This window comes from Adiantum capillus-veneris, chromosome 17, assembly GCF_014529385.1.
Source record: "Adiantum capillus-veneris isolate H3 chromosome 17, ASM1452938v2, whole genome shotgun sequence".
In the NCBI taxonomy this organism is placed as follows: domain Eukaryota; kingdom Viridiplantae; phylum Streptophyta; class Polypodiopsida; order Polypodiales; family Pteridaceae; genus Adiantum; species Adiantum capillus-veneris.
In genome coordinates this window covers 142,864,906-143,009,084 of record NC_140947.1, presented here as the reverse complement: position 1 = coordinate 143,009,084, position 144,179 = coordinate 142,864,906, and positions in this window count along the sequence as shown.

The window sequence follows — 144,179 nt, the reverse complement described above, 5'->3', positions numbered from 1 at the left end:
TGGAAACTTCCAACAACCATATGATCTTCCAATGGTTTTTGCTTTGAAGGGGTCTGCTGGCTAGAATTTCTTGGGCCTCTAACTGGTGTAGCATTTTCTTGTACTATAGTTGAGCTTGATAAAGTTGCAACTCCCCCTTCCTAGGGTGATCACTATAGCCTGCTTCATTGTGAGAGCTCAAAACTGTTTGGCTCTGGTTGAGTCTCACCTTTTGGGATTGTGAAGGTACAATTTGTGTAGCACTGTTGATGTTTGGCATCTATAAACCATTTGCATAGTTTTCTTGAAACATGACAAATTATTCCCCAAGTTAAGCTGTAGATAGCATTATCTTTGTCGTGATATTGTCTATCCCATGGGTCTCCTATGATATGAGCTTTTGTGGTTTCAGGACCCAATCCATCATAGATGCTAGACTCCCATCTATATCTACGACTATTTTGGTCAAAGTATATGCTCTTTTGGTCACAACATCGAAGCTTGATTTTTGATGGAGGAGAGTTTGACTCTAAACAAATTTCTAAGTTCACTCGGGTAATATCCTTCATCTCTAGAGAGGATGGGCTATAATAGATTCTTTCCTATGAAATGAACCATCCTTTCTGATCTATCACTGGACGCACTTCTATGAGCTGGTATGTGGGACGTTCAAACACTGGTGATCCTTTTTGTACTGCTATCCTTTTTGGTCCACATAGCGTGCATGTGAATTATGCGTACCATACAAAGCTAATCTCACCATCCTATCTTACTGCAGTATTAGCGAGAACCACGATTAATTTGTAAAACTATGGGACGAAGCTGACTCGACTAGTGCATAGAGGCTACAAGAGGTTGTCAATCTCTCGGAAAACAACTAACAACTTGCATCTAGCTCAAGCTACACTCAAGTGACTGAAATCACCAAAAGCCAATCGCTCATCGACAAGCAAATCACATCCGTTACAGCATCAAATGACATCCAAACGTAACGAAACTTCTAGGACAAGTTTACAAGACCTAAGCACACATGCCTATGGCCTCAAACCCCACTTTAGCTCAAGTTCCAAAATCGCGATTATTAACAGCGGTGGATTTTTGACCTAGTCGTTTTCGACCTAGAATGCATCTAAATGCTTAGCAATGATGCCCCAATACCCCGCTTATGCTTAGTTTTTTATTTGAACATGTAAATTCCTAGTTATGATGAAATTAGGCCGCGGGTCGGTGACGCCAAAAGCTACAAAATATTGTGAATGGCTTACGTCAATGCGTAGAGCTCTTACCTGCGGTTGCAATGCAACAAACACATTCACAATGTGACAACCGGAGAGGGAGTAGGAAGCGTGAGAAGGAGAGAAGTGAGCGCCGTTAGCTCACGCTGTGTATTTCTTTTCAAAAAACTTAATAAAATATTTACAAAGTTGGTTTTTATACCTACGCCAAGGTCTAAAATGTGTAATGTTCGGCGCCCAAGACCTTTGAGACTCCACACTTATTGTATCTGCAACCTAGGTACAGTCTTACCTGTTCTTTACAACTTGGAACTCCCATTGAGCCCGTAACACATTAAAATATTACAATGGCTTGAAATAAATCAGGAGTTTACAATACGTGACCAATTTGGGAAAATGTGAAAAATGTGTCACTCCAATCTTTATTGCTTCTTCACTTTGATCTTCGATGTGCATTCGTACGTCTTCAGTCTTTAGCAGCTTCTGTTAACTGATGTTGACTCAGTTAACAAAGAGGGGGGCCATACCAGATTTCGACTCCTTCGACGGTGTAGACTTCAACACTAGAGAGAGAGAGAGAGAGAGAGAGAGAGAGAGAGAGAGAGAGAGAGAGAGAGAGAGAGAGAGAGAGAGAGAGAGAGAGTAATTTGCTTCATCTGTTTTTATGTAATTTACCAAGAGCAAAGAGCTTGAGGGTAATAGAGGCCATGCCGCCGCCAAAGGCGTAGCCAGTTTACTAGTTCTTAAGGTTCTTGAAATGAAGGAGAAAGTGACACATGGATGCCCTCTCCTTCCTTGAAAATTTTAAGTTCAATTATATATACTATAGAAGGGAACTCCCGATAAGTGATCAAGAGAGGCAAATACTAATTTTATAAGTTTTCATGTGACATCAAAAACTTTTGCTTTTTTTGAGGTAAAGAAAGGTGTTGCGGGGTATCCTTACACAACCACACATCCACCTTAGCCTCTAGGTTAAAATCCCCTTGGCAAGGTTGTCCCTTGTTGAGCGGTGATGGTGTAGTGCCAATCGGGTGAGCATAGGTGGCTGAGGTTGTCTGGGCTATGTTGATTGAGGAGCGCTTGAGCTTAGTTGGCTGGCATGGGCCTAGTGGTGGAGAGGAAAGTTATAAGGTCTTCATAATTTCACAGCCCTTAGCCTACGTTTGAGAGTCATCGCTTTCAGTGTTGGAGCTAGGGGACGATCCGATGAGGGTAATGTGCTGCCCACAAGCCAGTGCTAGCACGATTCTCTTCTTCAACATTCAACATGCTTGTCTTTAGCACGTTTAACTTGGGCTTCATTCAGTGTGATTCCAAGCTTGACCTTTTAAGAGCCGAGTCCCCTACACCACTAAAGAAGTAATGGTTTGAGAAAGTAAAATATTTATTATTGTGATCACACACCAAAAGAGAATGTTACTATTTTTACAAAAGGTGACCCTGCAGGTGGAAATATGGAGAGAGGACACCTTTCATATCCCTAGAGTTATGTAAACGTAGAACGTGATGCTAGAAACTAGGAAAAGGGTATTTTCAGCTTGAATTTTGATTGGTTGCTCACCAAGGGTACCTCATAATCTTGAGAAAATGGGAATATTATGGGTACTAGTAAAACGGCATCCCTTTTACCCTCAAACCCCTTGCTCTTGACAAATTTCATAAAAGCAGATCAAGAAAAATTCTCTCTCTCTCTCTCTCTCTCTCTCTCTCTCTCTCTCCCCCCCCCCCTGCTCTTGCCATAGGTTTAGTGTAATCCCACCGCGATAACTTTAAATCCACCTTTCTTATAAATTTGAAGGTGAAAAAGCTGAGAAAAATTTTCAAGACGACACACGTGTGAGATCAATATAATATCGAGTACAAATGATCACTGTTACCATGAAATATATGGTATTTATAAGGTGATATTTGGGTTTAGAGCTGCTAAACCCATAGCTCATTGGTGTACAACTTAAGCTTTGGGGAGAGAGAGAGAGAGAGAGAGAGAGAGAGAGAGAGAGAGAGAGAGAGAGAGAGAGAGAGAGAGGAATGGGAACATGCAAGGGCAGAGGCCCTCCCAATTGGCCATTATCTGCTACATACATAGTGTTCCAAAATGGCCTACAATCAGTTTTCCCCACTTCACCTTCAATCCAAGATAGAGACATAGAGAGTGAGTAGTAGGAGATAGAGAGAGAGTACAAATGAGCACATCATTAAGGCTCATGAGCACTCTAGTAGGATCTTGACACTTGAGCCTCATGACCCATAGATTCAAGCCTCATGAGAACTCTGGTAGCAATCTTTCTAGCTTCAAATCATACGCAAAAGTCTATTATATTTCATTGAGGATTGAACATAAGTTCAAGACTCATGAGTTAGAGACTCTAGCAAAACTCTTTCTAATTGATAGCAATCTTCATAAGTCTCTAGCTCATTAGTTTGGGCCTCATGAATTGGAGACTCAATTTCAATCCTCATGAGTGCTCTAGCAAGACTCTTTCTAGATAGGAACCATTATCAAAAGCTCTACCTCACCATTCTAATATTTAAGTGATCATTCTTACCTAGAGACTCCTGAATCTAGCTCCAAATTACTTGGTAATTTTTGCTTCATCTTGGTCTGTGGGTTGACAACTTTGGTATATGACGATATGGTGAAGTTAAAAAATGTTTTCTATGTGTTGAAAAGTTTGATATTTGATACTATTTGAAGTTACATTTTTCATGTCTCCTCCAAATTTTTGATACCTCTCTTTGAAGGGATTCAATTTATGTTTTGAGGAGCACTAAACACTAGCATTTGGAGGAGACTTTTTGGAATCACAATATGTGAAACATGCTAGAATCAAGTTTTTGTCTAGGAAATCAAGGTGATGTTAGAATACGAAACACATTATTTGAAATTGACAATTCAAGAAAGCCAAAAAATAGAAATAATTTCACACTAGGGCTACATATGTATTGGGTTAGCCCCTTGATTATGAGTTGCCTACATAACTAAGGCTACTTGTTAATATCTTTTTGTTCATTTGTTATCTTGGTGTTTCTAAATACCATTCTCATTTGAGATCCCCTTAACTGGCTTGTAAACAAGTCCGGTTGTGTTTCTCATTTGTTATTGGAGTTTCTTAATATTGTAGTCTTTGATGGTTATTTCGATTAAAATGTCTTGAATTTGCAAACAATATATTGTTTTGAGTGGTGCAATTTTTTATGGAAGTGTTGTTCCTTAAAGCATCGCTCTTCCATATCAACAATGTTAAAGTCATATTTTCAATTTTATCATTGAATATACACAAAGCAATCTAGATATGTATTGAGGCTATGAAAATATGTTAACTAGAAACCAACCTCTAGTCACATATAATAGCTTTGAGCTATGTTTGAGCCTCATGCGCACATGATAGTTTAGGTGAGGCATGTGAAGATTGCACTTAAGTTCAATCCTCATCTTAGTATCCTCCAATGCAACAAGAAGTGAGGCTTGAACTTATGTTTGAGCCTCACATCCTTGTGCTAGTGCTTTGAACTACGTTTGAGTATATCCACTTGTTAGTTTAGGCAAGGCATGTGAGGCGCAAACTTAACTTCAATTCTATTATTAATATCCCACACAACCAAAACAAGTAAAGCTTGAACTTAATTTTGAGTCCCATTTTTATGTGCTAGTGCCTCATTTTCATATGACAAAAAGGGTCCCCACAAATAACCAAGAGGTCAAATATAACAAAAAATAATTGAGTTTTAAGTCTCATTTAAAAAATGGGACTTGAATAATTCCCAAAATTCTTAAATATGTGTTCACTGCTACTGCCTCCATTTGAGTAGCATCGAGAAGGAGGGTGTCCCTTTTTACCGGAATTGTTGCAAGGTTTGTTTGTGTAACAATCTTTCACTACGTGTCCCATTCTTCCACATTCATAATACTTTCTTCCAGTTGATGATGTCAATAGTGAATATCTTCCCCTTGAGGATGTCGTGACAAAAGCCCCTCTTGATGATGTTAATGAATCTTTTTGCTTTCTTTCTACTGCTTGGATTGAGTTGATGATATCTTGGAAAGGTAGAGCCGGTTTTTTTTCTTGAAGAATTGTGACTAAGTGGTCATAAGAAGGTGTAAGTGCACTTAATAGTACGACCACTTTGTCATCTTTTGGTACTTTGCACTGGATGTAAGTGAGCTGCGTGATAATGCTCTTAAGCCTGTTTACTAGGCTATCAATGTCCTCCCCTTCATTCATATTGACATTCTAAAGTTTTCTTTTGAGACTAACTTTACTTCTTTTGGCTCTAGCTCCAAAATTTATCTCTAGAACATGTCAAGCTTCATGTGAATGCTTGCATTCGTCTATGAAATGCTCGTCTATGAAATGCACATAGTTTGCATGCAAGGAAGTCATGAAAATTCCTAATGCTTGTTCGTCTTTGGACAAATTTTGTGCACTTGCTATGAGTTTATATTCCCTAGTGCGCACTCCATCGGGTTAGGCTTGTTGCTCTAAGGAAGTGATGATGACAGACCTTAAACATATTTTCACTAGGTAAACCCTTAACTTTGTTTGCTAGGTGTGAAATTCCTTCCCTTTGTACTTTTCTATTCCCTTTTCCCCCATTGTGCTAATAGAGGGGTCTTAGCTTAGGAGACTCTCCCAGCCAATGTCTACCTCTTTACACAAGCATGATTAAAAGATCATCTGACTACAGAAGTTATTGTGCTTGGGTTGCATTAAAAAAATTTAATTGCGAGAGAGAGAGAGAGAGAGAGAGAGAGAGAGAGAGAGAGAGAGAGAGAGAGAGAGAGAGAGAGAGAGAGAGAGAATGAGAGAGTAAGAAAATTCTTTTGAACGTTGTGAAGCTCCTCTTCACTGGGGTGAATCCCCTCTTCACAATATTCTTTGAGTTTTTTTTGTTTTGAAATTTGTGCTTGGAGAAGCTCTATTGAAGCTCGATGAAATTTTGTGGAAGGCTTGAATATTGCTTTGTTTTTTAGGGCTCAATGATTTGCCTTTGAGTGGACTTGAAAAAACCTGGCTTTGCTAAGACTCGGTGGGAGTAGAAGGGTTCAATGCTTGCTCTCCTTGCAGGTATGATAGGCCATCGATAAGCCGGTTCGGGGTGCCTTCTATGGAGCTAATACCTTGTGGTGGGAGCACTCTTTTGTGTGGATCTTGGCTTCTTGGGGTGCTTGGGGTCTCAAATTGGCAGGGTGCGGGAAGGGGGTCTTTTGTGGGCCAGCGAGCACCTTGAGTAGGTGGGGGCAGGCACGAGCAGGCAAGCACGTCCGTTGGGTAGGTTTCACTCACGCAGGCGGTCGATCGATGGTTGTAGTTCATTCACGGACACGATGGCATTAGGAAGAGAATGAGGTCTAGGAGGGCCTCTTTATTTGGCAGTTTAAGAGAGTCAAACCTCTAGTATTAAGAAAGCAATCAAGGACAACTTTTGAATTCAAATAGGCAAAACGGCTAGTTTATTTGGATTCAAATTTCCCCCCAAAATGAATTTTAAAATCTAGCCGGTAAAACCATATCATGTAACATATCCATGGAAAGAGCTCCATGTGTAGATTATAGATCTATAATCTCCACTCAAATCGGAGATCATATGTAGGAGTTATGGAAGGCAAAAAACCATAAAGTTGTCCAGCCCCCTTTTTGGGGGGAAAAGTGCATCTTTTGACCACTCTTACACCTCTCTCTCACACCCACCATTCTTGCACACATGGCATGCATCTATTTGTCAAAATGTTAATCACCTCCATAATCTCATGGAAAATAAGGAGGCCCTCCTAGACCCCATTCTCTTCCTAATGGGGGACTTTAAACTGCTTGAGCGCCTATTTTGAGCTTCGGATAGCACCACCCACCGTCCCACACCTTGCAAAGTCAATATTTTTTCCTTGTTTAGGCAATGGTCCCACTGACCCCACCTCTGAAAAACTAAAAAAGGAGTTGCCACCCCACAAAGGGTATTTTCATTGAATGCTCCCTCCCCCCCCCTCCCCCCCCACCACCCCCCCAACACACACACACACACACACACACACACACACACACACACACACACACACACACACACACACACACACACACACACAAAGTGCCTTTGAGGCGCTGTTCTGCAGAAATTCCAGAGAATGAGAGTGAAAAAACTAAGCTTGGATCATGACATAGAACAATCAGAATGCAACAATCTTGGGCTCAATGGAAGGTTATCAACTAGTCCTTTCTCCACACATAACTAATTGCAGAGATCTGGGCAAGGAGAATCAAAATTATTGTTGATACAAAAAGATGAAAGCTAAAAAAACATGATCCAAAATTGTACTAAATGCAATGCAATAAGAACCTAATGACAATCACTATTGAAGTATCAATCCCTCTACTAGCCAAGAGAGTAGTGGCTCAATGGGAAGAACCCAAGAACATGCTCACATTAACTAGAGAAGCACTAATCTTTATTAGGCATTCTAAACAAAGGATTTAGTGAGATTGAGAGATACTAATCAAACTAATACAAATGCATAGCAATGATCCTAGCTAACACACCATAGCTCTAATACCACTTGATAGGAATGTGATTGTGCTAGCTAGGGTGCATGAAAGAGAAACATAGTACAAGTGTGTGAGTGTGTGTAAGCAAGATTATCACTCAAGTGAATTAGGTTCCAATATAGATTATCTTGGACTCATTAACACAATCTTGAGTATTGACTTAGCTTAGCACAGGCTCACCATAGACAAGCACCCAATGCAAACTTGAACTGTGTTGTTTATTCATGAAAGTGAGCTTTAAGTAGCTCTACAGCTTGACTCAATTACATGTGGGATAATTGACCCTCTTCCCTCCTTCACTCAAAATTTAAGACAAAACCCACACGTTATAGCTGGGCTACTGAAAGTGGCCCCGTCAAACCCTCTTAAAACCCCCATCCTCTATGACAACTTGTTCAAGTTGTTGTAGGATGCCAGCCCTGAGAATCTCATGACAACTAAACTATCAAGCTCACATACAAGAATGTACAAATGGAGGAGGGTGTCTAGAAAGAGAACACTAAGGAATAATTCCTAGAGGTGGAGCAATATGTACCCCTATACCAATGATGGAAGACAATTCTATTCAATCTTGGAACGTGGAAGGTCTAAAAACCTAGAAAAAGTGTACCCTCTTTTGGGAGGAATTTAGGAGAGTTAAGGAAGTTAACTATTGGGAAATCCAAGAACATCACATAAATGTTTGTAACAAAAGAAATCAAGCTCTGGGAAAGAAGTTGGTGTTCTACAAAGAGGGAGTGGACGGGTATAGTTGCATCCTCTTTCTTGTGGATAGGGACCTAGAGCTAGAAGTGATCATGAATCATCCCACTAGGAAAGTCCTAGGAGTGAGAGTCAAATGAGCGGATTAGTCACTCACCATATTTAACATATATAACACGTGTAATGCTAAGGATAGAGCCAGGTTGTGAATGCACCTCAAAGATACCCAGATTGAAGGGGAGTGGCTCTTGCATGGGGACTTCAATATAATGGAGAAGATGAAGGACAAAACATGCTGGTTGGATTAAAAAAAATTAAATGGCTAATCCTTTGCGAGAAATCGGCTCTGAAGGAATTGTGGGAGGTTGGACCATGGAATAGCATGGCGGGCTTCATATACACAGAGTTGCTGGTTAGATCGGAAAAAAATAAATGGCTGAGCCTTTGTGAGAAATGGGCTCCGATGGACTTGTGGGAGGTTGGATCATCAAATAGCATATCGAGCTTCACGTACACCATCCTGTAATATGTCCACATGGTCTCCCGGCTTGGTAGATGCTTATGTTCCCACAATGCCAATTGGATTCCATCGCTCATCAAAATAAAGGTGGTGACTACAGAAAGCCTGTAAGATCACCTGCCTTTGTTCATTAAATTTAGCAGCCAAAGGGGAGATACATTTTCCCAAAGGGACTAAGAAGCTATTAATCACAAGGGAACACTTGTTCAAAGACCCATTGTTCCAAAGCCTAACCAAAAATAAAGATGTTGGTCTTGCAAACCCTAACACTTTGGATATCTTTACCAAGAGTATTCAAAATGCAGTCAAAAGCATGGTCCCTAGAATGAAAAAGTCCATGTTGTAATTAGGGTTGTAGGAAAAGACACACAGCTGGGAGAAGACGAAGGAAGCTCAAGGTACACAACAAAGAGTATATTTACTTAGTGTACAATGGAAAGATAGATAACCCTAGAATGATGGGCGTATATACAATGCACGAGGAAAAAAACCTCCTAGTGAGGGCAAAAATGCCTCGAAGGTCCTAAATGTGTTCACACACATCACTACCACATGTATATGGTAACAAATCCCCCCATGGAGTGATGCAGTAATGAGAGCTGGCACATAGAGTATATTGAAGTGCCATGCTCTAAGGACATGATCAGTTCACACAAAGGGGAGTAAGCCCAAAGCCTTGCGGAAAGATTCAAACTTCTGATGAGACAATGCCTTCGTGAAAAGATTTGCAAAGTTCTCCTGTGTTGGCACATAAGTCTTTCTCTCCTGCCCAGAGCCTCTCTTTGATATAGTGGTAATGCACTTCAATGTGCTTTGTGCAAGAATGAAAAACTAGGTTCCTTGCAACGGCCAATGCGCTCTGACTATTAGTGAAGATAGTGTTGGCATTGTACTATCCACCACCCAAATCATCCATAAGGTGTCTAATCTAGACACACTCAACCGTAGATGTGAAGACTTCCCTATACTCAATGACACAACTAGAAGTGGCCATAGTAGGTTGCTTCTTGCTCAACCATGATATACATGAATTGACAAGCATGAAACAAAAACCACTTGTGGACACTCACGAGTCAAAACAACCAGCCCAATTTGAGTCCGAAAAAGCATGTAAGTCTGGCGGAAATGACCCCCCTTGGGATAAAACAAGCCAAGATGTAAAGTGCCACTCAAGTAGCAAAAAGTCCTCTTGACAAAATGCTTAGACCCTCGGTTATGCATAAATTTGTTGACCTGTGAGACTGCAAACTGAATATCCAGCGTCATGTTGCATACATAAATGAGGCAGTCAACATCAGTTTGGTAAAGAGTGACATCGGCAAGATCCTCAAGTCCTCAAGCCAACATCAGTTTGGTAAAGAGTGACATCGGCAAACCTGTTTCCATGGGAGTGGCAATAGATTTCCAATCCTCAAGTCCAATCTTACATAGCAATGTCTCTATGTAACTTTTGATCTGACATAAGGCAATACCACCATCACACTACTTAAACTATATACCCAAGTAATGATGCAATAGCCCCAAATCTTTTATCTTGAAAGTAACATTCAAATCAGCCTGAAATTCAACAATATGTCTCTCATTTGGTCTAGTGATCAGTAAATCATCCACGTAAAGAACCACAATGAGAAGTACATCACCCTCACGCTTTACATGCAATGTGCTTTTTGTTGGACTGTTACGAAAGCCTCGTTTGACCAAATGAGTGTAAACTTTCTCATACCAAGCACGAGGAGATTGCTTCAACCCATACAAAGCCCTCTTACATCTACACACTTTATCCTCTTGTCCTTTCTTGACAAAACCGGGAGGCTATGTTACATAAACTTCCTCAAATTTGTCATCATTCAAGAAAGCAGTAACAATGTATGATTGACGTACATCCCAACCAAAATGAGCTACCTATGCACATAGAAAATGCACAATAGTCATACGACAAGTGGGAGAAAAAGTCTCTTCATTATCTATGCCTTTTTGTTGTGCATAACCCTTTGCAACAAGTTGAGCCTTATAGCGATCAATCTCATCATCCGGCTTGCGTTTCAAATTGTAAACCCACTTTGTACCAATGACCTTTTTTCTAGAAGACAAATCACATAAAGTCCATTTGTCATTTTCTATATCATATTTTGATTGCATGGCAACTATCCAATTTTTTGAATTTTGTGCTTCATCAAAAGATAGAGGTTCCTCAACAACATGTAATGTCATAAATGTCCTATGAGCTTACATTACTCTCTCTAATACATGACAACAAGGGCTGAATAGAATCTTCCACAAAGAGAACATCCCGTGAAACTAGAATACGCTTTGTTTGAAGATGATACAACCCGTAACCTTTTCTTTTAGCACTATAACCACCAAAAATACATTTGACAGCCTTATCATCCAATTTTCTGTGTTGTGTTTTCGGCACCAAAGCATATACCAAACAACCAAAAACACGCATGTGCTCAATCAAAGGCTTTCTATCAAACCATGCTTCATGAAAAGTATTAGACTGCAAAGCTGTTGTAGCACACCTGTTTAGTACATAAGTGGCACATATCATGGCCTCGAGCCAAAACAAATGCAACAAAGCTTGACTTTTGACCATACAGCGTGCCATTTTTGTAATTGACCTTTTTTCCTCTCGGTAACACCATTTTGTTGAGGTGTATAAGGCATTGTACATTGATGTTTTATCCCACGACTAGTGCATTAAATTCATGAGACATGTACTCCCCCTCTTTGATTGGAATGGAGGGTGTCCATAGTACATTTCAAGACATTTTCAGTCATAGCCAAAAATTGTTTTAAGCACATAAACTTTGGACTTAGCTTTAAGAGGAAATACCCATGCATGCTGGGGTAATCATCAATGAAAGTCACAAAGTACAGGTAATTGCCCAAGGACGGAGTTTGCATGGGCCCACAAACATCACTATGCACAAGTTGCAACCTGCATGTGGTGAGAGTGAAGCAAGGTGGGAGCTCTATTAAGGGTATAATCCCTTTGTAAACTACTTCTTGTTCTCAAGTACTAAAGCCATTGAGTGGCTGCTTTCCCGTGGACGTAGCCCACATTCGGTGAACCACATATATCGTGTGTACTCTCTCTCTCTCTCTCTCTCTCTCTCTCTCTCTCTCTCTCTCTAATCTATAATCTCTTGTGTGTGAAATCTATCTCTCTCCATTAAGTAATCTACTCACAAATCTATTTAGCTACGTCTTACTTCCTAACAACTGGTATCAGAGCAAGGTTTGCTCGTAGCTAAATTATCTCAAGGAAAGGATTCCTTGAATTGAGTGGGAGTTATGGCGGAGGAAGGGAAGCTCAAGATTGAGAAGTTCAATGGCAAAAACTACCAACATTGGAAGATGCAAATTGAAGACTACCAACATTAGAAGATGCCACTAGGCGGTCTTGTGAAGAAACCCGCAGCAATGGCAGATGAAGCATGGATGTCCTTGATCGAAAGGCGCTGGGAACAATCCGGTTAATTTTGGTTTCAACGGTGGCCTTCAATGTTTCAGAGATGAAGATCACGGAGGACTTGATGAAGTCACTTGACGACTTCTACGAGAAACCGTCGGCATCCAATAAGGTATTTCTTATGAAGCACTTGTTCAATCTAAAGATGGCAGAGAATGGTTCAGTTGCAAAACACAAAATTTTGCAAATACAGTTGTGGATTTCAAGGTTGTTTTGAATGCAAATCTTTGGCATGCACGTTTTGGGCATCTAAATTTTACCAGTTTGCTACGTTTGCAAAAATTTGATATGGTTTCTTCTTTGTTGCCTCTTGAAGAATCTATGAAGCATGTTTTTGAAGGCTCTATTTTGGGTAAAATGAAACATTTGAAGGTTTCAAAAGATGGTTCAGTAAGGGCTTCATGTAGATTGCAACTTGTGCAGAGTGATGTTTGTGGGCCTATGCAAACTCCATCCTTAGGCAATTATCTCTACTTCGTGACTTTCATTAATAATTACTCCAAGTATGCATGGGTGTATCCACTTAAAGCTAAGTCTAAAGTGTTTATGTGCTTCAAGAAATTTCTAGCTATGGCTAAAAATGTCTTTAAATGTACCATGGGCACCCTCCGTCTTATGAGCTTAATGCATTTTTGGCTAGTCGTGGGATAAAACACCAATGTATAGTGCCGTATACACCTCAGCATAATGGTGTTACTGAAAGGAAAAATAGGTTTCTTATGAAAATGGCATGATGTATGGTCAAGAGTAAAGATTTGCCACACTTGTTTTGGCTTGAGGCTATCATGTGTCCTCCAAAAGCTTTGTAATATATGACTCCTCATAAAGCATGGCATGATAAGAAGCCATCTATTGATCACATATGAATTTTTAATTGTTTAGCTTATTCTTTGGAGTTACAAACATAGTGTAAAAAATTGGATGATAAGGATGTTAAATGCATTTTTGTTGGTAACAGTACTAAAAGCAAAGAATACAAGTTATACCATCCAAAAAAAAAAATCTTGGTCTCACAAGATATTGTGTTTGTGGAAGATTCTGTTTACCCTTCGTTGTCATGTACTAGAGACAATAATGTAAGCTCATAGGAAATTTATGACAATATTTTTAATGGTGCAAACCTAGATGTAATTTCAATGAGGTAAATGTATAGCCTATGGGGATTTCTACAAATAATATTGATCAGCCTATCACTGATGTAGATGGACTTGATGTGGAAAGGGCTGAGAATGAGGAGGCTAGAGGTATGCCAAAATGGCTGGTGCATACATTGCATGGCAATAAATTAGATGCACCCTTGTCAATTCATATTCGTTCAGATTATTTCCATGCATCTTATGCATCAAATTGTTATGCTTTGGCTATTTCTACTTTATGTGATGTGGAGGAATCTCTATCTTTTAATGAAGCAAAAAATTGGATGGTTACCATGCAATCAGAATATGATGCACTTATAGAAAATGACACATGGAATTTATGTGATTTTCATCCTAGGAAAAAGGCCATTGGTACAAAGTGAGTTTACAAGTTGAAACATAAGAGGGATGGTGAGATTGATCGCTATAAGGCTTGACTTGTTGCAAAAAGCTATGCATAGAAGAAAGACATATATTATGAAGAGAATTTTTCTCCCAGTTGCTGTATGACTACTATTTGTTTTCTATGTAAATTGGCATCTCATTTTGGATGGGATGTACATCAATCAGACATTGTTAGTGCTTTCTTGGATGGTGATGTATTTGAGGAAATTTATGTAATGCATCCTCATCGTTTTATCAAGAAATGACAAGAAGATAAAGTGTGTAAATCTAAGCAAGCTTTGTATGGGTTAAGCAATCTCCTCGTGCTTGGTATAAGAAAGCTGACACTCATTTGGTAAAACAAGGATTTTGTAACAGTCCAATAGAAGTTATTTTGTATGTGAAACATGAGGGTGATGTATTCATATGTTGATGATTTACTGATTACTAGCTCAAATGAGACACATATTACTAAATTTAAGGCTGATTTGAATGCTACTTTCAAGATGAAAGACTTGGGATTGTTCCATCATTAGTTCGACATACAATTGAAGCAGTGTGATGGTGGTATTGACATGTGTCAAACCTCAGGGTTCCACCTCAAAATACGTAAGTAAGCACGTGAGTTCACTCGGAGAGGTATTTAATATACTAAAGAGTTTCAAAACTACATGTTCAAGAGGAGTTTCAAAATAAAAATAAAAAATTTTATAGGTTTATGAAGGAAGATCAGTGGTCTTTTAATTCATAATGAAGTGTGTGTAGAGAGGTTTTAAAAATATCTCTTGAATACACGTGCTAGGTATTTTTGGAAAGTGGTGTTGGGATGCGAAGTTTTGTTGCATCTCTTGTGTGAACAACCCCTTCTACCTCATGTGTCAATCCATGTGAAGAACCTCTTACAACCTTTGTATAAAGAATAACCACTTGTATTTGTGCATAGCAGCCACATCTTGTGCTCATGTGTCAAAAGGTTGTCTATTTGTATAAGCCTACATAGAGGCACATTCTGTTGAATAATATCAAGTCTGTCATTTTGCAACTATACCCTATTGTATTGTGCAATAGTCTCTCTCCAAAGCTCTACACTAACCTCTCCAAGACATGCCATTAGCATGAATGGAACACTAATCCACCCCACCTTAAGCTTGAGGGCTCAAAATTATGCACTATGAGCATGCCCACTTGAGAAACCAAAGAAAGCTCTCAAATTGAATTTCCATGTGTGTGTATGTGTGTATTTGTGTGGCCTAAAAGCCAAAACAAGTACACTTTATAAAAATAAATCAAACAAGCTTGTGGTGGGAGCCATCTCCTTCACATACCTTTTTTTAAAATTAAGTCAGTGTCTCTTTTTTGGAGGTATTTCATCAATGAGCTAGCTTGAAGTTGAGCCTACACTACTACACCATTGCAACACATGCGCAAACGACAGTGCAGATGTGTATACCCACACACGCTCCCTAAACTTGGCCCCACCAAAGCATCCATTTTCCTGACCCTGCAAACCCTTGTTCCGAGTACAAAGTGGCAGGACTATCCTTAGCTAGATTTGACTCCTACTCAGCCATCAAAGCAAGCTCAGGCCTCGCATCTCCCAAGCCATTGAATCTGCTTGCTTCAGGCCCACAACCTATCATCCCTACCCATTGTAGCCACAACTTGCCAAACTTCGCAGCCTGCAATCCAGTCACCTTGCCCGCATGTTTCCTTGTCCTCGTCTCTCTCAACCTGCAAATTTGGCTACCCACTATGAAACTATACCCATTGTCCTACTCTTGCCCTCATTGTACACACCAACCTGCCCTCTGGCTACTAGCTATGTGCCTATTTGCCTCAAGATAGTGGGCCTTCCCACAGATGCTATTGCTCGTCACCACATACTCAACTCAATGCTGCCCACCATTCGTTGTAGTGCCTCCGGGAGTCTCCACCTTATGAGAATCTAATCAATCTCATCTTGTTTCCATCCCTATTCGTAGCTTGACATCAAAATTCAACGTATATATTATTTTGCTTAAATACACACACACACACACACACACACACATATGTATATAATAAAAATAAGAAGTTGTTCCCATAGCAAGGAGCTCTCAAAACTCGGCTACATGCGAAAAACCTCCAACTCCATCTCAGCCTTTTCCCAGGAGCTTCATGCTCCTCCAAAGCTACAAGCCAATAAGCACACTATATGAACTACACGCTATGTATGAAATATTTTTATACACAACCACCAAGCAGACGGGTTCTAGACACTACCTATACATCATGTATATGGTAAGACCACCAGTCACCCGCACACGCACAAGCATCACACAAATGATGAGCACCACTATTGCAATGTATGTGTATTTTACTCCATTCACCACGAAGATTGCATCTTTGTCAGAACAGACCAACAACAAGAATGAAGAAAATCAACATCAACATGCAAATGATGAAGAAAGAACGACCCACACGAAGCTCGATAGATGAAGGGACATATATTGGGGGACATTCTCCAACATATTCCAAATAGTTTAGAATCCATGTGCATAGCATAAATAATTCGAGGGATTTCTCCCATGTGGTTTTCCCTCCACTATACATATATGTGCATTGTGTCTTCCTTTGCATTCTACATTGGAGCAAAACATCCATAACAACAACAACAACATCAAAATGTGAGCATTCTCTCAATTGTACCTTACCCTCTATTTTTACCAGGGGAAGCTTGTGTGTGCCTACACCTTGATGTTTTGTATGCCTACACCCTTTGTGTCTAGGGGAGACAACTTTGTGTTCAAGGGGAGGCTTGTGAATTGTGTGCCTCACCGTAGTGTGTTTTGAGGGGAGATTGTGTGAGTGATATGCAACCAAAACCCACATAGGGGAGGATTGTTGGGATGTGAGGTTTTGTTGTATCTGTTGTGTGAAAAACCCCTTCCACCTCATGTGTCAAGCCATGTGAAGAACCTCTCCCAACCTTTGTGTAAAGAACAACCACTTATATTTGTGCATAGGCAACCACATCTTGTGCTCGTGTGTCAAAAGGTTTTCTATTTGTATAAGCCTATATAGAGGCACATTCTGCTGAACAATATCAAGTCTATCATTTTGGAATCATACCCTATCGTATTGTGCAATAGTCTCTCTGTAAATCTCTAAACTAACCTCTCCAAAGCATGCCATTAGCATGAATGGAACACTAATCCACCCTCCTTAACCCTACAAGTGGACCCACTGAGAGTCAAATAATCTACATAGAGACATTATTATGTAAGTTTGGACTTGAGGACCACAAACCTATTACTACTCCCATGGAAATAGATTTGAAATTGAGTCTTCATGATGATGCTCTTGCCAACGTCACTCTTTATCAGACTGTTGTTGGATGCTTTATTTATGTATGCAATATGAGGCCTGATATTTAGTTTGCAGTCTCATAGGTCAGTAGATTTATGCATAGCCCAAGGTCTAAGCATTGGCAAGATGTGAAGAGGATTTTTTGTACTTAAGTGCCACTTTACATCTTGGCTTGATTTTTCCAAAGGGGGGATAATTGCTGCTAGATTTACATGATTTTTTGGACTCAGATTGGGTTGGTTGTTATGACACATGAGTGTCCATAAATGGTTTTTGTTTCATGCTCAATTGTTCATGCTTGTCATGGTCAAGGAAGAAGAACCCTACTGCGGCCACTTCTAGTTGTGAGACAAGGCACAAGGTAGTCTTCACACAACTACAATTGAGTGTGTATGGCTCATATGCCTTATGGATGATTTGCAATGTTGGACATGATATTACCATCATCATCTACACTGACGGTCAGAGGGAATTGGCAGTTGTGATAAACCAATTTTTTCATGCTCACACAAAGCACATTGAGGCGCATTATCACTATGCTTGGGAGATACTCTCCATAGGAGAGATCATCTTGGCATATGTGACAACATTCAACAACCTTGCATCTTTGTTCACAAAGGCATTGCCTTGTGATAAGCTCAAAGCTTTTTGCAAAGCCTTGGCCTTGCTTCCATTTTTGGATTGATCATGGCATGGCACTTTCCTATAGTAGCTGCCATCTCTTGTTCATCACATCACTCCCAGGGGGGATGTGTTACCATACATATGCCGTAGTGATGTATGTGAACACATTTAAGACCTTCATGGAATTTTCTCCCTCATTAGGAGATTTTTCCCTTCGTGCCTTATATGCCCATCATTCTAGGGCTAACTTATCTTTCCATTGTGCACTAAGCAATACATAATCTCTATTGTGTTCCTTGAGCTTCTTCATCTTCTCCAAGTTGTATGTGTTTCCCTACAACTCCATTTCCAACAATGATAGTCTATTTATTCCAAATTTTGTTACACAAGACATGTTCATAGTTCACATCATCATGTAACTAGAGTCTTTGTATACCACACTTTGCATGGATTCCCACCAAAAAAAGTTCCAAATAGAACATTACTTTTTAAAGAGTTCCCCACAAATACTCTCCTCAAGATGTGGTTTAATCATGTACACTTTTTTGGAAGATACTAGAGTCTAAATGAGGTAAGCACAGCAACTACGAGACCACTGTCTCTCAAAAGTCATCACTGTAGACTTTGAGCCGTCACATTTTTACTGCTATAAATGAATGTCAAAGTGGGAAATTAATTGACCACTACACAATCATCAAAATCATGATCAATCACATCAAAATAGATGCTTGCATATACATAAAACAACTCCTCAATCTAAAATCTAATGGTATGTAATATGGGTCAAACAACTCAACCAAGCATAAAGCACATAACCATATACCCAAGCAATGAGAAAACATGCTAAAAATGCATCCCACAAGAAAACCGCCTGCAAAGATCTCCAAAAAACTATGAAGCCTCTGAATCCGTGTAATCTATATCCACACAAGCATATGCAGTTGACAAAACCTATAAAAGTGAGAGTCTAAACTCAATCACTAAACCACTAGAGAGTAAACTATAGATACACATAAAACATGGTGAGAATCTAAGAAAAACTCAAAAATCTCACCAGAATTGCATAAAGAATAAATAGACACTCAGTGTATTAGTATCAAAACACACATGTGGTGTACATCAATTTCCAAAAGCATGGCAAAACAACTTACTCCTGAACAAGCGGCTCTATGGACCTATACGTACCCAAAAACACCTACAAACCTCTAAATTTTCTATCAAAATGATCTATACCTAGCTCAAGCTGTATCTGCATATGCATACATTGCATGAAACTGTACAAAAGTGTGCTAAAAGACTCTCTAGATTGACCCACAGAGTCATACATGAGTGTATCCATTATTAGTCATTGCACTCCAAGGGAAAGCATTCTAAACATGAAACTTGTCAAGAAATTTCGGTTTTTTACAAAAAGATCCTAAGTTGGAAATAATGTAGGCCAAAATCTCAAGCATGTTATTTTTCAAGAGCACTTATCAATCAATCTCTTGAGGGGTACATGCTATAATCATATAGGGGGCCCAACCTAGACATGTATGTGACTTGATAGTTAGGAATTCCTTTTTCCTTAGATTCCATTGACTACACCTTACTCCAATCTAAAGAAACAAGGATACTGGAAATAGAAGTGAGGGAGGACTCTATCATTTACAATCATGGATGTAAGATTCCTACACCACAAGACAGGTCAATGACCCAAAGGTTTTGATGGGAGAAAATTTGGAAAAAACATAGATATATGATTCTATATAGCTACGAGCACATCCTAGCGTATACACAACCAAAAGTGGAAAGAACCCATGCTTCAGATACCACTTTCAATGGTAAAGAAAGGGAAAATTTGTAAAAACATGGAGGGTGATTATTGTAAATAAAATCAAGGAAAAAAGGGATTCTATTATTTAATTACTAGTGCACGTGTTTGTAATATGTAACTAATTCTAGATTTTCCTTCATATACTTATTCTACACATGGCTTAATTTTGGTAAATAAAAATTCAACTTTAACCGCACATTATTTTGAGGATATAGATAATAATAAGGTTTAAGTCATTAGTTAGCTACTTTGTGGTTAACCATAAGCTTTGTTGTAGAGTTCTCTCTCTCTCTCTCTCTCTCGTGTTTCCATTTGTCCCTTTGTATAGGCTTCCACGATGCATTACTATTGGCACATGTTTTTTGTCTCCCTACCTTGCACATTGCTAATTTTGGCTACATGTTGCGCACATCTTTGGCTTTCATGTAGTCAACTTTACTTGTCCTCTAGTTTATCTACAAGCTTGTATTGAACTCTCTTTTTATAGTCCTTTTCTCTTGGTTCTTGAAGGGCAACATAATTGATACCCACTTTTCTAAAAGTAGGGGCTTCTAGACGTTCACTTTTTCCCTAAGATCTACATAATAAAATAAAAATAACTCCACATACAATGTTTTTTGAATTAAGAATCAATTATCTTAGACAAAGCCCCAATTATTAGTAGGATCTATAATTCCCTAAACTCTTTAAAAAAAACTCTTGAGTAGACACAAATTTAATGAAAATAAATTACTGAGGTACATTACAAATCATGTTGAATAACTACAATGACGGGTTCTTTTATTTCAAAGGTTTAGGTATGACAAAACCATTAATAGGAGAGAGCTTTTAAATCCAGTATGGAGAATAACCAATTTATTTTAATAAAATAGGCTTGATTTTATTCATGACACATGTTAACAAAGATATTTTTAAAATACTCCTTAAATGCATGTTATATAGAGGGGTTTTGGAGCCCCCAAGAACAATCCCTCCATTAACTTATTTGCCCATTTTTTTTCTTTAATAGATCCACATGCCTTTGAAATGTAAGAACACCAATTTTTTGAGGATTCCTTAAGATATAATTTTCTATCATGGTAACCACATTTTTATGATGGGCTGGGAGGAGCTTCTCTACAATTCCCCTATAGCCTGCACAAGGAATGCATGCAGTGACCATTGGCCGGGTGGGAAGGATGGTTGTGTTGTTAGATTTGCAAATGGTGTGGGTAAAGTGCATGGGCCAAATCTTGGAGAGGGAGGCCCGGTAGCCCCTCCCCTAGTAGGCTGGCAGATTATCCACCCCCCCCCCCCCCCCCCATTTGTGGCCTCCCAAGAATTGTTCGCCCTCTTGCCTCTCCTTTGGGGGAAATCTAAGGAAATCTGGGTTTCTACACTCAGTCGAATGAGGGTTTTTTAGGCGCGACATGTCTGGATCTCTTTGTGGAATCATCAGAGCACTCTTTTGAAGGTACAAGGCTCTCCCTAAAAGCTTGGCCCATGAGTCCTACGGGTTTATGATTGGCTCAACTTGGTTTGTGAAGGTACCTTTCTCATTTGGTTCATTTTTTATTTCTTAGTGAAGGTACCTTTCTCATTTGGTTCATTTGGTTTGTGAAGGTACCTTTCTCATTTGGTTCATTTTTTATTTCTTAGTAATATTTTTCTTGTTGGTGCCATGGCACTTCAAGGTGGTTTGGTAGACCACAAAGACTGGTGGCCCTCATGACACTATGCTTGGTTGTTGGTTGTACTTCTCGGTTTACACTATGGTACCAGTTCTCTGTTGTTGTTACCCTATGCATAGGTTTTGAGCTTCCTTATTGTAAGAATCTTGCTCTTATGGACTAAGGTAAGTGTCGTTAAGTGTCTTGGGTTGGTGGTTCTCCTCCATGGCTTAGTGTGAGGATGGAGACGTAGCAATACTTTTTGGTTTGTTTTAATACAATCTCCTCTCACTCCTATTGGTGGGACTTCTATTTGAAAAATAAAATAAAATGTAAGCACACCATGATTTGCAAGAGCCCTTGATTAAGAATTTCATAATGAACTTGTTTTTTTGTCACATTTTCACTGGTAATTCCTTTATACAAGATGCAAGCACAACATGATTCTCTTGAAGACCTTAATTAGTAATCTCATAATAATGAATTTGTTTGGCCATGCCATCTTTTACTTAATTCTACATTGCTTCATAAAGGTGCACAAGAAAACCCATATTTTGTCTTTGTTGAAAGAAGCATAGTGCTTCCTGGACAGGCTACCAATGCACTCTGAAAACGAGATCCTAGGCATACAACTCCTCAAGAACCAATGCACTCCCAAAACAAGATCCTAGGCATACAACTCCTCGAGAACTTACAACCAATGCACTCTCAAAACAAGATCCTAGGCATACAGCTCCTCAAGGACTTTTTGTCATGAATAGGCCACACATCATCCAATGCAATTCAAAACACATTTATTTGCTTGTTTGAATTTTTGCATATAGAGACATTGCAGGACCAAAAATAGAGACGTATATAGTGACGTCGCGCTCGATAATAAATTTTTTCGGTAGCAGGGCATTCATTGCCGTGCCACCCCATCAACCATATTGAACATAAAGTTTCCAAAATAAAGATACAAAATTGACAATAGTATATCGGTTGAAAGTGAATTGACAAAAGTAATACACTGACAAAAATATACACATCATAGGCAAAAATCACTTGATTGTTAAGCTTTGACCAAAATGTACTAGTTTACAACACAATTGTCATTATCGAAAAAATACATCATTGACAATAGGTACAAAATTGACATACACACGTCATCTCCTTATACATGCTATGAGAAAAGAAAACGAGTGCTATCTGGCTATGGCTAGATTAATCTGACGTCTCATCGCATCTTGCAAAAAAAAAAAACACAATAAGACTTTCTGTAAGTATAAACATATAATTACAGAACAATCTAATTTTTAGCTTATTATTAAAATACAACAAATGTAAGAGAGTGACGTTAAATACTAACCAAGCCTAAGCAAGAACTCAGAATGTATATAAAGGCGTTTAAGCCCTTTCTGTCCACATACTTGCGCTCGTACAGTGTGGGGTCACGTCCCGTCATTGACCACTATTCAAACATACAAAGAATATATTATGTTAGAATTTAAAAGTACAAATACCCATAACTACCAAACCTAAATGGCAATGCAAAAACAGGCTTACAAAGTTGGTCTCAAATGACGCCCATCCGCGGCTCCCCAAGTGCTGCGAGCTTCCTACCTCTACTCGTGCTCTGCTTGCCTCCTTTTCTTGCTTCCACTTGTCAGGATTCTCGCGTGCTGCTCGCTTTGCATTCTTCCAATCTTCTTTGGCCAACCAATTTGACATGTTTCACACATGCTTTATTTCTTTTTGCACTTCAGAGCACTTGTGCTTGCAATACTCGCGCATCCGCACCTTCATCAGGTCTTCATTGAAGTGCTCATTCCGATTTGACACAGGAAACTCGTCATGCAGCATGTTGATGACTTTGTCTTTTAATTTATTTGGCACTTCACTCTAGGTGTTTAGTATGTAGTGTCAAAACACCTGAGAGAAAAGGCTGTGCATGTGCAAGGTCACCTTCTTGCCGTTGTCATCCACGATGATGATGTCACTGACATCGATCGAGTACGGCAAGCTCTCTCACCTGTGATGCGTGAACCTGGGTGTCACTGCAGGTGTCTCAACAGGGGTCTCAAGTGGCATCTGGATGGGGGTACGAATGACAGGTGTCTCCACTGGAGTCTGGGCCCCGAAGTGAGGAGTGCCGAGTGGGTTGAGTCCCGGAGGAGTAGCGAGTTGTGTGTAGCCAGGAACAATTGATAGCCATGCAAAACCTGGAGTAGAGGGAGACGTAGTGGCTGGTGTGGGGTAGGCAAACAAGAGGAAGGTAAGGAGCCTCGACAATTACAAGGCAATGTGGAAGCATCAGCAGCGGGCTCCTCCACAACAATCGTCGCCACCACTAGAGCGTCTGTGCTAAGAGGAGAGTGTAGATTGCCTAGTCGACATCGAGCCCTTGGAGCCCATTGATCTCTCTAAAGCAAAGGGAGACTTTGAAGGAGTGGAACGATTGGACTATGTACTGAAGCGATGGCGGTCCTTGTACCACCTCCTCTGCTCGGGGTCCAAGGAAGCAAAAAACTGATCATCATCCATGCCTGCATTAAATACACAAACATTAAATCTTAATGATAAATGGAGAAGAAAATCTGAATAAGTTGTAATTTGATTCACAATTTAAATTTCACAACTTTAGCATAGAGATAAGAATGGAAAAAACTCCACGTGAATACAATATATATGATAAAAAGGAGAAAACTTGCTCAGATATAATGTCTATGGCTTTAAGAGGTCTCTCTCTCATCCTCGCATAACTCAGCATAAATCCCTATGTCTTTGTAGAGCTCTTCATTTAGGAAAATGTCCCTTGTTTCATTTTGTAGGTCCTCCGTATGCATCCCATAGATAGTAGCAGTGCTAGGCTCCTTCTGGCACCACCTCAGCAGCTTTCAAATCAGCATCCTCTTTGATCTCCTCCATAGATGCCAAGGTGATTAGAAAATTGTAGCCCTCATACATCCGTGCACTATGAGGGGATACCTCTATGACATACCACCAGTTTGATGTAGACCTTGTAGGATGGAATACAACCTGCAAGAGCACAAAACTTACATGAGTGCTTCCAAACCACCAGTTCTCTAAAGTTGGATGTTAAATATTTACAGACTTGTTCACAATGCTCAGGTAGTACGAAAGTGTCTCAAAGTTTGGTCCACTTTTTAGTTGAATCCACCTCAAGGAAACCTTACTCTCCTTTGCGCACACTAGCGTTGCAACCCTCCATGTTTATCTTGAACCATTGCATGTCGAACAAATCCTCTATAGTCTATCCTCAAAATTTCTTGTAGCATGCCGAAGTAAGTGAGTTTCGCCACCACAGGATCTGCATCAAAGGATCGTCATTGACTAGATTATTCAAATTTTGCCATGATTCCACAATCTTGTGTAAAACACTTTTTGTCGATCCGTTCCACCCTAAAATATCAACCTTTACACCATGCTGCCATGTATGACTTATACTACAACCAACAACAATAATGAGTGTCCGTCCAAACATCTAGAAAGCCATGAGTTGTACATTGCAAACATACCTTGGGACTACAACCCTGCAAATACTTCCACTCCTCCTCAATCACCTATTTTTTGTTGTGTGCTACTCAATTGGTTGTGCAACCGTCTTAAGCTCATGAATGTTGGTGGGCTCTCAAGACCCACCAGATAATGCACCGGTGGTCGTCTTTCCCATCTCCATCGATTCCTGACTTTGTCGCTCTTGCTTTGCATCCTCATACTTTAAAATCCACTTTTACATCATTGGATTGTGAAGCATGTAAAATCGATTGATTTTAGCCTCTTCTTCAGTTATCTTCTTTTCAATACCAAGATTGCACATCACAATCCTAGATATGTGATCATCATCTATGGTGCACCAAAGCATATATTGAGCACGATCAAATCCGTCCAGCCACTCTCTAATGTAAACTAGGGACTCTAATACCAGCCAACCCTCTGTCATGCTATCCTTCGGATGTGCCTTCTGGTGCACATATTCCTTGAGCGTTTTCATAAAAAGAACACCATCTGGAATGCATTGTGCCTGCTATTTCCACTTTATCAACTACATGAACAAGAAGATGCACTTGAATGGTTAGCATGGTAGTAGGAAAGTGTTTCTTAAACATGCAAACAACCTCCGCAACGTTTAGCTTAACGGATGGTATGGAACCTACATGGATCTCCTTTTGGGAGATCCATTGCACCAACTTCGTGAGTTTGTAGATTGTGGTACAAATGTTAGGGGACAAACAACCTTCAATGGCCACCGGTAAAATAAACTACAAAACAAGTCTAGCAATGGTATTAAAGTCCACACACAGATATGCTATGCAATTTCCACTATGATCTATTTCACTTCAAACATACTGACACATTCATTCCTAACCTCTTGTCAAAATCCATGGTGCTTTAGGGAGTTTTATCAATCGATCACTGTTGTCTGTGGCGAGTGTTCTCCAGACGATCCACATTTCTAAGGTCAATTATAGCTCCCAAAGTATTTTCCTTGCCAATGAGATGGTCCCACAATAGATTACCCATATTCTTTAATATGTGCATTGGATTGAATAAGTGATTGATCATGAGTCTGGGCCAATATGGCAACTCATACCATAGAGAGAATCTCTTCATCCCTGGGGGCAAACTGTCATCACACATCTCCTTCTACTCTTACCATGTTTGTGAAGACATCCTTGGCGGTTCTCTTTCCAAAAGACCATCGCGTAACTCGTGATCCTCTAGAAGATGCATTTGATGACCTTTGTAGATTTGCGTCTTGAGTGAGGGCGTCCAACGTGCATTAAGCCTAGGGCCACATGTGATGCATGCTCTGTATTCGCTTGTCTAGAGACCTGCATGTATACACATGACAATAAGTCCACATGGAAAAAACAAAGGCCACTGTTTTGTGGTGTGTGTAGTGCGAGAGTGCTCTCGCTTCTTTGGAGTGCTTTGAAGGATATCTTCTTTATATGCTTCTTGCTCTTCATCTATTCACCTTTGCTCCTTGTTCAAGGGATTACTGTGCACATTGCATGTCTGACTCCATTCTGCAGTATTGTGTTGTTGAAAGCTTTCCAACCTAATTCCGCATTCGTGGGGAGAAAGAGAGGGAGAAAGAGAGAGAAAGATAGAGAAGGTAGAGAGAAGAGAGTAGAAAGTCATTTCTGAACTCCATCTTCGAGACGTAAAAAATATCTTGCATACAACTACATACCTAAGCTCTTTACTTGCTTGTAAGCTCACATGCACAAACGCCTTGTCGATGAGTCGTTTGCACATGTGAGCTTGCAAACAACTACATACCTAAGCTCATGTGAGCTACATACAAACTACTACAAACATAACCATAAACCTAACTCTAAATTTAAACCATGATATATCTTGAAGCTAAACTTAAACATAAAAGCTAAATTCACAATCCTATTCTAAATCTAAACCTAAGCTCTCATCACCAACTATTATTAAATATCCCTAACTATGCTCTAAACCTTAAATATCCCTAGCTATGCTCTAAACCTTAAATATAGAGGTAAATCGTAAACCTAAACCCAAGGCTCTAACATTAGATCTAAATTTAAACTCTAACTTAAATATAAGAACTAAATCTTAAACCTATGACTCTCTCTCTATCTCTCTTTTTATCTATATATGTCATAGTACGTCTATTTACAAAGACGGACATTGAAGAAGCTCTTCACTGATCGATGCACTACTTTCTCGGACAACACAAACATTTGATTAGATCAAGAATGAGTTTATTGGACTGGTCTCATAAATCATTTTGACATTTTGGAGACATTTAATATACCATTTCATTTCTCTCTCTCTCTCTCTCTCTCTCTCATACACAATGTGTGTGTGTGTGTGTGTGTGTGTGTGTGGGTGGAAGAGAGAAAGAAAGAGGAAAAGGGAACATGAGAGAGAGGAGAGATAAGGAACATACCTTGGCTCTCCCTCCTCCGACCTCATGTGTGTATGTGTGAGGGAGAGAGAGAGAGAGAGGGACGCGGCCCGTATACCTATTCCGCAAGAGCGGCGAAACTCAAATCTATAGATCTGAGTTTTTGGCACTCGCGGACTATTTTTTTACAGGGTCGGCGTTGCTATAGCCATCACTATAGGCATCCCTATGAGCGTCATTATGCAACAAATACTATAGAGACGCCTATAGCGATGCCGTGAATTTTTCACATTTGAGTGTCTCACTACTATCGTCGCTACTATGCAGAACCTCTTGTAGTGTCAAGCACTTTTTTCGCTTTCATGAAGAGATCAAAATTTTTCAAAAACATTGTGAAAAGAAGAAAAGAACCCTCATGCACCTAAAGACATTCCCTTGTGTTGAGTGGCAGAAGTAAACCAACCCATGTAAAAGTCCTCTTAAGCCCCAAAGTAGTGATACTTGGTCGGCTAGGATAATATATGTAGATAAGCAGCAAATCAAGGATTTAAGAAATTAGAAAATGCTTCATAACAAAATGTTTTCACGGATTTTTAAATCAAAAAGCCCAAAATTTGCTCTTAAGCACCATAAAATATACACAAGTAACAACACAAGAAGTTGAAGAGAACCCTCTTGTAAAGACCCATGTGTACTCACATGATCATCTCTACCTAGACACTCTCCATAAATACTTTTTCCATAAAGAGCCTTAAATTTCATGCCTAACATGTGGCAAGGCCCATAGCCCTAGCTATGATGCTAGTTCAACCTTTTGCAGAATGTTAGATCCTTGAAAATAAGATTAGAAAAAAATCATTATTAATGATGAAAACTTGAAGTGAAGATGGATGTGCACTAGGGCATGCCAATACCCAACTAAACATATTTTAGAAAGAATTCTTGAAATGATTTCCAGTAGAAAACCATGTGATATAGAACCTGAGAACTTTCTTCATGGGTGTGCTCATAGTAGTACAATAAGGTTTTAGCATAATCTTGATCGTGCAGAGAGTTTGTTATAAATGCTAATGTGCATAGCATAGCATGTTACCATGCTAATAAGCAGATATTCTAATCAAGAAAACACAATGACCTACAAAAAATGTAGCATGCAAGAAATCTCTTGAACCATGCTCACTACTTTCTATGAGACATACCACACTGTGGTTTACACATGTACCACATATAGCTTTAGTAGAGTACTCCGTTAAGTACCAACCATGTGTCATTACACGGGGATACATAAATTATCCATGTGCAAAAGTAGTAGATCTTGTTGTGAAACAAGCACATCCTTGTGTATGTTGTGTATGCCACACTCTTGTGCTTTGTGGAAGCTAAAATGGATCCACCTTGTGCATAGCCATGAAAGTTAGTAGTCAATCAAGAGCTCCTTTCTTGATTGACTTTCTTGTTTTTCCTTCTTCTCATAGATGAAACTAAATCATTATAAATGTCATAAATTGTGGGCATGCCATCCATGTAGCATAGAGTAGAGCATAAAAATTGTTGGCTAAAAAATGAGAAAAATATTGACTCCATCTATAAGTAATCCACTTCAGAGAAACCATATTGAATTTATTCATACCAAAATTGGCCCCTTGTACATGTGGGTGGGTGATGGTTCATAACCATCTAGACATTATCTATTGCATGCATTTAGAATGAGAAAACTCAATCATAAATGAGTCCTTTTTTAAAAAAAAATCTATAGACAAAAGCTAATTGCCTAGAAGAAAACACGTCCAAAACATCAAAAGAATGTGTATAGGGAAAGATAAATGCTAATTAGAAATTAGGCTTGGAAAAGGGTATTGAAGATCATTCCACGCATGTAACATATGTGCACCTTTGTGTATAAATATATTAAGCACCCTCGTGCAAAAAGTCGTATTTAAAAACGTGTACTTATTCACCCTAGTGCATGCCTTGCAAGTTGTAATAAGATACTTATATTGTGAATAGAAAAGCTTGTACCAAATATCTAAATGAAAACCTTGAACCTATCCAATGTACTCATTGATTGAAATTTAAAGAAATACTTTGACACATGTACAAGTTTTCCTCTCTTTACCTCATAGCTCTCTCTTACCTTATTAATCTTGCATAATGCTACTATGTATTTAGAGAAATTTACCATGTATTAATCTTCCATAATGTTATCGTTGATTAGAATTTACAGAAATAATTTGATGCATACCTCTCTTTAGCTCATAGCTCTCTCTTGCCTTATCAATCTTGCATAACGTTATCATATATTTGGTAGTGATGTGTGTGAACAGACTTAGGATCGTAGGGGCTCTTTTTCCTTTACTAGAAGGTGTTTTATCTTGTGCTTTGTATACATACCCATTACTATAGGGCTATTTTATCTTGTATTTTCATGCTAAGCAGTACATTTTTTTTTGTGTGCTTTGTTCTTCTTCTTCATCGCCAAGCTCTGTGTGCATTCGTGTAGCCCGAACTCCAAGAATTGCTATCAGAGTAGGTTGTATCCTACTAGGCATAGTTTCCAATGTGGTTAATGATCACTAACGTACACCAAAATTGTAGAAAATGAACAAGCAGGCATTTATCGGCAGACCCACGGCATCCACTTGTCAGTTTTTCTTGCGGCATCAATTTTCGACATTGATTTGATAGTTCGGCTTTGGCCTCGACCACATGTGGCTACAGCATCGGCGCGTTCGTCTTGCGGCGCAGCAGAAGACGACATCGAGCGTTTTCCTTGGCTTTGACATAATGAGAGCGACTCGGCTCTCCTCCAACATAGCTTCGCCATCGACTTCCCTCCCACGCTCATTCCGAGGTGGATTTGGCTCCGACGCAAGTAAAAACAAAAAAATAAAGTGTACATATGTAATAAAACATTGTGTGGTATAAAGCAATCTTTTCATGCTTGGTATGACAATGCAAAATTGTTTGATTGCACGTGCCTTTTAAAATATTCAAGCTAAGAGAACTTTGTATATAAAATGTGCCGATTTCTTATATCATATGATTGTTGTGTATGTGGACGATTCACTTATCACTAGTACAAATGATACATATATTGTTGAATTTAAGGCTAATTTGAATGCCACAATTGAAACATAAGATTTGGAGCTTTTACATCATTGATTGAGCATTCATTTTAAGCAATGTAATGAAGGTATTTCATTATGTTAGAGAAATTATGTGAAAAATTTGTTACGTGCATTTGGACTTAATGATTTCAAGCCAATTGCCACTCTTGTGGAAATAGGTTTAAAGTTGATGTTGCAGATTCTATAGATGTTATTCTCTACTAGACAATTATTGCTTACCTCATTTATGTATGCATTGCAAGGCCATATATTCAACTTGCAATCTCACAATTCATTGGTAGGAGCTTTGAAGGATCTTTTGCTACCTGAGTGGCACCCTTTATATCTTGGGTTATTTTATCTCAAGGAGGGATCATTGCCGCAAGATTTACATGCTTTTTTTAACTATGATTGGACTGGTTTCTATTTCACACGAGCGTCTATGAGTGATTTTTGTTTCATGCTCAACAATTCATGCAAATCTTGTTTGGGCAAGAAACAAGCTGTTGTGGACATTTCTAGTTGTGAGGTGGAGTACAAGGCAATTTTTGTAGCTATGATTGAGTGTGTGGAGCCATTGTAGATGTCTTATGGATGATTTTGGAGTTGGGACAAAAGTGTGCTCACCCTATCATCTATTTTGACTATCAGAGCGCATTGACAGTTGCAAGAAACCTAATCTTTCATGATGTCACAAAGCGTATTGAGGTGCATTATTACTATGTCAGAGAGATATTCTTAGCTAAAGAGATTAGTTTGGTTTGTGTGACAGCAGAATAGAACCTTACAAATCTATTCACAAAGGTATTGCCTCCTAAGAAATTTGAAGCTTTTTGCAAAGCTTTGGACTTGCTTCCCATAATGGAAGGATAATGTCCATAGGGCCCTATATTCTAGATGTGCCAACTCTCTTCCACTGCATCACTCCCACTAGCGATTTGTTACGATGTATATGGTAGTGATGTGTCTAAAAGCACTTAGGACGGTCACGTTACTTTTTCCCTCGATAGGAGGTTTTTCCTTCGTTAGCATAACATTTGCATTCAAAAATTTGGACCCTCCTTGATCCATGTGGCCCTGTTTTTTAGCACCTTCATACGGTCCTCTTTGTTTTTAGACTCTTCACTATTTTGTCATCGCATCTGTAGGAGAGATTATTTTTGTCATCACATCAGTAGCTCACCACTCTCACATAGAGGTTAACACCTTAGGGTTAAGAATGTCCTCAATTGGAACGTGTTGATTGCAAAAAATGCCCAACATGGCAACGACATGAAAGTTGTGAGTTGTTTTTAGTCTATGCAAAGGGAAGGTCTCTCCCCACATGAAATCACTTATGCTTACACCTTAGGGTCATGAATGGCATCACTTCAAATGTGTTGATTGCAGGATATTCCCAGCATGGCAATGGCATGGAAGTTGTGGGCTGTTTTTTGTCGATGTAAAGGGAGTTGTTTTCTGTCGATGCAAAGGGAAGGCTACTCTCCACATGCAGTAGCCTCCTCTTGCATCTTCACATGACTTAGAGATTTCATGAGGATTTTGCAAGTCGCGGACTGTTGGAAAAACATGCTTACACAAGGGAAAGCCTCTTGCATCAACAACATTCGCCACTCTCATGTAGCGGTTACCACCTTAGGGTTAGGAATCTCATCACTTGTAATGTGTTGATTGGAAGATATGCCCAACATGGCAACGACATTGAAGTTGTGGGTTGTTTTAGCTTCCTATCTAGATTGTGGACTCTTGAAATGCTTGATTGCAAGATTTGCCCCATAGAAGAAAGCACTAGTTTGATTTCAGAAGATGTTCTCACCTACGCATGCTGCTTGAAGGAATGTGGTGCAAGATGTTGATATGGGCACAAAAATTCACAGCTATATTGTTTGTCAAAGTTTGTTGAAAATAGATTTCATGCTTGGCACGGTCTTGGTCAATATGTATGCCGTATTTGGTGCACTTGAGAAAGCATAAAAATGCTTGAGGAGCTTCGCATTTGGAATGTTGCCTCGTGGAATGCACTGATTGTAGCAACACAAGAGTCCAGAGTATGGACTCTTGGGATGCATTAGTTGTAGTATTTGCCACATGAGAAATCTCTAGTTTGTTTTCAGTAGACGCAATCACCTACGCATGCATCTTGAATGCATGTGGATCTACACACAACAAGAGTAGGGCTAGAAAGATGTCGTTCTTGGCATTGCCACGATCACATCAGAGCTTATTTTTTTCATCACATTTTTGTCATCACATCAATAGCATTCACCGCTCTCACGCAAAGGTTAACACCTTTGTTCGGGAATGTCATCACTTCGAGCATGTTGATTGCAGGATATGCCCAACATGGCAGTGGCATCGAAGTTGTGGGATTTTTTCAATCGATGCCAAGGGAAGGTCTCTCTCACATGCAATCACCTATACTTGCACCTTGGGGTCATGAAATGTCATAACTTGGAACATGTTGATTGTAGGATATGCCCAACATGGTAGTGGCATGGAAGTTGTGGGCTGTTTTTAGTCGATGCAAAGGGAAGGTCTCTCTTTCCATGTGCAATAGCCTACACTTGCACCTTCACATGATTGAGAGACTTCAAGAGGATCTTGCTAATCGCATTTGCAGCAGAGCTTACTTTTTTCATCAGATCATCATCGTTCATTTGTCTCATGTAGAGGTTAAGTCCTTTGGGTTAGGAATGTCATCACTTAAAATGTGTTGATTGCAGAATATTCCAACATGATAGCAGGAAGTTGTGGGCTATTTTCAACTTCCTATCTGGGTTGTGGACTCTTGGAATGCATTGATTGCAAGATTTTCCCCATAGGAGAAACGTCTAGTCTATTTTCAGGGGATGCAATCACCTACGCATGCATCTTGAAGGCATGTCGTGCAAGATACTCTATATGGGCACAAAAACTCACAATCATATATTTTTAAGAGTCCGTTGAAAAACGAGGTCATGCTTGGCACTATCTTGGTCAATATGTTGCCATATGTGGTGTGCTTGAGAAAGCATAAAAAGTGCTTGAGGAACTTTTTGTCCGAAATGTTGCCTCTTGGAATGCACCGATTGAGGGCTAGAAAGATCTAGGCTGTTTTCAATGGATGCATCTCTCTAAATTCAATTTGAATGCATATGCTTATGCATTGAAGCTCAATGGCCTTATACAAGAGCAGCGCCAGAAGCTGTTGAAAAAAGATGTCATGCTTGGCATTGTCTTAATCGATATGTATGCTAAATGTGGTGCGCTTGAGAAAGCACAAAAAGTGATTGAAGAGCTTCTTGTTGCCCCTTGGAATGCATTGATTGGGATGTGTGCAACAAGATCAGGACTAGAAAGCTTTAAGTTGTTTTCAATGGATACAAAGCATTGGAATGCACTCAGTGCAAGATATATACAATAGGAGTAGGGAAAATTATAGGATGTTCCAGCAAGAGCAGCATCATAGGGTGTTGAAAAAATATTCCATGCTTGGCACTATCTTGGTCAACATGTATCCCAATTGTGGTGTGCTTCAGAAAACACAAAAAGTACATGAGGAACTTCTTGTTTGGAATTTCACCTCTTGGAATGCACTGATTGCGGGATGTGCACAACAAGAGCAGGTCCAAAGTTGGGAGTGTAGCTCTTGAAACGCATTGATTCAAGATTTATCACACAAGAAATCTCTAGTGTGTTTTCAGTAGATTCAATCACCTATGCATGCATGTTGACAGCATGTGGCTCTATGCACAATATGAGTAGGGCCAACAATTTAGGCCAATATTGTTAATCAAGGGCTATCGATGCAAAAAGATGTCATGCTTGGCACTGCCTTGGTTGATATGTATGCCGAATGTGGTGCACTTGACAAAGCACAAAAAGCACTTGAGGATCTCCATGTCTACAATGTCATCTCTTGGAATGCATTGATTGTGGGATGTGCACATCAAGTGTTGTTTTCAACTTCCTATCTGCACTATGGAATCTTGGAATGCAATGAGTCTAGGATTCACCCAATAGTAGAAAGATCTAGTTTGTTTTCAACAGATGCAATCACCTACCATGCATCTTGAAGGCATGTGGTGCAAGATGCTAATATGGGCACAACTATATTGTTTGTGACCACAATTGTTGAAAAAAGATGTCGTGCTTGGAATTGTCTTGTTCGATATGTATGCCATGTGTAGTGCACTTGAGAAAGCAGAGAAAGTGCTTGAGGAGCTTCTTGTCCAGAATGCCGTCTCTTGGAATGCACTGATTGCAGGATGTGCGTAACAAGAGCAGGGCCAAAAAACTCTAGGCTGTTTGCAGTGGATGCAAAGCGAGTGTATCTCTCCAAATTTAGCCAGCTATACTTTTGTCTTGAAGGCTATGATTACATATTGAAGGCTTGTGGCTCTATGCAAGTTCACGAGGAGCTTCTTGTCAGAAGTGTGAACTCTTGGAATGCACTGGTCATGGGATATGCACAAAGGGAGCAGGGACAAAAGATCTAGGTTGTTTTCAGCTACCTATCCAAAGTGTGGAGTCTTGGAATGCACTAATTCTAGGATTTTCCACAAGGAAGCTCTAGTCTATTTTTAGCATATGCAATCACCTACACATGCATCTTAAAGGCATGTGGCTCTATGCAAGATATTGATATGGGCACAAAAATTCACAATTATATTGATAGATAGAGGGTATCGAAAAAAGATGTCGTGCTTGGCATTTTCTTGGTCGATATGTGTATGCCAAATGTGGTGCACTTAAGAAAGCACAAAAAGTACTTGAGGAGCTTCCTGTTGCAATTTTACCTCCTAGAATGCACTGAGTGTAGGATACGCATGACAAGAGCACAGCCAGAAAGATCTAGGTTGTTTTCAGTGCATGCATCTCTCCAAATTAGCATAAATGCATATGCTTGCACCTTGAAGCACATTGGCCTTATGCAAGCTGTTGGCATGGGTGATGTAATTAATGAGAAGATACATGTTTCAATGCTCTTGGTGTAATGCTTGGTAGTTCTTGGTTGATATGTATACGAAATGTGGTACTCGCACCATGAAAGCATAAAAAAGTTACTGATGGGCATTCTCTTTGGAATGTCTTCACCTACAACATGTTGGTTGCAATATATGCACAATATGCCAGTCACAAGAAAGCTCTTAACTATTTTAAGTGAGCCTCTTTCTCCAAATGCATTTATCTATGCTTTGGCCTTATGGAATACTTTCACAATCGTCGATGCCGTCTCTTATAGCGGGGTAAGTGCAAGAGATGCCCAACATCATTGATGCAAGGAAGCCCTAGGCTGTTTTAATTGGATGCAAAATGAGTTATGTCGCTAAACAAAGTCTCTTGGAGTGCTCTTATAAGAGGATATGCTAGCAAGGGTGGGTGAGGAAGCTTTGAACTGTTTTTTTTTGGGATAATAACAAGGGAAACTCCCCTACTGCAATATTCTTTCTTAGTGTGCTCATTTCATGGATTGCTGCTCAAAGGCTCTTGGAAACATATTGTGCTTGCTGATTCTTTGCCTCATATGTATGCCAAATGTGGTGCTCTTTTATGAAAGCACAAAAAGCTGTTGCAACATGTGTTATTGAGTGACTCTTATGCAGCTGCTGGCATGTCAAAAATGACTCTAAAATTTGAATGCATGAGGATTGAGAATGGTGCTCAAAAGCATCATTGTTGTTGATCTGATGCAAGTGGAAGGGCTCAATGATTTGTTAGTGAAGCTATCAAGTATCTCTAAGGCAAACATATCTAGTTGCAGGATATCATATGCACCTAGTGTGCTCATATTTGTCCCCTACCATTGCAAAAGAGCCTCTTGCCTTTTTCGTACCAAATTTTTGGCGATGTAAGTTCAACCTTTTCCTTGGCCACTTCGCCTCCTATATGCACCTACCACACTCAAAATGGTCCTCTACCACTGTAAAAAGACCTCTCGGCTCATCCATACCAAATCTTGGTAATGTAGCTTTAGCATTTGCAATGTCCACTCCGTCTCCACTATCATGTTTGTTTCAAGCAGTGCGGCTATACGAAAGGTTAAATGCAACTTGCATACATCGGCAATAGACATTCAATCGCACGGTGAGTAAGCATTACCAAATTTTTTTATTTTTGACACTGAGAACGCAGTTAAGAACACGTTGAAAATTGCACGTTGCTATGGGAATGGCATGTTCCCTCGTATTAAAAAATTTGGGGAGGACTGTGCAAACTCCCCCATGCAAGCAGACGTGCATGTTTTCTTTTTTTTGAAGCATAAAAATGGAACAACAAACAATTAACAACATTGACTTCTTGTATGATCACGAGCATTGAGCTTGACAAAACTCGAATCCTCCTTGTGGTTTTTGCGAGGTACACTTATGAAACACTATAATCGGTATCCCAAACACACTCTCAGGTAATAAAATCTAACATGCTTTGATGCGAAACTCTCTCTCTCTCTCTCTCTGCCTCTCTGCTTCATTTTAATGTCTCTCCTCCCATTTAATAAATATCAATAATTAATGGCATCAAATAATGGAACTTGTCAGCTTCTTTTTATTTGAGAAGTGTTGAAATGGAATATATAGTTTTTCAACATTTTGATTGATCTCAATTCGATGTGAATGCAACTAACAAAGCACTCTAGTTTCCCCTTGCTATGTATATATGGCCATATTTTAGGGCTATCTTATTTTGTACTCCCATACTTAGCAATACATTCTATGTTGTGTGCCTTGAGCTTCTTCTTCATTTTCAAGCTGTGTGTGCATTCTTGCAACCCTAACTCCAACACATAATACTCTATCATCCCACTCTCTCTCTTTCACATCCAACTCACACCAATGCTCACTCAATGGCTCCAAGCATCCAATACCTTTAGGAATCTCTCAAAAACTTATCAAACTCATTCTTTCTCTTTCCCTCTCCTCTTCTACCCCAATTTTAGACAAGATTAGAATGCTTTATATACACCTCAAATGAGTAGTACTTAATGCAAAACCTAATGGAAACTTTTGGAGAATTATAGAAATAGCGCACCTACTATACCCTCTTAATAGCTCAAGTGGATTGTTGCCTGCATCAACTCACACATAGAGCTTTTCAATGACCCTCTCTCTCTCTCTCTCTCACACACACACACACACACAATGAGCCTAAAAGAAAAATATAAAGAGAAGAACGTTTAGCTTTAGTCTCAAATGGATTCACACATCATATAAGACTAATATTTGATTCAAAGGGATTCAAGAGAACTACTGGCTCCTATCTTATTGTATTCAATGCATTCTTGAGATTCCCATTGTTGCCTCTCAAGAATTTCTTCCCGTTATATAAGGGAGCACCACTCGAACATTGACCCTTTCACTACAAGAGGTTGTGTGCTCTTGTGACGCTGTTAGCGACGAAAATACACTGGGTTTTTATAACCCTCGACGTCGCTAAAACCGTCGCTAACAGCGTCGCTACGAGAGCGTCGCTATAGACGTCGCTATAGGCGTCGCTATATAACGACGCTCATAGCGACGCCTATAGCGACGCTCTCACAGAAGAGTATAGCGACGCATATAGCGACGCTACAGAGTCATAAATAGCGACGCTTATAGCGACGCTTATAGCGACGCCTGAGAGAATATTTTTTTGGTGGTAGGGCATTGAATGCCCTGCCACCCATCAACCATATTGTACTTGATTCACTTTTTAAAAAAAGTGCAAAGGTAGATAATAGACCCAAAATAGTCACCCACAAGACGCATTATTTGCAAAATTGACAATTGTACACATCATAGGCAAACTGAATTGATTGGCAAATGTAATAATGACAATTGTACAACATCATACGCATAAAGAATTGATTGGCAAAAGGAATTGCGGTGACAAATGTAATAATATACATGGTTCAAAAAGACGTATAAAATCCGTCTCATGATACATAAGCTATGAGAAACCCTAAACTAATGCTATCTAGCTACGGCTAAACTGACGTCGTCTAATCAGACGTCTCATCGCGTCCAAGCGGCGTATCTGTCGGATTCTGCAAAAAAAGACAATAAGACAGTTTTCAGTAAATATAAACATATAACGACATTTATAAAACAATACAAAAAATAAAAAAGAGTAAACCCTAATACTAACCATGCCGCCGCGAGAACTGAGAATGTCCATCAGGGCGTTTAAGCCCTTCCTGCCTGCGTACTCGCGCTCGTACGGTGTGGGATCACGTCCTGTCATCGACCACTGTCAAAACATACAAAGATTTCATTATGTTAGAACTAAAAAACTCATAAACCCTAAACTATCGAACATGCATAAAGAGCAATGTGAAAAGACTTACAAAATCGGCCTCAAATGATGCCCATCCACCGCTCCCCAAGTGGTGCGAGCTCCCTGCCTCTACTCGCGCTCTGGCTGCATCCTTTTGTTGCTTCCAATTGTCGGGATTTTCGCGCGCTGCTTTCTTCGCATTCTTCCAATCTTCTTTGGCCAGCCAATCTGGCCTATTCCACCCATTCTTGATTGCTTTTTGCACTTCGGAACGCTTGTGTTTGCAGTATTCGCGCATTCGAATCTTCATCAGGTCTTCATTGAAGCGCTGATCCCGTGTTGGAACGGGAAACTCATCATGAAGTATACTGATGACTCTGTTTTTTAAATCACTTGGTACTTCACTCCATTTGTTTAGTATATAGTGTCTAAACAGCTGAGAGCAAAGACCACGCATGCGCGAGATCACCTTCTTGCCGTCATCATCCATGATGATGCCGCCGCTGATATCGACGGAGTAAGGCAAGCCCTCTGGCCGGTGACGCGTGAACCTGGGTGTCCCGGCAGGGGTCTCTAGCGGCGTGTCGATGGGGGTACGGACGTCAGGTGTCTCCACCGGCGTCTGGGCGCCGAAGCGAGGAGTGTCGAGTGGGGTGGCTCCTGGCGGAGTAGGTAGAGGTGTGTAGCTTCTAGGAACAGTCAGCCGTGCAAAACCTGGCGTAGATGGCGATGCTGTGGCTGGTGTGGGGGCGGGCAAAGAAGGGGAGGGTAAAGAGCCTCGTCGAACACGAGGCGGTGTGGAGGCATCGGTGGCGGAATCCCCACAACAACCGCCACCGCTACCACTAGAGCGCCGGTGTCTAGACGAGTGTGACGCTCGTCTCGTCGACGCCGAAGCTTCAGAGCGCGCCGAATGCTCCGAAAGAGAGGGAGATGCGGATGGTGTAGGAACGCGCGATGATGCGCCAGAGCGATGACGCTCCACGTACCACTGTCTCTACTGCGGTGACAAAGAAGAAAGAAACTCCTCATCATCCATACCTGCATTAAACACACGAATATTTAAACTTAATATTGAATGAATAGAGTAGACAATGACGCAAAGACCATTAAATACAATGACGTAATGACGCATATAAATACAATGACGCAATGAATCGAGTGATAGAAGAGGCAAGTCGAAAACTCAGAATTTTCAATCAAAAGATGTGAGCACGAGTAGAAAAGAGCGTTACACACCATGGAAGCTACTTAGAGAGCCAGAGCTTTTACAGCACGGAGCAAAATTGTTCAAATACAATATTTGTGGCTTTAAGAGATCTCTCTCTCATCCTCGCATAACTCAGCATAACTTCCTATATCTATATAGAGCTCTCCGTTTAAACACATATCCTCTGTTTCATTTTGTAGCTCCTCTGCATGCACCCCATATAGAGTAGTAGCATCTTGATGCTCGTCTAGCACCACCGCAGCGGCTTCTGATTGAGCATCTTCTCTGATCTCCTCCATTGATGTCGTTGTGATTGGCACATGGTAGCCTTCATACGTCCTTGCACTACGAGGGGCTACCTCTATGACGTACCACCAGTTTGATGTAGACTTTGTAGGATGAAATACTACCTGCCAGAGCCACATAACTTACATGAGAGCTTTCAAGCACATAACTTGTAAAAGGGGGATGTTAACTATTTATATACTTACTTGTTCACAATGCTCGGGTAGTACGAAAGTGTCTCTTAGGTCAGTCCATTTCTTAGTAGAATCCACCTCAAGAAAACCAGACTCTCCTCTACGCACAGTAGCGTTTCGACCCTCCATGATTATCTTGAACCATTGCACGTCGAACAAGTCGACAAAAAATCCTCTGTAATCGATCCTCAAAATCTCTTGCAGCGTGCCGAAGTAGATTACCCACATTCTTGAATATGTGCATTGGATCGAGCAAGTGATTGATCACGAGTCGGGGCCAGTATGGTAACTCGTACCATAGAGATAGTCTCTTCATCCCTGGAGGCAATCCGTCATCGCACATCTCCTTCTACTCTAACCATGCTTGTGCAGACATCCTTGGTGGCTCTCTTCCCAAAAAGCCGTCGCGTAACACATGATTCTCCGAAAGATACGCTTGATGACCTTCGTAGATTTGCTTCTTCAGTGAGGGTGCCCTACGTGCATTCAGTCTAGGTCCACATGTGACACATGCTCTGTATCCGCTTGTTTGAAGCCCTGCATGTATACACATGATAATAGATCAACTATGGGAAAAAACAAGATTTACAGTGTTTGAGTGAGGAGTGTCAATAGATCACCTGAGCATTCTGTTAGCCCGGGATAGTCATGCATGGTCCACATTAGAATGCCTCTGATCAAAGCATTCCGTCGTCTTGTGTGTCGGCTCATATCCACCACCTCTATGCCAATCCACAATTGTTGTAGCTCTTCCAATAGTGGACGAAGATACACATCCATATTCTCCACTTTATATCGCCCTGGCACAATCAAGCTTAGCCATAGGTGCCCCTTCTTCGTAGTCAACCACGGGGGAATGTTGTAGTTGACGATGACAACGGGCCATACACTGTAAGATGTTGATCTTTGACCAAATGGATTTACGCCATCCATAGCCAAGCCTAAGCGCAAGTTTCGAGCTTCCCTGGCAAAATCCGACCATGTTCCATCTATATGTTTCCAGGCTGCGCAATCTGCAGGAATTCGTAGCACACCATCCGAAGATTTATTCTCCTCATGCCATGATGCTAGGGCGGCCATGGACTTACATTCGAAGAAATGCTTGATGCGAGGAAGCAAAGAAAAATGTCGCAAAACCTTTTGTGGAATTTTTGTCCCATGGAGATCTACTCGATATCTTTCGGAATCACATTTCGGACACTTCTCCATGTCTATGTATTCCCCTCTGAAAAGAATGCAGTCATTAGGACAAGCGTGGATAGAATTGTAATCCATCCCCAAGTTTTGCAAAATCTTTCTTGCTTCATCTCGGGAATCTGGCATCACATTGTCAGCTGGTAGTATGTGCTCTTTAAGCAATCTACACAACATAAAAATACAATACAGTCGTGTAAAAATCTATCAGATCATTATACATTTAGAGTTTTATTAAAGTAAACTAATTGTAATAGATCACCTGAAAAGCGCTGTGACGCTAGTGTCACTCCATCCAAACTTTGCCTGCATGTTGAGAAGAACCAGGAGTGCTTTCAATCTAGACATACGTGCTCCATTATACAATGGCGTATCGGCTTCACTTTTCATATCATCATAGATAAGCCTTTCTGAATCCATGATCGTCTCGATCATTTCATCAATCTCGGGCTCAAACATTGCCTCGTTGGGAATGTGCTCTGCATGATCATCCCCCGAGCTGTCAGAGGCTACATCTTGTGGCCTCACATATGCTGCTTGACCAAAGCGCCTGCGAATACGTCTATTGGGTTGCAAGATTGCTGCTTGTTGGCCAGCGTTAGAGTCCGACGAGTTATAATTGGCAACAACTCGATCTATAATAGATGGATCGAACTCGCCAAATTCACGAACGTGCTGCAAAGAAACACGTCTTGTCCGTCGCACAGCATGCTTGCATTGATTACAAGGACATAAGACCCTCATTGAGAGATAGGTGTTTCGGTTGGACGGTCCCACATCCTCGTCGCTACTCATAATGAGGATAAAAAACTTATAACCTGGACAACAAATTTAATATTCTATTGGCATTCTTTGTCTTATCTCTCTCTCTCTCTCTCTCTCACTCTTTACCTCACATTCTCTAGTCATGTCCAATCCCCGCACACCTCGGTCTAGAGGTGCACGGAGATCAGAACCACCGGGTTATAATCTCGTCTTTATTGGTCAATACCTATATTTGTGGGTACAAGAAATCTACACACCCACGTCTACATGATACTGCATGTAGTGGACAAAATCCCTTTGCCTCTTCTCTAGCTGTAGCACTTCACTTCATCTTAACATCTTTTCACAGTAGATCTTTTCACTGTTCGTCTAACTCTAAACCCTAAACCGTAAGTAATTCTTGCGTGGACTCGATCTAACGTAAATAAGCGTAAATCTAACTAAAAATAAAGCTAAATCTAATTTAACGTAAGTCTAATGACTAGAGGTTGTCTAGATGGTCATTGTGTCGGGGATGTAGTGACTCTTGCCGCCCTGAAGATCCACCTTCTTCCCTATCTTCTGAAGACATTTCACCAGTACTTTTGGATCGACGGAGCCCACCATGAGTGAAGGCAGCAATACCCTATATTCCATTGAGGGCTTTCTTCACCCGCTTCATGCAGGCATCGCAGTCTATGGAGACGCGCATCTAATCTAATATAACGTAAATCTAAATCTAGCTTAAATAAACGTAAATCTAGTTAAAAATAAACCTAAATCTAATTTAATGTAAGTCTACATATAACCTAATCTTTAACGTCTTTTAAGATAGTTTCCTACGACGTTATAACTCTCTTCTTCCTGTGTGTGTGCGCGTGTGTGGATGTGTGTGCCAATAAAAAGAGATAAATGGTATAACCTTTCTATCACCCATGCCAAGTATGATAGATTGATTATGCCATTTCCCTCTTGAATAATAGGTCTTCAGTTCAACTCCTCGTTGGCTAGATCTTTAGGTCTTTTAATTTTAATTAGTTTCCTACGACGCTCCCTTAGTTTCTCTTTCTTTCTCTCTCAATGTGTGTGCGTTTTTTTGGATCGTATGCATGTTTTCTTTCTCTTTTCCTCTCTCAATGTGTGCGTTTTTTGTTTATGCATGTTCTCTCTCTCTTTTCCTCTCTCAATGCGTGCGTTTTTTGTTTATGCATGCTCTCTCTCTCTTTTTCTCTCTCAATGTGTGTGTGCATTCTTTGTTTATGTATGTGTGTGCGTTTTTGTTTTTGTTTGTACTCTCTCTCTCTCTCTCTCTCTCTCTCTCTCTCTCTCTCTCAAAAACACTATGTGTGTGTGTGTATGTGTGTGTGTGAGAGAGAGAGAGAGGGAGAGAGAAAGAGGGGAAGGGAACATGAGAATGAGGAGAGGGAAGGAGCATACCTGGCTCTCCTTCCTCTCCTCGTGTGTGTGTGTGTGTGTGTGTGTGTGTGTGTGTGTGTGTAGAAGAAAAAGAGAGAGAGAGAGAGAGAGAGAGTGAGGGAGAGCGTTACCTGCTCTTTGCTTGAGGGCGCCGAAAAACTCAGATCTGAGATCTGAGTTTTTGGACGCGCTCGGTTATTTTTTTTACCCCAGCTGGCGTCGCTATAAGCGTCGCTATGAGCGTCGCAAATTTACAAAAACATTTGCGACGCTCATAGCGACGCTTATAGCGACGCTCATAGCGACTCCGGGAAATTTTTTTTTGAGCGTCGCTGTGTGAGCGTCGCTAATATGAAGAGCCTCTTGTAGTGTTTGAGCATACACGTTGAGCTTCTCTCAGTTCCAAGCCATAAGTGTCAGCCCATCTATGTCTATATTATTTATTAAAAAAAACAAGAGTTCCACCCACGTGGCTGCAAATACTTGCAGCCACAATGGATGGCCCTGCTCTTCCAGCGACCAAAGCCACCCTCAAGCCTTCAAGCCTTGCGAGCTCCTCACTAGCATGATGCAACTTGCAACAATATGTCTTCCACGACAAGAATCCGCAACCCATCAGCTTGTGCCTGCAAAGGCGAGACGACTCTGCCCGCAATCTAGAGGAGGAGTACCCTATCTCTTCCACACAGGCTCTACGGTGGCCTTGGGCAGCCGCTTGAGTTGCAGGACCGCTCAACCTTTTTTTCAGCGCACTCATCATGAAATGGTGCGCCTCATGGATTGACTTGAGATATGGGAGCCTATCCTCCACCTTGCTAAATATAGACAACCTCATCCACCGGCCTACTCGTGCAGCTTCTCTTGAGACACAAGGTGCTTGCTATGTCGTGCATGGCTACGCTCTTCTTGCGGTAAAAAGTGCCTCCGTCAACTCTTCACCCTCCACCTTCCTCTGTCTGAAACCACTAGCACGCTCCGTGGACTCTCCACATTTTTACAAAAGCTTTTGCAATGGCAACAGCCGTCCTCGAACCTGCACCATTCAAAAAGATCCTCAGTTAGTACACAGGAGTTAGAAACAAAAGCGTGCAGATGCAGTCATTTTCCAAACGCACACCATTATAAACAGGCATGTGGCCGGCTATTTTCTCTCCCTCGAGTTCTTCTCTCAAGCTGCATTTGCACACTACTTGGTAAATGCTTTCAGACTTCTAAAAGCATGGAACTCAAAATTTCCAGTGCCTTGCACTATCCATCCGCAATGTACTCTCTCTCTCTCTCTCTCTCTCTCTCTCACACACACACACACACACACACACACTCACACACACTAGAGGGCTATACATGTTTCATTAACTGAGAAGAAAACCATGGTGGCCCATTCCTCCTCCATCGTTATTCTTGTGTACTTGATGAGTTGCGCATCTTGGCAATCCAAGATATGTCACCGTGCATGGTTTCTTTATTTATTGTTGTAATCCAGTTTTAGCCTCGGCAGTCTAATCAGGCCTAAGTAACACACACAAATTTAATGAGAAGTGGTGAGGGGATCCATGGTTCACAAGTCCAGACACGATTATCTGTGCAATCGCAGCCACAACCGTCACATTAAAACTAAAGCGGGCCACAAATTGAACCTCCTAGATGCGAGGAATGCATGTTGGTCTAGAATAAAAAATTGTATGAACGAGTACGGTATCAACATGCGTGTGTGAGTGAATTGGTTAGCTTGTGAGACCATAACTTAAGTTATGTGGTAATTGTTTCGAAACCGATTGAATAAATCCAATCTTTTATGCTGCTTGGATTCCCTTTTGCCTCGATTTTTGTGTTGCCTAGGTTTAGCCGGGCCCACCTTAACATCCCACCTCCGACATTTGAACCATCGATCCCCTCAAACCCCCACCCCCCCCCCCCCCCCCCCCCCCCCCCCCCCCCCCCCCCAAACAAAATAAAATGGATTCCCTTTTGCCTCGATTTTTGTGCTACCTAGGTTTAGCCGGGCCCACCTTAAGATCCCACCTCCGACATTTGAGCCATCGATCCCTCAAACACCCCCCCCCCCCCTCCACCCACAAAATAAAATGTTGTGCTACTTAGACCAATGGGTAGACTCTCCATCTCTCTCTATTACCAAAACTACAAATATGTTACCCTTATACAAAATGTGAAGAAATGTTGCATGTCCTTCAAATTTATTTAGAAAGAAAAAGGGCTTCCTTCTAACACCTTCAAATGAAAAGTAGAGTCACCCTCCAAATTACAGGTTGCCACAAGTGGTACTTTGGGAGTTGGGTGGGTGAGAGAGAGAGAGAGAGAGAGAGATAGAGAGAGAGTATTCTTCCACTACTCATAAAGAAGTATGTAGGCCGCATCTTCAAGAAATAGAGCAAGATCGGTGGTAGGGGCACATGCTACATGCATATTGGCCAAACTTGAGTTTGGTCGCAAGCAGATGATTGAATACACAACTGCAAGCAATGTTTGGTGATCAAATAACTGCAATGGCTATAGGGCCCTTATGGAATATGGCTACGTGCATACAGGTGTGTTTCTCAAGATTTTCCCTAGCTATCTGTGAGTGGCTTCATGTGATGTAATACATGTGGAGTAGAAAAGCTTGGTGACAATACAGCCTTTGTCGCTTTGAGTCAACATGCCTAATATTTTCTTTTTCTATGCTACATGCCGCTACTTTCGTGAGATAGAAAAGTGGCTTGCCATGCCAATAGTCATTTCATAGTTTATCGATTTGTGTCTTGTGTTTGACATGTAACAAAGTTTTCAAGGCCACAAGCCCCTTAGAGAGGATACCATTAGAAAGAGGATGGGGTCTAAGAGGACCTCTTTATTTGCCATGAGCTTATGGAGGTGATTAACATTTTGACCAATAGGTATATTCCATGTGTGCAAGAATGGTGGGTGTGTAAGAGATGTGTAAGAGTGGTCAAAGGATGCACTTTTCCCCCCAAGACAATTTTATGATTTTCAAACTTCCATAACTCCCATATATGATCTCCGATTTGAGCGGAGATTATAGATTTACAATCTACGCCTCGAGCTCTCTCCATAGATATGCTATATGGTATGGTTTTACCCGCTAGATTTTGAATTTCATTTTGGAAAAAAAATTTGAATTCAAATAAACTAACCGTTTTGCTTGTTGAATTCAAAAGATGTCCTTTAATTACTTTCTTAATACTAAAGGTTTGACTTCCTTAAACTGCCAAATAAAGAGGCCCTCATAGACCCCATTGTCTTCCAAATGAAAGGCTATATATGCTATGATAAAAGCTATTGACATTCAAGAAGTACAACTACTTTTTGATGAGCTTACTCTTTGCGGGGATGATGTTCCTTCAATTGCATCAATTAAGATATGTGCAACAAGGGAAGAGGGCAGGAAGCACTTGGTTGTTGTAAGAAATGATTTTGACACAATTCCAAGCCTTTTTGTAGCTATCGGGTAGGTAGCATAGTGGAGCAAGTTTGGCATTATTCAATTATGAAGTAGAAAACAATCTCAACTCCAAACCCTCTATGCTTTTGTAGCACGTGATCATTGAAAATCTAAGTTGTTACTCCTTTGGAGGCACTCGCGCACACTTGCCAAAAGCAGCACTTATTTCATGGTATGTCCACCATGGTAGGGGTAGGATTGGGCTCTTTTTGTAATATTTCTACAAGGACAAATAAATGATGATAAGATTAGTAGGTGCTTGGGGAAGCTAGCGTCTCATTGAAAAGTGTGCGACAACTTAACCAATGTCCAAGTGTTTTGGCAGCTACATGGTAGGTAGAACGACACGTTTGGGTTTATTTCATTGCGAAGAAGAAGGCAATTTCAACTCCAAACTCTCTACATTTTTCAACAACATTTTAGTAATGAAGATCATAGTTTCCAGCCCTCTAAGAAATACTCAAGTATTCAACTTGATCAATTGGTCATCCACCAATTGATCATCACCACTCCTTGCTCACTCCCAAGAAACCTATCTTTTGATGCACTTTGTATTAGTTTGTGTGTCACTACAAAAGGTTGTGTGCTCTTGTGACGCTGTTAGCGACAGAAATACACTGGGTTTTTATAACTCCCGACGTCGCAAAACCGTCGCTAATAGCATCGCTATATGCGTCGCTATATGCGTCGCTATATAGAGACGGTCATAGCAACGATTATAGCGACGTTTACACAGAAGTCTATAGCGGCGCTCATAGCGACGCTACAGAGCCATAAATAGCGACGGTTATAGCGACGCCCGAGAGAAATTTTTTTGGTGACAGGACATTGAATGCCCTGCCACCCATCAAGCATATTGTACTTGATTCACTTTTTAAAAAAAGTGCAAGGGTAGATAATAGACCCAAAATAGTCACCCACAAGACGCATTGTTTGCAAAATTGACAAGCGTAAAATTGACAATTGTACACATCATAGGCAAAATGAATTGATTGGCAAATGTAATAATGACAATTGTACAACATCATAGGCATAAAGAATTGATTGGCAAAATGAACTGCGGTGACAAATGTAATAATATACATGGTTCAAAAAGACGTATAAAATCCGTCTCATGATACATAAGCTATGAGAAACCCTAAACTAATGCTATCTAGCTACGGCTAAACTGACGTCGTCTAGTCAGACGTCTCATCGCGTCCAAGCGCGTATCTGTCGGATTCTTCAAAAAAAGACAATAAGACAGCTTTCAGTAAGTATAAACATATAACGACATTTATAAAACAATACAAAAAATAGAAAAGAGTAAACCCTAATACTAACCATGCCGCCGCGAGAACTGAGAATGTCCATCAGGGCGTTTAAGCCCTTCCTGCCTGCATACTCGCGCTCGTACGGTGTGGGATCACGTCCTGTCATCGACCACTGTCAAAACATACAAAGATTTCATTATGTTAGAATTAAAAAACTCATAAACCCTAAACTATCGAACATAAAGAGCAATGCGAAAACACTTACAAAATCGGCCTCAAATGATGCCCATCCATCGCTCCCCAAGTGGTGCGAGCTCCCTGCCTCTACTCGCGCTCTGGTTGCATCCTTTTGTTGCTTCCACTTGTCGGGATTCTCGCGCGCTGCTTTCTTCGCATTCTTCCAATCTTCTTTGGCCAGCCAATCTGGCCTGTTCCACCCATGCTTGATTGCTTTTTGCACTTCGGAACGCTTGTGTTTGCAGTATTCGTGCATTCGAATCTTCATCAGGTCTTCATTGAAGCGCTGATCCCGTGTTGGAACGGGAAACTCATCATGAAGTATGCTGATGACTCTGTTTTTTAAATCACTTGGTACTTCACTCCATTTGTTTAGTATGTAGTGTCTAAACAGTTGAGAGCAAAGACCACGCATGTGCGAGATCACCTTCTTGCCGTCATCATCCATGATGATGCCGCCGCTGAAGTCGACGGAGTAAGGCAAGCCCTCTGGCCGGTGACGCGTGAACCTAGGTGTCCCGGCAGGGGTCTCTAGCGGCGTGTCGATGGGGGTACGGGCGTCAGGTGTCTCCACCGGCGTCTGGGCCCCGAAGGGAGGAGTGTCGAGTGGGGTGGCTCCTGGCGGAGTAGGTAGAGGTGTGTAGCTGCTAGGAACAGTCAGCTGCGCAAAACCTGGCGTAGATGGAGATGTTGTGGCTGGTGTGGGGGCGGGCAAAGAAGGGGAGGGTAAAGAGCCTCGTCGAACACGAGGCGGTGTGGAGGCATCGGCGGCGGAATCCCCACAACAACCGCCACCGCCACCACTAGAGCGCCGGTGTCTAGACGAGTGTGAAGATCGTCTCGTCGACGCCGAAGCTTCCGAGCGCGCCGAATGCTCCAAAAGAGAGGGAGATGCGGATGGAGTAGGAACGCGCGATGATGCGCCAGAGCGATGACGCTCCACGTACCACTGTCTCTGCTGTGGTGACAAAGAAGAAAGAAACTCCTCATCATCCATACCTGCATTAAACACACGAATATTTAAACTTAATATTGAATGAATAGAGTAGACAATGACGCAAAGACCATTAAATACAATGACGTAATGACGCATATAAATACAATGACGCAATGAATTGAGTAATAGAAGAGGCAAGTCGAAAACTCAGAATTTTCAATCAAAAGATGTGAGCGCGAGTAGAAAAGAGCGTTATACACCATGGAAGGTACTTAGAGAGCCAGAGCTTTTACAGCACGGAGCAAAATTGTTCAAATACAATATTTGTGGCTTTAAGAGATCTCTCTCTCATCCTCGCATAACTCAGCATAACTTCCTATATCTATATAGAGCTCTCCGTTTAAACACATATCCTCTGTTTCATTTTGTAGCTCCTCTGCATGCACCCCATATAGAGTAGTAGCATCTTGAAGCTCGTCTGGCACCACCGCAGCGGCTTCTGATTGAGCATCTTCTCTGATCTCCTCCATTGATGCCGTTGTGATTGGCACATGGTAGCCTTCATATGTCCTTACACTACGAGGGGCTACCTCTATGACGTACCGCCAGAGCCACATAACTTACATGAGAGCTTTCAAGCACATAACTTGTAAAAGGGGGATGTTAACTATTTACATACTTACTTGTTCACAATGCTCGGGTAGTACGAAAGTGTCTCTTAGGTCAATCCATTTCTTAGTAGAATCCAGCTCAAGAAAACCAGAATCTCCTCTACGCACAGTAGCGTTGTGACCCTCCATGATTATCTTGAACCATTGCACGTCAAACAAGTCGACAAAAAATCCTTTGTAATCGATCCTCAAAATCTCTTGTAGCGTGCCGAAGTAAGTGAGTTCCGCCACCACAGGATCTGCATCAGAGGAACGTCGTCGACTAGACTGTTCAAATTTTGCCATGATTCCACAATCTTGAGTAAAACGCGTTTTGTCGATCCGTTCCACCCTAAAATGTCGACCTTTACACCATGCTGCTGTGTATGATTTATACTACAACGAACAAAGATTATGAGTGGCCGTTCAAACGTTTAGAAATAAAGTCACTAGCTAGTCGTACATTGCAAACTTACCTTGGTCGCGCAACCCCGAGAGTACTCCCACTCTTCCTCAGTCACTTCGTCACCGCATTGTTGTGAGCTTTTCAATTGGTTGTGCAACCATCTTAAGCTCATGAATGTTGGTAGGCTCTCCAGAACCGTCGGATAGTGCATCGGTGGTCGTCTTCCCCGTCTCCACTCGATTCGTGCCCTTTGTCGCTCTTGCTTTGCATTCTCATATTGTGAAATCCACTTTTGCATCACTGGATTGTGAAGCATGCAAAATCGGTTGATTTTAGCCTCTAGATCTTCCGTCATCTTCTTCTCAACACCGAGATTGCACATGACAATCCCAGATATGCGCTCATCATCTATGGTTCGCCATAGCGTGTCCCGGGCTTTATCAAATCCGTTTAGCCACTCTCCAATGTACACTAGGGACTCTGATACCAACCAACCTTCTGCCATGCTACTCTCCAGACGTGCCTTTTGACGCACATATCCCTTAAGCGTTTTCATGAAACGTTCTAAGAAGAACATCCATCTGGAATGAGATGTGCCAGCTATTTCCACCTCATCAACTATGTGAACAAGAAGATGCACCTGAATGGTTAGCATGGTAGTAGGAAAATGTTTCTCAAACATGCACACAAGCTCCGCAGCATTTAGTTTGGCGAATGGTATGGAGTCTACGTTGATCTCCTTTTGTGAGATCCATTGCACCAGCTTTGCAAGTTTGTAGATTGTGCTACGGATGTCGAGAGACAAACATCCCTCAATGGCAACCGGTAAAATAAAGTGTAAAGTATGTGCAGCAATGATATTAAAGTCCACATTTTATGCAATGATATTAAAGTCCACTATGAACGTACCTGACACATTTTATGCCAATCGTGTGACTTCAAACCGTTAAGCTTTCCTTCTTTAGTAAAACACGTTCGGAGCGAGTGCATTACGCCAGTGGGGGTCCGCAAAGATTGAATGGTCTCTTTTACTTTGCGTTCTTGGGCTCCTGTGAAAATCCATGGTGCTTTAGGGAGTTTTATCGATCCATCAGACGCTGTTTGCGGCCAATATTGCTCCATACGATCCACATTCAGTCTAGGTCCACATGTGACACATGCTCTGTATCCGCTTGTTTGAAGCCCTGCATGTATACACATGATAATAGATCAACTATGGGAAAAAACAAGATTTACAGTGTTTGAGTGAGGAGTGTCAATAGATCACCTGAGCATTCTGTTAGCCCGGGATAGTCATGCATGGTCCACATTAGAATGCCTCTGATCAAAGCATTCCGTCGTCTTGTGTGTCGGCTCATATCCACCACCTCTATGCCAATCCACAATTGTTGTAGCTCTTCCAATAGTGGACGAAGATACACATCCATATTCTCCACTTTATATCGCCCTGGCACAATCAAGCTTAGCCATAGGTGCCCCTTCTTCGTAGTCAACCACGGGGGAATGTTGTAGTTGACGATGACAACGGGCCATACACTGTAAGATGTTGATCTTTGACCAAATGGATTTACGCCATCCATAGCCAAGCCTAAGCGCAAGTTTCGAGCTTCCCTGGCAAAATCCGACCATGTTCCATCTATATGTTTCCAGGCTGCGCAATCTGCAGGAATTCGTAGCACACCATCCGAAGATTTATTCTCCTCATGCCATGATGCTAGGGCGGCCATGGACTTACATTCGAAGAAATGCTTGATGCGAGGAAGCAGAGAAAAATGTCGCAAAACCTTTTGTGGAATTTTTGTCCCATGGAGATCTACTCGATATCTTTCGGAATCACATTTCGGACACTTCTCCATGTCTATGTATTCCCCTCTGAAAAGAATGCAGTCATTAGGACAAGAGTGGATAGAATTGTAATCCATCCCCAAGTTTTGCAAAATCTTTCTTGCTTCATCTCGGGAATCTGGCATCACATTGTCAGCTGGTAGTATGTGCTCTTTAAGCAATCTACACAACATAAAAATACAATACAGTCGTGTAAAAATCTATCAGATCATTATACATTTAGAGTTTTATTAAAGTAAACTAATTGTAATAGATCACCTGAAAAGCGCTGTGACGCTAGTGTCACTCCATCCAAACTTTGCCTGCATGTTGAGAAGAACCAGGAGTGGCTTTCAATCTAGACATACGTGCTCCATTATACAATGGCGTATCGGCTTCACTTTTCATATCATCATAGATAAGCCTTTCCTGAATCCATGATCGTCTCGATCATTTCATCAATCTCGGGCTCAAACATTGCCTCGTTGGGAATGTGCTCTGCATGATCATCCCCCGAGCTGTCAGAGGCTACATCTTGTGGCCTCACATATGCTGCTTGACCAAAGCGCCTGCGAATACGTCTATTGGGTTGCAAGATTGCTGCTTGTTGGCCAGCGTCAGAGTCCGACGAGTTATAATTGGCAACAACTCGATCTATAATAGATGGATCGAACTCGCCAAATTCGCGAACGTGCTGCAAAGAAACATGTCTTGTCCGTCGCACAGCATGCTTGCATTGATTACAAGGACATAAGACCCTCGTTGAGAGATAGGTGTTTCGGTTGGACGGTCCCACATCCTCGTCGCTACTCATAATGAGGATAAAAAACTTATAACCTGGACAACAAATTTAATATTCTATTGGCATTCTTTGTCTTATCTCTCTCTCTCTCTCTCTCACTCTTTACCTCACATTCTCTAGTCATGTCCAATCCCCGCACACCTCGGTCTAGAGGTGCACGGAGATCAGAACCACCGGGTTATAATCTCGTCTTTATTGGTCAATACCTATATTTGTGGGTACAAGAAATCTACACACCCACGTCTACATGATACTGCATGTAGTGGACAAAATCCCTTTGCCTCTTCTCTAGCTGTAGCACTTCACTTCATCTTAACATCTTTTCACAGTAGATCTTTTCACTGTTCGTCTAACTCTAAACCCTAAACCGTAAGTAATTCTTGCGTGGACTCGATCTAACGTAAATAAGCGTAAATCTAACTAAAAATAAAGCTAAATCTAATTTAACGTAAGTCTAATGACTAGAGGTTGTCTAGATGGTCATTGTGTCGGGGATGTAGTGACTCTTGCCGCCCTGAAGATCCACCTTCTTCCCTATCTTCTGAAGACATTTCACCAGTACTTTTGGATCGACGGAGCCCACCATGAGTGAAGGCAGCAATACCCTATATTCCATTGAGGGCTTTCTTCACCCGCTTCATGCAGGCATCGCAGTCTATGGAGACCCGCATCTAATCTAATATAACGTAAATCTAAATCTAGCTTAAATAAACGTAAATCTAGTTAAAAATAAACCTAAATCTAATTTAATGTAAGTCTACATATAACCTAATCTTTAACGTCTTTAAGATAGTTTCCTACGACGTTATAACTCTCTTCTTCCTGTGTGTGTGCGCGTGTGTGGATGTGTGTGCCAATAAAAAGAGATAAATGGTATAACCTTTCTATCACCCATGCCAAGTATGATAGATTGATTATGCCATTTCCCTCTTGAATAATAGGTCTTCAGTTCAACTCCTCGTCGGCTAGATCTTTAGGTCTTTTAATTTTAATTAGTTTCCTACGACGCTCCCTTAGTTTCTCTTTCTTTCTCTCTCAATGTGTGTGCGTTTTTTTGGATCGTATGCATGTTTTCTTTCTCTTTTCCTCTCTCAATGTGTGCGTTTTTTGTTTATGCATGTTCTCTCTCTCTTTTCCTCTCTCAATGCGTGCGTTTTTTGTTTATGCATGCTCTCTCTCTCTTTTTCTCTCTCAATGTGTGTGTGCATTCTTTGTTTATGTATGTGTGTGCGTTTTTGTTTTTGTTTGTACTCTCTCTCTCTCTCTCTCTCTCTCTCTCTCTCTCTCTCTCAAAAACACTATGTGTGTGTGTGTATGTGTGTGTATGAGAGAGAGAGAGAGAGGGAGAGAGAAGAGGGGAAGGGAACATGAGAATGAGGAGAGGGAAGGAGCATACCTGGCTCTCCTTCCTCTCCTCGTGTGTGTGTGTGTGTGTGTGTGTGTGTGTGTGTGTGTAGAAGAAAAAGAGAGAGAGAGAGAGAGAGAGAGAGAGAGAGAGAGTGAGGGAGAGCGTTACCTGCTCTTTGCTTGAGGGCGCCGAAAAACTCAGATCTGAGATCTGAGTTTTTGGACGCGCTCGGTTATTTTTTTTACCCCAGCTGGCGTCGCTATGAGCGTCGCTATAAGCGTCGCTATGAGCGTCGCAAATTTACAAAAACATTTGCGACGCTCATAGCGACGCCGGGAAATTTTTTTTTGAGCGTCGCTGTGTGAGCGTCGCTAATATGAAGAGCCTCTTGTAGTGTTTGAGCATACACGTTGAGCTTCTCTCAGTTCCAAGCCATAAGTGTCAGCCCATCTATGTCTATATTATTTATTAAAAAAAACAAGAGTTCCACCCACGTGGCTGCAAATACTTGCAGCCACAATGGATGGCCCTGCTCTTCCAGCGACCAAAGCCACCCTCAAGCCTTCAAGCCTTGCGAGCTCCTCACTAGCATGATGCAACTTGCAACAATATGTCTTCCACGACAAGAATCCGCAACCCATCAGCTTGTGCCTGCAAAGGCGAGACGACTCTGCCCGCAATCTAGAGGAGGAGTACCCTATCTCTTCCACACAGGCTCTACGGTGGCCTTGGGCAGCCGCTTGAGTTGCAGGACCGCTCAACCTTTTTTTCAGCGCACTCATCATGAAATGGTGCGCCTCATGGATTGACTTGAGATATGGGAGCCTATCCTCCACCTTGCTAAATATAGACAACCTCATCCACCGGCCTACTCGTGCAGCTTCTCTTGAGACACAAGGTGCTTGCTATGTCGTGCATGGCTACGCTCTTCTTGCGGTAAAAAGTGCCTCCGTCAACTCTTCACCCTCCACCTTCCTCTGTCTGAAACCACTAGCACGCTCCGTGGACTCTCCACATTTTTACAAAAGCTTTTGCAATGGCAACAGCCGTCCTCGAACCTGCACCATTCAAAAAGATCCTCAGTTAGTACACAGGAGTTAGAAACAAAAGCGTGCAGATGCAGTCATTTTCCAAACGCACACCATTATAAACAGGCATGTGGCCGGCTATTTTCTCTCCCTCGAGTTCTTCTCTCAAGCTGCATTTGCACACTACTTGGTAAATGCTTTCAGACTTCTAAAAGCATGGAACTCAAAATTTCCAGTGCCTTGCACTATCCATCCGCAATGTACTCTCTCTCTCTCTCTCTCTCTCTCTCTCTCACACACACACACACACACACACACACTCACACACACTAGAGGGCTATACATGTTTCATTAACTGAGAAGAAAACCATGGTGGCCCATTCCTCCTCCATCGTTATTCTTGTGTACTTGATGAGTTGCGCATCTTGGCAATCCAAGATATGTCACCGTGGTTTCTTTATTTATTGTTGTAATCCAGTTTTAGCCTCGGCAGTCTAATCAGGCCTAAGTAACACACACAAATTTAATGAGAAGTGGTGAGGGGATCCATGGTTCACAAGTCCAGACACGATTATCTGTGCAATCGCAGCCACAACCGTCACATTAAAACTAAAGCGGGCCACAAATTGAACCTCCTAGATGCGAGGAATGCATGTTGGTCTAGAATAAAAAATTGTATGAACGAGTACGGTATCAACATGCGTGTGTGAGTGAATTGGTTAGCTTGTGAGACCATAACTTAAGTTATGTGGTAATTGTTTCGAAACCGATTGAATAAATCCAATCTTTTATGCTGCTTGGATTCCCTTTTGCCTCGATTTTTGTGCTGCCTAGGTTTAGCCGGCCCACCTTAAGATCCCACCTCCGACATTTGAACCATCGATCCCCTCAAACCCCCACCCCCCCCCCCCCCCCCCCCCCCCCCCCCCCCAACAAAATAAAATGGATTCCCTTTTGCCTCGATTTTTGTGCTACCTAGGTTTAGCCGGGCCCACCTTAAGATCCCACCTCCGACATTTGAGCCATCGATCCCCTCAAACACCCCCCCCCCCCCTCCACCCACAAAAAAAAATGTTGTGTGCTACTTAGCCCAATGGGTAGACTCTCCATCTCTCTCTATTACCAAAACTACAAATATGTTACCCTTATACAAAATGTGAAGAAATGTTGCATGTCCTTCAAATTTATTTAGAAAGAAAAAGGGCTTTCCTTCTAACACCTTCAAATGAAAAGTAGAGTCACCCTCCAAATTACAGGGTTGCCACAAGTGGTACTTTTGGGAGTTGGGTGGGTGAGAGAGAGAGAGAGAGAGAGATAGAGAGAGAGTATTCTTCCACTACTCATAAAGAAGTATGTAGGCCGCATCTTCAAGAAATAGAGCAAGATCGGTGGTAGGGGCACATGCTACATGCATATTGGCCAAACATTGAGTTGGTCGCAAGCAGATGATTGAATACACAGCTGCAAGCAATGTTTGGTGATCAAATAACTGCAATGGCTATAGGGCCCTTATGGAATATGGCTACGTGCATACAGGTGTGTTTCTCAAGATTTTCCCTAGCTATATGTGAGTGGCTTCATGTGATGTAATACATGTGGAGTAGAAAAGCTTGGTGACAATACAACCTTTGTCGCTTTGAGTCAACATGCCTAATATTTTCTTTTTCTATGCTACATGCCGCTACTTTCGTGAGATAGAAAAGTGGCTTGCCATGCCAATAGTCATTTCATAGTTTATCGATTTGTGTCTTGTGTTTGACATGTAACAAAGTTTTCAAGGCCACAAGCCCCTTAGAGAGGATACCATTAGAAAGAGGATGGGGTCTAAGAGGACCTCTTTATTTGCCATGAGCTTATGGAGGTGATTAACATTTTGACCAATAGGTATATTCCATGTGTGCAAGAATGGTGGGTGTGTAAGAGATGTGTAAGAGTGGTCAAAGGATGCACTTTTCCCCCCAAGACAATTTTATGATTTTCAAACTTCCATAACTCCCATATATGATCTCCGATTTGAGCGGAGATTATAGATTTACAATCTACGCCTCGAGCTCTCTCCATAGATATGGTATATGGTATGGTTTTACCCGCTAGATTTTGAATTTCATTTTGGAAAAAAAATTTGAATTCAAATAAACTAACCGTTTTGCTTGTTGAATTCAAAAGATGTCCTTTAATTACTTTCTTAATACTAAAGGTTTGACTTCCTTAAACTGCCAAATAAAGAGGCCCTCATAGACCCCATTGTCTTCCAAATGAAAGGCTATATATGCTATGATAAAAGCTATTGACATTCAAGAAGTACAACTACTTTTTGATGAGCTTACTCTTTGCGGGGATGATGTTCCTTCAATTGCATCAATTAAGATATGTGCAACAAGGGAAGAGGGCAGGAAGCACTTGGTTGTTGTAAGAAATGATTTTGACACAATTCCAAGCCTTTTTGTAGCTATCGGGTAGGTAGCATAGTGGAGCAAGTTTGGCATTATTCAATTATGAAGAAGAAAACAATCTCAACTCCAAACCCTCTATGCTTTTGTAGCACGTGATCATTGAAAATCTAAGTTGTTACTCCTTTGGAGGCACTCGCGCACACTTGCCAAAAGAAGCACTTATTTCATGGTATGTCCACCATGGTAGGGGTAGGATTGGGCTCTTTTTGTAATATTTCTACAAGGACAAATAAATGATGATAAGATTAGTAGGTGCTTGGGGAAGCTAGCATCTCATTGAAAAGTGTGCGACAACTTAACCAAATGGATTTACGCCATCCATAGCCAAGCCTAAGCGCAATTTTCGAGCTTCCATGGCAAAATCCGACCATGTTCCATCTATATGTTTCCAGGCTGCGCAATCTGCAGGAATTCGTAGCACACCATCCGAAGATTTATTCTCCTCATGCCATGATGCTAGGGCGGCCATGGACTTACATTCGAAGAAATGCTTGATGCGAGGAAGCAGAGAAAAATGTCGCAAAACCTTTTGTGGAATTTTTGTCCCATGGAGATCTACTCGATATCTTTCAGAATCACATTTCGGACACTTCTCCATGTCTATGTATTCCCCTCTGAAAAGAATGCAGTCATTAGGACAAGCGTGGATAGAATTGTAATCCATCCCCAAGTTTTGCAAAATCTTTCTTGCTTCATCTCGGGAATCTGGCATCACATTGTCAGCTGGTAGTATGTGCTCTTTAAGCAATCTACACAACATAAAAATACAATACAGTCGTGTAAAAATCTATCAGATCATTATACATTTAGAGTTTTATTAAAGTAAACTAATTGTAATAGATCACCTGAAAAGCGCTGTGACGCTAGTGTCACTCCATCCAAACTTTGCCTGCATGTTGAGAAGAACCAGGAGTGCTTTCAATCTAGACATACGTGCTCCATTATACAATGGCGTATCGGCTTCACTTTTCATATCATCATAGATAAGCCTTTCTGAATCCATGATCGTCTCGATCATTTCATCAATCTCGGGCTCAAACATTGCCTCGTTGGGAATGTGCTCTGCATGATCATCCCCCGAGCTGTTAGAGGCTACATCTTGTAGCCTCACATATGCTGCTTGACCAAAGCGCCTGCGAACACGTCTATTGGGTTGCAAGATTGCTGCTTGTCGGCCAGCGTTAGAGTCCGACGAGTTATAATTGGCAACAACTCGATCTATAATAGATGGATCGAACTCGCCAAATTTGCGAACGTACTGCAAAGAAACACGTCTTGTCCGTCGCACAGCATGCTTGCATTGATTACAAGGACATAAGACCCTCGTTGAGAGATAGGTGTTTCGGTTGGACGGTCCCACATCCTCGTCACTACTCATAATGAGGATAAAAATCTTATAGCCTGGACAAGAAATTTAATATTCTATTGGCATTCTTCGTCTTATCTCTCTCTCTCTCTCTCTCTCTCTCTCTCTCATTCTCTAGTCATGTCCAATCCCCGCACACCTCGATCTAGAGGTGCACGGAGATCAGAACCACCGGGTTATAAACTCGTCTTTATTGGTCAATACCTATATTTGTGGGTACAAGAAATCTACAAACCCACGTCTACATGATACTGCATGTAGTGGACAAAACCCCTTTGCCTCTTCTCTAGCTGTAGCACTTCACAGCATCTTAACATCTTTTCACAGTAGATCTTTTCACTGTTCGTCTAACTCTAAACCCTAAACCGTAAGTAATTCTTGCGTGGACTCGATCTAACGTAAATAAGCGTAAATCTAAATAAACGTAAATCTAACTAAAAATAAACCTAAATCTAATTTAACGTAAGTCTACATCTAACCTAATCTTTAACGTCTTTTGGGATAGTTTCCTACGACGTTAAAACTCTCTTCTTCTTGTATGTGTGTGTGTGTGTGTAAACCTAAATAAACCTAAGTCTAATCTAATATAACATAAATCTAAATCTAACGTAAATTATGTTATATTAAAAACAAAGAACTAAACTAACAGGGATTATAAGAACCTTAAAACTGATTTAACACATAATTTTTCACATAACTCGGTAGGAGTTGGCATTCTCATCACTAAAGATGTGAGAGTTAACTTCCGGCAGTGACGCTGTCTTATCTCCATCTACATCTGACGACAGCAATTGGCCCTTTGGACCGTCCTTGCTCTTGTTACTAACTTTGAAGGTACTGTTGAATGACTAGAGGTTGTCTAGATGGTCATTGTCGGGGATGTAGTGACTCTTGCCGCCCTGAAGATCCACCTTCTTCCCTATCTTCTGAAGACATTTCACCAGTACTTTTGGATCGATGGAGCCCACCATTAGTGAAGACAGCAATACCCTATATTCCATTGAGGGCTTTCTTCACCTGCTCCATGCAGGCATCGCAGTCTATGGAGACCTAAATCTAATCTAATATAACGTAAATCTAAATCTAGCGTAAATAAACGTAAATCTAACTAAAAATAAACCTAAATCTAATCTAATTTAACTTAAATAAACCTAAATCTAATTTAACGTAAGTCTACATCTAACCTAATCTTTAACGTCTTTTAGGATAGTTTCCTACGACGTTATAACTCTCTTCTTCTTGTGTGTGTGCGCGTGTGTGGATGTGTGTGCCAATAAAAAGAGATAAATGGTATAACCTTTCTATCACCCATGCCAAGTATGATAGATTGGTTATGCCATTTCCCTCTTGAATAATAGGTCTTGAGTTCAACTCCTCGTCGGCTAGATATTTAGGTCTTTTAATTTTAATTAGTTTCCTACGACGTTAAATTAGTTTCTCTCTCTTTCTCTCTCAATGTGTGTGCATTTTTTTATTTATCCATGTTTTCTCTCTCTTTTTCTCTCTCAATGTGTGCGTTTTTTGTTTATGCATGTTCTCTCTCTCTCTTTTCCGCTCTCAATGTGTGCGTTTTTTGTTTATGCATGCTCTCTCTCTCTTTTCCTCTCTCAATGTGTGTGTGCATTCTTTGTTTATGTATGTGTGTGTGCATTTTTGTTTATGTTTGTACTCTTTCTCTCTCTCTCTCTCTCTCTCTCTCTCTCTCTCTCTCAAAAACACTATGTGTGTGTGTGTGTGTGTGAGAGAGAGAGAGAGAGAGAGAGAGGGAGAGAGAAAGAGGGGAAGGGAACATGAGAGTGAGGAGAGGGAAGGAGCATACCTGGCTCTCCTTCCTCTCTTCGTGTGTATGTGTGTGTGTGTGTGTGTGTGGAGAAGAAAGAGAGAGAGAGAGAGAGAGAGAGAGAGAGAGAGAGAGGGAGAGCGTTACCTGCTCCTTGCTTGAGGGCGCCGAAAAACTCAGATCTGAGATCTGAGTTTTTGGACGCTCTCTGTTATTTTTTTAGCCCAGCCGGCGTCGCTATGAGCGTCGCAAATTTACAAGTAAATTTGCGACGCTCATAGCGACGCCGGGAAAAAAAAAATTGAGCGTCGCTGTGTGAGCGTCGCTAATATGAATAAACTCTTATAGTGTGTATTGTGATGTGTGGCCTATCTTTGATAGTCTTTCTGCTGCAGCAAACTGCCACTTTGCTAAAGGCGAAGGGAGTCTCACTCGTGCAATTATAAAAAAGTAGCAAGTCTGCCCCTACTTTCTCATCCCCTTCTCATCTGACAGCCGCCCTTAGCCTCTACACACATCCTGCTCGTATGGCCACTGCCTCACCCACTTCTGGTCATGCTCTCTTGGACACTTGCCATTCTCCTTCAACTTCCCACTCTACATAGATCTCACTTGATTCCTTCAAATTCCTCATTAGAAATTGATGACCCCCCCCCCCCCCCGGGACCCCCCAAACTCTGATGAGACCTTAATCTATACTAAGAATAAAGGGGGAGGGAATTCCGGTTCCCTCTCCCTGCCACGCGTCAAAACCTCCTTCAAGCAGTGGGTGTGGCTTGCAGCTCCGGGAGCACAGTGACACGCAGAGAGAGAGAGAGAGAGAGAGAGAGAGAGAGAGAGAGAGAGAGAGAGAGAGAAGCCCGCCGGGTGTACTAGTATAGAAAACAATCTCGTGTCCTTCCTTATTTTTCTCGCTCTTCTTCCACCTCCCCAATTCCCTATCGGCCTTGCACAGAAACCCAAACCTCTAGTTGGCATTTTCGGCACCGCTTCAACCTTCGCATCTGATGCTCACCAAAAGATGCCACTGAGCCCTCGGAGAGGCCCCTTCTCCTACGGCAGTTGGTTCCTTTTCCAGCCTATGGCAACCTACGTCGTGATGGCCCTTGAGTTCCCGCCTCCCTTTACTCTCCACTCCAGCGCTCCCTTCCCTGGTTGCTTCTCGACTCATCTAGCATAGAGTTGCCCGCTTCTTCTCCAACTGCGCACATGATTGGCTGTCCCTTGTACATCAGTGCTTCCTAATATTGCAAGTGAATTTGAGGACCTCCCTTTTATCTATGGAAAAGCCTCATGTCATTTGACATAGATATGCACAAAATAACATATGCACCATCTATCATAAGAGGGAATTCTCCCAATAACATGTACACCAAAGCAAGTTTCGGTTGATAACTTGAGAGACACTTTTCGTGAACAAGACATGCACCATTGTGTAGATCTTTATGCACTTCGCATGTTACATCAAGACTTATGAAATTGTTGTGTGTTGACTCTCATGCCACCCTTTATATGGTACATCAGAGGATGCATGCACATGTGTGGATGAATTTCTATATCTATATTATGCAACTTAAAATTTTCAAGGAAGGAGAGGCAAGTCTCCATGTGTCCCTTATTGGTTCACTTTATAGAAAACCTTACAAAACATCTAATGTAAAATGCAAAAGGGAGAGTAAGATTGTAAGAAATAACAAACAGTTTTTTCAAGCTTTTGTCAGAATGTAAAGTCAGAAAGCTTTTGTCAAAAAGTTTTCCTCTTTTTAGTAGTAAAAGTCTTTTAGTAATAGAAAGACTTTCTACTCTACATAGAATGTATTGGTTTATTAAATGCAGATAATAATAAAGAGATAAGTTTAGTGGAGATTTATTATTCAATGAGAATTTAATTTTTGAATATATATTTAGATTTATCTTTTCAAGAGATTTTTTCAAGACCAATAGTATTTTTTTATTTAAATTTTTTTCTTTAAACAGAATGAAAAAACTAAAAAACTTGTGTGATGTCGACTTGGGGTTGTTTCGTTTTGAGAAAATGCATGCAAATGAAAGAGTCGTTAACCATGTTATTGACCCCGAGAGAGAGAGAGAGAGAGAGAGAAAGAGAGAGAGAGAGAGAGAGAAAGAAGAGATTTTACTATCAAAATCATAGGGCTCACTCTCACCAAGGACACCCTTCAAGTCAAATTTCCAAGGGATATGGTTTTCTTGTAGTTACATTGTATTTTCAAAAGGGTAGCTATCGTTTTTCACCCATAGAGAATAAGTAAAATGTCCAACAAAAATCAGCCCTCACATTGGTACCCCAAATAGGGAGAGAGATTGCGTAGTTGACAGGCCCTTTACCCGTTCCTAGATATTTTGTCTTTTTTATTTTTAAGAGTTAAATGGTGGACCATGCTTAAAAGTCAATAAATTTTTTAAATTTTGATAGGCAAAGGTGCCTATCAAAAATTTAAAAAAAAACACACACACACTCAAAGGAATTTTTTTTAAGCACACAATGAATGATGCACCAAGGAGAAGGGAGAAGGGAGAAGAGAGAAAAAGAGAACAAATGTTTAAGGATAGAGGAACAATCTAAAAAGATGTTAAAGTTACACAACAAGTATTTAACACTTGAATATCTATGAGAGAGAGAGAGAGAGAGAGAGAGAGAGAAGAAGAAGAAGAAGAAGAAGAAGAAGAAGAAGAAGAAGAATAATAATAATAATAATAATTTTAATCCCATAGAACAATCCCAAAAAATATATCCATCGACAACTTGGGTAAGAATTTAAAATGTTGTAGGAGCAATCCAATGAGATCTCAAAGATCTATCCGATGGTCTCAAGTTCAAGACCTGAGAGAGAGAGAGAGAGAGAGAGAGAGAGAGAGAGAGAGAGAGAGACCAATCATAGCCATTTATACTTTTCTTTAAAGAGACTGAGAAAAAGGAGTTTGCTCATCCTTATCACGCGTTGACTTGGAGTCATCACTTCAACCGCAATGCCAATTTGTCACAACAACTATCACCACGATGACAAGTCGTATGTGTATGCACACATGAGCTCCATGCAAACTGCCATCCACCTAACACGTGCGTGTGTGTATGTGTGTGTGTGTATATATATATAATATGTATGTATGTGTATATATATATATCTATATATATACATATATAATATGTATGTGTGTGTGTGTATACACACACACACACACACACACACACACATATATATATATATATATATATATATATATAGATAGATATATATATGTATGTACTCAAGTAGGGTGTAATACTCATTTTCAAGGAACCTAATGTATACAAAAAAAGAGGTTGTCATGCATCACTGCCTCAATGTCCAATCTCACATTTAATAGAGCAACAACTAAGCCAAATGGTTGGTATGGTGTAGATTTTGCACAAGGAAATAGGTTCAATCATGTAAATAATTGAATACAATCTGCTCTCTCAAAGAGGAACATGAATTTGTAGTTAGAGGATAGAGGGAGATAGAGATCAATGAAATGCATGATTTTAGGTCACAGCCTCAATTTTACAACATGTCCTTTAGTTTAGCATAATGACCAAAACTCCTACAAAAATCAACAATTGAGAAACTTGATTTTTCTTTCATTTCTATCATATTTTAAGATACAAATGATGTGAAAGTGTACATAAACAAATAGTGTTCACCTTATCATACTAAGCTACTTATGCATTGTTGTGATTAGGTGATGATGTAAACCATTACCGTGCTTGTGAACATAGATAGAGATGCAAGTGAAGCATATAGAGAGCAGAATAGATGTAAGGGTCAATCACATTCTTAATATTAAATAGAAAGTAAGCTCATCTCTTTGAAACTTGAAGCTTTCTTTATACATTGGAAACTATGAGCCCTTATCTTTTCATAAATCTACTTTTAGACATGAAAAGTATTATAATTACATAGTGTAGAAATTATGGCCCTTCATCTTTAAAAATTCGCTTGCTTACCGAGTTTGTACTTCACGACTTGGTAGTATCTTTTACAACCCTAGGTAAACCAAGGGAAAGATTTTCTTCTTGCTAGGTTATGATGTACACTTCTACCATGTCTTGCTTATAGGAAAGACACAAGGATAGTAGCAAGTAAGAGGGTGAAGTAGACACATGGAATCCAATTGTGTTCCTATTGTTGAAACCAATTCTAGAACCCACTCCATTTTCAAAAAAAACTTTATTGTTACATTGATTTTAGTTGGCTTTCATCTCTCCAAACCATGCTAACTTACATAATCTGTATAATCAATGTTGGTAGCATTGCTAGACCAAGATACACAAGAAGGAGGACTCTCTCTCTCTCTCTCTCTCTCTCTCTCTCTCTCTCTCTCTCTCTCTCTCTCTCTCTCTCTCTGCGCAAGACCTAACTGAGGCACCGCAAGTACTACCCTCTCCTCTCGTTGACCTCCCCTTGGGCGAGGGGCAACCCTTGGGGGGGCACAACCCAACGCCGCCCTGTGCTCTCTCCCCAGACTACAACTGCGACAGCGACTTCAACTTCGACTTCAATTGCTACCCCGTTTCTACGACTCAAGCCTGCAACTGCGACTACGACTACGATTGTGATTGTGATTGCGACTGCGGCTTCGACTGTCCGTTTGCCCCTGCGATTGTGATTGTGGCTTGGACTCTTCGCACAAAAGAGGCAACGTGTTGCAAGCGGCAATTGTTTTGACTACTGCTCGACGTTTTGACTTCTTGAACTTCACAACAATGAATAGAACACAAACCCTAGTTCCCATGAGGCAACAAACAAGCTCCTAAGCCATGACGCAACCTGGAAGTTCCTTCACCCCCATCAAGCCGACGAGTCTCTTCATGCCCACTCTGCGACTGGATCCGATGGACCGTCTTCAAGCAGAAATTTGAGATCTCAAAGATGAAAATGTGGAGCTTAAGGCACGTCTTGCCGCCTTGGAGATGCGTCTCTCCTCCTTGGAGGCACAAAAACAAGCGGATAATAACCACTTCCTCGCCAAGGCGGCAAAATAAGTTAAGCACACTTTCACTACAAGTGTGGCCAATCTTGCCACCCAAGTCCACGAAGCAACCATCACCGTCTCCTCCAAGGTAGAGGAGTGCACGCAAGAACGCCACCGACAAGAGGGACTAGCACTCTCTGTTCACATCGGCAGTTTTCCCTCTACTTGGTGGGGGGAGGATGATACCTACACTTTGACTCTAGCCAAATTGACTCTAGCCAATCTCAACCAAGCCATGAATACCCAACCAGGCTCGACCCCAATGCAACATCAAGAAGGTTCACTGCGGCTATCGCACTAACCAAGGAATTATTTTCTTCAAAAATAAAGAGGCACGCATCGTGCTTCTACCACAAGCACGACTCCTCAAGGGCACTAAAATTTGGATTAGTGAGGCCTTAACACCCGCTCAACTTAAATTCAAGAAGCAAGAGCTTCAAAAAGTACGAGATGCATGAGCAGTAGGCAAATGGGCCGTGTACCAAGGTGTCAAGGCTATCATTGAGGTGTTTTGGCTCCCAAAAACTCCCAAGCCATTTCCCTTACCCATTTCCCCTTCCCCCCCTAAGTGACATATGTCACAATTTTGTTGTATCTACATTTAGTTATGTTCCCCATGTACTCTTTTAGCAAGAGCTCGGAAATGTATGTTTCCTTGGTCACATAGGTCATATTTGACCTCCGAGGACGATAATAAAATCTCTCTCTCTCTCTCTCTCTCTCTCTCTCTCTCTCTCTCTACCACAATAGAAGTAGAGAACTCCTAAGTTTGTTGAACAAGGGCTAGCACCTCATGAAAAGCAATTCTATGAGAAGCTCCCAAGCTTGGTATCAAAGAATGCTTTGCAGCATTCGACATATATTTATGTTTGTTAGAATCCTCAAGAGGTTTTGTAGTGCATCAGTTTTAGAAATTCTATAGAATATACATGTAGGAAGAGAGTATTGATAGTGTTTCACTTGGAAGAGAATATAGACCTACAAGAATAGAAGCGATGTTTCGTTGGCCACAGCAACGTGCGGGTCACATACTAGTTTCTCCTAATAACTATATCCTTTGCAGCTACCTTGCTTTCATTCTTAGAAAGTAAGCATGGATACCATGTCTCGACTTTGAATTGCCCTCTTTCACCTCATGCATGTGACGTCTTTATTGTTTGTGCCAAATTCCTTTGAGCGGGTAACAAAAAATAGAAGCAGGCTCACCTTGATGCTTTATAGCCTATGAAAGTAGCCCTAGAGCTTGTGGGGTGGTGGTGGTGTGTGTGTGGGGGGGGGGGGGGGGGGGGGGGGGGGCTATCATGTGCATTCAAGGATCATTCATAAAACCCCTTAGTTTTGTGAAATTTTCACCAATCAAATGGATCGTTTCTTATTCAATCCATAAATTTATTTTTGAGATCATTTCAAGACCTTTTGTGTGTGAAAATGTGAGAAAATATAGAAAGCAATAATCCCTATTGTTGAACCCAGGTGATAGGAAGTTTTTTATTGTAGTGCCCCCCCTCCCCCCCCCCCCCCCCCCCAATTTGAGCTTCAACACTATTGAACGATGACACCAACCGATTTTGAGAAGAAGATGTTGCACTCCACCATGGAGAGAGGATCAAGACGTGTTGAAGAAACTATTATGCTTCCTCTCTCTTGCATGCTCTTGATGAGTCTATACTTGTGCATGGGGCATCCACTAGGAAATATGTAAGATATCATGTTCAAACAAAATAAGGGATTTATAATTAGGTACAATTGCAAAAAAATGTACTTACATAAATGGTTTTTTAATTGAGAAACTGAAAATTTTCATACATAAGGGCTAGTTTTTTTTACAAAATGCATACATAAGGGGCACATATAATATCTGAAAATATACAGGTAAAGGGATTATTTAAAATACCTCTTGTTTGCATGTGATATATGCATTTTTTTACATAGTGGACTCCCGGGTACTTGTGTTGTTTTGTGAGTTTAAGATCATCTCCTTCTTACATTGAAGAGATGTCTCCCATCGCCATGCACCTGTGTGTGCATGAAAAGCAAAGCGTTCTCATGCATATAAGAGACGGCTCCTACATGTGCCTGCGAGCAAAGCGCCCTCATGCATATAATGCCCAAGTGCATGCATGCCATGTGTTGGAATGCATGCATATAAGAGATGGCTCTCATAGCCATGCCCAAGTGCATGCATGCCAACTCTTTTCTAATCTCAATATTCTATCAAAGCTTCCATAAAAGCTGGAATGGAGCACCTTGCTCGTACTCCTTCCATGAAATCATTGATTGTGAGCCCTCCTTCCATGAGACTATCCATTGGCTTGTTACCTCGCCTCTTCCTCCATGAAAATCTAGAAGAGCACCTTGCTACTCCTTCCATGAAAGCACAATTTTATAAGGTCATTGTCCCAATCCTCATCTTCATTCCTTAAGGTGAAAGAGAAAGAGAAAATTCCTATCTTGTGCTTTGATATGAGTATGAAGACTAAAATATACCATTTTTCTCATCCACTAACCACTCTATATATAGGTCATTTTGTCAAGTCATTGTCCCAATCTCCATCCTCATTCCTTAATTACGGTGAGAGAGAAAGAGAGAGATCCTACACTAGGCTCTGATATGAGTATGAAGACCGAAATAGACTATTTTTCTCATCTAGTTATGGCCATGAAACTTTGCAAGAGCAGAGAGTAGGGCACATGACCCACACCTACAAAGTTTTATGGCCATCTATTACCATCTTGTCGGTGTGGCACTACATAATGACCATTTTTTTATCATAGGGCTCGCTAAGGGTCCTATGGAAATAAATTGGCGTTTTTCAAGCCTCTGAGTGTCAAGACGATGAACAATGACCATGCAACTTTGCAAGGGCGTGGAGTAGGCTACATTACCCACCCTTGCAATGTTTCATGGCTTTATATAAATAACAATGACCATCATTATCAAAATAAATCATGCATGTGGAATGTGCACACCAATGAAAAGAGACATACATGTCACAAAACCTATCATTTGGTACACATGGATACTATACGACTGTAATAGGACTTACTTTTGCAAAATTTTTCACATATATTTTGTTTGGAGCCAAGTTTGTTCATTTTAAAGTTTTTCCACATTCTAGGATTTTATTCTGATCGTTTCTATGAAGTTTCAAATTTTGACTCAGGACATCTCTCGGGAGCCATTTTTTAGGGTACTAAGGTCAAAGTTTGGAAAAGTTTCGTATGTAGGAAATATAGTCCTTAATGTGAGGAAAAATATTACTTCTTTGAGTTTTTTCAGATTCCTTCATTTTAATGCTCGTTTCAGCCTCCTGTAGATTAAGAAAAAAGTGAGAAAACGTTGTTTTTGCAGAAATTGGTAACACTTGCAAGTAAATTTTTGGCCAACTGAGCAAGATATTAGTTGACATGAGCTACGCTCTTCTTGTAACCTTCAACTTAGATCAATACAGATCTTTGATTTCCTCTGTCTACTTTGTGTACTTTGTAATTTTTTATTATTCAATTTTCTTCTCTCTTGTGTCTCGTCACAATGCCATCGCCTATAAGGACATCATCATCAAAATATATCAACCATAATGTATGGTAGAGTTCATCACCATAAAATATCAACTATAAGTATACCATCATAAAGATGCATCATACAAAAGGTGTGGTACAAGTGGACGGCATAAACTATAACATGACGACTAAAGTTTATGAAAAATGCAATAAACACTAAAATATGTACAAGTACATCAATCTAAACCTAAATCTACATGCTCTCTATATGGTGTCAGCTATAGCCTAGTGCAAAGGGTTTGTACCACTCTTTGTGCTATGGTGTGATGATTGTCAGGTCCTGCAGCCAGTTTTTCATGGGCCTCAGTTACAACCGAAGACTCTCCAACATATATCCAAGCTCTGCCGCATTGGAATTGAATTGGAGAAATTGCCATCCCTAAATAAGCTAGCATGTGAAGGGCCTATTATCCCATCTCCCATATTCACAATCTAAATACATTCATGAGGAAAATTCATTGTCATCTACTACCTAGAGCTCTGCAACAAGTGATGGGTCTGCAAAGTCTACCTCTATGAGGAATGAGGATCCATTTTTTGGCCTTGTCAATGCTCTCTCTTTGGACCACTTTATGAGGATGTCCCATTTTTTAAAGTTCTCTTGTCCCCTCTACCTTTGTAACCCCTATCCCAATGCACCCACAAACTCAACCATCTATAATGCATACTCGTTTGGTACCCCATCCTCTAGCAATGCTACAACAACTGCCTGCCTATCTGCCTTGTCACTTGTCCCAAGTGGGTGGTGAGTGATGAGATCCATCGTCTAACCTTGGGTTGCAAAGGTGGTCTATGTCCCACTAACAATAAAGGTAGATTGGATTTGTTAGTGGTACACCAGGAAAACTGATTACATGCACATATTATGTACGAGGAATTGAAGGTGAAAGTGGTGGCCACAAACCAAGGTATAGAAGCCTCCCTCATCATAAAAATCTATACAGATGTAGCATTCAATGTGGTCTCTCAATGTAGTTTGGACTCCCATTGACATCTCCTACCTACCAAGACCAAAGTCAAGCATGTAAGGGTATAGTGTTATCAATGGTTTTACTTTATGAATAATGGAAGAGAGGCTACGGTAAGCATACTGACATGCAAAGTGCTCCACTTGAAAGTACGAAATATGCCATTCAATGGTAGAGTTTTCCAAGGCTACTTGAGTCTTTTTGAGCACATGCTCTGGCTCTCCAACCCTCTCCTATGTTGTGATCAACTGTCATGTGAGCTTTTGTACGTGGATGAGGAGCTCCAAACAAGAGTCAACCTACATCAAACACAACAACATAAGATTAGTGAATTAGATTTCAAAAAAGTATTTTGTAATGAAAAATACATAGGTGAATGAGTGTACCTATGAGATGTGCCAATAGTTGTGGGCACTACCGACATCGAGGGTCTAGTCGATGGAGGTGGATTCACCGGTGGTATAGAGAAAGTAGCCTATTTGTGAAAAATAAAAAAAACAATAGTAACAAGCATATTGAATGAACATTAAAACTATAGAGAAGTAAATTGTGAAAAGGACATCTATACATTGTCACACATAGTGGCTACAATATGGTTCTCTCCAGGTTAGCAAGCGTTGACTTCTCCTATGTTGTGGTCAACTCTCATGTGAGCTCCTATACGATTTGCAGGTCCAAAGAGGAGTCAACCTACATCAAACACATCAACATAAAATTAGTGGATTAGATTTCAAAAAATTATTTTGAAAATAAAAATACCATAGATGAGTGAGTGTACCTATGAAGCTATGCCAATAGTAGTGGGCACTATCGGCATCGCGGGTCTAGTCAATAGAGGTGGATTCACATCTAGTATAGGTAAAGTCTCCTCTCCAATGCAAGCGAAACTCTACACAAAATCTCAGCACAAAGCTAAGACAAGCTGCTTCCCAAAAGAACTGTTTACCTGAAGAAAATATGTCAAAAAGCACACCCTCTTGATCTAAACGCCTCCGAAAAGTAACTTCTGCTACGCTGCTCAGAAAAAAATTTTGAGGGCTCGAACGGCTTCAGAAGGGGGGTAAAATCGTAGGTCACCTAGTGAGAATACTCCCGGAACGTTGAGGATGCTCCCACGAGCAAATATTTTGAAAACTTCCTGAAAACTGCGATTGCGTGCGCGGACGCGAAAACCCAAGTAGAGGCTCTAGAAATCACCTTGCTCTGATACCAATTGTTGAAGATGATGAAAGAGGAAACAGAAGGAAGATAGAAACTCAGAGTAGGAAGAAGATGGAGAAGGAGAAGACACAGAGCTTGCGTACGAGATCTCTGTAGTCTATCTCTCTGTATTAGACTAATAGAGTATTTACAAACTCAGACCTACAAAGCTTATATGAGACCCTAAGAGATAAGGTGTCCTTTCACACCAGATGTCCAGGGGGAAAAACCCAGTGGGAGAAAAGTGCCCCTGGTGAAGCGCATATACACACTAACACTACTACATGTCTACAATATCATGACTTGTAAATGGATGAAAAAAAAATTAACACATAGATATGGTAACCCTTAGAGTGTGAGGTGAAAAACTTGAATATTGATCCTAAAAGAAACTTTCATAATTCTTACATATGGCACACAAAACTTTTTATAGATACTACCATCTTTCTATTAATACTCAAAAGATCCCAAAGATTCTAGCAATTAATTTTGGGATGCTCAAAGGGTTCATCAATGATATCAAGATGCCAAAGGTGGTTTCCCTTGTCTACCTTGCGCACGCTTGTAGAGGTGTGTGTGTGTGTTTGTGTGTGTGTGTGTGTGCACACGTGCACACATGTACATACATCATAGTTTTAGGGATATGTGTTTTAGCATTAATATACATTACTTGAAGGATGCAGTAGGTGCTTCTTGATTCCGCAAGGGAGATAATACATAGTCATGCATGTGCGTGTTTTGTACTTGCAAGAATAATATAGATGAGGGAAAAAGGATGAAACTTATAGAGCAAGAGCTACTTGATTTTAAACAAGTAGTTATATCAAAAAAAAATTAATCTTTCTATCTGCACACCCATGTGTTGTTAGATTTGTTAGAGAGAGTCGACTACCTCATGTGAGATAGAGAGAAAGATAGAGATTGAATTGTAGATAGGTTGGGTAGGTGAAGAAAATCAACACCCAATCAGGGCTCAAGAAAATAATTTTTTGAAGCAAGCATCCAAAGGTTGAAACCAAAGATGAGGAGAAGGTAGAGAAAGAGGAAGCTAGCACCTCCAGGATAATCAAAATGAAATAAATAGAAGACGACACTCATTTTTCCCACCACATCATCAAAAAAATGAAGGAGAAGGTGTATGCATGACGAAACAAGATCAAAGACTTTGAAGGCAACTGACATCCTTGGCGAGGCCGTGGAGGAGGGTCACTTAAATTATGTGACTATCACGTGAGTGCAACACAAGGGGTTATTCAATATTATTTTTTCAATTTTCACATACAAAAGGGTACCATAAAATGAAATTGGAGAAAAAATAACAGATTGAATAGAAAAAGGGTGTATTTTATTTTTTTGAAATTCACAAATAAGGAGTTTTAAAAATAGTCCTTGAACGCACGTGATATACACAATTTACACATAGTGACCTCCCCCCCTAGCCAACATCTGATGTAAGCTCTTATAAAAGAAACAATTGCTTTATTGGATGAGTTTATTATCCTACATGATTAGTCTCAAGTGGAAGAACAAAGGTTACAAGCTACCAACCACCAACAGCTCCAAGAAATGACAAATAAGGCTGTGATGTTGGAACAACTTTTTTATGCAAGTGAGGACCAGGAATAGAAGATCCAAGATTTGAACACAACTATCCTAGACACAAATGCCATGCTTAATGACTACAAATGTAGTTGGATGTTTCAAACATCCAAGTAGCTCAAATTGAAGCCAGACTGAAGGACCAAAAAGAACTCCTAGATATGTTATAGAGTAACCCTACGGTCCTCACACTCCAAGGACTAGATTTAGCCTACCATGCTATGGAAAAACAAATCAAGGATAGAAACTGACTTGAAACTAGAGCAAATATAAAGGAGATAATTTTCTCTAGGCATGGATGGAGCAACTTTCATAGATGCAACTCAAGGCAAGCGGACAGTTACAAAAGAGGATACCTTTGAACCTATCATCAAGGATACAAAATCCTTATAGTTTTTGTGGTGCATGGAAGAGGTAGAGAGAACTACTTCCCCCCCAAAAAAAACACCACTTGTTGACAAAGAAGAGGAAACTGGGCCCATAGACAACTTTATAGTAGAGGCCAAAAATCTTTTGGAAGTCAATATTGAACAAGCAACTCAAGACATTTGGAAGGAGGCCATGGCATGGGAGGAGCATATACTACACTTTGCTAATTATTTTTCTTATCTCACATTAGATAATTGACACATGGCACCAACAATATTTGCCATACCCACTGATTAAGCAAGGTGCTAAAGATCAAAGAGAGATTACTTAGAGACCAGATAGTAGATGGGGTAGAGCCATATCCCACGTGGAGGAAATTACAGCTAAAGAGGCATCCTTGCTATGTCATTCTTTAGATAAAAGCTCCTCAAGAGATCCAAAAAAAGATCCAGTAATGTGCCTAATGCCAAGAGTGAGGATCTAGGAAAGCCATTAGATAATTCTCAAGAGACGTTCTACATGGCTATACTACCCTAGGCTCTCTCCACCAAAATGAAGACTACATGCTAAAGACTTTGGCAGATTCTATTGAGTTCTTAAAAGGATACCATATATTTCTTGTATCATGTTTATCAAAATAGCAAAGATGATCCTAACCTACATGCAATCTTTTCATCAATCTAAGTATGCAGATGTCCCATCATGGATGTATTTTCGTAAGGGCACTCAATGATTGTGCTACAAGTTGTCAAATAAGCCTCCTAATGAAGTTCTTTACAGAAGCATGAGTGATGTCTATTATATGCAAACAATGGAAGACTTCGGTTTATAAATATGTGTTGATGGAGAAGAAGATCCTAAGGGTAACAGCTTTATCAATGATTCTATATGCCATAGACATCATAGAAGTGGGATGCAAGCGCTTCATTTAGAGCAATTGGGATAGGTTTGATGAGCCCTCTCTTCATGCTAGAGTCCAATGTCCCTTGAAGCAGAGCTTTGTTAGAATACTCGTAATAGGTAACTTGAGATCATCCCAAAATTCTCTAGAAGAAATCAATAGTCAATCCATCCAAACCAAGGGACTTCTTCTTGTCTAGATCTTGCAGTGCAAGCAAGCATTCCTCTTCCAACAAAGCCTTCTCAAGAAGGTTTTCTTCAGATTGAGATATCGTCTTGCTGACACTCGTGAGCAGAGCTTATCTGGCTTCATCCACTTCCTAAGAGCATGGGCCTCAGGTTGGCCAATTACTTGGCTTAAATGATCAAGCATCATCTTGGTCATTTCCTCTTGGTCTTGTATAGAGTCCATGTTCTACTAAATTAGCCTTATCTTCTAGCCACCTCTTGTGCTCTTCTTCAAAAGCCAACCGCACCAATTATTTTTTTAGCAGCACTACTGTATCTTCAAGTTTCTTTGTACAATCCTCGTGGGATTGTTACCATATATGTGTGGTAGTGATGTGTGTGAACACACTTAGGACCACCGTGGCATTTCTTTCCTCACTAGTAGGAGGTTTTCCCCCCTGTGCATTGTATATATGTCCATCATTCTAGGGCTATCTATCTTTCCATTAAACACTAAGTTATCTACTCTTTGTTGTGTGCCTTGATCTTCCTTTGTCTTCTCCAAGTTGTGTGTGTTTTACTACAACCCTAATTCCAACAATTGGTATTAGAGCAGATTGCATCCTCCAGGGCTTAGTTTCCAACAACTCCAGCATATGCTTGCTCACTTTCTCTGATTTCTGTGAGATTTTGTGAGCGTTTAGATTACTAATCTGGGCTCATTTAGGCCTTCATTTCCACTACAAGAACAATACTGCACATGCTGTTTTGTCATTTTGTGCAAAAATTTGGTCAGTGCCGTTTTTTGCATAACAAGTCCCTTACAAGATTCTACGGTTTGTGCTATATAGCACATGTTGTTCCCACTTTCTTTCTCTTCTTTTTGGGTATTTTTCACATCACGTGCAAAATTTACCATGGCTAACAACAACACAGATGTATTCAAGATGTTTGTTGTTGAGAGGACATTGTTTGAGGAGTGATCGAATAGGTGCCCACTTGGCTAGACACGCCGGACACCACATTTGCAGTCTATTATTTTGTTGAGCTAGTGTAGTGATACTCTATGTAAATCTCGATTCTAAGTAGCAGGTCGATTCTCTAAGTTGTAATGATGTCATGATAATTGTAAAGGTCCGTGTGAGCTGGCCACTAGCCATTTAGAATACCCTAGGTATAAATGTTAATAACCTTAATGTGAAGGGAGTCTTATCTTTAGAAGAAGAAAGATATCTGTTGTACGTACGCTCAAGCTTCAAATCTACTCCAGCTTGTAATCAACTTTTCTAGCGATAGGGTAATTAATTCTCAATTCCAAAACTTGCATTGTGTTTCTCTCTCTTTGCTCTTTCAATTAAGTGTAAGCATTGTCGGTTTTGTTGTGGTTTGCAACTACACGTTTGTGAGTCTTAATTACAAATTAGAGTGTTTAAATCACTATTTTTAGTCGTTTTGACCGTAGGAGAGTGTTCCTAGACCGTAGGGCGACCTTTCTATACTGTTCTGTTGCAGTTTCTTGGACCTTTTTCAAGATGGATCATGATTTTGGAACCTTGTCGGATTGTGACCAGAGTTGGTAGGATAGTGCCCTAGGTGTCTTAGACCTCCTCCTAAAGTTTTGTTGCATTTTAGTCCATTCAAGTGATGAAATGGTGTGATGACTTAGAGCTGTGAGAAGGGACATAGGCAGATTTCTATGATCATTGAATGTTGGTTTGCTTGTTGAGTTGGCGTGTTCACTTATTGAGATTGAGTCTCAAAGAGTCTACGTGCCCCATCCGAGTCACTTCCCTGAGTAGTGATATTATGTTAGTGCCAGATTGCTATGCTACAAGCATCCATCGCGGTGACCCACTAACATTGGCGCTGCTGCCGAGGATATGAACCTCAGATGGTGAGTGATCTAGTGCGTATTTAGAGTGTTCGTTTTTGAAGATTTGTCTCTCCATTCCATTTACACTTTATTAGTGAGCAGTTAGACACGGGGTTTAGTGCTTGATATAGTCTAGAAGTCACGGACTTGCTAGATCTATTCTTGAGAAGTAAAGAGGATTGTGAGTGAGATAGCCAAAAGCATTTCATTCTTCGATTTTCTCTATGCTTTCAAAGTGTTGTTCCATTTTTTGTTATGAATTTATTTTGGACCGTTCTATTTGTTTTTGTTTCACGTTTCATTTTAATACTTAGGACTAGGGTAAGCAGAAACTACCACCATCAAATTTGGGCTAAAAGATTGAGAGAAAAAAGGGTAATAACCATATTTTGGTCAAAATGACCATAACTCTGAAATTTTGAAAATTTTATGGTAGAGACCTCAAAAGTGATCCAAATTCAAAAATTTGTGGATCAAGGGCATTGACATACTCTCTAGAAGCAATATGGAAAGTCTAGCTACATTCTGTGGAGGTGGAGGAACATGGATCGCGATCCATGTACCTAGAGACCAATTTTGTAGGAAAGTGACCAGTTATAGTGTACATCAATGGGACATTTCTCTCATTAAGTCTGCTTGAAAGAAAAACTCAAAAATCACATGCAAATTGATTGATAGGCAAAAATAGCAACTCAAAAATCACATGAAAATTGATTGATAGGCAAAATTTTGAGATTTTCAACTTTTTGAGATCCAAATTCCAAAAGAGGGGAGATTTGGCTTCTACAAGGAGTAAAGAACCAGCATAACAAAATTCATGAGAAAATGTTGTCAGTAGCCTTGGTTTATTCTTCTAATCACCTCTTCAACCATTTGGTCAAAGCTTTGCACCGTAGTAGTGTGAACATCTTGCTTTGTTGCAGATTCACTCTTTGGAGAAGAGGCACTACTAGTCGCGTTGCCTGTATCTTGAGTCACCTCTCCGTAGGCCTTACAATTGTCAACTAGTAAAGAGCTTCTCTAGAAACTTTCTCAAATGTTGTGCATCCTTTCAAATGTAGGTCCTTTTTTAGAGTTTCATTTCTTCAGCCCTCTATGAAGAGAACTGATAATCTATCATCTTGCGGTAGCTTTCTCACAGGACATCTCTCAATGTGTTATTTGAAGCTAATCCAAGCTTCCTTCACTTTTTCATTTGCTTTTTGTTTGAAAGCGTATACCTGGACACCGTGTTATGCTTGATTCCTCTTTTTGAGAACTCCTTTGCAAACTCTTGTAAGAGTTGTGCTATATTTGGGAAATCATATCTGTTTAGAGAGTGGAACCACATCAAAGTCGTTCCTTCTAATGTCAACCCAAATCCCTCATACTGAGTATGGAAACTTGCAATCTTTTCAGCTCTCAAAACTTATTTCAAGAGTGAGACATGAGCATATGGATCCCCTGACTCACTGTACTTTGTCTTCACACATTGAGCGACTTGATATGGTCTTAATCGTTGTGGTTTAGTCACCAATCTAGCCAATTTGTGGTCTGGTGGAAATACGTCTCTCGTGCTCTCTTCTCGTATTGAAGAAAATCCCTATGGAATCTTCTCAAAATCACGCTTTGGCATTGTTTTTTATTGAAAGTAAGTAGAGACTAGAGTACCCTTGTATGTGTATCTCTCTAGGTCAATTGGATTGACAAGTTTCTACTCTCTTCCTGTTAGGAAATAAGACGTAGCTAAATAGATATTTGAGTAGATTACCAAATGGAGAGAGATAGATTTCACACACAAGAGATTATAAAGTAGGGAGAGAGAGAGAGTACACATGATATATGTGGTTCACCCAATGTGGGCTACATCCACGGGAAAGAAGCCACTCAATGCCTTTAGTACTTCAAAACAAGAAGTAGTTTACAAAGGGATTATGCCCTTAATAGAGCTCCTGCCTTGCTTCACTCTCACCACCTCACACTCACCTTGTTGCATCAACTTCACACTATGAAATGTGTGTAGAAATGGCCTCCTTTTATAGGCCAAAAGGGTTGCCCTCTCTCATGAGAGGCAGCCATGTGTAGCCGCCCTTGTGTAGATAAGTCCAAATTGGACCCTCCAATCCGCCCATGTGTGACCTTGAGAAGACAAGTCCGCTTTTGAATTCGGCCATCGGCCATTGACTTCCGACCACCGGCCAACCGGCCAACCAACCGATCATTTTCCAACCACTTTCTGGCCACCCACCGTTCGGCCATAATATTTTGGTGAAAAGGAATATTCTGGCGTGAAAATTTGTGCGAGATTGGTCGTGAAAATTTTGTTTTTCAGCGAGTGATTTTTATTTCTAGCGAGTGATTTTCCTTCACGCACGATGGCTTCTCCTCATAATGGGGGCCTTACAAATGTGCGTTTTTACCACAAACAATTACAAGGGATAAATCAGGCTCCATACTTAACATTCTCCCACTTAGAGTCTGATCTCCAAACCAAACCTGTGACTGCTTTTCCATCCTGGCTTCTTATCCTTGAATGTCGATTGAAGATGAGAAAAAGCTCAACTTCTCCTTGTTGAAAACCTTTGTAAAAATGTCTGTAGGATTTTCACTTGTATACGGCTTTCCTAGCTTTAGTTGTCCCTCTTCCAAAAGAGTGCGTATGAAGTGATATCTCACCTCAATGTGCTTTGTCCTCGAATGAAAGGCTAAGTTCTTTGCAAGATGGATAGCGCTTTGGCTATCAATATACATGACACAATTGTCTTGTTTGAATCTAAGCTCTTCTAAGATTCTGTGAAGCCACAAAATTTCTTTGCTTGCCTCCATCATTGCTACATACTCTACTTCCGTGGTAGAAAGTGAGACCACTTTTTGCAGCTTTGAAGCCCAGCTTACTACTGTGCCTCCAACCGTGAATACATAGCCCATAGTGCTCCTTTGAGTATCTTTGTCCCCTGCCATATCTGCATCATCATACCCTTGAAGAAAAACATCAGTTCCTCCAAAATACAAAGCATTTGTTGTTGTCCCTTTTAGATACCTAAGTATCCACTTCACAGCTTGCCAATGCTCTTTACCTAGGTTGTCCATGAACCTACTCACAACTCCCACTACATGAGCAATATTTGGCCTTGTCCAGACCATAGCATACATTAGAGAACCTACCACTGCAGCATATGGAACTTTAGACATATAGGTTGTCTCCTCTTGTATCTTTGGACACATATCCTTGGTTACTTTAAAGTGGCCAGCCAAAGGTGTAGAAACTGGTTTTGCATTTTGCATTGCAAAAATTTCTAGTACCTTCTTGATGTAATCTTCTTGAGATAGCTTTATTTTCTTCTTGGTCATGTCCCTTGATATTTCCATACCAAGTATCCTCTTTGCAACACCTAAATTATTTATTGAAAAAGATTTAAATAGCTTCTCTTTTAGGTCGTTGATGTCCTGCATGTTAGCACTTGCAATCAACATGTCATCAACATACAACATTAGGATGATGAACTTCCCATCTCCCAAATTCTTTGTGTAGATATAGTGATCCGAGTTGCATCTTGTGAATCCATGATCCAACATCCATCGATCAAACTTTAAGTACCATTGTCTTGATGCTTGCTTTAAACCATACAAGCTCTTCTTTAATCTGCAAACCATTTTCTCCTTACCTTTTACTTCATACCCCTTTGGTTGAAGCATGTAGATTTCCTCCTCTAAGTCACCGTGAGGGAATGCCGTATTTACATCCATTTCCTTGAGATTTAGATCATGAGCAACCACAAGGCTTAAGACAAGCCTAATTGAGTTCATTTTTACAATAGGAGAAAATATTTCATTGAAGTCAATACCTTTCTTTTTAGAAAACCCTTTTACCACAAGTCTAGACTTGTACCTTTTCTTCCCACCTTCTTCCTCCTTCAGCTTATACACCCATTTGTTTTGAAGTGCCCGCTTACCTTTAGGCAACTCAACCAACTCCCATGTTTGGTTGTGATGTAGTGAGTCATCTCCACTTGCATGCTCTTTGTCCATTCTTCTTTGGATTCGTGTTGCATAGCTTCTTCGTATGATTCCGGCTCTCCAGAATCTGAGATCAAGAGATGGTTGAAGGAAGGAACAAACCTTTCTGGAGGTCTACTTGCTCTTGTAGATCTTCAGGGAATAGGTTGAGGCTCCTCATTTGGTTGACATTGTGGCACATTGTCACCATTTGCAGTCCTTGAGTCTTCACGTCCTTAAACTCCATGTACTCATCACCTGTTTCTTTTCTTTGTTTTCTTTTCAAGTAATCTTTGTACATATTTTGTTCGTTAAAAATTACATCCCTACTCCTTAAGATTTTACCATCTTCAGATTCCATAGGCGATACCCAAAGTCACCTTGTCCATAGCCAATGAAGAAACACTTTTTGGACTTTGCATCTAGCTTTGATCTAAGGCTTCTATCTATGTGCATGAAAGCCTCACACCCAAACACTTTGAGAAATGCATAATTCACCGGTGTACCTGTCCATGCCTCTTCTGGAACTCCCCCATCCAATGCCGTTGAGGGTGACCGGTTGATTAAGTACACAGACGTACTTACAGCTTCCGCCCAAAGCTCAAGCAGTAGGCTTGCATGGAGCCGCATGCTTCGTGCTTGCTCCATGATTGTCCTGTTCATCCTTTCCAAAATACCATTTTGTTGAGGTGTCTTGGGGTTGTCCTTTGCCTCCGAATGCCATTGCTAGCACAAAAGATTTCAAAAGTTTGGCTGCAATATTTTCCTCCATTGTCGGATCTGAGGCATTTAACCTTGGTACCTGTTTCATTATCCACAAAGGCTTTCCACCTTTGAAATATGGAAAATACATCGGACTTATTCTTCATGACATAAACCCATGATTTTCTAGTCGCATCGTCTATGAATGTTACATAGTACAATGAGCCACCAAGTGATGGTGTACTTGCAGGACCCCAAACATCAGAATGAACCAACTCAAGTTTTTTATTTTTTCTGTCATTTCTTGATTTTTGAAATTTTGCCCTCTTTTGTTTACCATAAACACAATCTTCATAGAACTCTAAGTCCACTTCTTTCAAACCTGGAAGAAGCTTCTTCATTTGAAGCATTTGCATTCCTTTGGCACTCATATGCCCAAGCCGGTAGTGCCACACTACACTGTCAACTTCTGTAGTTGCTGCATAAGCTGAAGGTTGTGTGCTAATAGTACACAAGTAAAGTGTACCGACCTTTTCTCCCTTGTCAACCACCAAAGATCCCTTTGAGATCTTCCACCGTTTGTTTTCGAATGCGATGTTGTGACCTTCATCATCCAATTGTCCTATAGAGATCAAATTTTTCCGAAGAGAAGAAACATGCCTAACATCTTTAAGCTTCCATTCATTTATGTTAGCAGTTTTGACAGAAACTGTACCTTTGCCGACAATCTCACAAGCTTCATCATCTCCCAAGTATACATACCCAAAATTACCTTAGGTGTAATCTTGGAAATGTTACTTGTGTGGTGTCGCATGGAATGAAGCCCTGTAATCTACTATCCAGGAATTAGACACATTGTCTAATGAGAGAATTAGAGCATCTTGCTCTACTTTACCTGCCACATTGGCCTCCGATATTGGCTTGTTGTCGTGAGACTCATTCTCCTTCTTCTTCTTGGACCATCAATCCTTCTTGATGTGGCCCTTCTTGCCATAGTTTTAACATTCCAGAACTGACTTTGTGCGTGACTTGCTCCGTCTTGAGCGATCACGACCCCGAACCAATCCTACATCTGATGATGAGGGCAGAGCTCTAAAAAGAACTAGAGTATCACACAACGATGAAGTTGGGCCTAGTAGTAGGTCTACAAAGGAGAGTCTTCAGGCGCTAGCGCAATAGCAGATGATCGATCAGTCCCAGGTGGGTTTCCCATTATTCAATTAAGTCTTTAAACAATTTAAGTTCTTTTATAAGCTAGCATTGTATACGTAAGTACTGAGTAAGAATCAGAAAAGGAATAATTGACCAAAAATGAAAGGTAACTTCCAACGTGCATTTGTTTATAATGTAGGAAAGAATTGTTTGGATTAAAACTGGTTGAATTAAGAAAGATATGATTGATCATCTTTAAAACAGCTTGTCTCAAGACACCTCCGACTCCTTGGTATATTTTGATGAATAATGATGGCTTTCCAGCCATGGATAAGTCGGTTACCCCCATGAACAATGAGTTTCTACTCCATGTCATATCTCGATGTTTCTACATAAGTTAGGATACCGTTTTTATCATAGGGGAGCCGCCCGGTTGTATGGGCAACTGGTTTGGTGTATGGGCACCCGGAACCTTGGGTGAGGGTTTATCCACTCCGGATTGTGAATAAGGAATGGGTACCGTTTTTCACCCTTAGGTGATCTTGAGACAAGAAGAGTACTGATCATGGTTCTTATGGATAATGTTTTCATTGACAGTACCCTGTCTTAAGTTTAAAGATGTCTTTTTGTTAAAAGAATTATTTTCAATACTATCTTTAATACTTGATTGACGAAATTACTATAATGGAACGTTAAAAGAAACCATTATTTTAAATGTTAAAACAATGTGATAGTAATTAGAAAATAAATGAACATGTGTGAGTGCGGGGTGGTAAGTGGGGATTGACTAAGGTTGTCAATCATGGACGGGTGGACCTGATTAGTCAGGTAACTATCCATCCCCACGCACTAAAAAGGTTTGGAAAACATCTTCACTAGGAAGAGGAGTCCACCAGCGGCTGTGCCCTCACATATGTTAGGGGTAAAAAAGCGTTGGTTGAGGATACCTTAGCCCAATTTGTGGCATTTATAGGGCCGAAATAGTTTTTTTTGGACTTTTAATACGTTGTCCCATTTCCGCTACGAGACAGGACTAGATTTTCTTCTAAGGCTATAGACCCAAGCCATTGTCAATGGTAAAGGTCTACTCCTTGGATTTTTCTTGTTTAGAGACTCTGAGTTTTATCAGACCTAGAGAGCTGTCAAGGATCCCATCCTGATCTTGGTATTGGCAGGTTGGGGATCTCACAAGTGGTATTGGAGCGTGTGTTAATTAAAGTCTTGGACCTAGGGAAATGTTTAAGTTGTTAGGTTGAAATAAGAGATCTTTGACAAATTCAATTAAAGAGGTAATTAATTGAAAAGAGAGAGAGAAAGAAAGAGAGAGAATTATCCCCATCTTTGTAGGTAGAATTGCATCAGACCTACCGCAAATCCATGGATTTCAACATTGGGTTTATGAGAGCTTGCATATCCCGACACTATTCAATGCAAAAAAGCGTGATGAAATGGCTAGCTTAGAGATTTTCTCCTTCCACTTGGAGGATCGGTTGGTCAGGATCTGGTGGAATTTTCTTCATTGATGCGGGAGAGTTAGAAGGTTTAGAACTAAATATGAAGAGACTCAAATGGGTCGAAGATCTTCAAGTGATTGAAGTATACTTTTTCATTGGAACGGAGAATCCAGAGGAAACCCTTGTAATAGATGATATCCAAGTATCACAAAATCAGTGGGTGTTTGATCATATGTCTAAAGTAATCTACCCAGGTATAATTAGGCCCATAGGTGTAGGTCCTAGTTTTAATGGACCAAAAGATGTTGTATGTTTTGATCCTATATCTGATCCACCCAAAGTCCACAAAATTCTAGTATAGGATTGTCGTCACCCTTGTACATAGTAGGACCTTCATGGATTGTATTAACTCTTGTACATACTATGGTTCTCATGGGTATGTTATAAGGTGTTTTGTTTATGGCTTGGCAATTGCCTTCATCCTATGTGCAAATAAGTTAAAATCATAAGTAAGAGAGATTTCATTTGGTACTAAATTCTGCTAATTTAATCTCAGGGAAATACTCGTGTAAATAGCATTTATATTGTTTCTCAAGAGAAAAAATTACTACTAAAGCAAGTTCAACTCCCTACTTTCAAGGGAGAGGGACCCAATTTGGAGCGACATACCGAAGCATGGTTAGATGCTATGGAAGACTATTTTAAAACTTCAGGAACTGCTTAGGAGAACCAAACAATGTTGGGTATGTTCCATCTCAGCGGAGATGCCAAACTTGGTGGAAGCAACACTGCAAAGATAATCCCACGAGTAGTCCGTCTTGGGAGAAAAGGAAGCAGGAAATCAAAGAACGCTATTTCCCTCCTGCACATCAGGCTATCAAGATGAATGAATTCTTTGGTCTACACCAATTAGGACTTTCATTAGAGGAGTACTACACCAAGTTTGTGTCTTTACGACGCTATGCTCCTCAGATGACCATGGAGCAACAAATTGCCCGTTTTTGTGAAGGCCTCAATAAACCCCTGAGTACACGTCTCAAAGCCATGAGGTCTACATCAATATAGGATGCCCTTCTCAGGGCTAAGCCTCTTGCAGCCGAAGGAACCAACTCTACAAGGAACTTTAATGGAATTATAAATAACTTTAGGAGAAGAGCCAGAGGAACTTTCAACCAAGGAAACCAACAACGTGGACTAGCTGCAGCAGTGAACTTGGAGCAGACCTTCCCAAACGTTGGGTGCTATGGATGCAATTAAATGGGGCACTATAGAAATAGCTGTCCTGAAGAGTAAAACCCTCGAACTACTGCTAGAGCCATTCCTCAAAATCAAGGAGATAATCTAAGAGGAGGTAGAAATGGAGGACGAGGTAGAGGAAGAGCAAGAGGAGCCAGATCTTATGCAATCATGGGAGAACCAACCTTATGAATGAGAAAGATAAAAGAGCCACTCGCTTGGCCACAGTTAGCAATCCTAGAGCTTTGTAAACCACTACAAATCAATAATGTAAAACTTTGATGGTATACATGATTTTCTTTTTCAAAATTACTTAAGGAATCTAAAGTTAAGTTAGTTTTCAATCAAGAAATTAAGGGTAGATATAGCAAATGAGGAAGAGGTTCTCGTTACGAAGGCAAAATTCAAATCGTAGAAATGAGATAGTTATCCATAAAAACCAACTCACATTCCTTGTGCACAAGATCGCCTTTCTTAAAAAATGACATAGAGACAAAGAACTCTTGGTATGATACTTCTTAAAACCCTTTACATAATGTTGATCAACCAGGTTAGAGCACAGAGAGGATACCTTTGGTGCAATTGTGGAAGCTTGTGCCGAATGCAGATTGCTTAGAATTGCAAGAACACGCCGAGCGCGTTCAGATTGACAAAGCTAGAATACATGATACTTGTCGAACGCTGATTGATCTGAATGGTCAGTTAGACCGAGCGTGTTCATGTTGACAAGGTGGATAAACGGATCTTTTATAGAATGGATTTAACCTGGTTTTTGAGATGATGCAATTGGTTTGTAAAGGTTTTTAAGATGGGCTTAACACTAAGAGTTCCTTGGGGAAGAATTGACTAGCAAGTAACTCCAACCGGATTGAGTCCTTGAAAAACTATAAAGAACTCTTAGAGTTATCAATAACATTTGGCAAAGTGGAGAGATTATCCCACCGAAGATGCCACTTGGGAGGATGAAATTCTCTTCTCAAAGACTTTCCTAGTTCGGTTGAGATGAGGACATCTCAAATTCTTAAGTTGGGGTTATTATCAGGTCTTCACCTTTCTAGCTACAGAGGGATGAACTCAAAGTTTTAGGAGAAAGCATTGGACTTACAAACATTTAAAGCACTATTTCAAAAGCAATTAAAAATGGTATTTTTGGAATCTTAAGCACAATAAACCCCGGGCTAGAAATTTTTAGATTTAAATTCGGACAAAAACTGACACCGCTAGTCCTTCCGAAAGATTCAATGTAGATTAAATTATTAAGAAAAATTGAATGGTTGTAGTAATCATTTAAGCATAGACTTTACTAAAGGCCTCCCAGATATCTACCAGATATTTACTAATTAAGCAAAAATAGGTCAAAATATAGCAGAATTGATATTTTAAAGCTGGCAGGTAAAGGGAGGGGTCATCACTGACCTACCAGGGACACAATTAGTAGTAGGGGGCACCATCTTGAGCTGTAGGGCTGCTTGAGCTGCAAGAAACTGCCATTTTCAGCCTATGAGAGCTTATGAGAGCCCAGAAACCTATAAATAAGACCCCTTGCTTCATATTTTCAACAGACTCGGAGTCCTGGCAAATTCTCTCTCACCTAGAGAGATCTCTACTCAAAAATCACTAGAGAGCAAAGCTCTAGTTGGTTAATCCATGATAATTAGCACTAAATCTTTTTAATTAGCAAAATTAAGCTAATCTATTTATATTTGTTATTTAATCCAATTAATTAAGAAGATTGAACTTACTTACACTCTAAAATTCTCTCCTAATTCTTAATTCTCTGCTGACTATTGAGATTAAGCTTAGGGATACTAATCTAATTAATTATTATATTATATTAGGATTGAAACTAATCATTTTGATCATAAATTAATGGTAATTATACTAATTAAACTTAGATTAAGATAAGATAATAAATAGAGCTGTGTTAGACTGTCAAAATTCTAGGAACATTATCTTTTAATTTTTTGAATAATATTTATAATTATTTAAGCAGAATTACACAGTTTTAAAGGAAAAATTGAAGGGGAAAAATAACAAATTAAGCTAAAAAGATTTGAGATAATTATGAGAGGTAAAGTACATCTTAAGAAACTCGTGATAATTATCTAAACCACAGATAATTAGTTTACCTAATTATCTCAGTAGAAAAACACTATTTTTAAAAGAAAATTAAAAAGGAAAAATGGCAAATTAGACTTAAAAGCTTTGAGATAATTATTAGAGGTAAATTACATCTTAAAAAAACCCATGATAGATATCTTAACCACAGATAATTAGTTTACCTAATTAACTTAGTACAAAAATAGTGTTTTTAAGAGAATTCAAAGAGAAAAATAGTAAATTAAGCTAAAAAGATTTGAGATAATTATGAGAAGTAAATTACATCTTAAGAAACCCGTGATAATTATCTAAACCACAGATAATTAGTTTACCTAATTATCTCAGTAAAAAAACAACATTTTTAAAAGAAAATTAAAAAGGAAAAATAGCAAATTAGACTAAAACGCTTTGAGATAATTATTAGAGGTAAATTACATCTTTTAAAAACCCATCATAGATATCTTAACCACAAATAATTAGTTTACCTAATTAACTTAGTACAAAAACAGTGTTTTTAAGGGAATTCAAAGAGAAAAATAGTAAATTGATCTAAAAAGGTTTGAGATAAATATTAGAGATAAAGTACATCTTTAAAAACCCATGATAATTATCTTAACCATAGATAATTAGTTTAGCTAATTATCTTAGTAAAAACACTATTTTTAAGAGAAAACTAAAGGGAGAAATTAGCAAATTAGACTAAAGCTTTGAGATAATTTTCAGATCAAAAATACATTTTAAGAAACCCGTGATAGTTATTTTAATCACAAATAATTAGTTTAGCTAAATATCTTAGTAAAAAAATACTATTTTTAAGGAAAAATTAAAGGGAGAAATTAATAAATCATGTTATATGATTACATGCTATTTATCAGTGTTAGAATAAATGATAAAAAGGCCGTGATAATTATGTCAAGGCTAGAAAATTAGTGTAAATATTTATTTGAGTCAAACTATACTAACTTTTTATAAAAAGTAAAGAGAAAAATTAGTAAATCATGTTAGATGATTACATGCTATTTATTAGTATTAGAATACCTAATAAAAAGGCCGTGATAATTATGTCAAGGCTAAAAAATTAGTGTAGATCTTTATTTGAGTCAAATTATACTAATATTAGATAAAAAGTAAAGGGGGAAATTAGTAAATCAAGTTATATGATTACATGCTATTTTTTAGAGCTATATTACATCATAAACGAGTTGTGATAATTATGTCAAGGTTAGAAACTTAGTATAGATATTTAGTTTAGTCAAACTATACTAATTCTAACTAAGAACTAAAGAGGGAAATTAGTAAATCATGTTATATGATTACATGCTATTTATTAGAGTTAAATTACATGATAAAAAGACCGTGATAATTATGTTAAGGTTAGAAAATTAGTATAGATATTTATCTAAGTCAAACTATACTAATTTTAGTTGAAAATTAAAGATGGAAATTAGATAATTGAGTTGGAAAATTAAAAGATAATTAACAAAAGTCATAAAAATCCTTATCTACTTGTGATACTTATACCATAGTTAATTAGTGAGTTTAACAATTTATAACTGACCAAAAGTCATATTTTTAGCAAAATATTAATTAAAATAAATAGACTTTACGGTCAAAAGTTTTTAGAAAAAATTATAGTAAGTGTAAACCTATGATATAAAGTTGAGGAAATGAAATCTTTGAGAAAAAATAAATAGAATAAATATTAAGCTCAAAATAAGCAAACTCCAAGCTTAGAATTCAATGGAAAAATTAGGAAAAAGATATACAAAATTATAAGAAAATTAGGGTAGCTTAGAAAACCTTTAGGGAAGCTGTGGAGAAGGTTATCATGCCTATATAGGAAAATAAGAAATTGCTAGAACAAGAATTTACCAATTAAGACTACAAATTGAACCGAGATTTGGGTAGAATTGGATACAAAGGATAAGTCTAGCTTTTAGATATTTCACCTAATGATTAGACGTCCTTTTTATAAGGATAAGAAGTTATGGCACCTAAAAGGACCCGAACCAATCCTACATCTGATGATGAGGGCAAAGATCTAAAAAGAACTAGAGCGTCACATGACGATGAAGTTGGACTTAGTAGTAGGCCTACGGAGGAGAGTCTTCAGGCGCCAGCGCAACAGCAGATGGATGATCAGTCCCAGGTGGGTTTCCCATTATTCAATTAAGTCTTTAAACAGTTTAAGTTCTTTTATAAGTTAGCATTGCATACGTAAGGAGTAAGTAAGAATCAAAAAAGAAATAATTGACCAAAAACGAAAGGTAACTTCCAATGTGCATTTGTTTATAATGTAGGAAAGAATTGTTTGGATTGAAACTGGTTGAATTAAGAAAGATATGATTGATCATCCTTAAGACAGCTTGTCTGAAGACACCTCCGACTCCTTGGTATATTTTGATGAGTAATGATGGCTTTCCAGCCACGGATAAGTCGGTTACCCCCATGAACAATGAGTTTCTACTCCGTGTCAGGTCTTGATGTTTCTACATAAATTAGGATACCGTTTTTATCCTAGGGGAGCCACTCGGTTGTATGGGCAACTGGTTTGGTATATGGGCACCCGAAACCTTGGGTGGGGGTTTATCCACTCCGGATTGTGAATAAGGAATGGGTGCCGTTTTTTCACCCTTAGGTGATCTTGAGACAAGAAGATTACTGATCATGGTTATTATGGACAATTTTTTGATTGACAATACCCTGTCTTAATTTTAAAGATGTCTATTTGTTAAAAGAATGCTTTTCAATACTATCGTTAATACTTGATTGAAGGAATTACTGTGACGGAACGTTAAAATAAGCCATTATTTTAAATGTTAAAACAATGTGATAGTAATTAGAAAATAAATAAATCATGCGTGAGTGCAGGGTGGTAAGTGGGGATTGACTAAGGTTGTCAATCATGGATGGGTGGACCTGATTAGTCAGGTAACTATCCATCTCTGTGCACTAAAAATGTTTGGAAAACATCTTCACTGGGAAGAGGAGTCCACCAGTGGCTGTGCCCTCACATATGTTAGGGGGGAAAAAGCGTTGGTTGAGGATACCTTAGCCCAATTTGTGGCAGTTATAGGGCCGAAATAGTTTTTTTGGGACTTTTAATACGTTGTCCCGTTGCCGCTGCGAGACAGGACTAGGTCTTTTTCTAAGGCTATAGACCCAAGCCATTGTCAATGGTAAAGGTCTATTCCTTGTATTTTCTTGTTTAGAGACTCTGATTTTTATCAAACCTGGAGACCTATGAAGGATCCCATCCCGATCTTGGTATTGGCGGGTTGGGGATCTCACACAAAATGGTGAGGCAATTGGGGGCAAGCAACAAGATAAGTGGCCTCTAAGCACCTCTCAAGGCTCCAGTGTTGCTAATAAGGCTTGGGCCTAGCAAAATTAGAACACACAAAAATTGAAAAATTTATGGGCACCACCTAGTTCTTATAGGTCGCAATCTAGAATGTGAAGAGAGAGGGTAAAGAGAATAAGAGAGAGTGAGAGAAAATTGATGTCATTTTTCAATCTTAGATTTTGATCCAAACCAACAAATGTGTCTTCTACTACACAAGGACAAAGGTATCACACTTCTTTGCACATCTCAAAGCTCAAAACTAACAAACATAGTGATTGGAGCTCGTCAGCGACTCAACATCAAACCATAAAACACACATAGACTAAGAAGCATAGCCTTGCAAGAATTAGGTCATCAAAACATCCATAAGTGACCACAAAATCACATTAAAATATCCACCTCATGCACTATCTTAGGGGCGAGGGATTCCTCTCTACCTTGCCACCCATTTATAATGGCTTACTAAGGCCTATGGCTATACAAACCCACTCAAAAACACCAGCCAACTAAGAGAAAACCACACAACTTGACAACTTACTCTTGCACGTATTTCATGATAAACAAATATTGATAGAAATAAGGAGAAATTTACAAGGATTTGGGACACAACCACCTCTTTGAATGCACTAAAATGAGAATACAATTGTAGGCAAAAGTCAACTTATCTCTTCACTCTTATTTAATTGAAGCAATGCTATCTTGGAAATGTAAAAACTCTAAGGTAACAAAAATTCATGCCTTTTGAAATTCATAAGGCACTTTTAATTTGGCTCAATCAGTCTTTAGGCAATGGGATCTCATTACACTACCATGTTGGCATTGGCATAATGCGCATGGGCTTCTTGCAATCATACTGCATCTTGCATGTGTATGTTGGTTGTGTTGCATATGGCTCATGGTGAAATGTTTCAAACAAAAACCCTCCTTTAAGATATATTGGAGTTATTAGGGCTTTCAAAATCACAATTGATTACAAATGCAAAGCTTCATTTGAGACATAAGTAGTAGGGTAGGATTTAGGCAAGCAGGTTAGTAATAGTTAGAGTTCTAATCAATATTCAAAATAGATTTATACAATGGAAAAAATAAGAGAAATTTACAAATGGTGAAATAAATAGCATGAAAAAATTAGTAATATTTGTAAGAATTTTCCTCTTCTTTACATCTGTGTTGATGATTTTTGCATGTCGTGTATTCCTTTGCTTGGATATGGTTCTTTGCTGAATTGATCCTCCTTATTTTCCTTTTACATTAATAAACTTCATAGAAAAATTAGAGAATTTAGAGCATTGGGGTCAATGTATGAGAGATAGAGGTCAAAAAGAGGAATATTATGGTGGAAAAATATGGAATTTGGAGGTATCCATAGCCAAATTTGTGGAGCTTCTTCTTCATGTTGATAAAACTAGCTCATTGCAAAGTATCATCACTTTCCTATGCTTGGGGAAGGGTAAGAGAGCATGATGCCTTCATCTTGTTTGACCCTGGCTTTACTCACAACTTCATAGCAATGAAGTTGGCCACCAAGTTGGGCATTCAAGCTTTCGAGATGGGAGATATGGTAATGGATCTCACAGCTTTCAAGGGGCAAAAAGCCTTCGTTACTCCCTTGATTGGGAAGTTGAGGCTTCATGTCCAAAGTATGTTGACAAAGAAGACCTTTTCATCTCTCCTCTCCAACATGAGGATGCTATCCTAAAGGCACCATGGTTTGATCCCATGGCTGCCAATATGAAGTTCCCTGAAAGGAGAATCTACTTCACCTACAGGGAAAAGGACATGTATATAGATGCTAGTGAGTGTGGTTGCACCATTCCACTTGTAAATTCTCCTACTTTTGATAAATTAATGAAGAGTTCAATTTTTGCATACATGATTTTTATTAAAGAGTCTCTAAAAGATCCTAATGTTTCATCAAATGTAAATGGTAGGAATCAAGAAGAGTTAGACTTGTGTAATTTTCTAAAAGGATTCCAAGATGTGTTCATCGATGATATCCCTATGGACTTACCTCCAAAATGAGGGAATGATGACCATCGCATTGAGCTCCTTCCAAAAAGCTCACTGCCTAACAAGCCTCCTTATCGAGTCTCACAAGCTCAACAAGAAGAGATCATGAGGCAAGTACAAGAATTGGTAGACAAAGGGATGGTGAGGCCTAGTTCCTCTCCCTTTTGTTCTCCAGTACTTTTAGTGCAAAAGAAAGATGGTACATACCGTATGTGTGTGGACTATCGAGCACTAAACCATATCACTATAAAAAACAGATTTCTTGGCCTTGGGTAGAAGATCCGTTTGATAAGCTACAATGTTCTACCTACTTTAGTAGGATTGACCTTAAGAGTGGCTATCATCAAATAAGGATAGTGGAAGAGGATGTCCTAAAGACCGCGTTTCACACAACGTTTGGTCTTTATGAATATCTAGTCATGCCTTTTGGCTTGCCTAATGCAGCAGCTACATTCAATCGTCTAATGGAGAAAATTTTTAGAACTTACCGCAAATTCACTAGAGTGTTCTTTGATGATATCATCATCTACTCCAAGTCTTTGGAGGAACATAAGCAACATCGCCAAGTGAGAACAAGCTTTTTCTCAAACAAAAGAAAAGCGAATTTTTTCTTCAAGAGATTCAATACCTAGGTCATATTATCTCACAAGAGGGTATCCATATGGATCCATCGAAGTTAGAGGCAATAAAAGCATGGCCTAATCCAAGGAATCTACATGAGCTAATAAGATTTATTGGTATGTGCGCATACTATAGACGCTTCATAGCAAAATTCGCTCAAGTAGCGGGACCACTACACGACTTAACTAAGAAGAATGCTAAGTATGTATGGACTGCTAAGGAGCAAAATTCTTTCGATAAGCTTAAAGAGAAGCTTACCTCTCAACTAGTCTTCATGCTTCCCGATCTCTCAAAACCATTTGAGGTCCACTGTGATGCTTGTGGTGATTGCCTTGCAGCAATTTTTCTTGAAGAATGGCATGCCATAGCATATGAGAGTCGAAGGCTCAAAACTAATGAACGAGTCTTGGGAATTTATGAGAAAGAGCTTTTAGCTATTCTACATGCCCTAGACACATGGAAGCACTGCTTATTCGGGACTCAATTCATTCTATGAACCGATCACCAAAGTTCAAGTATTTAATGACGCAAACCAAGCTCTCCGACAAAAAAATGCGGTGGGCAAATTTTATTTTGCAATTTAATTTTCATATTGCTCACATTTCTAGTAAACACAATAAAGTGGCCGATGCACTTTCACGACGACCAAAAGTTAATGCGGTGTCTATAGCTACTCACAATGATCTATCTTCTATGATAGATGATTATGGTACTGACCCTAACTTTAGAGACATAATGTCAGCCCTTGATTTGGGGAAGAAAGAGGAACCATTCACCTTGCAAGATGGTTATCTTCTCCATGGCAATAGGCTATGTGCTAGCCATTCCCTTTGTGAGAAAGTTATGTATGATTCCCATGCTCCTCCCTATGTGGGGCATAGAGATATTCAACCTACTCTCTGAGGAGTAGAGATGTACTTCTATTGGCCTACCATGAAAGTGGACATACAAGAGTATGTTTCAAAATGTGTAGTATGCCAAAAGACCAAATATGATAGAGGGAAGCAACCTGGATTACTCCAGCCATTTCCTATCCCAAATTCACCATGGGAGACTATATCCATGGATTTCATCTTTGGATTACCCAAGTGTTGGGGCATAGGCGTTTGTGCCTTGCCCGGCCGCCCAGAGTCTGGGCACCCACTGACTTGTATATCTTATACATAGCATAAGTGTATAGGGGGAGCTGCCACTTCACAGCCTCCCCACCCATATCTGTGTCGTGTGTCTCCTTCTCTCTCTCTCACTCTCTGTCTGTGGTGCTCCTTGATCCCCTTCAATTGGTATCAGAGCGTAGGTGCGGAGGGAGCGCGTGTGTGCACAGTCACGACGACAGCAAAGAGCCAGTTTCATTCTCGAAATCACATCCGCGCGCAAGCGCACTTTCAAGAGTGCAAACAAGGTTTCGACTTCGGCATCGGCAAATTCAGCTTTCTGAGAGTGTTTCCACCAGCTTTCTGCAACAGCAGTTGTTTATTGTGTGTCGAGGATTCCACACATGGTTTGCTCTCAGATGTGAGAGTGATATTTGCTGCAAGTTTCCTCACAGGTGGGAGGATACAATGTATGCCTTATGTGGTTTGATGCTCAGGGAGACTAATGTGATTGCATTTTGAGCTCGGCAATGTATGCCTCGAGCATGTTTTTTGGCAGTCACAGGTAGAGAAGATATTTGTGTACTAGATTTGCAGGTGTTTGCAATGATGTATGCAAAGTGTGGAGATTGGTGCATCCATTTGGAGTGCGGTTTGATGCGCTTTGGTTGCTCATGGTTTTGAGCGTGCAGTCAGTTTGGTTACTGGTTTTGTGGCCGTTTTACTGACGAAACTCTGGCAAAATTTTCCCAGGCGTTTTATGCATATCATTTATGCGATCTAGGTAGAGATTGCGGGTTGTACTCAGCATTTGCGTGCGGTGTTCTTTGCAGGTGGGAGATTTGTGCGTGTGTATGCATCGATACCGCATAGTGTAGGCTTGGTGATTAGCTCACGGGTTTGACAGGCATACAGTTATCTTGGCACACTCACAAGAGTGAGTATTGTGATGTATGCTTGTGTGGCTACGAGCTAGGTAGCCGGATTCGAGCACTAATGGCTTGAGGTTTTTCAGCAGGTTTCAGCTACAGGTTTACAAGTTTACAGGCAGGTTTGAGGGCTTATTTGGGCGCTGAATTTTCAGCCATTGTTTCCTCTTTGCAGGTGTCCATGTATGGCTTAGTTGTAGGCTGATTTGGGACACATTTGTGACTTGTTTATGCAGTTGTTTAAGAGCTGAATTTTGGGGCTGTTTGGGGCTGATTTGCAGCCATATCTTACAGCCATATTTGCAGACTTTTGTTGATGCAATTCGAGCCAGTTTAGGGCTGATTTGGTTGACATTTGCTACTCATTGTTGGTTGCTCTTTTGCGAGCATTATGGCTGATTTTTCATTTGACTTCCAATGTTATGGTCTGACACAGTTTGATGGTGCAGATTTTGTTGCTTGGAAGGAACATATGCTTGTTGCATTGGCGGATTTGGGGCAGGATAAACCCTTGCATGGTTTATCGGCGAAGCCCAAGTCTACGCGTGATGATGATTGGCAGGATCTTGATGAGTTAGCAATGTCTACGATTCGTTTGCATCTGGTTGAGTCTGTTGACTGGGAGGGTTCGAGGGAGACTACAACTCATGCTTTATGGCAGAGTTTACATGCTATGTACGCGACATCCATGTCTACAGGGGAGTCTAGTCCCACTTCTATGTCCATGGGAGAGATTGGTCCCACATGCAAGTCTCGACGGCATAGAGACTTGACATGTTGGCATTGTGGACATAGAGGGCACATTAGGCGTCGATGATTCAGGAATTTGAGACAACGGAGGCGACAGATGCGTGATGTAGATTTGGGCATGACAGAAGCTAGTGAGATCAGTACGGTGGTTACTGAGTATGCTTGTGACGGTGATGTCACATTTACATCTAGCTTGTCTTCAGACGATATTATGTCTACGGATTGCATATCGGATTGCACATTGTCTTCACATTGGTTACTAGATTCAGATGCTACTTTCCATGTCACGTCGCATCGTGAGTGGTTTAGCATGTTTTCTAGTGGGAGACTTGGTTGTGTGCACATGGCTGATGGTGTTGTGTATGACATTGAGGGTGCAAGAGACGTATGTTTGTCCTTGCCCATTGGTATGATATTTACCCTGCATCATGTGCGTTATGTGCCAGATCTGAGATGGGATTTGATCTCATTCAGACAGTTAAGGGATAGTGGATGTCGGGTATCACTGCTTGAGCGATCTTTTGCGTTGCATTTGGGTTTGCTAGTGATTGCGAGAGGTGCCAGGAGTGGTACAGGTTACCCATTGCATGTGGATCATGAGAGAGATGGTGTTGTCTCTGTGATCACGCAGCCAGGTAGAGAGCTAGAGAGCAGGCGAGTCTCTTTTGCTTGTGGGTTGCAGGATGCTTTGCATGGAGTGCAGAGTAGTGAGCTCGTTGTGCACACAGTTGGGGCACGACTTGAGCAGTCACACAGAGAGGTGACAGAGTCAGACATGCATGCTTTGCTACTGACTGAGCAAAGTAGAGAGTCAATTGTGCGAGATACTTCTATGCAGGATAGACAGGTAGAGCGATCTTACTCTAGTGAGTCACGACAGGAGGACGTTGTTCAAGAGTCTATGCATACGGAGTTAGAGCATGAGAGCTCTAGTGAGTCACAGCAGATTGAGTGGTCATGTTTGCAGTGGATGATTGCAGAGGAGGCTGAGATGTCAGCGATTATGCAGTCATTCCTTTCTATGCTCGACAGTGAGCATGGGGATATAGTTGTGCAGGATATTTCTTCCAGCAGACACCTAGAGCAGCTGGTTTGCTCTGAGGTTGCACGATAGGGTGATGCGTCTTTTGCGGACAGTCAGGAGATGCATGTGACTGACACGCCTTGTCAGTCAGAGATGCCTATTGCCAGGGATATATATGTTGATGCATGCTCCGTAGAGCTAGCAAGGCCCGCTAGCATTGCATCGGCATTCGGTGGTCTCATGTATGAGATGTTGATCTTGAGACGAGATATCGCAGCTGCAGTGGGAGCATTTGAAGTTGGGGTTGTCAGTCGTCTGTTGATTGATGATGGCATAGTGCACGAGGAAGATATGCAGGTATTGCGTACATACTTGCAGTACGTGTGCGGTACGTCTAGTGGTGTATGGACTTACACGGGAGCAGGACAGCCGGATGCACACGATCACAGCCAGCCAGTGGGCATCGGTTGAGAGAGGTTTTCTCTCGCCTTTTCTAGTCTTTAGACTAGGTTCTCTTGTTTAAAGGCACAGTCGCCTTTAAGTGGGAGGTTGTTGGGGTATAGGCGTCTGTGCCTTGCCCGGCCGCCCAGAGTCTGGGCACCCACTGACTTGTATACCTTATACATAGCATAAGTGTATAGGGGGAGTTGCCACTTCACAGTCTCCCCACCCATATCTATGTCGTGTGTCTCCTTCTCTCTCTCTCACTCTCCGTCTATGGTGCTCCCCGATCCCCTTCACCAAGTCTATCCATGGGAATACGAGAATATGGACAATAGTCGATAGGTTTAGCAAGAAAGCACACTTTATTCATGTCAAAAAGACTATTAAGGCACACTAAATGGCAACTCTCTTCATGTCTCATATTTTCAAACACCATGGATTACCAACATCCATCGTGTCAGATAGAGATCCTAGAATGACCAGTAATTTTTGAAAAGGTCTCTTTGAAAATCTAGAACCAATATTGAATTTCTCTTCGGTCTATCACCCACAAATGGATGGCCAAAGTGAGATTTCCAATCTTACGATACTCGATCTACTCAAGACTTATGTTACCGAAGTAGATCAACGCTCACAATGGAAATAGTATTTACCTCTTGTCGAGTATGCCTACAATAATACTTTACATACTTCTACGAGAAAATCATCTTTTGAGATCATTGAGGGAAGACCTAAAAGTCCCTTGCTACTCAAAGTACATGGAAAGATCTTTGCTGCCGATGAGTATAGCCGTGACCTACAAGAATCTTTTCAAAAAGATTAAGGAGGCTACATCCATCTCCCAACAAAGGCAAAAAGCTATTGTTGACAAGCACAGAAGGGCCTTAACATTTAAAGAAAATAATTGGGTCTTACTTAAGTCTCCTAAGGCTCAATTAAGGCAAACGACGAGCAAAAATCCTACGGGCCATCAAAAGTATTATGCTAAGTCAGCTAAAAGATACTATGGTCCTTTCCTAATCTTTAAAACCATCAATGAGACGGCTTATCAACTCAAGTTTCCCAACCATTGGCTCATACACAATGCCTTTCATGTAAGCCTACTCAAGCCCTACAAAGGAGATCCACCAGGTGAACCAATTATTGAAGCCTCCCGAAGTTGAAGACCAAGAAGAGGTGCTACAACCCGAAGCTATCCTTCGGCATGAAGACAAAGTACTACAACATGGTAAGATTATCCGATGGTATCTTATTAAGTTCAAAAATTATCCTTTTGAAGATTCTAGATGGATGCAAGGAATACAGCTTAAGGATAGTATGAACCTTGTCAATGCTTACAATGCTACATTAGAGTAAGCAAGTGTACAAATTTCTTTTAAATGACCCATGTTTTTGTCTTATAAGACCCCTTTTTTTAAAAAAACATTGTGCACAAATTTAAATAGTATGCATGCTTAGAATCATTTTTGTGATGGTGACGTCTCTTAAACACCAAGTAGAATTTGTCACTCTACTTTGGGAGAATGAAATGGACTAAAGAGCAGACATGCTTGTGGCAGCTATATTACCCAAGCACCAAATGGATTAGAACCCAACCCAAACGTAAAGTGCTGGGTTCTAAACTTAATAAGATTATCCGATGATATCTTATTAAGTTCAAAAATTATCCTTTTGAAGATTCTAGATGGATGCAAGGGATACAGCTTAAGGATAGTATGAACCTTGTCAATGCTTACAATGCTACATTAGAGTAAGCAAGTGTACAAATTTATTTTAAATGACCCATGTTTTTGTCTTATAAGACTAGTTTTTTTTTAAAATAGTATGAATGCTTAGAATCATGTTTGTGATGACGACGTCTCTCAAATACCAAGTAGAATTTGTCACTCTACTTTGGGAGAATGAAATGGACTAAAGAGCAGACATGCTTAAGGCAACTATATTTCCCAAGGTCCAAATGGATTAGTCATCCATCTTGGAAAGATGAGATGCTTGATGTGCTTGTCATGCTTGAGATTCTAGGGTTGTACTTGAGGTGAGAACCCAACCCAAACTTAAAGTGCTGATGAAGAGCCAAGCTTTTGGTGGGAACTGGGCCTAAGCATGAGGGGCTTGAGGTGTCAAAAAGTCAAATCCAATCCCTACAAGGAGGGGGTGATCCCTACAAGAGGGGGTATGAGAGAGATCACTCACACACTCACACAAGGCATGCTTGGTACGGAGAAAGCAAAAGGGACACTTGTCAAGTTCCTCTTCATGTTTCCCTCGTGGTGTGCCTGAAGCCTATTGGTTGGCCACCCAAGGGGTCCAATGATAATTTAGGATATTTAATTAATTATCTTTTCATTTATTATGTCCTCTCTCCCAAAGCGAAAAGGGGGGCACTTGTCCCCAGGCTACCCTTGTTTCTTGTGATTGGCTAGGCCTGGAGGGGTCCAATGAGCTTCAACCATGAGCTAAAAGGGGGGTTTGACCAAAGCAAGCTAGGGGTTTTCTTGAGGTGTATACTCTCCCACACACATTCACACACACTCTCATGATGCATTGTGAAAAGTTCAAGAGCTCCCTCTCCTTCTCCAAGCAAGTAGAGCCTACACCAACACTCTTGGCTATGGAGTGCAAATCCAACCAAGAGCCATGATTCAATTCTTAAGCTTGTCATCTTCTCCATCTTTATTACTATGCTATTATGTATGCTAGCAAGAAGAGTTTTAATAAGTGAGGAACTAATTCTTTCTCCTATGAAATGTTTCTTCTTGCTCTTCCCTACGCTCATTCCCTGCTAGCTCTCTCCACCTTCGAAGGTGTTTAAGGTCTTGGGACTGAGGTTTGGGATAATTAAAGCTTTCTTCAAATTTTATGTTATGCTTGTGATGCATGAGGCTTTCCATCTTCATTGCATTACCTAGGCCATAAGGAACATTGTATTGTAACAAGTCTCTCTCTTAATGGGAGAAATCATAATACAAATGCCTATCCGGCTCCACATAAATCCGGTCCTCAATTTTTGTCATGTTCTCTAGATTCTCTCTCTTGCAAAAGTATTGTTCATGCCAAGTTAACTGATTGCTATAATTATGTTGCTATCTCCATGAAAGAAATAGAGACAATCTTTGAGAGCACCATTTGCCAAAGGTAAGTAAAGAGTTTCATGACCACAAAGAGATGATGGGTTTTGGGAGAGTACCATTGTGAAGCGGGACTGCAATGGTACAAAACAGGGAGGATTCTTGCCTGATCCAAAAATGGGTGAAACTTTTCCTATGGGCTCCTTGGTAACAAGCAATGGATCAGTATGGTTTACAAACTTGAATATTTGAAGAGATGTGAGAAGCAATATGTACATAATGTACAAATAGGCATAAAAGAGAGCGGGTTGTTAGAGCGTACTGAAAATGTTTAGGGTTTGTTTGAGCAAGTTTCTTTTGTAGATACTATGGGTGAGCTTGATGCTATAATGGAGTCAAGTTTTCATCTTGATAATGAAGTTGTGAAAGTATGCTCTTTGAAAATGTATCAAATCATAGAAGCCTTTAAAAAAAACCAATGTTTCAAGCAAAAAATTGGCCTAGAAGTCCATGTTGAAACTAAATACGACAGTTTAACAGAGAAGGTGAAACTTGTAGCTTCACCCGTACCACCCAACAAAAAGGAAAAATTTGAGCAGGCTTCTTTGTAACCAAATTTGAGGAATCCTAAAAAGATTGGGAACACCTTCACAAAGGAGTCTTTTCAAGAGCTGCAGATTGGCTACAAGGAGTTTCTAACATAGGAGGAGACAAAGATCTTCAAAGAAATTCTTGCAAAGCATGGTAAGGCTTTTCATTTGAGCCACATGAGATAGGATGTACTGATCCTTCTATAATATCTCCTATGGTACTTTTAGCAATACCTCATGTACCTTGGAATCTACGGCCTATTCCGGTTCTAAAGGCTCACTTGCCAAATTTAGTAGAGCTATTGAATGAAAGGATCAAAATGGGGATCTTGGATCCTTCTTCTACTCCATAATCAAATAGGTGGTTACAGTTCCAAAGAAGAATGGTACTCTACGCTTCATCCAAGATATACAACTAGTGAACACGGTGACAATTAGAAATGTAGGTACCGGTCCGTTGTGGATGGGTTTACAAAGGCATTTGCAGGGCATCAAATGAGTAGTCCAATAAATGAGGCCGAAAGAGGAGTTTTAGAGCCCTTGAATTATCCCCACTAGCCTCTTGCTAACCTTATAAAGCACATACAACGGAGATCAAGATCAAGAGGGCTACAAAACTAATAAGAGAGGAGGGCAATCTACTCAATGGGGGACATCTACTCAAGGTATGATCAATTTCAGCTTGCAATTAAAATCAGAGATATGACAACCATGATGGCACCTTTTGGTTTGGTAAGAATGTATACCTTGCCGCAGGAAGCAACCGACTCTATTGCACATATGATGAATGGGATGAATGATTAAAGTCTTTCGTGACTTTAATCCTCAATTCACAATGCCATTCATTAATAATTGACCTATCAAAGGATGTGAAGATGGTGAGAAAGATGAATCTTTGGATCTCAGGGGGTGTCACAGGTTTGTGGTAAATCACATAAATGATTGTGATAAAATTTTCTCTAGGTTGGAGGAAGTGAATCTTACTTTGTCAGGGAGAAAGTCTATGTTTGGTGTCACTGAGGTTCTCATTGTGGGGCACATGTGTGGGTCATATGGTAGGAAAGCTTGTCCAATAAAGGTAGATGACATCCAAAGAATAAAAGAAACATGCACTAGCATCATTGAGGTTATAACGTTTATGGGAGCGTGTATCTTTTATGTCATTTGGATTCCACAATATGCACATATAGTTGATCCTCTTTATCAATTGCTTAGAAAGAATCAAAAGTTTAAATGGATAGATGCACATGTAAAGCCATGAAAAAGATAAAGAAGTTTCTCCAATTAGTACCAACTTTGAGAAAGGTAGACTATGAGTGTAAAAGGCCAGTAATTGTGATGGTAGACACCAGTCCTATACGAATTGGATGGGCAATAGAGAAAGATAATGAAGGAGGACACATGTATGTGGTGAGATTTGGAGCAAAGATACTAAGTGCTTGCCAAATAAACTATCCATAGATAAAGAGAGAGTTATGGGGTATGGTTATAGCCTTGAAAAATGGGAAAGAGTACCTAATTGGTGCATATGTGGTTGTAGAAACAGATTGTCTACCACTTCTTGGGATGATTACAAGCTGCTCAATGTCAAACATTTCTATGTTGTGATGGATTGCCTACATTTAAATCTTGAGTTTAAGGACATAAGGTAAAGACAATACAATTGCAGATATGATATCAAGGGCAAGGTATGAAGATGAGTCACATATGATTGATGAGGGAGATGATGTGGGCACAAAGTTCTATTCTATCTCTCATGTCAAAGGTAACAATGTATGCATGTCTAATCCATTTGAATTGTTCTTGAAAGAGCTTTATGAAGCTAATTGGCTTCTTATTGGAAGCTACTTGAGTACTCTAACAAAACAATATGATTGGTATGAACAACAATTCAGGAGGATATGCAGGAAATCATATGGTTACTTTTTGAGGGATGGTTACTTGTGGAAGCATCCTAAACAAAAGGATGTTACACCACAAAGGGTTATGTGTAAAAAAGAGACTCAAGTAAGGCTCATGCAAGAGTTTCATGAGAGTATATGGGCTGGACACAGGGGTGTATGGGCAACCTTCTCTAAGTTGAAAGAAAAATATTTGTGGAAGGGTATGTATAAAGATGTATCTCCATTTGTAGAGTCGTGTGTAGCTTGTCAAATGTATTCAAACGTCTGACATCGTGATGGTTTGCACCCTACATATCACTATCCATGCACTATAAATGGGTTGTAGATCTAGTTGCAATGCCTTTAGGACTCTGGAAGATGAGATACTTAGTTCTTGCATGATAGGACCAAACTAACCAGGATGAGTGGCAAGAATTAAGAGAAAAAACCACAAAAGCTATAATATGAAAATGCCTTCTTGATAAGGTGATTTTCCATTATGGTTGTATGGGAAAGATCACTACAAACAGAGGTGAAATGGATACCAAGGAAGCAAGGGAGTTCTTTTCCAAATTATGAATCGATCTTTCCCTTACTACAACTTACAACCCTGAAGGCAATGGAAAGAGTGAAAGAGTGCATCATCCTATCATCAAAGCTTTGGCTAAGGCTTGCGAAGGAAGAGTTGGTGAGTGGACAATTTTGTTGCCATATGCTTTATTGGATGATCGTACAACACATAGATCAATAACTGGCTATATGCTTGCAGAGCTGATGTATTGTCACAATTTCTTGAGGAAGACTAGCCAATCTTGTAAGCAATCTTTGGAAGATCAACTCTAATCAAAGAAAGACTTGAACTTGGTGTGTCAATCAAGGCTTGAATTTTTCCCTCTTCTTCTCTCTCTATCAAAATGGCAAATAGCTCCCGAAGGGTTTGTCAAGTAAGATGTGTTTTACTTTGAGGTTTCGTTGGTTTTGTTGTTGTTTTCTTTTCCATCTTTCATCCAACCCATATCTCTAACTTTATCTCCTTCTCTAACCTTATCCATTTCTCTCTCCCTTACATTATTTGCTAATCTATCTCTCCAACTATCTTGATCCATAATCACCTATCTATCTGAACATAAGCCTCTACCTCTATCTCTAGCTACTGGCCATAACCACACTCTTTTTTATATGATATATTATCTTAAATGAATAACCCAAATGATTCCAACTTTCACCCTTTCCATAATGTACAACCTCTTAGGGTTAATGTGTGTTTAAGTCAAAAAATTCACTTCCAAGTGGTTATTTTGGACCTAAAAGACTACAATAAATTCTTCTCTCTCCACTCCCCATTATTCTACGAGTCCTAGATTATTCTAGCTCACTCAATATGCACATACTTGTTTTCTCTAGAGGGTCTTGATTGATTATGAACCATGAAGACTTTTATACACAACTCATTCCAATCACTCGGCGAAGTATATACATTGCTTGGATGTTTTCATCTTTGTCTTATTTTGAGAGTTCTATGCGGTCATGAAAGGGTGAGAGAGAGAGTCTTCTATAGATGCACTTTAAGTAATCACCACAAACACCACACTTCATGGAGTAACTCCTTTGCTACCTCCTCACAAGCTCTCACAACCAGAGGTCCGATACCTTCCTGGCAAGCGTGCCAACTTCTCAACAATGTGATCATGTTAAATGTTCATGTCAATTTCCGATTAACATGCAAAAACCACCCAAACCAGTAGTTATGTCGGGCTTTTCCATATCTTGGCATGCCCTTTGGCTGGTTTTTTCCATATCCAAGTGGGCCTACCACAAATAAATAATAGAACAATGGGTTTTTGGTGGGTTGTTAGGTTACCATTCATCAGCTTAAATGTGATCACATAAACTGTAATTATGTGAGCATAATAATAACACATGGTAATCACAAAAAATTCCACGTGATCACACGATTATTAAATCACTGCCTCTAAAGCATCAATCCATGAGAAGTCTACCTGTTGTGCTAGCTTTTGGAGTTAATGTAACAACTAAAAAGATAAATGAATAAACCTTGCCATGTACTTTACCTTTTTCATAAATGATGTGGTATCTTGATGCTTTTAGGGGATGAGAGCTTTAGTCGTGGATCGATTAACCCCAATTCCTCTTTGTCATATTTTGTGGCCAAGCCAAATGATTTGTCCCCATGGGTTGAATTTCCCTCCAAGGTTATTTAGGTAGTGCAATCCTTCTTTCAATTTTTGCACATGTAAAGACCTTGGGCCATAGATACAAAAGTCATCAATGAAACCTTGAATTGTTCATTGATGAACAACTAGAAAGTGGTTGGTGCATTATTTGGGCCAAAAGGCACGAGTCCAAATGCAAAGCACCCCCATGGTGGAATGAATGTGGTCTTTTTTTATCTTCCTCTACAATGTGTATTTGAAAATAGCCCAAGTAACCATCACAAATAGTGTACTTTTCACGTCCTTCTACTTCATGTAGGATACCATTTTGGAAAGGAAGAGGAGAGTGGTCCCTTTTATTAAGTGGTCGATATTCCCATACAATCTCTCTGCTATTCATTCTTATTTGGAGTCACCAGCATTGGGAATACCCACTCTAAATTTTCCACTAGTTAGATGAATCCTTCATGTAGTAGCCTTCTTACTTCCTTCAAAAGTGTCTCCTCTTTTACAACACCCAACCATTGTGCTTTTATAATCGAGGGAAATTTTTTGGATTTAGCTCAATTTTGATGCTAGATGGCATCGCCTCTTCTCACATCAATAAAATTTTTGTAACAATTGTTCATTGTCTTCTTCTTTTGAGGTTTTTGTTGTGCGTTTCCTTTTAGTTTTAGTATGTGATGACTCCCCTTGTGGATCTTCTTGGCATTGCTCCTTCATGTATTATACACAATCTTTTGGTGGATGTCATGTTTCCATATGAATCTCCTTCTTTCATGATTCTGCAAGGATGGCATTTTCATTATCAATGGATAATCAAAGATAATGGGATATACATTCCCCTTTCCTTGGAATATGAAGAAATCAACATTATTTTTAGTCTCATGGACCTCCACCCCAATAGAGATAATAAGCCCCAATAAATGTGCCTTTGCATTGTTTTCCATTTTTATCTTAATTTCCATGGTCATCAACCCCAATTTTTTCATTAGGTTCTTTGTCATGATTTTGATTTGATCACCTCCATCTATAAACCCTTTCTTAATAAGTTCACCCTTTATGTAGCAATGAAGTGTTGGAGTGATATCCTCTTTTACGCCTCTACTTGTGTGATTTTTACAATGTATCCCTCCCTTGACTTTCACCCTCATGCTTATTGATCGTATAAGCTCCTTATTCACTTGTGGACATAGGGCTAAGAATTGAGGTCAAGAAATGTTGGAACCCTTACCTTGTATATCTTCATTAAAAATGTATGATTCCATTTCATGACTAAGTGGAAAGTCTTGGAGATTGACCTGCATTCTTCTTTTCACTTTGGTGATCTCTTCCTTGCCCTTCTTACTACTTTATGATTGAGATCTCCTACATCTTTTCTTTACCATGATCTTGTTTTATCTGTTTGTTTCTATGACACCTATTCCTTTGAGATGCACGATCTAGCTCAACTATATGGACACTACTAGGATTTGGTAGAGGTAGAATATTCTCTCCTCCATTGTTGGTAGGTGGTAGTGGCCTCAGTTCAGTGACATTGGTCATGCGTTCTTTCATTACAGCAAGAGTGGTTGTCATGGAGAGTCATCCATATTCATCACATGATAGTTTAGGTTTAGCCTTCCTGAATCACCTCTTAGATAGGTATGATCGTACATTCCATGTCCCCTTTCTCCACATTTATAACACTCTAGCACCAGCTTAGGTCTAGGATCTTCTTCCATTAGTCATTGAGGTGGTCCTCTTGGTCCTACACCTTGAGCACAATGAATGGTAAAAATTTTAATTGATTCATTGAACCTCTCAATTGTCCCCCGTGTGATTTTTGGGGCTTCACAATTGTTGCACCTTTATCATCGCTCTATTGTTGGGTTTTCTTCTTGATTACGGCTACAATCTTTCATACACTTTATTTTATGAAACTTTTGAGTAACCTCTTGCTCATCTTCAATAAAGTTTACAAGTTCATCCACTACTACCTTACCTTTCAAAGGGAAAAGCCTAGCAAGGAAACTTTTCTTTTTCAGAAATCAAACCCCATCCCCAATGATTGAAATCAAGGAGAGAGACTGGTTAGTTTGGACATAAGAGTTTCACGTGAAGGATCAGATTAAACATTTGGTTTAGCATCAGATGAAAATACACGCCGTCGTAGGGACATGTAGTACCTTGAAATTTTTAATGAGTCAAATCAAGGAAAGAGTCAGTTAGTCTGGATGGAAGAGTTTTAGGTGAAGGATCAGACCAAACATTTGGTTCAGCATTAGATGCAAATACACATGATAGGGACAGTTGGCCCTAAGTTAAGGAATAATAGTGTGAGAATACCAGAGGTGCACTTCATATATAGTATCTACATGTGAACATACTTCAAGTAGTTTGGATACACGTGACAATAACTATTTGTCTAGAATTCAAACGTAGAGAAAAAATATAAATTCTTAGCCGAAGGAAAGCAAGGTGGGATGCCGAACTTGTTATTACTAGATGATCAAAAAGAAGAAGAATGGAACATAGGCTTAGAGCCAGGTCCAAAGATGATAAAGATGAACAAACACTTGATGTTTAAAATTAAACAAAATGCAAGGCAAGTTTTTTAGAAACAGTAAGATGTCTTTGCCTTAAAAATATAGACCTAAAAGGAGTTATCCTTGAGGTTTTTCAACATAGAATGTCACTTAATTGTGATGCTAAACCAATCAAATTTCAAAGATGTAGGATAAGTTTGAACTATGCTAAGAAGGACAAAGATGATATAGACAACCTTCTAAATGTGGGGGATCATTGGAGAGGAGGTGAGCAATAGCTATCTATTTCCCATAGTGGTGGTCGGAAAGAAAAATGCAAACTCAAAGTATACATAGATTATAGAAAGTTGAACGCTCATACCACCAAAGCCCCAGTTTTTCACATTTCCTGGATATGATGCTCAATGTGAAAGATAGATACAAGGTGCACATCTTTTTGGGTGGATACATTGGATACAACCATCTAAATATTGGACTAGAAGATAAGGTTAAAACAACTTTTATCACTAGATGAGAAGCATTGGGTTATGCCATTTGGTTTATGTAATTCTCTAGGTATCTTTAGATATGTATGATAAAAATATTTAGTGAGTTCTTGCATAAGTTTTTAGCCATCTAATTATTTCACCATCTATTCATTTGAAGAGATGCATCTACCTCTTTTGGACATGTTTTTTCAAAGGTGAATGGAAAAGTGGATCTGTCTAAAATCCTTCAAATAGATTTGCATTTCTTCATATGGATGTTTATGGGCTAGAGGGGATATTAAGTGGGACATGTCATGTCTACAAACAGTATTGAGATGTCTCCAGATAAGATCAAAAGTGTCTAGCAGGCTAGGGCCCGCACAAATGTACATGAACTGAGAAATTTTCTTGGATACATTAATTTTTATTAGAGGTCCATTCATATGTTTTCCGCAAAGAAATTTCCACTATATAACTGACCCAAAAGAGAGTTAAATTTGTATGGTCCCTTGCATGTGAAGCACCTTTTTAGAATGATAATACATATCTTCGCACAAAACCACTACTTTGCCATCTAAACTAGCATGCTATCTTTCATTTTCATGTTGATGCTTTTACATGGCGATGGGTGATATTTTAGCTCAACCAAATGGCCAAACTCATTATCCAATGTATTTTACCAATCTAAGGTTCAATAAAGTAGATCAAGGGTATTCAACTATTGAAATAGAGGCTTTTGGACTAGTTTTTAATCCTACAAAGTTCATATAAAATTTGCTGAAAAATCTATTTCACTTCTCTACTAATTATCAGGCTTAATGTATATAATCATGGCACACCCAAAAAGAATAAGTATATAATCATGGCAGCATGCTATGTCAGCACATGGGTGGAAGCTAAGGCACTCTTGCAACAATACAACCAAGTCATGGTCAATATTTATGAAGTGGGGTTTGGATTCCATGGAGTCATTTAAGAAAGTCACACCCATGCAGCATGCTATGTCAGAAAATTGGTGGAAGCTAAGGCACTCTGGCAACAATATAGCCAAGTCCACATCATGGTTTATATATGATTATATTATGTATGTTGATATGGATGCCCTTTGGAAATAGCTTCACATCAAAGAACTCATTTTATAAATAATAATATTGAGATGTTAACTAAAATATTATTTATCAAGAATAAAAAATCCACACAGTATTATCCCATATGCAATGGATAGGTTGAACTAAAATATTCTTTATCAAAAATAAAATATCCACACGGTATTATCTAGATGCAATGGATAGGTTGCAACAAAACCATAAATACTATCTTAATCAAGATTTTCAGAAAGACCCCATCAATGGGATGAAAAGATTTAGTCAGTACTATGGGCATACAAAACAACATACAAGATTGCCACTAGTATGACACCATTCAGAATGGTGTATGGATCACATGCCATTGTACGAATGAAATTTGTTGTTCCCAATCTCAAACTTGCAGTGGAACGTGACATGGATTACAATTCAAATTTGAACAATAAGCGGATGATCTATTGAAGGTAGATGATATCAAACAAAGGGTGATGCTAGAATAGGAGAGGTGGCTTAGCAAAGAAGGAAATATTGGCATGACAGTAAGTTAAAGGTGTGAGAGTTTCAAAAAGGAGAACTAATCTTTCGATATCAGTCCATGCTAGGACCTAAGAAACCCAATATCAAAATATCTTGGTCAGGATCTTATAACATCAACTAGGTCTTCTCAAATGGGACAGTCATACTAAGGATTTATCTCAACTCTTGTTACTTGCTATAAATAATGGGGCCAAGATGAAGCTTTACTATTCAACATAAAAAGAACCCCTAGTACAACTCACTGAATTATCAGATACATCAAATTTAGAAACCAAGGTTATGAGTTTATTGGTAAAAGAATCTGATATGCAAAAAGGCAACAAGGATTTTTGAAGTAGTGCTAATCTAAAAACCATATGGCATGTGACTCAAAGAGGTCATCTTGAGAGTGGACCAATGTTTGAAGTAGCCAAAGCACTAGAGTGTAAATTGGCTAACAATTACTAGCGAGGCACTAAAGACCAAATATTTTGATAACTAGGATGATAATCATATTACAAGAATTGACAATTAGAATGCATGCCGCCACATCAACAACGGTTGTTATCTCCTCACTGCACCAGAGGAGTGGGTCATTCATGGCTTGAATTAGTGTCACCAAGAGGCGAGTTCACAACCATAATAAGACCATTTTGTCCCCTCTTGTGCACACACAACTCTCTGCACAAGAGCCTTTGCCTAGATCCATTGTTTAAGTGAGCCTACCATATTTGTGCTTGGTTCCATCGCCAAGTTCCTCCAACAAATTCTCATTATTGAACCAAGGCACTCCCCAAACTTAATATTTGGGCAAGATGAAAACTTTCAAATCCAAACAGGAAGTCTTAGAAGAATAACTTCATGAGCTGGGAGCCATAGCACAAAACATAGAAGAAGAAGAGCCACAAACAAAGATGTTCTACCAATCCATAGGTAGATATACATTCAAGGATACTAAAAAGGAGTTTCTCTAGAATTGACGTGTGATAGTTCTGCTAGAAGCAACAAAAAACCCCATTGAGATGTATATAATTGAGTAGGTCGTAGACACCTTCAACTCTTATATTGCTATAGTGACTATCAATGAAAGAAAAATTATGTCAAATGCTATATTAATTCCACATGTTTTTAGACTACCATGTGATAAAAAAAGGTCAATCTTGTGCAACTGGACAGCTTAGAAGTGTTTTACATGAAGCATTAAAGACAAGGAAAAATAGGAAATTAGAAAAGAAACACATCTAAAGAAAACAAAACAAAAGACATGTCCTGGGAGGAGGGAAATCAAAAGGCAAGGCCATTATACCATTTCCACGAACTATCCTCAAGCCATTAATTTATAGAAAGAACCAAATGCCTCTAAGATGACACAAAAAACACCACTATAGTGCAACAATAGGCCACAATGCTCACTCCAACAATAGTGCAAAGGTTGCCAAACGGAATCCAAGCTTTACAGAAGGAATGATTGGTGGGGGAGTTACTCATTAGTACCACACACCAATTGCGAGTACCATACAATGTTCTTGTAGGTCAGACATGAAACTAAGAGCACAAATGTGGACACAATTACAAATGACTACATAGCCACAATCCATATAGGATAGAATACAATTGTCAATGTTGTGGGCCAAATGGGAGTTAAGACTAGAAAATAAATTCTTGGCATGGACCATGTAAGGCAACATCTGGAACAAGAACCCTCAATGCCAAAAAGTGGAAGTCTAAAGTAATTAGTCTTAAAGAGATTTTGATAGATAAGCTAGTAGAAACAACAATATAGAAAAAATATCAAAGAACTAGAGCAAAAAATTGAAGAAATGAAAATTATTAATCTCAATCTGATGGATCCTAAGGAAAGAACTAAAAGAGTCCTGGTCAGTATTAGACAAGAAGTAAGTGGCCATCGTTCCCATCAATAGTGTAAAAGAGGCCATAGTGCAATGATGCAATCTATTTTGGATAAGTATATCTACTAGTCTCTTATAGGTATCATATTCTTTGAAATCAATTTATCCTTCAATTTAAAGGATATACAGAATCTAGTTACAAATATGAAAGATGACCTAAAGGATTAAGCTATCGAATATACAAGTTGTTTAGCCAATCACACAGTTATGGAGCACCTCCAAGCTAGCCAAGATGAAGAGCATGAGGACAATGACCAAGATGAGACTCCAAAGGTAGACCCAAATTCTAAGAAAGATGATTATGATGATAATGATGATTAAATAAACTCTCTAGATTAGAGCTAAGGAGCAAGTCTGTAGGCTGACTAGACACTTGATCAATCTTAGTAGCCACCCGATCAGATGCTAGATAATCCTCTAGATCAAAACATTGGAAGCCAAGCAAACCAAACCCTAGACTAGATGAACAAGGGGAAATCATTCAAGATGGAAACAAACTCAAACCATAACATTTGACTTTCTTATCAATTCTCAATCTGAGTAAGAAACTTTTCTAGGTGCACTTGGAAAAAACCCTTTTTTGTATATAATTTACGTATATGTACATTATATAATGTAGGTATGCTTACATAGGTGAGTCATGTATTGTGGTGCCTCCCTCGTGCTTTTGGATGCCAGTTTATGCCCTCAGCTAACCTTCTCTACTCTTTCTCTACTCACATTTGAGCTTTGGCAACCTTCTACTCATACCAAGTAGTGGTGCGTAAATTCAAATTTTGGTATCTTTAAAAATGTTGTTACAATAATTGCAAATAATTTTTCAAGATTTGAAGAACCCAATTTGGAGCTATGGAATCATTGTTATGGTGTATTCTTTACAATGCACAGAGTATGGCAATCTATAAGTAACTTGGTGTAGGGAGTATGTTGGAATCTCACTTGTGATGTGAGGTATGTGTGATTTGAGATTTTGCTTTTGTGTTGATAATTCATGAAGGGGATCTCACTTGTGAGATGTGTATGCTTTGAAATTGTGGTTTTGTGATGATGGTTTATGAAGAGTGAAGCTCTTGGGTGGACATTTTCTAGTAAAGCTCCCAAGGGATCATATGCCTATATCTTGAGGTTTTTTTGGGAGGTTCTTTTGATATGGGTTGTGGTGCTGATTTTGTGTTTTGAAAACTATTGAGAGACATTGCTATATATTTGCCTTGCACTTTGTTCTTCCAATAATTCCTATATAGCCACAATGGGTGTGAGTCTCTATCTCTTCTCTTTAGGAGCATGGACTGAGGGAGCTATGGCTTCCTATAGTGGCTAGGGTACTACAAGTTGCATGATTGATGATAGTTATATAAAAGGGGACCTCTTCTTCCTTTAAAACCATTTGTTAGGGAGTGAGAGGATTAATGGCTAATTTTACTTATCCATAAACATAAGCTTAAGACTACACTTACTTCTTGAGGAAGACTAGCTAATCATGTAAGCAATCTTTTGAAGATCATCTCTAATCAAAGAAAGACTTGAACTTGGTGCATCAATCAAGGTTTGAAGTTTTCCCTCTTCTTCTCTCTCCATCAAATAGGCAAATAACTCCCGAAGGGTTCGTCAAGTGAGATGTGTTTTACTTTGAGGTTTTGTTGATTTCTTGTTGTTTTCTTTTCCATCTCTCATCCAACCCCTATCTCTAAATTTATCTCCTTCTCTAACCTTACCTTTCTCTCTCCCCCTTTTTACATTCTTTGCTAATCTATCTCTCCAACTATCTTGCTCCATAATCACCTATCTATCTAAACATAAGCCTCTACCTCTATCTCTAGCTACCGGCCATAACCACACTCTTTTCTATATGCTTATATTATCTTAAACGAATAACACAAATGATTCCAACTTTTACCCTTTCCATAATGTACAACCTCTTAGGGTTAATGTGTGTTTAAGTCAAATAACTCACTTCCAACAAAGAATTGTAATTTTTTTGGACCTGAAAGACTACAAGAAATTATTCTCTCTCCAATCCCCACTATTCTACCACTCCTAGATTATTCTAGCTCATTCAATGTGCACATAATTATTTTTCTCTAGAGGGTGAGTCTTGTTTGAGTATGAACCATGAAGACTTATATACACAACTCATTCCAATCAGTCGATAAAACATATACATCTTTGTGAGTACAAAATTATAGTTTCAAAGAACAATTCGGGGTTTGTTTAAAAGACAAGGATTAGCTGCTATAAATGCATCAATAAATACTTTCATCCAACCCTTGATTATATATGATTTAAAATTGGATGTTTTCACCTTTGTCTTATTTTGAGAATTATATGTGGTCATGAGAGGATGAGAGAGAGTCTTCTATACTGCACTTTAAGTATTCACCACCAAACACCACACTTCATGGAGTGAATCCTTTGGTACCTCCTCAAGCTCTCACAACCAGAGGTCCGGTACCTTCCTAGCAAGCACGCAAAATTCTCGACTTATTTTTGGTGAAACCGGCGCAAAACTGCCAAGGTGGGAGTTTGTGGAAGTAATGGGTGATCACACAGGGCAACATGGTGTGCAATTCAATTTGGCTACAATGCATATGTTTCAAGCATTTGTCTCATTCATGTAGCATCAACATGCTATAGAAAGATGAGAAGTCTCAACAACCAAAGCAATTCAAGCCATCATCAACAAAATGAATCAATTTGATAAGAAAGATGTGACAAAGTACCTTCATGGATATGTGAGGATATGGAACTACATTGAGTACCAGAAGGTGAGATAATAGAAATCTTTGAGCTGGTTGTGATTCTTGAGATTAGGGAGCATATAAGATCAATTAAAGAAGGGCATGGGGCAAGCTAGGAAATATTAAAATTGTCCTTGAAGGAAGAGTATTTCATGAAAGATTTAAAGCAAGTGACGAAAAGAATATTTTTGGAATGGATAGCCAAGCCAAAAGAGGGACACAACATACGCAACTGCAATGTGACAACTAAGGAGGGAGTAGGAAGTGCGAGAAGGAGAGAATTGAGTGTCGTTAGCTCATGCTGTGTTCTATTATCCAAAAACTTAGTGATAACTTTACAAAATTGGCTTTTATTCCTTATCCAAGGTTTTTGGTGGTCAAAACTAATAATCTGGGAGCTCTAACTAAAGATAGGTTGATACAATATGGAAGCTTGTAGCCCCAGCTCATCAATTACAAGGTTTATCCTAAAAATAGGAGTTACAATATTTTTGATTTACAATGAGAGCTCCAAAAAATGGTATCCGAGTTAGCTTGCTGCTAACATTCCCCCCCTCCTCGCCTGTGTCGTCCCTTGACACAGCTTTATGAGCTGAAGTAATCTTTGGGTTGACGGCTAGCAAGGCGTTTTTTAAGTTCATGTAAAACTTTCTCATATCTGATCTTTCTTTCTTTCTTTGGAACCTGCAAAAATTGCATGGTGACTTTGTTTTTGAGCTCTATGGTTGAGTAGCCTACGAATTTGGAGGTTAGGTTGTTGATCGCTGGTCCAAAAATCCCATTCTCCAAGTACAAAAACCCTGTATAGAATGCTTCCTCAAATGCCAACATATTGTGAGATGGCAAGAACATGCATCGAGCGTAGAAGCCATAAAGGACATTTCGAAAGATTGGCCTCTTAGGTCATAGCAAAGACCTTTAATTCCCTTGAGGAACGATATCTACAGTGCTCCTGCTTGCTCTGGCTCGTGAAAAGCTTCAATGCATGTGAGCAGCATTCGGCAAATTTTGTAGAGCATAGCACATGAGAGATCATGGAGACTTTTGAAGAATGCCATGGTGCCCATTAGGGTTTTCACCGTGTATTCCTGTTTCGGTGTTTCCTTTTCTGGAGCTAGAAATCTCTGATAATTCAGCCATGTAGGACGCTTCTTTGTCATTGCTTCATGTGCTTGCCATGTCCTTACTCTTTGTACAGGATAAAAGGTTGGTTCTTTCTGAAGTGCTGCAGGTGCTCTTGTGAACATAATCAAGTATCTGGGATTCTTGTTCAGCGAGCTCTTCCTCCACTTGGGGTGGACTTCTTCTGCGCCTTTTGCTTGCATGTCTTTATATAGTCTTTCCTTCACCTGTAGCAGCTCTACCTTGATCAAGGAATATGGAAATGATTGTTGATGCCATTGTGCATTGATTTGGTTGGGAGTGAGTTGAGTAACATTGAATGAATGGATAACTCTCAACTCCCAATTCATTGTTGCTTTCCATTGCTCATCTGTCTCCTGGGCAACCTGCTCCTTAAGTGCGTCTTCTTCAGCTTTTGACAGCTCGACCATTGGCACTTGATCGGTATCTTTTATTGGTACCTAAAAGTCGTCTTCTCCTCCTAGCCCTTTTGTCAGCTCTGTTTCCATCTCAGCGAAAGAGACTGAGGGAATTTCAATGTGTGGTTGTTATGATGTACTTGCTTCTTCTTGTGTCTCTTACCGTCCATCTCGCAACAGCTGATTAACTCTCCTGAGCAGCTATTCGTCTCTTTGTACCCGTATCAATGCAAGGTCTCTTTGTTGTGATTGCTCTAGCTTGAACTCTAGCTTGAGATATTTATTCTTTTTTTCTAGTGCTTTATATACTTCGTCTGTACCTTTGATCGAGGCAACTATGGGATTTTTCCTTATCTGCCGCCGCAAGAAGGTTGCCTGATCATTGATCCTTTGCTCTAAGTATTGCACTGAAGCATTCACTACGTCGAGCTACACTTGGATCTTTTGAACTGACAGAGTTGTAGTTAAGAGTTTGTAGGTAACCTCTTTCAGTTGTTCGTCTTTGGTCTTGCAGGCATCTGATAACTTTGTGAGAACTTCACCCAATTCCTCCATCTCCTTTTGTTGCTTTTCTTTGGCTAGCTAGTGTTGTTTAGCTTCATCTCTCAGCTCTTGGATTTGTTTTTGCAGATCAGTGATGACAGTCATTCGGTCCTCTAGCTCTCCTTGGAGAGCGTCAATAACCATCTCTAGCTTTCTAGCCTTAGCACTGCCAGTGCTGATGTTTGCATTTTCTCTGTCATTTCGTGCATCTGCTTGGCATATTCATTTACTTGGAGAATTACTTCATCATTTGTCTCCCAGTCTTCAAGATCCGTGAGTTGCCTAGATGTTTTAGCAGTCTCTGTGTGTGGCTCCTTGGGTGGGGCTATGGTAGCTGTTTGTGGTAGCGGCAGGGGTTTTACCTCTCCTTGTGGCTGTGTGGTTTCCTCCGCTGCTTTGTCTTCTTGAGGCTTTCTGGATGCCTCGGTCGTTTCCTAATGTGTGATTGTAGACGATGTGATTTCTGTTTCTTGTGACTTTGTTTGCTCAAAACTAGTAGTCTCTTGTGGTTCAGGACTTGCTGCCCTTTTTGATTCTGGCTCTTTTGCTTTGGCTTGCTCAAAACTAGTAGCTTCTTGTTGTTCAAATCCTGCTGCTTCTTGTGGTTTAGGCTCTTTTGCTTTGGTTTGCTCGCCCTTAGTGGGTCTAACTATTGGTGATGGGGGAGGGCTTGGCATGGGGTGGTCTTGTTGTTCCGTAGCAGGTGATGATGGTCTGGGAGACATCTCACCATGTTCATGTTGGGCTTCACTTTGTTGGGTCTTTTCAGCTTGTCTCTACTGCTCCACAGCATCTTCCTTCGCTTTTCTTTCAACTTCTTGAGCTTCTTTTAGCTTTAACACTTCTGCTTTCGCGTACATGCATTCCACAAATTCAGTGGGTCCTCTGCCTCTTTCCTTGTAGGGTGCTTTGTTCTAGGTCCCTTTATCTCTTTTGGTACCCACTTTTCAGGGTCCTCTCCTGCAGCTTGGTGGCTTCTTCCATAAGTGTGCTTCTCTCTTTCAAACCTCGCCTTTTTCTGTTGAGGCTCTTCTTGATGTGCAACCACTACTTTTATTTTCATCTCTTCAATCCGGGCTCTTCTTTCCTCGTTGTCTGACCTTTTGTTGTTTTGTGCTTCAGGAGATCTCTCTGCAGATTCTTCATCGGATTTGTAAACTCTTTTTGTGGACCTTGTGGCTCAAGGGGATGGCTGTGCAAACACAATCCATGTGTTCTGATCTAGGGCAGGTGGTAAATTGTCTGCCATGCCAATAGCTTGGTATGCTATTCTTGTGAGTACCTTAGGTGCTCCCAGATAATTTATCTTACCCTCTTTCTTGGTACCCTTTCTTTCTTGGTACCCTTCAGTGTTGATAGCACATATTGCACGTGATCGATGGGTTGCCTTGTTGTCGAATTCAACACTTGTGTGAAGGTAGTCGCAATTGCATGATTGAGTGTTGTGTACCCTGGCGGTCTCTTTGCTAGAAAGTGGAAGTGTCGGTGATATAACCGTGTTAGTTCCTCCACTTGCTTATGGATGAGATCAGCAAAGGTTGCCATAGCGGTCTCCTTGATGAAGGTACCTGTTGTCTTTCTATCTCTAGCCCTCATCATCATCCCTTCTATTAGTAACTTGAGAGCCTCTGCCACAATTTCTTTTGTTATACCACTTCTACTTTCTGCCCTTGCTCATCAGTAATCTGGGCTGATCCGTCTTTCCTGATAGTAGACAAGAGCTCCTAAGCTTTCTAGAAGTCTATCCCACATAGTTCTTGGTCATATAATTCTTTGAGTTTGAGCCTTCTATTAGCTTCTTTTGTGTCGGGCTTTGCCTTGACATCATAGAAAGAATCCGCAGCAGCTATAGCTCTACCTGGTGTCCTTCTTCACTTTTATACCTTCCTGTGAAAACTGTGGTGTTGTTTTCCTCAAGTTGTTCTCTGGATGGATATGTTGCCTTGGCCGTCTTTACTGAACTGGGGTCCAGTTGGTATGGTGGCAATTCTTGCAGCTTCTCTTTTTTAGAGATCCTCTTCTTGGCCTTTTTCGCATCTTGTATTGCTCCTGTTAACTGAATAGAGTGCCAAAGTTAGAAAATTTTGCCATTACCGCTCTGAAATGTCCTTGAGTCAGAATTGCTCACAAATTGAGTCCAATTTGCTTCAAATCAATTTTGAACATGCATAGATGCATAAAAACATGTAAAGGTCAAATTCATAAAGTCCAAGCAAAAATTTGCAACAAAAGTAAATAATCACGATTATTTACAGCTGATGAATTTTTTCAACTTTTTGTAGTTTTGGCATCATAGGCTTGAAATATATATCAATTAGATACTCTGATTGAAATATGGGCTCATTTGAGTGCACAAGATGAGAATGGTACCAGATTTAGGCTTTCAGTCTCTGAAGCAGTAGATATAAAGGAATCTTGAGATTTTGAGCTCCAAATTTGTTCAAACTTGGTTAGTGGGCTTAGGAAATCATGTGCTTTGGTCCTAGGAAGGCAAAGACTTTTTATTTCCCCCCATCTTGGCAAAAGAGTAAATAATCGCAATTATTAACTTTTTCATCAAAATGAACATTTTTTTGTGTAACTTGGTTCTAGGCATGATGTAGACCTTGTGTATGTGACATGAGGTGATTTGGATCAAAAGATGTGAATGATAACTCAAAATCTGCATTGGAAGGACTTCTTTGCATTTTTTGATTATTTTCCAAGTTATGTTTGATCATTTTGGCTCATACTTTAAATGTGGCATGTAAAAGGTGTGCACAAGTGATAGATGAGGTGATGGTATCATTTTCAAGCCAAAAAATTGCAAAAGTAAATAATCACAATTAGTTACTGCAGGTAACTTCTTTTTGGCAAAACTTGAAAATTTTGACCTAAACATATTCAATACACCTAAAACAAGTCCTAAATTGAATTTGGTAAAGTTTCGTCTTGCCGGCATCACTTTGTGCTTTGTCAACTGCCGATTTTTGTGACTATATGGCCTCTGGAGTCGGTTAGTCACTTTTGAGGCTAATATGGACTTGTCCGCTACATAGTCTTGAAACAACTCATCCAATTTTGGCCCATTTGGAGTCAGTTTGACTTCGTATGTCAAATTTGATGCTTTGTAGCCTTTGAGTTGTTTTCTACTTTTCGAGGGCTTGACTTGATTGATTTTATGAATCCAACCATATGCATTGTGTATAGACCCAGTCTATAAGTTGTCTGTGGAGTCAGAATCCAATTCTGGTATCTGCCAAAAGCCTAGCTTTTCTACTTCGTACCCCCTCGATCCCTCCCGAATGGTCATCTGGTGATATAGAAGTGTTATAATATTTAGTGGCATGCTATAGTTCAAGTCTCGTCTTTGGTTGAGCTGACAGGCCGCTATGATCAATTTTCGATCGTAGGACTTCGTGCACTGCTCAGATTCTAGGGTTTTTTTCATGGGTTTTAGACTAGCTACCGGCCATATAGAATGGATCATTGATAATTATAGAACTTATCCCTCATGTCTTGTGTGAGACGGCACTGTAAACGGGCAGTTGTGGACTCCGAAAAATGCGTGCGAAGAAGGTCAAAAAGCTCTCGACAAGTAGAAATGAGGTGATTTTAGACTACCCTGGATATCTATACTCGATTTCCCGAACCATTTTTTCCCAAATTCCCCTGTTAGTCCTACTAGGCCGTGAAATCTGTGCTATACTCAAAAAATTTCTCAATCGGATTCCTGTAGCTCATTCTGCAAGAATTCTACAAAAGTAGGTATGGCCGCCTAATTTACGCTTCCCGCTTCCATCTGCCGATTTGATTGAAAAAAAATTTGTATGTCCACCTTGTCCTTCTAATCATCAGCGTATCTTCAGTTTTTCCATCTAAGGTCATTTTCTATTTATTATAAAATTTTGACCTGTTTATTGAAAAAATCAAAGAAAATAACAAAATGTGCTAAAAAAACAAAGTGAAAATCCAATAATTAAGAAAATCCATTGAAAAACAGAACTTATTATCTTTTGTTGGATTTCTCCATTTTAAGTCCCAATATCAAGAAAAATGATAAAAAATAACCAAAAAAGACTATTTTTTGATGATTTTTTGATATAATATACATTATTTACACTCATCGGGGAGATATTATCAGTTTAGTTTTTCCTGTTGATGATTTGTAAGTATATTATTAGGTAATTTTGCAAAAAATCACACATTAACATCAAACTTTTTTCCTCCCTCTTCAAACATTGCCCTTAATTACTTAGTTCCCTTCCACCCCTCCTAAATGGCGTACTCCGGGATGACTGTGTGCATGGGTTGAACAATCATGTCTATGCATAGCCTTGGTTGGCTCTACCATGCTTTGAAGATCAATGCAATTAAAACCATTATGCTAGAGTTGGGTCTTGAGTAATTAACTCAAGGGTTTCTGATGTCGAGGTTTTCGGATGTCGTCTTCCAAAGAGCAAATCTTGTAGCTTGTGTACTCTTTGCTTGATTGTGCTATCAGGATGCTTTGGCACGCTAATTTCTTGAGCTGTTGGTATCAATAATGATTGTTGTTAATCTTTAACCCACCATTGATATCTTGCTTTGTTTTGGTCAAAATGGTGTAGTGGAGTCTTCTGAGATTTAACTCTCCATTGCTTGATCAGTTTTACAGTTTGCGGAGAAGATAAGTGCTCCTTTTTCTTCCAAACCCATTTTTATGTTAGGTTTCTTGCTTGGATATGCTCCTCTTTGTGTTTTGAACCTTGGAATCATCTTCGGTACTATAGATGATGTTTTAGACACCCAGATTTGAATCGGCTTGTCCTTAAGCTGTGCTTTTAGTAGCCAAATTTTCCTAAATCATTGCATGCTACTTGTAGCATTTGCTTTTTGATAAGATGGATAAGATTGATTACTCTATGATTTTCTCTGTTGGTAACCTCCTTTCCATTCCTCTTTGCTTGGTGCAATTGGAACAATGAGTTGTCCACCGATAGGTGATAGCTTGAGTTGATTGGTATCCCAATCTGGTACTGCCTTGTATGTCCGCATCCATGAGATTCAAGAATCATTCTTTCATTAATGTGTTCATCTAGTAAGAATAAAAATTGATGAGGACATGAACATCTGTGTACTATAATATTTAAGTTGACTACTCCCAATGTCGGTGTTGGGTTCTTGTTGCATCCTTTGATAGTCGCTATTCCTATTGTCAAAGACTGACTTGTTGCTTTCTAATAAGTGGAATAACTGACTGCATTTACTCGAGCTCCTGTATCGACCAATGCATTTGTGTTATGATTGTTCAGTTGTACTTTGATGCGAAGGTCCATTCCATCTAACCATTCATTATTTGTTGACACTGCATCTTTTTGCAATTCCTATTGTAGGTCATCTAGTTCTAGAGTGTTGATGGGAATAGGTATTTGTTGATTCTTGAGAGCAACTTTCCTTTTGAGTATTCAAAGTTGAGCTTCTTCTTGGGATTCATCAATAACCTGTTGTCGCTTTATCTTTCTTTGCTTAGCTGCATGCATCCTTTCTAGAAATTCATTGGTTAGTGGAAAATTGTACTTCTTTAAACGACATTCACTAATCCAATTAGCCATTGGTTCACCACCTAGGGTGGACAACTTAACTACTCCACTTGGAGATACATCTTCAATGATAAACGATTTTTTTTCTTTTTTCTTAAATTTGGGAATGTGTTGCTTAAGGCGATAGATTAAAACTAAGACCCCTTTTTCAAAGATTTTTGTTATTAGATGGGAATCAAAAAACTGTTTTTGTTTCTTTCTTTTGTGCATAGATGTGAGCTACAGCAGTTAGCCTTTGGTCATCTAGCTTTTATAAATCTTGAAGTCTCTCTGACAATTCATGTCTAGTCCACTCAAGATCCTTAGTTACCCTTAGTGTCGGCAATAGAAATTCTATTGGCAGTATGGCATCAAGACCATAAAAAAGGTTAAAGGGTGTAACATTTAAAACTGTTTTGAATGAAACTCTATAAGCCCATAGAGTTTCATTCAAATGGAGCAACATGGAGATTCATTTCCTAGTCTCTCCTTCCTAAACTAACCACTTTAATTAATACCTAGCTAAGACTTTTATTCATATGCTCAGCTTGTCTATTTGCTTGTCTATTTCCATGTTACATCTCCATAGAGCAACATGGAGATTCATTTCTCAGTCTCTCCTTCCTAAACTAACCACTTTAATTAATACCTAGCTAAGACTTTTATTCGTATGCTCAGCTTGTCTATTTGCTTGTGGGTGATAGGGAGCTGATTTGTTATGGATGACCATAAATTCATTAAGCAGATACTCAATTACCTCATTGAGAAAATGAGTTACTATCACTGACAATTGCTATTGGCAATCCATATCTTCTGAACACACACTAATATAAGAATGCGGCGGTGGTTCTGGCGTTATTCTTTTGAGTTTCTTTAGCCTCAGCCCACTTGGTCAAATAGTCCGTAGCTACAATGATATATTGAGCTTGGGTTCAATAAGCATGTGGTTGTATTGGGCCAACGATACTCCATTTTGCGAAAGCTCTAGCACCCATCATTGGTCTTTAGGGCATGCTATCTACACGGGTTGGAATTTTTGCTTGTTGACAAGCATCATACCTTTGAACATATTCTTTGGCATCTGCAAAAAGTGTTGGCCACCATATGCCTACCATTAAGATTGCTCTTGCGGTGGTCCCAATAGAAAAGTGACCTCCAGCTAATCTAGCATGTGCTTGTTCTATAATAGGAATATATTCATCTTCATTTGCACAAAGACGCAAATGTTGATCTTTACCTCTCCGATACAAATAGTTCCCAATAAGAGCATAGTCTCTTGTTTTTGTTTCAATTTCTCTATGACGGCGTTTACTCATATCCTCAGGAAATGTTCGGCTTGATAAGTAAGTAACTAGATAGTTACTCCACTTAGGAACAAGTGATATTTGGAACAATGTCACATGAGGTATGGGTGTTTTTTTTTACATTGAGGACAAATTTTTACAAAAAAATGAACATCACTCCTCATAGTTGGCCAGAATACTCCAAGTCTCAAGATTCATCGCATAGTTTGGTCTTCAACAAAGTGAAGCCCTACTACGATAATATGTGTTTGACTTAGGTATTGGTTTTTCTCCTCATGATTAATGCAGAAAATCAATATTCCATCTCTATTTCTTTTGTATAGCCTGCTAGCTAGTAATTGATACATAGTCGATTTCTCAATTAATCCGATTTTAATAAGAATTGGTATTTGGGAATCCACTTAAGCTATGGTCATCAATGATACCATGTTTTTCGACCATCGAGGGATCATTTCCACGGAGAACAGATATGCATCTAGTAGATCATCATCTCCTCCTTTAGGTGGTTCTCCTGAAATAATCCTTGACAAATGATTTGCTCTTTGATGAGTGGTTCCCTTTTTCACAACTACAGCAAAATCAAATTCCAGAAGAATGATGAACCATCTCACTATTCTTCCTGTGTTGCATGGCTTGTTGACCAAGTATAATAAGGCTTGGTGGCCCACAAAGAACACAAATTTGTTTGCTAATAGGTAATGTCTATACTTTTTTACGGCATAGATCATTCCTAGTCCTTCCCTTTCAGTGGTGGTGTAGTTTTTCTCTACCATATTCAACTGTCAGCTAGCATAAGAAATAGGAAAATCAATTTTCTCGTTTCCTGGTTGAGCTAGTATACATCCGATGGAAAAATTGGAAGCATCTACATGTATGTGGAATATCTTATTCCAATTTGGTGCTTTCAGTATTGGAGCTGAAGTGAGAGCTTGCTTAAGCTTCATGAAGTATTCTTCACACTTGCCAGTCCATTCAAAGTGTGTAATCAAGCTATACATGGGTTTTGCAATTATAGCGTACATGTAAATGAACCGTTTGTAATATCCACAATGTCCCATGAAGGCTTGAACCCCCTTGATTGTTGTCGGTCTAGGCAAATCAACAATAACATGAATTTTATCCATATCAGTAGCTATGCCATTTTTAGACACTATAAGTCCAAGAATTTTTCCTTGTCTACCCATGAATGTGCACTTTTCAGGATTTTAAGAAAATTCTATAAAGTCTACATTTTTCGGATACCTTTTTGAGGTGTTCAAAATAATCACCCTGGATTGACAAATGTACACATAGATCATCCATATATACTTCCAAGAAATTCGTAAGATATTCTTTAAAAGTGTGGCTCATCAATCTTTAAAAGGTGGCAGGAGCATTAGTTAACCCAAAAGGCATAACCCGGTAGGCAAAAATACCCCATTCAATTGCAAAGGCAGTTTTATGTTGATCTTTGGGGTCAACCAAGATTTGATTGTATCCCGAAAAGCCATCTAAAAAGCTGTAAGCTTCTTTTTTGTAACTCGCTCTAAAACATGCTCAGTGATCGAAAGAGGAAAGCTGTCTCTAATGGTAGATGCATTCACTTTCTTCAGATTGACACACACTCGTAATTTTTCATTTTTCTTGGGGACTACCACATTTGGAGTCACCCAATCTATGTGTTCAATTTCATAAATGAATTTGGCTTCCTTTAGCTTTTCAATCTCTTCCTTGATCTTCCTGGCAAATGTTTCATTATATGTGTATGGCCTTTGTCTACTTGGTTTCGCATCAGGTATGATATGTTGACAGATTTCTGGCTCAACAACCTTGAGATCCTTATAAGACCAAGCAAATATATCTCGGTATTCTTTCAGTAAGCTTAGCAAAAGCTCTTCTTCTTCTTTTGTAAGGTCATTTTCTATGTAGACTGGTCTAGGCTCTTCTCTTGGTTCGGCCAGATCTATCTTTTTTGCATTTTCAGGTCCTTCACATGACTCACCCTGTTTTCGTAGTTCCTTGACAAGTTGTTTGATTATGATTGTTTGATTTTGGAGAGTATATTTCTTATAGTGGGATGGAACGCTCATTACATCTTTACTATCCTCTTCAATGGTTTCCATTTCAGTTGTATATATCTCCTTACAGCTTTCTTCAACACTTGATATTTCTTTCTTCGCTCAACTCGTGTCATGGTTGAACCCTTGTCCTGGTTTTTAGGTTTTTCTTGAGTTTCATTTCTCGCTTTTCTCAATGTTTTTGTCATTTTTGGATTCTCGTTTAAAGGATATCTACCAGTGATTTTGTCCTTGACACAATCATATGCATCTATCTGCATCAGGAATTGTGTTCTACTAGAGACTGATGGCATAGATCTAGATTTCAAGTTTCTTGTGTCTCTTTTTCATTTATACCATTTCTGTCTTCTTGGTTTCTGGTTAGGAAAGTCAAAAAACTTTTCTGCCCCTCCTTTCATGAGTAGTTTAGCTCTCACATGTTCTTTTTCCAACCCCAAATCATATGAGGTCGCTGAATGTTCTTCTAACTCATCTGTTGCATCATAGTAGAGGTCTGAAAAGACTTGTTGAACTTTCATCAAGTCCTTGGATTCCAAAATTTTGTCTTCAATGTGAATGGTTGAGATCATTTGGATGGGAATTATGTTATAGCCGTCCTCATTGCAAAATTAAGTAGGCATAGCCATACTTACACATACATCCATTGTTGCTAAAATTTGAGTCCACTCAAATGGCTCAAAAAAATGCTCTCGAAAGGGTTCAAGTACATAGGCTTCATCTGTGCAATCCTTTTCTAATATAAATTCTTCTCCTTTTAAGCTCCCATTTTTTGAAGCTCCGCACATCCAAATAGGAGTGTCTTTGTTCAACCAATATGGAAGCTTAGTTTCAGTCGAAGAGACTAAATCGAATTCTTGTATGGGCGTTTTCATGACATCTCTATAAGTGTGTTCTTTTAGATTAACCTTTGTTATTGATCCCATTTGCTTCAAGTACAGATAATTGTTTCCCCAATCTTGGGTGAGTTGTAATTGTCGCATGAAAGGTGAAGCTTCCCGAGATGATTTTGTAATTAAGTTTCTTACCAAAGTCTACTATGGGAAAAGTGTGTTGATATTCAATCCCACAGGAATTAACTATCACTTTTTCAAGCAGTCATAAGGGTCTTTCAATGTATCCATCAAACAATTACAATTTCATTCGAGTTTGTCTAATGGTTGGTTATGCCCAGGATTCCCATACTGCTTTCGTGGCTATGGCTATCCCTTCCCCACTATCCAGTATTGCCATGGTTTCTATATCATTATATCTCGCTGGAAGGGTTGTGTTTCCTTCTTCCCCTTCATATTATTCTCTAACGTTGTTCATTGGAACAGATCGAATCTCTTTGGTCTCCATTTCGTGTTTCGATTTTTCCAATTTTTTTGCGATTAGCCATGTTATTCCCACCTTCTTGAGAGTTTTATGTACATCATTCCATAAATATGGCCTTATTTTCAACAGTTCTCCTAAGGTAAGAGTGCATTGGATGGGTGTAGCCATGATTGAATAGATGTTGTCTACTTCTAGGGCATGTTCCGCTCTTTTTACCTGAGTGGTTTAACACACTATGGATTCATCTTCGTTATCTCCGAAGTAAGAGGGTAGTGTTTTCAAAGTCAATGGTTTAGACATTCCTAAAGCTTCAAATCCGCAATGCCCATACAAGGATTGTCATCCATGTCCATATCAAGAGGTAGGTTGTCTAGCCAAACTTCCTCTATAGGATCTGACTTCAAAGTTAGGCTCCCATCATTAATCTCTCTAACTTTTTCCCATAAGTGTCCTGGCCAATCTCAGTCTTCTATGAATGGAATTTTGTCTAAGGCATCTTCGTTGTTTGGCACTATAAGTTCTGGCTCTTTTGTTTCAAGGTGGGGTTCTACCACCGCTTCGGAATTTTCCTTATTGGTTTCTACCACGAGCTCCTTAGGTTTTGCCATACTCTTGAGCTTGGGTTTCTGTTTTTCCAGCATCTCTTGCGTGATTCTTACCAAATTTTGATAAGCTTCAAGCTTAGTTGCTTCCATGTCTGGAGAAGGATAGGTTTTCCATTCGTTTTCCATGTTTTGGCGTGCTTTAAGTCCCGCTTGGTAAGCTTCCAAGGCTGCATTAATTGGCTCAAAAATTTTGTCAACCAAAATTGATCCTCCCAATTTCACGGTGGTTTCCTTGATTTTGCTTTCAGTTTCTTTCACCTTTTCCTGGAATAGCTTCTTTGCTTTCTTCTCAATTTCGGCCCTTTGTTTATATTTTCTCATCTCATACCTTTTGTTTCTGCTTCTTTGGTCTCTTGAGGGGAAATTTTGGTATTTTTTGAATCATCAGAGGAATTATGTTTAGGGTAGTTAGCCTAACGACGTTTTTTGAAAGCTGAAAGGAGAGCTATGCCACGTTAGCGAAAAGACACAAATGAGATCGTGACTTTTCTTTCTCCCACTTTCTCACTCTTTCTCTGCACTCGACGTCAATTTCTTCTACTTTATTGAACCTTCTCTTCTCGCAATCTATTCTACTCTGAAGTAAAGACAGGTACAATTCTCTCTCTCTCTCTCTCTCTCTCTCTCTCTCTCTCTCTCTCTCTCTCTCGTGAGATGAGTACGGATGTGCAGGTTATTCCAGCCAGGGGCTGTGTGGAATCTATCTTCCTACAGGGGTTGAAGCAGGAGCAGAGCCCGCTAGGGATGCATTCTCTATATTCCGCGTGGTACATGCTCTGCACCCTGCGGGGTAGCCTTTGTTGCAGGTAATATCAATCAGACAGGGGCAGCGTGTGGTAGACAGGACAGCTAGGGCTGCATTCTCTATATTCCACGTGGTACATGCTCTGCACCCTGCGGGGTAGCCTTTGTTGCAGGCAATATCAATCAGACAGGGGCTGCGTGTGGTAGATAGGACAGCTTCGGACAGTTTTGGCAGGACATTGGGCACAAGGCCCTTGCATTACTTTTGGCTTATGGCTGATGCCCGCAGTGGGCTGTGAATGTGCTTTTACCCGCCATGGATTGTGGAATACTTACTCTCCACCTGGTTTCAGCTGAGCCAGAGTGTCGACGCTTTTTGAGGTTATTTGGCTGGTCTCCCAAGTGGGGCTTGAGCCCACATTCTGTATGCAAGATAGGGTGAGCCGTAGTGCTCCAAACCATATCCTACTCCTTTTTTGGTTGAGCCGTGTTGGCTCCCCGAGTCGAGATGAGTCTCTCCTCACTCGTGGTATATGTATTGAGTCGGATTTACTGGTGACGCCGGCCACTATAGACCCGGCCTTAGTTCGCTCTTGGGCTATTGTTGAGCCCCCGTGTTCAGTGCATTGTGCCTCCTTATGCTATGTATGCACCTGGGGGTTAACATATGGTATCAGATCTCTTGAAGATGACCTTGCTAAAGGCGTGGTTCAATGGGGAAGTGGCATTTCTATGTTTCAAAAAAGCCACGCGCCGTGTGTTTTCGTGTTATGATGGATGGAGCAATGGCAAGCAGGGATATGAATGGGAGGCGGTGCAAGATGTATGTAAGCCTTGACCCTAGCACGCTCCAGAATCATGGAGGTTTACCACTAGGATGTAAAGGAGATGCGTATGGAAAGTAAGAGAACGAGAAAGGTACTCGAAGGGAAGAAAGCAAGCATGGAGGACGAACTCCGTTGGCAAGAGTAGGTGATAACCTGTTTTTTTGAGGACGTGTCTCTGATGCATGAAAAGTTGGCCCAAGAGGCAGCACAAGTGAAAGAAGAGGGGAGTACAGATGCTTTGTGTGTGGACGAAGTGGAAGAAAGTACAACGGATGATTTTTATGAGGAAGAAATGAGCGAGGAAGAAATGTCAAGCAAGCTGGAGGCGATGTTCCTCGTCTACATCGATGCCTGTTATGTGGAGGAAGTGATGCATGGAGCTGGGTGCGTTGCTGATCATGCCCCGTCGGATGGGTATCTGCAAGCGTGCGGACCATACTCAAGTGGTGAGTACTGTACCACTGAGGAAGATGAAGAGGGATATCAAGCGGATCAGATTGATGTATATCTCCCGCAGGACGGGGCAAGACAAGTGCTGACAAGGCTGAATGAACCGATGTTGGTGCCAGGTTTTGGGAAATTGGTGGCCAGCGAGCCAGATGAAATAGGCAGCAATGAAACACAGGAAGAGACTAAGGAGGAACACCCAAGTAGACCTTGATGCATCCTACTTCCCACGTGAGGAGGAAAAGGGGAAATATGCATCTAGTCAGGATGAGATGGTGAACCTAGAAGGTGGAATGAATGTCATGATTCTAGGGTGCAACCTGAATGTAAGGGATGCGGGCCAGGTAGGGCCAGTTGATATGTGCCTAACCAACCATATGGCGCTGAGGCGGGTGACGGGCTTGATGCCAAACACATCAACTAATGGTACCTATAGCCCAGGTATGAATAACCTTGACCCGAGGACGGTTGGGGATGCAAGAATGCCAACTATGAGAAAACTGGCTCGAAACATGGGTAGTAAAGAGAAGTGTGGAGATGCTTGGGAAGGATGGTTAGAGTCCCCGCAACTGGGGGGAATGGGCACGGAGGTATCAGAGGTGATGGGTGAGATTCTGATGCGAGCGGACACTGATGTGCAATGATCGGATTACAACTTGGGTTATGGAGAGTCGACGGAGAATGTCCGCGAAGTTGACTTATGGATTGTTTACAGGACCAAATCTATGTGGGGTGGATCCACTGAGGCTATCTTCCATAAGGATATATCTAAGTTGGGAGAAGCGAGCCCTGTCGGGGACGCACAGGCATGGAATTGAAGTGAGCAGGAATAGCTTAGTTCCCGACTATGGTACCCTCAACGAGGGTCCACTTGACTAGAGATGCGCACAGCTGGGTTGAGTGCAGCGGGAGCCCCCAAGTCTGGTTTGAGGGGCCAGGCACCATGCTTTTGGAGGGTTGGGTGTCCACTCTCTCGAGGTGTCCTACGAGACAGCGGACAACCTTTGTTCTGGTCCGAGTAGCGTGGACTACTAATCATGCAATATGCCCAATCCAGGCAGGAGCCAAGAAGCTCTTGATTGTTTTTGGCAGATGCAAAGTGACAGTCTCTCTCCATATAGTTTGCTAGGGATTGTTGGTCATAGATTCATGTTCTGAAATATCTTGGGAAGGGTGTTCCTTGCAACACACTAATCATGCGATATGCCCAATCCATGTAGGAGCCAAGAAGCTCTTGATTGTTTTTGGCAGATGCAAAGTGACAATCTCTCTCCATATAGTTTGCTAGAGATTGTTGGAAAAAGAGACCATGTTTGGGAATTCCTTGGTCTACACTGGTGTACTTCTCTCAGAACTCACAAAAAGTGCTTGAGGAGCTTTGTATCCAAGAGGTCATTCTTGCAATGCATTGATTGCAAGATTTTTCTCATAGGATAAGGGCCAGCTAGCACTAGGCTGTTTTTAGTGAATATAAAGTGAGGGATCTCTCCAAATGCAATCACCTATGCTTGCAGTTTGCAAGGCACATGGCACTACACAAATGCTGAACTGTGGTGTACCTCAGAAGGAACCACATGATTGCTTGAAGCACTTCGTGTTTGGGATGTCGTGTATTGGAATGCACACTGATTGTGCAATTTTTCCAACAAGGGCAGGGCCAACAAACTCTAAGCATTTTTAGTCCATTGCATTGATTGCACTATTTTCCCAGTAGGTGCAGTGCTAAGGTTCTGGGATGTTTTCATGGATGCAAAATGAGGGTGTCTCTCCATATGTAATCATCTGTGTTACGCAAGATGCTCATACAAAAAAGTCTCGGATGTCCTCTATTGGAATGCACACTGATTGTGGGATTTGCCCAACAGAGGCAGGGCCAGCAAACTGTAAGCATTTTTAGCAATTGCGTTGATTGCGTTATTTGCTTGATAGGCGTAGCGCTAAGGTGCCGAGCTTTTTTGGTGGATGCAAAATGAGGGTGTCTCTCCAGATGTAATCTTCTGTGTTACGCAAGATTCTTTGGGATTGCAAAGCAAGGTCAACTCTCCAGATGCAATCACTTGCAATTGCATCTTGAAGGCATGTGGTACTAGGCAAAATGTTGATATGTAGGCCTTCACTCCAAATCTGTCAGCATAGCCCACGGACAGACGATTGCCTTCCCCCTAGGCTTCATGCATGAGTGTGAAAGCTCTCCATTGGTTCTGACGACTGAGGATGTCAGGCCAAGATTTTGCATCAAATGGCGATTTTTGAGTATGTTCTCTTCTCACTGCCTCTCATAATCTGTTAAAGGAGCTTCTAGTAGCTTCTCAAGAGCAGATATCATGTGTCCAGAACCTCTTTTAAGCTAAAACAAGCCTGACTTTGTGTCTGAGTAGAAGGTCATGAGAGAAATAGACGTGTTACTTCATCAAGGACATTAGCATCAGCATGAGTATTATGTTGTTTTGACGTTATGAGATCACATAATCCAAGCTTATATTCATTGTCAAGACGTTCTGTAACTATAGCTTTGCCAATGTCTTTGATAGCAACAGTGGCCATGCTTCTTAGGTTATGATTGTGATTGTTGGCATCTAGTTGAACATAATTGACGGATGTTGCTTCCAAAACTTCACCTACAATGTCACACAATATACTAATCTTCTTATCTCCACCCGAATCCAAAGCTGAATTTCCTTCTACTGCAAAGAAATCAGCACTGAAACTTTGTAGAGCATAGAACCATTGGAATCATCATAACATCCAGCCGAGTCCGAGCAAGTGGAGGTTTTTGAGTGTTGAGGAAGAGCAGGTTGTTGGCAGACTAAGGGGTATCTATTTGCGTACCGTTGCCTTGATTCATATCGCCCACAAGGGGATGTGTTGTGGATGCCACCTGGCTTAGCTGAACCAGCACTGGCTTTTGTTTATTGGATTCTGAATGTATGCAGCAGGCTTTTTGATCAGGATTGACACTGACCGTGGTATGTATGTCGTTGAGGGGTCCACAAGCTAAAGGCTCCTGAATGCATCTCCGTCTGGTAAGGCCACCTGCTCTTAGCCGAGCCAGAGTGATCTAGTGCTTCTCATTGTGTTTGTGGCTGGGTACTGGCTTGCAGGCTGGATTGGGCCCCTATTCTCATTGTACTTGGTTTATGCGCGAGCCAAAGTGCTCCTATTTTATATCTTGTGGTTCGTATAGCCGTGTTGCCATCTTCGAGTGGAGGAGGATATACCCTCGCTCGCTTATCAGTGTTTTTGGATTGGTTTCTAGTGTGCCGGCCACCATAGATGTGCAAATAGATTCTCTCTTGGGCTTAGTCGAGCCTCGTGTTCATTGTATTAATCTCCCATCGAGAGGTATTGATGACTTTTGTAGATACAATATAATGTACTTCTGGAATCAAAAGTCTCAAGTGTTCGCCTGCTTCAAAGATTATTGTATCCTTGCCTTCCGTCAACTCGATCTTCCCGTCTAATTTCTCCGCTTTGAAAATGGAAGAGAGTACATCTCTAAGGAGTTTCAAGGTTTCTGCAAAACTGAGGGGATTCAGCAGTATACGGTCCCCTACTCTCCTCAACAGAATATACTAATCTTCTTATCTCTGTGGCGGTACATTGTTGACCATCCAAATGTGTCCCTTGCTACCTAGTACGCTTGGTCTTGTGTCAAGCACACCTAACCCATCTTGCATCCTCTTGTAATTCGCCCCATCATGGGGGAATCCAATGGCCATTTGAGACCTGCATTCAGATAGGCCCCTACTGATCCATTAGGTGTAATCTATGTCTCCCTGCAATGTGTCTACTAAGACCACAACACAACTCGTATCCCACTGGCTTCGCCTTGCATCGACCAACTGAGTTCCATTGTGCTGTTATCTCTGCACTTCCGTACATGTGGGTCATTCCATATTCGAATGCATCCCAGCATTGGGTACCTTCTCCTGGGTCCCATACGAGGCCACCTTGCCCTTTGTCTTTCCCGCATAACCGTCCTCGAGGAGCTACCTCTCTTACAATGTCATAGAGTTCCCTTGCTAATCACCCCTAATACAACACATGCATATGCATAAGACAATGAGCTTCCACTCAAGAGCTCCTTCTAGAGAGGTTGAGCTTGGCTTCTCAAGCTATAGCATAGTGCTCTTGCTTATGGCTCCCTCCTTTGTGCTAGCTACACGCTCCTTTTGTAGCAATTTTGAGGGCTAGGGTTACTCCTCTAACCATGGTTGGGTTATATTTTCAGCACTTATCTAATTTCTTTTGCTTGGAATTATCAAGAAGTTGGTGGGGATAGATGAAGAGAAGAGAGAGGAAAGAAGTGGAGGTGATAGGACTTTTCATAGTAGGTTAGTGTTAGTAAATTAGTAGAGTTAGTATTTTTGTTGATTTACAAATGGAATTGGATATTTACAATGGGAGTATCCAAGTAGGATACAAATAAGGAAGAGAAAACTCTGAATAGATAAGAAAATATGGATTTCTTACAATGTTGATGCTCCAAGTGTCTTGAGTAGGATCAATTTTGACGCTTGTTGACGGCCCACTAGCTTTGACGGTATGTTTTTTCTCCACTCTTGACCTTCCTTGGGAGCCAAGGTAAGTGAACATGAGTAATCAATCACCATGATGCTGTCTTTCAAGAGAAGAGGCTGAATTTTGTGGTTTTCTGATAGATATGGGTAATATGGATGAGGAAAAATGAGACTAGGTGGTCAATTTTGGAATGGAAGTGTGTGTAGGAGACATAAGTTCACCATGGTTTCTCTTATTCTTCAAGGTTGAGAAGAAGGTGGGTAGGGTGCAGAGAGGAGTGGTGAGAGAGGTGGGGATGATGAGTGGAGAAGTGTGTGTGAAAGAGGAAAATGATAAAGTGGAAGAGGGAGTGTGGCTGCATAGCGTGGAAAACTAGGGTCCACAAATAAAATCATAGCTCACAGCTCGTAGCTCAAAAAAATATGAAAAATTTTGAGGTGAAAGTTCAACCCACGAGCTACAACTTTTGTTTGTATCACCTTTTCAAATTCGGGGAGCATGTGATCTTCAAAAATTCAGCAAAACCGACTGTTTTTTTCCACTGCACAAAGTCCTTGTGAGGTCCTTTTTGGATGATTCTTTTGAATACCTCCAAGAGTGAGCCCCCCATGGTGCATCCATGCATTCCACATACCCTTGACCTTATTTGGTAGGTCTATAATTGAAGATATTGTTGAGATCATGATATAAGTGAATAGTACAACTAAGAAAATCAAATATTGAGGGGTCTAAAAAAATATGTACATGTCAAATATAAATAATATAGGTGGAAAAAATATAAAGGGGTCAAAATAAATCTCTCTCATTATAAGTCTACCATAAAAGGATGAATATTTTTGGTGGTCTAATTTATGAGAGTAATAGAGAATAGATGTAGGAAGGAAAAAATCACAATAGTGAAAAAATATACACATAAATAGAACTTGTTTTTTTGGATTTTTGTTGGGATGGAGTTACACCAAAAATAAGTGAAGCTTGCATGAAATTATTTTTATATGAAATAAAGAGTATGCAAAATGGTAAGAAAAAATACGGTAATGGTGAGTCAATCTACATAGCATAAATAACACACCATAGGTAGAAATATTTAAATAAATACCAAAATAATTATAAAAAATCCTTTTATTTAGGCCCTATATACAATGAAATATTTACACAAAAATGGGCCATAATATATTTTATTTTTTTGATTTTATTTATTAGTTTTGGCTCAACTAGCCCGGTGACTAGCTAGCTGAGGGTTTTTAAGAAAATATGGAGAAAGTCCCTAACTCACACACGCCTATGTACAGTGAAATGGGTAGGGATAACCAAAATGTTTGAGTGATTTGATAGGGTGAGGTAGCCTACTATGGCAATTATGGAAAGCCGAAAAACATCTATCATTAGCCCTCCCCCAGGATGATGGTATATTCATGTACCATCATAGAGCATCTTTTCCAAAGAGAGTGCTTCAGAGTCCTTGACGAGATCTTTATTGTTTGGCCCCTCAAAATTTTGGTTTGAGTTACACTCATGCTTCACGGAACAATACCTACATGAGATAGCTGCCTTTTGACAGATCTTTGGTAGAAGGCGACTCAAATAAGGCTTCAAGCGATACCCGTTTACCTTCTGGAGTGCTCTTTCCCATTCAAGTCCATAAGTTGATAGTAACTTGAATTGAAAGCCTTCTTGACTATGTATGGCCCCTGCCATCTAGTTTCAAATTTGGCATCAAAACAATTATCGAGTCGATTGTTATACCTTAGCACAAGATCTCCTTCATTGATGCCTTTGTCCTTCAGTTTCTTGGTAGCAAGTAGGGTCTAAACTTTCTCACCGCAAACATGAGAGAAAGCATCATGAGTTCTGCATCCGTGTAGCCTCTCTCCAAAGCATTCATGACCCTACTAGCAAAGTAGATGGGTCGCATCCGGGCACTATGGGGATCTTGCTGTAGCAAAACCGCTCCAATTGTTTCTTTCTCAACACTAGAGCTAACAAAGAATGTGTACTCCTAACAAGGAGGCATGAGTGTTGGTAGCTCTGACATGATGACTTTAATGTTACAAAAGTACTCTTCAAGCTCATAAGACCATGAAAATTCTACTTGTTGTGTCAACTTTTGCAAAGGATGAAGTAACTCCGAAGCTAAGTGAATAAAGTGTGACATATACTTCACCTTTTGAATGAATGAGATGACCTCTTTGAGATTCTTGGGTGATGGGAGCTCAATAAGAGCCTTTGCCTTTGAAGGATCCACCTCAATGCCTTTATAGGAAACCTTGTGACCAAGCAAGATCACTTCATCCTCACCTATGTGACACTTGTCGGGGTTGAGTTGACCTCCCATGTCGTAGAGCTTCTTTAAACCTTCTTCTACCCTTTGTAGATGCAATGATTTTGAGCTATAAATGCAAAAATCATCAATAAAAACCCTGATGGACTTTCCAAAGAATGCTTGAAACACCATGTTCATGAAGCGTTGGAAAGTTGCAGGAGCATTTGTCAGTCCAAATGGCATGACTCTAAAAGCATAACAACCCCAAGGAGTGATGAAGGTTGTTTTCAACTGATCTTCCAATGCGATACCTATTTGAAAGTAACCCGAGTAGCCATCACACACAGTGTACTTTTCATGACCAGCTACCTCATTTAGTATCTCATCCTGAAATGGGAGGGGAAAGTGATCTCTTTTTGTTGCCTCATTGAGTGGACAGTAATCCACACACACCCTCCACCTGCCGTTCTTCTTGGGAGTGACAACAACGGGAGAGACCCACTTTGAATTCTCCACTGGATAAATGAAACTTGCTGCTAGAAGCTTTCTTACCTCCTTGAGTAAAGCCTGCTCCTTGATGACTCCTAGCCTTCATAGTTTTTGAGCCTTAGGTGTGGCCTCTGGCTTCAACTCAATTTTGTATTCAACAGCATCTACTCCACGCACATCCGTGTAGTCTTTAGCAAAAATCCTAGGAAATTTCCTTAACACACCTTTGAGCTCCTCTCTTTCATCCTTTGTAAGTGTTGTAGATAACATACCTTCTAGCATTCTTTCATCTTCCACTTTTTGGTTCTCTTGGGAACCTACCTCTTCCAAACCTAGGCAAGAGGTCTCTTGGTTGTTTGGCTTAAACCTTACCCCCATGAATTCGATGGAAGACTCCTCTTCAGTAATGCTGCCGCTACTTTCTCCTTCTGAAGTGCTATCGGTCGAGTCTTCCTCCATCTCACTTTGAGATGATTCTTCATGGAGCTCCTCTTGGCGTTGCTCCTTCATGTCAAAGACAACCTTCTTATGATTGTCATTCCTGCAAATTATCTTTCCACTCTCCCAATCCTACAATGCTTGCATTTTCATTAGCCATGGTCTCCCTAGGATAAATGGATAACCATTTCCTTTCGTAGACATAACATAAAAATCCACTGCCTTCTTAATGCCAAAGGCCTCTACAAAAACATTTTTACAAATGCCTACACACCTAGTTTGCTATTGTTTGCCATCTTGTCTTTAATTTCACGTGTCTCATCGATGTGCATGCCTAGTTTTTATATGAGTCCCTCTGTCATGATGCAAATTTGTGCACCCCCATCCACTAGACCTTTCCTAACCAATCTTCCTTTGATGTAACAATCTAGCACAAGTGTAATATCCTCATTCATTTTAGCATGTGCAATTTTTACAACAGGCACAATCTCTTTTACCTTTCTCCTAGTGCTAACTGCCTTTGTTAAATACCTCCTAACTTGTGGGCATAATGCAAGAAACTGAGGCCATGAGATATCAGGACCCTTACCTCTCATGTCTTCCAATAGGTTGTATGGAGCCATACCATGTCCAAGAGGGAAGTCTTGGAGATTGATACGACGTTGAGTCCTCTTAGCTTCCTTGGTCTCCTTTGCCTTCTTGCCTCGTCCATGGTCACTCTGTGATGTGACACCTTCTTTCTCTTTACCCTTCCCTCGGCAACGCTTAATGCCATTTTCTTCCATGTCAACCTCATTTGAATTTTTTACCTCTATCACATGCACATTTGGATCTAGCAAAGGTGGAACTCCTACCCCTTGTGGAGGTGGTCTTGTTCCATTTGGTCTTTGTAGAAGCCTTGGTTGTTGACCAGTTCCTTCACCTGCATTCATGACTGGGTAATTCAAGTTAGGTCTCCCTGGCTCCTCACAGGGCCAAGGAAAATTATACATCCCATGTCCAGATTCTCCGCAATTCCAACATTGTAAGACTCTCCTAGGTCGTGGATCTCGCTCTTCAGACTTCTTTGCTTGTCCTTTTGGACCTACAGCTTGTGCAAGGTGAATTGACAGGCTGCTTAAAGATTCATTTAACTTCTCAATCACTTCCGTCGTTACCTCATGAAGCTCCCTAGATGTTGATGCTTGTGACTTACCTTTGGGTCTCAGACCTTCTATTGGAACCTCTCCCCTTAAGCACTTGAGTTTCCTATATTTCTCAGCAGCCCTAGTTTCAGCTGCATCAAAGGTAGCAGGTGCACCCGCCTCAACTTTTACCTTAAGTTCAGGAAAGAGTCCGGCTATGAACCTCTCCTTCTTTAGGAACTCTGCACCATCACCAGGGTTAGCAACATTTCTCACCCATACAGCCCAAAGACGTAGAAACTCTTGCTTGTACAAGTAGTAGTCATCTAAGTCTTTTTGCTTATGAGAAACAATGTCTTGTCATAGTTTTTGAGTGTTTTGGGGATTAAAGAAGTATTTCTTGAAACGATTCAAAACTTCTGTGTTATTCCCTTTAACTTCCTCAGGCAAAGAGTCAAAGCAAGTGCTAGCATCTTTCCTAAGGACCACCTCAAACATTTCTACACGTTCTTGATCAGTTACTATCCTCTTGATACGGCAAGACATCTTGAAATTTGCCAAAAATAATTCTGCATCCTCTCCAGGATCTGCAAAGAAAAGAGGATATCCAGACATTTGGCATTGTCTCTCCATTGAATTGATTCCAAGGTGACGCACGTTTTTGTTTTTTTTTTCTTTAAAAGATTTACACAATAATATTTTCTAAATTGCAATCTATTCTACAACAAAATAAAAATATTCACATCAAATGACCTATGATAATCAATAAGAGGTAGAATGATAGGGTTTGGTGATGCGAGAATTTCTCCTACTCTTTGGGTACCAAACATGAACACCATACGTTGTTGAAAATGGATTTTTCTACTAATTGCAATGTTTACTCTAATGTGTGGAGTGAAATGAAAGGGTAAAACCTCTATTCCTAGGCCATTATCCATGGTCTATGCATGACTTAATTCTTAAAACAAAACAAAAATATAGACTTCCAAACTAAGGTCGTACCTAATGAGAGGCAAAATAAAAGGATTTACTAATGCATTTATCTCTGCCAACCTAAGAGGACCTAAAATTCTACGAATTACACGTTGAAATTGCAACTTAGTACTAACAATTATGTGTACCTTTTGCCTTGCAATGGGAATGAAGGGATCATACAAATTCTCGTGATTCATGCAAGCTACTTGATTATGCTAAAGGTTGAGCCTACACAAAACATACACAAGCCGTCCTCAGTGGGGGAACCAATTTGAGGCGGTCCGAGGCGGGCAACAAGAAAAGTGGCCTCTAAGCACCCTTCTAGGCTCCCGTGCTACTCAATTGGGTTGGGGTTGGAAAAAACAACAAACACACACACAAACCCGCAACCTAACCCTACACAAATTTGGCGCACCACCTAGTTTTGGATGCGAACTAGGACGCGTAAAGAGAGAGAGAGAGAGAGAGAGAGAGAGAGAGAGAGAGAGAGAGAGAGAGCTCGGGCTGCTTTGAAATGCATCGGCAATGATCAAGCAAACACAATTATATATGTAAGAAAGAGAGAGAAGAGGGAGGGGGTGCTTATTGCATTAATACCTCTTACAAATCTGTCATGACGGATCAAAGTGAGATTAGTATTTGTTCAACATACCTTGAGTAAATTTCACCACAACACATCACAAGAAAAGCCACCCCAATCATTGTCTTAAGGCCAGGGGAGTCCTCTCCACCCTGTTGCCCTCTTACAGTATGTGGGATTTATGGCTAAATTGATGACAACATCCAGACACAAGCTATCAAGAACTAAAAAAATCACCAAGACACTTACACATCATTATTGTCCATTACTTCACGTTGGAAGAGAGACAAAGTATCCAAGCTTAGTCCAATTCCACCCTCCTTGATTCAGCAAATGTTGGGCTTACACTAGTAGGAGAAATGATAGATTTCCTACTCTCAATTGAATGATCGCTCTCTCTTACAATGGCATAGAGTTCCCTTGCTAATCACCCCTAATACAACACATGCATATGCATAAGACAATGAGCTTCCACTCAAGAGCTCCTTCTAGAGAGGTTGAGCTTGGCTTCTCAAGCTATAGCATAGTGCTCTTGCTTATGGCTCCCTCCTTTGTGCTAGCTACACCCTCCTTTTATAGCAATTTTGAGGGCTAGGGTTACTCCTCTAACCATGGTTGGGTTAGATTTTCAGCACTTATCTAATTTCTTTTGCTTGGAATTATCAAGAAGTTGGTGGGGATAGATGAAGAGAAGAGAGAGGAAAGAAGTGGAGGTGATAGGACTTTTCATAGTAAGTTAGTGTTGGTAAATTAGTAGAGTTAGTATTTTTGTTGATTTACAAATGGAATTGGATATTTACAATGGGAGTATCCAAGTAGGATAAAAATAAGGAAGAGAAAATTCTTAATAGGTAAGAAAATATGGATTTCTTACAATGTTGATGCTCCAAGTGCCTTGAGTAGGATCAATTTTGACGCTTGTTGACGGTCCACTAGCTTTGACGGTACGTTTTTTCTCCACTCTTGACCTTCCTTGGGAGCCAAGGTAAGTGAACATGAGTAATCAATCACCATGATGCTGTCTTTCAAGAGAAGAGGCTGAATTTTGTGGTTTTCTGATAGATATGGGTAATATGGATGAGGAAAAATGAGACTAGGTGGTCAAATTTGGATTGAAAGTGTGTGTAGTAGACATAAGTTCACCATGTTTTCTCTTATTCTTCAAGGTTGAGAAGAAGGTGGGTAGGGTGCAGAGAGGAGTGGTGAGAGAGGTGGGGATGATGAGTGGAGAAGTGTGTGTGAAAGAGAAAAATGATAAAGTGGAAGAGGGAGTGTGGCTGCATAGCGTGGAAAACTGGGGTCCACAAATAAAATCATAGCTCACAGCTCGTAGCTCAAAAAAATATGAAAAATTTTGAGGTGAAAGTTCAACCCACGAGCTACAACTTTTGTTTGTATCACCTTTTCAAATTCGGGGAGCATGTGATCTTCAAAAATTCAGCAAAACCGACTGTTTTTTTCCACTGCACAAAGTCCTTGTGAGGTCCTTTGTGGATGATTCTTTTGAATACCTCCAAGAGTGAGCCCCCCATGGTGCATGCATGCATTCCACATACCCTTGACCTTATTTGGTAGGTCTATAATTGAAGATATTGTTAAGATCATAATATAAGTGAATAGTACAACTAAGAAAATCAAATATTGAGGGGTCTAAAAAATATGTACATGTCAAATATAAATAATATAGGTGGAAAAAATATAAAGGGGTCAAAATAAATCTCTCTCATTATAAGTCTACCATAAAAGGATGAATATTTTTTGTGGTCTAATTTATGAGAGTAATAGAGAATAGATGTAGCAAGGGAGAAATCACAATAGTGAAAAAATATACACATAAATAGAACTAGTTTTTTTGGATTTTTGTTGGGATGGAGTTACACCAAAAATAAGAGAAGCTTGCATGAAATTATTTTTATATGGAATAAAGAGTATGCAAAATGGTAAGAAAAAATATAGTAATGGTGAGTCAATCTACATAGCATAAATAACACACCATAGGTAGAAATATTTAAATAAATACCAAAATAATTATAAAAAATCCTTTTATTTAGGCCCTATATACAATGAAATATTTATACACAAATGGGCCATAATATATTTTATTTTTTTGATTTTATTTATTGTTTTTTGGCTCAACTAGCCCAGTGACTAGCTAGCTGAGGGTTTTTAAGAAAATATGGAGAAAGTCCCTAACTCACACACGCCTATGTACAGTGAAATGGTAGGGATAACCAAAATGTTTGAGTGATTTGATAGGGTGAGGTAGCTTACAATGGCAATTATGGAAAGCCAAAAAAGGGCTATCAATAGCAACCTTCTCAAAAAGCCAGGTTATCCCCTGCTTTTGTTGGCGGAGCTCGTCCTCCAACATTGCTTTCTTCCTTTCAAGTTCCTTCCTAGTTCTCTTACTTTCCAACCGCATCACATCTACATCACGATGGTACTTCTTCATAATCCTGCACCTTGTTTGCTATGGACACACCTACACACTCATCAAAGGAGTGCACACAAGATATGGCCATGCTCATGGAGAAAACACCACCATCTTTGGTGGAAAGACACTTACCACGTGACCTCAACACGTCAGATCACTTGCTTACACAAGACAATATACATGGACTTAGGGAGTTGCATTTTTGGACAATTATATTGTTTTCACAACAAGAAGGCAGCACTCAGCTTTTCAATCCTAAATCTTGCCTTCCACACCAGCTCGCCTTGCCGAATTTTAGATCATCAGATATCAGCCATACTTCCACTGCTACTTTCTTTGTTTTCAGCCCACTAGGGGCTCTGACATTGATTCCACACCATCCCTACACCCTCTACACCATTTTGGACCCTAGTAGAAGCGTACGAGCATGCTGAAAATCAATGGATAGAAGCGTTTTTATCACCTCGTAATCAAGTTTTTTGGTGGACAGCAGCCTTTTCACTTGTGTTTTTCACATAGGATGAAGTTACTTCCATCCACAACACCATCTCGTAGTGGTTCGTTCCTCTCAGTGACTGTTGTAGTACACAGTATCTTTGTCATTGGGGAGAACCATTCATTCCAACCATCATCTGCTAGCTCATAACGTGATCTATCACAATGCGTGTTGATGGATGATAGTGTAGGGGACAACATTGTGCACCATGCGGGCGCCACATGGGGGGCTCGTAAAGCATCGACATATCCACAAACTCTCTGGGTAACAACACATGTGTTACTCTTCCCTTTCTTTGGCTGTGAGGAGAAAACTCTAACAGAGATGCACATGCAAAACATATCACTGCTTGTGAATGTGGAGAATGCAAACTGGCATTGGTGTGCTTATCTACCTCATGGGTCCAATAGAGATCATCATGCCTACAACGTGGTAGGCCCTAATGCACCGGACCTGTCATTACTGCAGCTCCCTCAGTCTCTAGTCATCATTGCTATTTTGACATTCTAAAAGACTGGAAGCTTCGATATGCACAAGGTTTGGGGCGTGCATTGAAGCCTGTTCGACTTCTCTATTCTATAGAAGGGGTACATTGCTTCCATTTAATGGGTGACAAAAAGCTTGGATCACGCTTCATGTCAGATACCTTGGCATTTATTGATGACGGGGAGGGCAAACAAAGTTTGCAGTCCACTATAACTTCGGTGAAGTGAGATTGTTCTTTTTGGATGTTGATCATCATGTCTGTCCAAGAGCAACAGACAGTGCATTTCTGTGATATGCAATGGCAGCAAGGGTACAAAATGGAGAAGTTTATAGGTAAAAAGTGTTTTGCAGAGATTAATAGCGATGGACTCAACAGAGTTCCTAGGAAGGACGGTCTCATTGGTGCCTTTAAAATATGTCAGCTCTAGACTTTTTGCATGACCCCTCTCCAACAGTTCACTTTCTTATTCAATTGTCCAGTCTCCAACTGATATAGTGGTTTAATTGAACAAGTCACATTAGTATCTCATTGAATACATGTTATGATTTCAAAAGTACACCACACTTAGCGCATAAATTAATCAAAGCATTGGCAAGTACGATGTTGTATTTCAATAGCCCCTCACTACTGACCACATCAAGAATCTGTTTGCCTAGGTCAACGTTTTGCATGGTGCCACATGCCTTCAAGTTGCAAGCATAAATGGTCAAGTTTGCAAATAAGCCTTGGCTGCTTCGCATTAGCTGAAAGCGCCAGAGCTTTGTGGTCTGTCCATGCTGGGCA